This window comes from Mya arenaria, chromosome 5 (genome assembly GCF_026914265.1).
Source record: "Mya arenaria isolate MELC-2E11 chromosome 5, ASM2691426v1".
In the NCBI taxonomy this organism is placed as follows: Eukaryota; Metazoa; Mollusca; class Bivalvia; order Myida; family Myidae; genus Mya; species Mya arenaria.
Genome location: NC_069126.1, coordinates 6,536,114 through 6,680,292, shown reverse-complemented (window position 1 = coordinate 6,680,292; position 144,179 = coordinate 6,536,114). Strand labels below are relative to the sequence as shown.

The window sequence follows — 144,179 nt, the reverse complement described above, 5'->3', positions numbered from 1 at the left end:
TATTTAAAAGAAAATAATTTATTTCTTTAACCTTAATGCATATTGTTCAATCTTAAGATATGTAATCACATTAAAGATAATGTACTGTTAAAGTGACATTTTTCAAAATGATTTAATATTGTTTTAGCTATTCAATAATATATTTATGTACTATATGCTTTTAATTACATGTCTTTACATTTAATTTGTTATGTTATATTACGTACATTATTTTGATCACATTGTGATGTACATTTTTGTCCCATTGTAATGTATGTTCGGCTGTTACCATGTGCCTCAGAGTTTTGTCTTGCTTTTTATGAATGTTAGGTTATTAACCTGTGCCTCAGAGTATGGTCTTCAATGTTATGTATGTTAGGCTATTACCGTGTACCTCGGAGTATGATCTCCAGTGTTATGTATGTTAGGCTATTACCTTTTGCCTCGAAGTCTGGTCTTCATTGTTATGTATGTTAGGGTATTAACCTGTGCCTCGGAGCCTGGTTTTCAATGTTATGTATGTTAGGCTATTACCGTGTACCTCAGAGTATTATCTCCAGTGTTATGTATGTAAGGTTATTAACCTGTACCTCGGAGCCTGGTTTTCAATGTTATGTATGTTAGGCTATTACCGTGTACCTCAGAGTATGATCTCCAGTGTTATGAATGTTTAACCTGTGCCTCAGAGTATGGTCTTCATTGTTATGTATGTTAGGTTATTGTCTTGTGCCTCGGACCTAGTCTTCATTGCAATGTATGTTAGGCTATTGTGCCTCAGAGTCTGGCCTTCATTGTATGTTAGGCTAATACATTGTACCTCAGAGCCTGGTCTTCATTGTAATGTAGAATATGGTCTCCATTGTAATGCATATTAGACTATTACCTTGTGTCTCAGAGTATGCTCTTCATTGTAATGTAAGTAAAGCTATTACCTTGTACCACATAGCCTGGTATTCATTGTAATGTATGTAAGACTATTACATTGTAACTGAGAGTCTGGTAATAATTGAAATGTATGTAAGGCTAATACCTTGTACCACAAAGCCTTGTATTTATTGTAATATATGTAAGGCTATTTTCTTGTGCCTCAGAGTATAGTCGTCATTGTAATGCATGTACGGCTATTACCTTGTGCCTCAGAGTAAAGTCCCCATTGTAATGCATGTAAGGCTATTACCTTGTGCCTCAGAGTAAAGTCTCCATTGTAATGCATGTAAGGCTATTACTTTGTGCCTCAGAGTATAGTCTCCATTGTAATGCGTGTAAGGCTATTACCTTGTGCCTCAAAGTATAGTCTCCATTGTAATGCATGTAAGGCTATTACCTTGTGCCTCAGAGTATAGTCTCCATTGTAATGCATGTAAGGCTATTACCTTGTGCCTCAGAGTAAAGTCCCCATTGTAATGCATGTAAGGCTATTACATTGTGCCTCAGAGTATAGTCCCCATTGTAATGCATGTAAGGCTATTACCTTGTGCCTCAGAGTATAGTCCCCATTGTAATGCATGTAGGGCTATTACCTTGTGCCTCAGAGTAAAGTCTTCATTGTAATGCATGTAAGGCTATTACCTTGTGCCTCAGAGTAAAGTCCCCATTGTAATGCATGTAAGGCAATTACATTGTGTCTCAGAGTATAGTCGTCATTGTAATGCATGTAAGGCTATTACCTTGAGACTCAGAGTATAGTCCCCATTGTAATGCATGTAAGGCTATTACCTTGTGCCTCAGAGAATAGTCCCCATTGTAATGCATGTAAGGCTATTACCTTGTGCCTCAGAGTATAGTGTTCATTGTAATGCATGTAAGGCTATAACCTTGTGCCTCAGAGTATAGTCTCCATTGTAATGCATGTAAGGCTATTACCGTGTGCCTCAGAGTATAGTCTTCATTGTAATGCATGTAAGGCTATTACCGTGTGCCTCAGAGTATATTCTCCATTGTAATTCGTGTAAGGCTATTACCTTGAGCCTCAGAGTATAGTCCCCATTGTAATGCGTGTAAGGCTATTACCTTGAGCCTCAGAGTATAGTCCCCATTGTAATGCATGTAAGGCTATTACCTTGTGCCTCAGAGTATAGTGTTCATTGTAATGCATGTAAGGCTATAACTTTGTGCCTCAGAGTATAGTCTTCATTGTAATGCGTGTAAGGCTATTACCTTGAGCCTCAGAGTATAGTCCCCATTGTAATGCATGTAAGGCTATTACCTTGTGCCTCAGAGTATAGTCTTCATTGTAATGCATGTAAGGCTATAACCTTGTGCCTCAGAGTATATTCTCCATTGTAATGCGTGTAAGGCTATTACCTTGAGCCTCAGAGTATAGTCCCCATTGTAATGTACGTAAGGCTATTACCTTGTGCCTCAGAGTATAGTGTTTATTGTAATGCATGTAAGGCTATTACCTTGTGCCTCAGAGTATAGTGTTCATTGTAATGCATGTAAGGCTATAACCTTGTGCCTCAGAGTATAGTCTCCATTGTAATGCGTGTAAGGCTATTACCTTGTGCCTCAGAGTATAGTCTCCATTGTAATGCATGTAAGGCTATTACCTTGTGCCTCAGAGTATAGTCTCCATTGTAATGTATGTTAGGCTATTACCTTGTGCCTCAGAGTAAAGTCTCCGTTGTAATGTATGTAAGGCTATTACCTTGTGCCTCAGAGTATAGTCTCCATTGTAATGCATGTAAGGCTATTACCTTGTGCCTCAGAGTATAGTCTCCATTGTAATGTATGTTAGGCTATTACCGTGTGCCTCAGAGTATAGTCTTCATTGTAATGTATGTAAGGCTATTACCTTGTGCCTCAGAGTATAGTCTCCATTGTAATGTGTGTAAGGCTATTGCCTTGTGCCTCATAGTATAGCTCCATTGTAATGCATGTAAGGCTATTACCTTGTGCCTCAGAGTATAGTCCCCATTGTAATGCATGTAAGGCTATTACCTTGTGCCTCAGAGTATAGTCTATATTGTAATGCATGTAAGGCTATTACCTTGTGCCTCAGAGTAAAGTCTTCATTGTAATGCATGTAAGGCTATTACCTTGTGCCTCAGAGTATAGTGTTCATTGTAATGTATGTAAGGCTATTACATTGTGCCTCAGAGTATAGTCTCCATTGTAATGCATGTAAGGCTATTACCTTGTGCCTCAGAGTATAGTCCCCATTGTAATGCATGTAAGGCTATTACCTTGTACCTCAGAGTAAAGTCTTCATTGTAATGCATGTAAGGCTATTACCTTGTGCCTCAGAGTAAAGTCTTCATTGTAATGCATGTAAGGCTATTACCTTGTGCCTCAGAGTATAGTGTTCATTGTAATGCATGTAAGGCTATTACCTTGTGCCTCAGAGTATAGTGTTCTTTGTAATGCACGTAAGGCTATAACCTTATGCCTCAGAGTATAGTGTTCATTGTAATGCATGTAAGGCTTTTACATTGTGCCTCAGAGTATAGTCTCCATAGTAATGCATGTAAGGCTATTACCTTATGCCTCAGAGTATAATGTTCATTGTAATGCATGTAAGGCTATTACCTTGTGCCTCAGAGTAAAGTCCCCATTGTAATGCATGTAAGGCAATTACATTGTGTCGCAGAGTATATTCGTCATTGTAATGCATGTAAGGCTATTACCTTGAGCCTCAGAGTATAGTCCCCATTGTAATGCATGTAAGGCTATTACCTTGTGCCTCATAGTATAGTTCCATTGTAATGCATGTAAGGCTATTACCTTGTGCCTCAGAGTATAGTGTTCTTTGTAATGCACGTAAGGCTATAACCTTATGCCTCAGAGTATAGTGTTCATTGTAATGCATGTAAGGCTATTACATTGTGCCTCAGAGTATAGTCTCCATAGTAATGCATGTAAGGTTATTACCTTATGCTTCAGAGTATAGTCCCCATTGTAATGCATGTAAGGCTATTACCTTGTGCCTTATAGTATAGCTCCATTGTAATGCGTCTAAGGCTATAACCTTGTAACTCAGAGTATAATGTTCATTGTAATGCATGTAAGGTTATTACCTTATGCCACAGAGTATAGTGTTCATTGTAATGCATGTAAGGCTATTACCTTGTGCCTCAGAGTAAAGTCTCCATTGTAATGCGTGTAAGGCTATTGCCTTGTGCCTCAGAGTATAGCTCCATTGTAATGCATGTAAGGCTATTACCTTGTGCCTCAGAGTATAGTGTTCATTGTAATGCATGTAAGGCTATTACATTGTGCCTCAGAGTATAGTCCCCATTGTAATGTATGTAAGGCTATTACATTGTGCCTCATAGTATAGTTCCATTGTAATTTATGAAAGGCTATTACCTTGTGCCTCAGAGTATAGTTCCATTGTAATGTATGTAAGGCTATTACCTTGTGCCTCAGAGTATAGGGTTCATTGTAATACATGTTAGGCTATAACCTTGTGCCTCAGAGTATAGTTCCATTGTAATGCATGTAAGGCTATTACCGTGTGCCTCAGAGTATAGTGTCCATTGTAATGCATGTAAGGCTATTACCTTGTGCCTCATAGTATAGTTCCATTGTAATGTATGTAAGGCTATTACCTTGTGCCTCAGAGTATAGTGTTCATTGTAATGCGTGTAAGGCTATAACCTTGTGCCTCATAGTATAGTTCCATTGTAATGTATGTAAGGCTATTACCTTGTGTCTCAGAGTATAGTGTCCATTGTAATGCATGTAAGGCTATTACCTTGTGCCTCATAGTATAGTGTCCATTGTAATGTATGTAAGGCTATTACCTTGTGCCTCATAGTATAGTTCCATTGTAATGCGTGTAAGGCTATAACCTTGTGCCTCATAGTATAGTTCCATTGTAATGCATGTAAGGCTATTACATTGTGCCTTAGAGTATAGTGTTTATTGTAATGCGTGTAAGGCTATAACCTTGTGCCTCATAGTAAAGTTCCATTGTAATGTATGTTAGGCTATTACCTTGTGCCTCAGAGTATAGTCTCCATTGTAATTCATGTAAGGCTATTACCTTGTGCCTTAGAGTATAGTGTTCATTGTCATGCATGTAAGGCTATTACCTTGTGCCTCAGAGTATAGTCCCCATTGTAATGCATGTAAGGCTATTACCTTGTGCCTCAGAGTATAGTCTTCATTGTAATGCGTGTAAGGCTATTACCTTGTGCCTTAGAGTATAGTCTCCATTGTAATGCATGTAAGGCTTTAACCTTGTGCCTCAGAGTATAGTCCCCATTGTAATGCATGTAAGGCTATTACATTGTACCTCAGAGTAAAGTCTTCATTGTAATGCATGTAAGGCTATTACCTTGTGCCTCAGAGTAAAGTCTTCATTGTAATGCATGTAAGGCTATTACATTGTGCCTCAGAGTATAGTGTTCATTGTAATGCATGTAAGGCTATTACCTTGTGCCTTAGAGTATAGTCTTTGTTGTAATGAATGTAAGGCTATTACATTGTACCTCAGAGCGCGGTTTTAATTGTTATGTATGTTACGATATTACCTTTTGTCTCGGAACCTGGTATGCATTGTAATATAAGTTAGGCAGTTACATTTTGCCTCTGAGCCTAGTCTTCAATGTTATGTATATAAGGCTATTATCCTTTGCCTCTGAGCGTGGTCTTTATTGTAATATATGTAAGGCTATAACCTTGTTCCACAAAGCCTGGTATTCATTGCAATTTAGGTAAGATTATAACCTTATGACTGAGAGCCTGATAATAATTGTTATGTATATAAGGCTATTACCTTGTACCGCAAAACCTGGTATTTATTGTTGCGTATGTAAGGCTATTACCTTGTACCGCAAAACCTGGTATTCATTGTAATTTATGTAAGACTATAACCTTATGACTGAGAGCCTGATAATAATTGTTATGTATGTAAGGCTATTACCTTGTACCGCAAAACCTGGTATTCATTGTTGCGTATGTAAGGCTATAACCTTGTACCACAAAACCTGGTATCCATTGTAATTTAGGTAAGACTATTACCTTATGACTGACAGCCTGGTAATAATTGTTATGTATGTAAGGCTATTACCTTTTACTACAAAAGGGCCATAATTCTGTCAAAAATTGATGGATTTTAAAAAAAATGTGCATATATGAGTTTGTAATGACGTAACCTTTAAAATGATGTATCACTTTACTATACCGCATGAAATCAATTGTTTACCTTGTTATTGCTACAACAAAGCCAGGTATTCATTGTAATGTATGTTAGGCTACTACCTTGCACCATAAAGCCTTGTGATTATTGTAATGTATGTAAGGCTATTAATTTGTATCACAAAGCCTCTTATTCGTTGTAATTTATGTAAGGCTATTACCTTGTACCAGGCTATTTATTACCTTGTACCATAAAGCCTGGTATCCATTATATATATGTAAAGCTTTTACGTTGTACCACAAAGCCTGGGATTCATTGCAATGTATGTAAGGCTATTACCTGGAACCAAAAAGCCTGGCATTCATTGTAATGTCTGTTAGACTATTATATTGTGTCTCAGAGTCTGGTTTCTACTGTAATGTATGTTAGGTTATAAATCTGTGTCTCGGAGCCTGGAATTTATTGTAATGTCTGTTAGGCTATTTCCTTGTATATCAGAGCATATTCGTCACTATAATGTCTGTTAGGCTATTACCTTGAATATCAGAGCATATTCGCCACTATAATGTCTGTTATGCTATTACTTTGTGTCTGAGGGCATGGTCTTTATTGATTGTTTGGCAGCTGAGCTTTACCTTTATTTTGTTTTTTTTTAAAAGCACAGTTCATTTCTAAAAATGTGTAAAGTTCTTGTTTAAAAGTCTTAGACTTTGGGACATACAAAGTATGTATTTATGAATTACTGCTTCCCTTTATTTGATAGTTAAGGCCGTCCTCTCTTTATATGCATACGCATATGAAGGTTATACAACTCTTGTTTGCGCTCGTTTAACTTCAACTAAAAGTTTTCATCCACGTACCAATTAAGTTAAATGCTTATAAAACTCATCCTGTATATGGACTGATAATTATTGTTTTATAGTGTGTGTTTCGATTGTTAGGTTAGTGTTTAAGTCCTCTACACGGAGAAAAGTCACACAAACTAAGTGCCATAGAATAACAACAACAAAAGTCCTCTTTACCAAAAGAACGTTTTCATAGAAAATCATCATATTCATATACAGGTCCATCCATCTAAAAATTCTTCCTGTATATGATTTATTTCTGGATTTTAATTACTGTTTTGTTAATAATTATGCTAGGAGATTTTACTGAGTGTTTCTTATAAACATTCTGTATGCTGAAAACGTACCCGCTCCATGACGCTTAATAAAGAATCAATTTGTCAAAGCCTAAGATACAATGTACAATAGTAACTGATCCAAATATTTAGACAGATTGACATCATGATGTAGTTACCAAATACATGTATGAATAAATGTTAAGTTATATACTAGCAGAAACTCTGTCATATCGAAGAGAGCCCTTGCAATGACAAAAACACATTTAGTTTCGGCAGAAATAAAATCTTTCCTCAGTTATACCGCATCTTTTATATATTTACATATTACGTAGTAACAGATAATTATAGTGTAATCAACAGTTAACAAAACAAAAGTTCGTAAAACAATTTTCGGATTCAGATTGTTAGAATTTTTTTTTTCTTAAAATAAATGTGTGACTTTTTATTTCAGGAGCTCCGTAATAAGGCAGGGGGTATTTATTAGAACACTATATATCTGTATTATGCTTCTTTAGTATTGCAATGGTAATGATCAGTCTCCAACGTGGTGATCTCCATTAGCGAGCAAAGAAGATCTCTGCCACCACGTACGAAAAACAGCTACATACTTCTTTACGAAATTAATCTAATTTTATCTCATCAATGCCTATTGTTTGTTTTTTAAAAAGGTGTTTTTGATTTTCTTAGCTTATTCATAATCCATATCATTATTTTGTTATTTCAATTTGATTCGTGTTGTTTTAATGTTTGAAGTAATACATGATTTATTATATGTTGTTGTAGCATGTCAGCTGATAAAATTCTTCAAGTGAGCTTTTGGTTACATTATTATGAACATTTTTCTTTATGCAAGACAGTTGTATAGAATAACTGAACATTGGATTCGTATAATTTAACTTATAGGTAAATAGTCAATAACTGTATAATAACTAGTTACATTTCGGATAGCTAATTTCTATGTTGCATAACCGCGTCTAACCGGTGTAGTATACAACTTTGGCGTTGTAGCTGACTGATCAAAATCAGTTTTACCTATTTCCTTTCTTATATTGGTCTTTGGCAATGTTGTCTTGTTTTCTGACATAAATATGTAAATACTTTCTTATAATTAAAAAAGGAAGTATTTACTTGTTCGAGTATACTGAATTGTTATGTATCTATGCCATGTTATTTTTATTCAGTTTATTCATTAAATCTAGATTCGTGTACTACATTTTGCGTTATATTTTAACTTATTTATTTTACTTACATATAACTCAGGCTATTGAACACTTTTAATTAGAACCAATTCCCTTTTTGTAAGGTACATCTCACCTATGCTTAAGCGAGTTTCACCATTTAAGTAAAATATACTATAATATAATCAATTTTATCAGTGTTAATTTACCAGAAACTGCCAGTTTATTCATTATTGTTTTCATCTAAATTCGTTTATAATGCAAAATAAAGAGACTGAACTATGATCTGATTTGGTGTCTTCCTATCAAGGTTGTCATTCCCATCCAAAGCGCAAATGGTCTTAAACATTTATATTACTAATCAGCCAAAATAATCAGATATAAAATCATGCAAGATTCAGATAAATTCTCAGAATTAAGCTTTGCAGAAATTGTTTCAAATGCAATTGGTAATGTAAATATGGCTGTATTGAAGAAGAAAGTTGACATTTTGGCCAAATATCAATCAGAAATATGTTCAATTAATAAATTAAATAAAAGCAATAAATACCATAATAAAAGCAACCAATTTCAACAAACTTAACAAAATAACAGAACGCAATGATTTCACAAAAAAAATGTCAAGAAATAGAAAAAAACAGTACTTTTCCACGGATCATACAATGATAACAATTACCATTCAAAATCTTGAGCCTGTGGAAAAACAAAGCCCCACATCTTCTTGACTGCATTGCATAAACCAGTGAGCCATTTTTTTCGGAATTAAAGATCATATTGAACCTGCCTGCTAGAATTGAAGCTGAAAATGGTACATATGGATACTCGCCTGGATATGGTAAAAGGGCGAACAACATGGTTAGGCCAAATGTCAACCAACCAAATGAAAACGAATAATTTCTACAACTTTCCATCGATACCAAATGCATCAGTGAAAAATTATTTACAAAAGTAATTATATTTTAGTTCAAAGAAATGATTAACAAATCAAGATACTAGTAGGTTTAGGGAGTATTTTATGCTGCATCAACAAATCCCACTTTCAAAAACTGTACTCACCCTTGCATCCTTCAATCGAATAAAATATTCACATGCTTAAGAGGTAAAATGTAAAGGTACTGTGCAGATGCGAGTCACCGGACTTTGACCAAGATTTCCACTTGCTTGATGCTATTCATCATTCTTTGATCATAGGAATAGATGTTCTTCAGGAACATAAGTGTACACTTAATTGTGTAAGGTCTCAATGTCTTGTACGGATAGGTCAGTCTACAAATACAGAACCAATGATTGAATGTATAGTGCCATCAAAACTTGCTTATGGTGATGTAGAACTTGTAGAATTAGTTTACTATTTTGAATTAGCTAAAAGTCAAATAAAATGAATCAAACGTAGAGCGATCTGTAAAGTATAAAATCCTTTTCAATGTCAAAACATGTCGGTTCAGGCATCCGCATTGGTTCCAATGGATGAAGCTTCAGTTAGTGCTTATTTTCAAGAAAATGATAGCCACAATCATGATTTTGAGAATTATTTTGGCAATGATGATGATCTAGGGGTACATTCAGCTTCATTAATTCATAGACATATATGTTGAGACAATAATTATAACTGAAAAAAAATTCATAGTCCGAAACAGAGATGCTATCGCATTAGATACCTCAAAGTAAGGTTGTACTAGCTTGCATACTCACAGTCTGGAATCAGGGGACGTAAAACATCAAATGCAATATTTTTAAACAGTAGATTAACACGATCAATAGAGGGAAATAGAAAATCAAGTAAATGACTCCCTCAAGCATGAAACCATAAAACCATCAGAGTCATACCTGGCTGCACCAGTCTTTCGTTACAAAAAGGAATATTTAACATTTCGTTTTGAAATAAATAATAGTAGACCTACCGCAGTAACAGTGCCATGTAATAATCCTCTGCCTCGATTTGATGATGCTATTGATTCAGTAAGCACCAATCAGTCACAGATACTCTCAGTTCAAGATTAAACCTTGAAAAAAACATGAATGTATATAAAGTGCCCTTAAGCCCCTGCGAAAAAGGTTCATGAAGTTCATGAACAATTCCAAAAGTTCATGAACTATTCTAAAAGTTCATGATCTATTCCAGAAGTTCATGAACTTCCAAATAAGTTCATGAACTTTGAAATAATTTTGTTAAGTTCATGAACCGAGTATTGAAGTTCATGAACTATTATTGTGATAATTTATTAGTTCATGAACTTTTGACCAGTTAACTGAAAGTTCATGAACTACAATTTAAGTTGATGAACTTTTGAATAAGTTCATGAACTTTTAAAGATTGTTTGTCAAGCTCCTGAACATTTCATTAAAGTTTAGCAGAACTGCAACATAAGATTCAAGTTTGCATTTAAACATATCTTTTCTAGTTGTTATGCACCAGCCAATTGTAACCACCCCCCACCCCCCACCACCCAGGTCCGAGGTAAACTGGGGATAGTCGGGGAAATGGGCCGTGTTTTTACCTTTCAGGTGGCCCCGCAGTGCCGGGTGAATGCGGTGGTATTGTCTTCGCTTTAAATATAGCTGGAAATGGGCCTAACCTAGGGTCCCTGGGGTGTGGGGGCATTTGGCGGGGATTTTACCATCTGTTCGTCCACGCAGGGCGGGGATTTTAGCTGGGGTTAGCTGGACCGAAAGTCAAATGGTTTGCTTTGTCCCCGGACCTGTTGGGGCGTGGTTACAAGTGACTGGTGCATTAATGTTACAACGCCCCCCTCCCATACTTACCCCCCACCCCACCCCCCCGGGCCGGATTGAGAGGGGAATGTGGCATGTTTTTACCTTTCTTGTTCATCAACTTCGTATACAGATGATCTGTGATTTGTGGCTGAAGGAATATTTTTAACAAGGTGTTGAAAAACAAAAGAAGATTTTCTCACAAACCCAAACAACTGGTTCTGATATATTTTGATTGGTTATCCATGCTAGATAGTAAGACCGTGCTGTACATACTTAATTGATAGGCATTCATAGTCGTTTATATGATTTATAAACTTCAAAATTGACTTACGTTTTGTTTAAGTAAATGTCTGGAGTCTATGGTTTGCGATGGCGTCAATGTGCCAAACAGTAGTTTTTAATCTCCACTATTAGACAGTGTGAAAATGCAACACATTGGCTGATAGCTGGTGATAAAATTAATAGCTAAAATTTATATCCCCTAGAGTAATTCAAAGTCCATTAGTTGTCTTCCATCACTGACAAAATTTTGTTGTCGTTGCAAACACAGCGGAATGAAAACAACAAGCCGCCATTTTGAATTGAACCGGAAGTACAGTTCTGCAGACGATAATGGATGAAGCTTTCACTGTGTGGTCATTAAAATGACCAGGATGGCAAACTTGTGAGTTTATACGTATCACGTAAATTATTGTTGAACTAAATTGGTTTTGACTCCTTACTAAATGTACAACGTTATTCAATTACAATATCAAGTGACTCTAAATTGTAATTTCTGGAAAGAGCATGTCAATCCTCAATTTGATTTTTCTTATTATGAATTATATGTTTTTAATACCAAAAAATCATTAGAACTTATTGTCATTTCGCTTCATCACTTTACTTAAGTGTAATACTTTCATTTGATCGGAAAAGAGACAATTTAAAGAAGTCGCGAAAATATGTGAAAGTTTAGAAATGTGATATGTGACTGCATTCGCTAAATTTGACTGGAGACAACGCAAAAAACAGACAACAGACACATCGAGGGGAAAGACAGGCCTTCGGGGTCTAATAGTTTCCCTTAAGAACCAGGTAGGTAAATGTTCTTGAGTGATTGGGTGAAGAAAACATGTCATGCACATAATACTAATAGTTTATGAATATTCACTAAAGTAAATTGTCCATTTCAGACTCAATGGAGACGAGTAATACACAACCAGTTATGCAGTTACTCAGCTATAGATGTAGCGAAAGTGAGGATGTCAACTTTTCCTGTTACCAGTACGCCTGAACCCTGATCATGTGGCCACCATACAGAGCCCCAACCCACTATCATGACATGCACAATTTCTGCAGGTGCTCACATGTTCATGACACTACTGACTAGAGTGACTGGTAAGGGTTTCAGCTAAAATAATTTTAAAAGTTATGAAGATTTTTCTTGTCATGAACGCGTCAAAGTGGATTTCAACGGAACCAAATACATATTATTTGACAGAAGTGCGTGTTAATACAAAGTCATACATTTATTGTTTTTCTCGGGAGGACCCATTTCTCTCAAACATAGCAATTCTACTACGAGAGCAATTGCCCTTAACTGTCATATGACTCAAGAACTTGACAGTAGATCACAATTGGTATCACTTTTTACTTTGAGGCTTATGTGAATCGTCCTGTACCTACAATTAATACTTGCTAATTTTGTTTCAACTGCATTGTGAAATTTCAATGTGAACAGCTTAAAATCTCATCCATTCTTTAATCTTCTAGAGTTAAAATAATTTAAAATTGGCCTTATTTAAAGATAGAAGACTTTAATTATGTATTTTAAACTTGCTTCTTATCATCAAAAGCTAAATTCAATTTCATATATTTTTCAGGGAAAACAGACTTAAAATAGAGATGACAACTGCCGGTTGAGAAAGAAAAGAAGGACATGGGAGATACATATTAATGCACTCCAGTATAAAATCAAATCGTCTACCAACTCCATGTTAGTTGCTGTGGGCATCAACATTGATACAGATGTAATTTTGGAAACTGTTCAAAACTATGAGTTACACTATCTTTACTAAAGAGGAAGTGAAAAACTGTTCCTGTATAGTGAGGGACTGCTTCAAGTCAGAAGAAGTTTGGCAAGTCGCAGTGATTAATTAAATTTGAAACTTACACGCATTCTACCCTAAAGAAGAAGGACCACCATCATCTACAATGATTACATCATTTGGCAAGGTCTTAGGTGTATATACTCACAACAGTGTTATGTGTCATAAAAAGTGGAAGTGTTATAAATGGACGACTTCTTGACAAAACCATAGAACTGTCATATTTATAATGATCAGTCTTGTTTCATTATAACTTCTTAAACCATTATGAAAAACAATGAATTAGTATTATAAATTAATGTGAGTTCAATTGTATAACTATTGAAAGTATTTTCATTAGAATATTTATGCGAAGGTCAAGTTCAATCTCCTTACAATCCACTAATAGTTAATTACAATTGTGATCATCACATTTCTACATGTTCATTGCATAACATTCATAGTTTAAAATTATTGAGTAAATTGTTGTGATCAAAGTGAAATTTTGTTGATGAATATTCATGAAATTCATAAAATTAATTTGCTGCAAAAAGTTCATGAAAGAAAAATCACCATTTAATATGATGAACACTTATTCAGTTACTTTTAGTTCATGAAGTTCTTGAAATTAGGTTCAAGAACACTTAAGTTAAATTACTTTTAGTTCATGAACTTCATGACTAAATCGGCCATTTTTCCTTCATGAACTTTTTATTAAAAAGTTCAAATAAAAAGTTCATGAAATTCATGAACCTTTAGTTCATGAACTTCATGAATAAATCGGCCATTTTTCCTTCATGAACTTTTTATTAAAAAGTTCATGAACTATTTCATGAATTATTCATGAACTTCATGAACATTTAGTTTCATGAACTTCATTAATAAATTGGCCATTTTTCCTTTATTAAAAAGTTCATGAACTTCATGAACCTTTAGTTCATGAACTTCATGAATAAATCGGCCATTTTTCCTTCATGAACTTTTCATTAAAAAGTTCATGAACTATTCATGAACTTCATGAACCTCGCCGGGGAGGGAACTTCAATTTCAAGTGACTTTAAAGTCAAATTTAAAGTTACAGCTAATGAAATGCAAACTAGCTTCACGTAAGGTTGATTACTAAGTTATTTCTTTTTCTAGTGAAGGTTTTGAAATTAATCCTAGAATAATTGAGTCTGTAAAACCATTCCCAGTCCTAATAAATCAAATACAAATTACAGGTTTCATGGAATAATGTAATAACTACCGCAATTTTATTCTAGAATTTGCAGAAAATGCTCAGCCTTTATATAAATTGACCTTGTACTTAAAAAGAGGTGTCAAAAACCATTTGATTTATTAGAGGACAAGCTAAAGTCCACTCCAATCCTAATGTTGCCAACTCTTGATAAACCATTTATTGTTTCAACAGATGCATCAAGTTATGCTATAGGCTTTGCTGTAGTTCAGGTTGAGAGCAAAAGGGTTATTGCTATGGAGGAAGAACATTGCAAAAGAATGAGCAAAATTGGCCAATTTATCAAAACGAATGTTTGGTATAAGAACAATAAAGCAATTCCGTCCATTCTTCGTATTTTCGAAATTTACAGTAAACACCTACAATTTTGGTGTAAAACATTACCAAAAATTAAAGGATGACCGTGGTAGGAAACGAGGTTTTGCGATGTTTCTGCAATAATGCAATTTCGAAAGTGAACCCTTATGCTGATCCAATGAGAAGATAATCAAATTGATTTGCTTAAAGATCAGTGGGAATGTCCTGATTCAAAACCAAATCTAGCATATATTGTTAAATATGAACTACGTGAAAATCGTGTTGAAAGTAGAAAGTTAATCATTATGTTTGAGCATTTTTCTACGGGATAATGCTCTGTATTGCATGTATCACCCAACGTTAAAAGATACATAAAAACCTTCATGGGCACAGGTAGTGGTACCCAGGAAGCCTAGTTCAAAGTTCACGGAATTATATCTTTAAAATTACGCTCATTTAGGATTTAAGAAAACATAACTGGCTATCAGCACTAATCATTGGCTAGAAATGTACAAGATGTGGAATAGTATGTGACCCATTGCTTAGAATGTTCTAAAGCCAAATATATGACAAGTCAACACTACCACAATGCCCAATGACAGTGCCTCCTCATAGCGCCGGTAAAATCATACTGGTACATTCCGGTATTTGTAGATTAATTTTCAATTTTTTGTTTGCTTCCAAATGAAAGAGATTATCTATATATTATGAGCTCCTAGGATATCGATCCATTCTGTTAACTCGGTTGATTTTTAAGGGATGCTACTCCATCTTTCAACATGAGTACAGCTAAGCGTGCATGAAACAAATAATATTTTGGGCGGATATTAAGTCGTGTATTGAATAGGTTTTAAGCGGAAAGACATTCAAACGTCTCAGGTAAAACGTCTGAATTGATTATAAGCATTAAAGGTCTCCCAAAATTATCAATTGTTGATAAAGAAACCCAGGCTAAAATTGTTTCTGACGAAGGGCAGAACCCGGGAAGCAGTTTTGTTTTTGTTTTTAAACCCCCCCCCCCAAAAAAAAAAACACCACCAGGAAAGTGAACGTTTTGGACGAATGAATATAACATAACCCCAGACGTTACAGTTCATGATACCTACAAATACATCGTCTTCAAGAAAATCTCGAATGAAAGCTGAAATGGCATTCTATGATGATCGCCTTGTTCATAACCTGGAGGTATAAAACATATCTTTTTGGTAAAAGACCATGCTCGGAGGTTAAGCGAGACACTAAGAGACATTACAATATTGACCAGTTCTAAGCCACAAAGTCATAGCCTAATAGACTTTAGAATTGATACAAGATACAAGAATCTTTATTCAAAGTCGGGTATATGTTAACAAGAGACATTACCTCAATTAGCCATTTTCATACAAGAATAACAAACATGCATAATATATCAAATACATAACAATGAGGTAAAAATTAGCAAATATAGGAACAAGTATTAACAAAAGCCGTTCGTTATCAAATACAGCATACACTTTCGAAATGTGAGTTGGATTAGAGTATTGAAAACAGTGATAACATAAATATTTTTCCCCGGATGTACGGGCAATTCACACGTGCACTGTTCCGCTGGTTGACATACCACTGTAATTGGTTAGTTCTTTCAAGAGTACAGCTTAAATGATACTCGTATACATTGAAATAGCAATATTGTAAGTATTTATTAATATACATGGGAATTACAGCATATTACATTGATGTGTAGTTGGTAGAAAATTTATAGTTGTTCTAGATTGATAGGAAAAATCTTTGGAAAGTATTGCTTAGAGGAAGTATTATATTATCATGTCATTTTGATCGATCATTCTTGATTTTGCTGATATTATCACAATCAGTAGCGTACAGAGGCATTGTGTATCCCATTAGGGCAATCCCTTCCTGCAGGTAACCATTCAAACCACTGCCCGTCGACTGTCCTGCCAATATCAGCACCTACCACTGTGTATGAAAGTCAATTGAAAATGTAAAGTCGTAACACCTAAACAAAATAATTGCCTAAAGCAAAACCACAAGTAGGTGTATGTCTTCGACAGATGTTATATGAATTTAAAACAATCATAAATAGTAAAAAGCACATATTATTTAATTTGATTATTTGTTAATTTTATTCAAGTTCGTGCGAACGTCTTGTAGTGGATGATGCCAGATCTCTAAAACGATATGAAAAGCAAGTATAAAAAGCCGCAAACCTTTACCGCTACTATTATATGAGTCAACACTTCTCACATGGATCCTTTTAATAAGTCAACTTAGAAAATGTCATACTACCTACATTTGATCGAAGACTACGGCAGTGAGGAGGCATGGAAATATGCGAGAAGTGACGGTGCCCGTTTAATAGATTAAAAGAGGTACAAACCTCCTGAAATTACAGGTCCGCTGGCACAGCGAGAAGAAGGAGGGTGTAGTGGCGAACGGTTTTGATACAAAATCCGCACGGCCCGTTCACGCAATCTGCCCGGCCCGGTACAAGGAGGCGATCTTTTATTCTAAATACACACATATTTTCAACGGTCATATATTATATAATATATATATAAACATGATATTTCAAACTATATCATGCTTTAAATACCATATGTGTTTTTTTGAATACAGATATCGACTCTTGCGAGCGTAAAGTGAAACCGGATTATGAATTTCTCTCCCCTTCGTTGTCAATTTCAGATAAACATTGATATGCGATGTCACCTAGCTTAAACGTGTAATATGATGACAAGAGATAAAACGATGTATTGAAAACTAATCTAGGTAACACACCTGTAAGAGATACTGTAAATAATAAAGAAATACAGGAAATCGATTCACAACAGTAGAATGTCAATTGCGGTATAGGCATACGAAAAACGTTAATTGGCTGGATGAGTTTGTTTACCAACGTTCAATTGACGCCCTTTTTGGCGGACTGTTTTGGCGGGAAAAATCTACTTAAATAAACGCTAATAAATGACACACTTTAATGTTTTTACTTCATCATTCAGATATTCGCTTAATATAAACAAGTATTCCAATGTTCACAATAATTCAACCGAATGCCATGGATGTTGGTGGCGTGTAAAAATGTGTTTCTCTCGAGAAGTCAAGAAAACTGCCACGAAATTTCCATCCCTTATGTGACCTCAATTTTGTATGTGGCATTTGATAACAATTATTTTGGATATGGCAATTGATGAAAAAATAAACTAATTTTATTTCTTTGTTGGCATTTGGTGAACACTTCCAGATTTCTGTAGGAAATTATATTTGATTTATGATCATGATCAACACGGCATTAAATTACAACTCAGTTGCAGTTAATGCTGCTGCTTCCAGAAGACATACCACTTATATTCACAGGTTTAAATCAAATAAATATCTGATTCATTCTCCAAATGACTTCACCACTAGAACAATTTGGCAACATGTGATAAAAATGTTCGAATCTTCTGATAGCTCCTAGCATTTGCAACCTTTATAAAGTGAAAAATTAGAGACGTTTCGCACGTTCGATACTGTTACTCGATTAATAAAAAGGTAACTGTCGTGTTATCAATTTTACGCTCTTTGTTTTTTATGCTTGGCTATGAGATGAGCTTTATATACAATTATGCTGAAGAAAGTTTTACTACTTCCCAGTAGTATTGACATGTATTCAGTTTAAGAATGTACTTAAAATGTTTTTAATTGAACGTGTATGTACAATCAAGTTGAACATATCACACTTTTTTCTTGATGTTACTTTTTATTATAGCTGTCATATTCATCATATATTTTATCTTTTAATCACATACTGACCTAGCAAAGTAACCGCATTGTCTAAAGATAACATTCCACGAAAGCCCTTACTAAGAAGTATAGTAATGGTATTGTTGTATATACATATTAACGTTTCCGTTGCTTTCTTCTACGTATTTTCGCGTTTCTAATCTACATTTTAGTGAATCTAACCAAAATTAAGAGAAAATACTCTACCACGAACTATTTTCGGTATATTTACACTATTGTATTCATAAGAAAGGGATGACTTACTTGGCATATGACCCTCTAAAATTGTTCACATATTTGATGTCAATATCGAGCAGTGATACACCAAAATGCACTATTTCCGACTAAACAAGGCCAAGTTATTTTTGGGACTGGACCAATACCACTCTGACTGCATTTATACCATATTGTCTCCTAAAAAGATATATTCCTGTTATCATTTAAATTTATATAATAAGACACGTGGTCTGGGGGTTGTATTATTTTTCTCACGTATGGACATGTTAACATCTGTTGAGGATACTATCAAAGGACTTTGGGAGGTTATTGGAAGGGGTCAGGATATCCTAGAAAAAGTTCGAGGAGAGGGTCAGAGGCCCCGATGGGATAGGGGAGGTTAGAGGAAGGGGGCAGGAGGCCGTAGAGGAATTTCGAGGAGGTGGTCAGTGGCTCGTTGTGATTGGATCGGGTAGAGGAAGGGGGCAGGATGCCCTAGAGGAAGTTTTTGGAGTCGGTCAGCCCCTCCCCCCCCCCCGGTGTGATTCGAAAGGTTAGAGAAAGAGGTTAGAATGATCGAGGATAAATACATTGGTCCCCAAATGGGGGTTTATGTTTCTTTTCTATTGCCTATAACATGATCCGCATCTGCAAAAGTGTAATACATATGTATATCACTTAACAGAAATGAATGACTACGTCATAAACACCGTAAATATTGTGGTTTATAGCGAGATGTATAAACTGAAAAAGGAATAAGCTACGCCGGATATGAGTTGTACCCTCCTTCTTCCATATGGCTCTATTTCCACAGAGATATCAATATGTTCTAATGCGAAAACAACGATAGAACGTTAAGTAGGATAGATAACAGTGTGTGTTTACCACATGATAAATTGCGTAAAAAATGCTGCCTCGGAAGGCAATATTTTGATTTGATAAAAAACTTTAAACTAAGATTACCTCAGTATTCCTTTACCATATTACATGAAACATAGCGCAGTGTACGTCGCTTACGGCGCCCCACCTTCGGTCTTTTACCAGAATTTGATTGCGAGTTTAGTTTCTTAAAACACTTCGACAAACCTTTTCACAATACGGCCGTCTGACGGAGTACTGTCAAAACATTATTTGGAAACAGGTTTCTCGAAGTGTTGAAACTAATGACCTCATCAAATTTCGGAAATAAAACAAATGCGGGGCTCTTTTAGCGGCATAGACTGCCCTTTGTTTCATTTAAAATGGTGTTATATAGGAAAAGTCTTCATTTTCAACAAATGTTTGCCTTCCGACGTAGCATATATGACGTAATTTATCACGTGGTATACACACACTGGATAGTATGCTATAACGTAAGAGAATGGTGCACGGCGACGGAATGGAATCAAACGATTCGAGCAGCGAAGATGTTTCGAAAGCCTCTAATATAATTAATAGTGAAAAGAAGAAAACACGGGTTACTCCTCAGTGGACGAGCAAGTAGCCCCGTGGGAGAACTTGATAGATGGAATGTTTAAAAAGTGTAAATCGAAATACACAGACAAAGAGCAAAACTAACTGGACATCGCACGTCTCGCGGTAGATGATACTATAACTTTTCAGCGACACTTATAGAACCTTTACCGCCAATAGTTTATGGATCGAACCCTTCTTATAAGTCAATTAAGAAAATAGCATCCTACCTACATTTGATTATAATCTAAGGTAGTGAGGAGGCCTGGAAATATGCAACATAGAAGAGACAATACATATTTGACATAGTTTAAAAGAGGAACAAATCCTTCTGATGTTACAGCCCGCTGGCACAGCGAGGAGCAGGAGGGATTAGTGGCGCGCGGTCCGGTAACGCTATCAGCACGGGCCGATGACTTTATCCGCACTGGCCGGTGCAAGGAGTCAAACGTAGGGCACAAAACGAACGAACTGCGCCCAACCTAAGTGTTATTGGTTGTCCTTCATGAAGCAGTTAGCGACATTATTGATGAGCTAGTGCATACTATCACATGCGAAATCTAGAAATTAAAGGATATTTGTCTAACCTTTCGAAACAATAAATACAAAATTGAAATTCTTTTCAATTGTCCTATAATATTTTTTTTCTATTTTTAATGCGCAAATATATCCAACGGTCATATTTAAAAAAATTTTTTTAAATAAGTATTATGCTTAAGATACTATATGTGTATTTATAAAAATTAGATAGTAACTCTTGCGCACGTAAAACGAAACCAGATTTTGAGTTCCTCTTCCCTTTGTTGTCAAATTCAGATATACATACATATGCGGGGTCACCTTAAATGTCAATATGATGACAAGAGTTAAACCGATGTATTGAAAAATTCGCTGTGGTAATACTGTGAATTATCAATAAAAATTGGATATCGAATCACAACAGTACAATGTCAATTACGGTATTAGTATACGAAAAACGTTAACTGGCTGGATGTTCAATTGAAATGAAAAACTTGCACTTTTGGCGAAGTGTTTTGGCAGAAAAAATCAACTCCAAGTAATTCGAATAAATGACTCACTATAAAGCTCTTACTTCATCATGCAGATATTCGTTTAATATAAACAATTATTCAAATTTATCCTGTCACTTGCATAGAAATCGGTCCAATAACAAGGTGCCGTGAATTTTAGTTTATTAGGATAGTTGACCACGTGATGTTTATCTACAGTCAGTTGGTCATGTGACCGCGAAAAGGGCCTTTTTCCTATTCTGAAATGTTAGAGGAAAAGCACAAATAAATGTTCAGTATCTTATCAATTGTCCGCCAACAACCGACCTTAACCATCACTCGCCCATAAATTCCATAAATCGGCATAATAATGACACTTGCAAAACAAACATTCGACCAGAACTCACTTGTGACGTGAAAATCTTACCCAATCCGCAAATTATGGAAACTGTGCAGCATTCAACGATAGTTAATTCCATTTCTGTGGTGAATGACAAAATCTCACTTACAACAGAAACGAATCATCTCTTTGCCGGTGCAGTTCTGAACATCCAACACTATCACCATGAATTAAATCCATTCAATATGTGGCGATTGTTTGTAAACACTCGTGATCTTGAATCGTGACCTGTGTACTGTACTCTGTGACTTTCGGAATAATTGTTACATTATCAGATAATGTTTGGTGACTGATCCATGTTTGTGCACTTTTAAAAGCTTTTTATGTTTTTAATTGATATTTACATATTAAAATGCAATGACTTTGACTATAAGCGTTTTGAAAAAAGTTAAACAATTTTGAAAACTATTTTGGGGGCTATTTAAACATGGATACCTAGTATGCTGACGTCACCAGGGAAAAACAGTTGTCCCCCTTATTTTTTAAAGAGACTTAATAAATTTAAGGTTATTTATAATGTTTAAATGACAAAGTAACAGGATAAATAGAATACTAGGTTAATGCCGTGGATGGAAAATGCTCATCCGATAAATTTCTCCGCCTGCCAGATAAACTTCCTCCATCCACGGCACTAACCTAGTATTCTCTATATGTCAATATAATTCTACAAATGCCATGGATTTTGTTGGCGTATAATAAAAATGCATTTCTCTCAAGAAATCAAGAATTTCACGATCTGCAAGCAAATGTCCACCCATTATCCATCGTTTTAACATGGCATTTGGTGGAAATGTAAACTCAATCCTGTATATGGGTTTGATTTAAATTATTTTGGATATGGCAGCTGGTGAAAAAATGAATTAAGTTTATATTTTTGGTGGCATTTGGGAAACATTTTAAGATTTATGCAAGAAAGTAGATTTATTTTATGGTCATGAACACCATGGCATTAAATACAACTCTGTTGCAGTTCATCTGCTGCTTCAAAAGAAAACCCACTTTAACGGCATTTGGTTACTTTTTTTGCCACGGACTGCCACGTGATCTTTATCGTCCAAATGTACCAATTTTTTACCAACTACCACCCTTTGTCTACCTCCCTTTATGTCGTGGCAAATTAAGGGAAGGGTTAATTTACTTAGGGCTCGTCAAACGAGCGAGCCAGCTATGCTCTCATCTGCATATCAGTGATGATTACATCCTTGCATGTTGAATATATTAGCTTGTATAATATAATAGTTTGCATGGCGTGTTGAACAACCATCTCGTTCTGTAAGACGATACACAGGATGTTTACATCATCTTAAGTAATTAGATAGTTTTCCTTGTCCGATTTTGAGAAAACAAATTCGTTTTTCTTGTTCTTCTATGAACGACAAGAGTACATACAAACGTTTGTCCTTGACACAGATGAAGATCACGTTTTGTTATAATGAAAGAATACTCCTGACTTAGCATCTCAAATAAACACTTAAGCAGCGATAAAATCAACTCATTTAAACAAAGTTTCATAGGGTAAACTTTCAATTAATGTGGTCGTTAAATTTTGCACGTTATTTTTGAATTCGCATGCACCTATTTATAACATAAAGTAATCTATGTTTGGCCTTATTCATTTATTTCGTCAAAATTCATGATATCAAATATTTGTTGTTGTTTTTTCAAACAATATTTTAATATGAATTTCAGTAGAACAAGTTAAACCAGACCAAGCACAAATGCTCACCTTTTTCAGAGCTGTGTTTTCAAAATCAAGCAAAGGTGTTATTGTTTCCTTAACAACAGACTGCTTTATTTAATGTGTTTTGCTTTCCAGTTAAGAAGCCCTTTTCATATTAATAGCCTTAACATAAAATGATATCCTGTAATATTAAATTATCTTCTTCAACTAAAAATGTTTAAACTATTTACAGTAGTTTGCGTATTGTTTTATATATTACATGTCAAGTCCTTGTGGTCGATGATTGTCTTAGCATATAGTGCTTAGTAGAATGTGAGAAAATCTACAATATTATCATCCCTAATCAAACATTTGCTCCTGGAGTGAATTATACACATGGGGGAAACTTTACTTAATATAGGACAATTTAATGAGAATTAATATTTTAATATAAGGTTTTTTTGTAAGAAATATAAATGAAGCATGTTAATAAATCTATTATACGTAAAATGGGTCCACAAATTTATATATAATTCTATTTTTTTGTGCTAAAGTAAGTCATCATCAATCCAGTAGACATTTTAGAAATACAAATGACATGTATCCTCTTATTTTATCATTGTAAGACTTTTTAAAATTTATTTATTTACTTTAACTGTTCGAAAATTATAATCAAAATGAATCAATGTTTTTTTTTAGAAATGTACAAGATATACCGAATGGAGTGCGATAGCTATTAAAGTATTGCATATTGTAATGAATTCGCTCTTCATTGTACTTGTATACAAGCCTCAAATGGGACCAAATAGTAAAAAAGAGTCGCTGTTCAATTAGAACAAGTAAATTGTATTTGTACCAATTTTTGTTTTTTGAATTACCCTGGCAAAATCGAAAGCCTCTCAGGGATATATCATACGACATGAAGTACCCATGTGGCATATTTACCTCACCTACATAGGACAAATTTGCAACCGATGGTAATATTTCCGCATATTACGTTTATATGCACCTATTTGCCACTGATGTCATATAAACAACGTATCAGACCATGTTATTTAGGTCATGTGACTGTAGTATCATTTAAAGAAACAAAACTAGATATTTTATTTTGCCAAAAACTTACTATCATCTATAAAACAGTTTTGTCCGACAATTTTGCATACTTTTCAAATGATATGCACTTGTTGGAGATCGTATTGCATTTAATATTCTATTTTATCATTTAATCCAATACTATCCTAGCAAAGAAACCGGGTTATCTAAAAATAGCGTTCCATGAAAGCCGTTACAAAGAAATATAGTAATCCTACAGTTTTTTGTACATATTAACGTCTCCGTGAAGTCTGATATGACCTTTAAAGGAAATTGTAAACGTGCATTATCATTCTATAAGGTTATAAAATCACACTATGACTTAGCACAGTAACCGAATTTTCTCAAAATAGCATTCCATGAAAGGCTTTAGAAAGGAGAATAAATATCTATATTGTTTTTCGTATATATTTCATATGTCGGTGAAGTCTTACGTGAACTTTAAAAGGTACGAAATTATAGAAACAAAATATACACACTAAATGTAATTTTAACAACGTTTTAATATCAATTTAGCTAAGTATAAAACTAATCTGCATTTTTAATAATGATTCATCCATTTGTAAGACAATTTACATTTTCATCTGTACTTTACATTAGTTGCAACAAACAAATTGATGTAAATAAATGCTAAACATGTCTTTTGAATAACAAACCTTCTTAAAAAAATAAGTGTTTTGAAGGTTTTAAACAATTTCTTTATTAAATTGAAACATATCTGATTTTCGCTTTTCTTTGACCTTTTGACATAATGAAAGCGATCAAGAGTACTGAGGTTTCATAGCGTATACAAAATGGCTCTCGTTAAATTGTGATAAACCACACTGTAATTTAATCACAGTTACTATGCTTACGCAATGTTTAGTTGTAAATTAAACAACTCCAAAAAAGCACAGTTATTTAAGAAAATGAGTATCATGATATTTAGCTTGAAACGTTTGTCTTTTTAAAGTTAAGTATGTCAAAATTAGAGAGCACTCGCGTGCATTAAAACCACGATTCTTTAAAAATTGAACTCAGCAAAAACCAAACGAAAAAATGGGTTATCACTAAATAGTAATCATAGCCAAAATTAAAAAAGAACAGTTCACGATATTGTAATGAGACCTACTACAAAACATCGGCCGTTTCAGATAACTCAAAGTTTATTTCAACTTGTTAGAGCCGGATGAGCTGTGCCAGGTGTCAGGTATCGTATCACATACGTATAATTTGATCAACAGCATCTTGCAGCATATTCAACTTATCATTAGGCAAGTGTAAAAATTATAAGATTTGGCCATTTTTTTATGAAATATTTGACACCATTAAGCGAAACTTTGGTTTTAGTTTTTTTATATATGTTTTCAAGAATAAATCTTAGTTTATAAGAATGTTATTGATTTTTTTTAAATATTAAAGGACTGAATGGCCATTTTAGCGTCCAAGCTATATGAAAGATAAATGTGTTTACTCCATTAATTTCATACCGACGGAAAATAAATGCGATTCTGGCGATTTAAATTATACTGGAAGCGTTGCGATTTGTTTACACATGGCGTATGGTATAAAAAGGTCTTTTAAATTCTTCAGTTATATTATATTTTTTAAAGTGTATATTTAAAGCTTCTACACGCCTTAAAATAACATTACGCTTAGAATTCTAATTATATTAACTTAATGCAATGATTATGAATCACGTGTAAAACGTAACTTCAGTACGCACCGGGTTTTATTGTTTGAATGTTTTAGCAAACACACCATTTAATTGCAGATCAGTCTATAAACAATTTGAAACAGGAAAATGTCTACCAAACCGAAGAGTTGCATGTTTGTACCTCCTGCGCTAAATAATCAGCTTTTTTATATCAATTGCTAATTAATTTCTGTTTGAAATTAAGATATATTTTAGGTTTCTATCGTAATATCTGACAGCAAATTATTGTGTGGTCGTCGGAACACATGATTTTGAGATTCTCGAGTCCCTCCATGTTTTTTGTTGTCTTCGGAATACCGGAACATCGTAAATTTCGAACGCTAACATAGTATGCGAATTTAAGGAGCGCAACTAAGAATTACGCCCTCGTCCCATGGAATACGAAAAATTTCTCGTTGTAAAAAAATAAATTGGGGCTCTAGGCCTTTTCGAACAATTAAAACGATAAAGAAATGAACGAATTTGAATAAAAAATATCTGAGTTGTATTTTTGTATATGAAATTACTTTACTGAAGTCACTGAAGTGATTGTCCGACTCTGGAAGGTTTTTTTTTTCGAAGCGTGGTTAAGAATGTCGATTTTAATGCTGATTCGGTGTTCGGCTTGACACACGATGGCCTTTAGCTGCAGTTTTGTAATATGCTGCTGGAACGTATGTAAAATACCAACCTTGTGGTATATTTAACTCTGATAAACTTTATCGCAGCAAATTTTGAAACTGGGCATTGGGCACTAAATTGACTTCAGAACCTCTATATTTAATTTCTTAACGCCAAATGGTATACTTAAACCATTGTTTATTTGGCATTTGCTGGAGCTTCAAGCCTCTTAATGGTATGTTTCGCATATATTTTTGAGCGCACCTTGGACTTGAGAACAGTCAGTCTATGACGACTGTATGGTAGATGTGGGTTAGATGATAGCCAAAATGTGGTTGAATGAGCTAAAGCTTGACCTCTGCAGAGCCCGGCTGGTACTGGTTTGATAATGAGTCGGTTGGTTGTAACAAAAACAGGAATAAAGAGAGCTCTTGTGTCTGCAAGAGACAATTGAGAATTACGCCCTTATGAGGATTGAGGCACTGAGTTGATATATAGAAACACTTCTTTTTTACTTTGATATTAACAGTGAATATGTCATTTATTTATGTTAGTATGAAATAGATACCTGTCACGATATTGTCATTTAGATATGCCTTTGATTGACACTAGCACAATTTCCAATACTATTCTTACTTTTGTAACCACCTATATCATGAAGTAATGCTATTAATGCTAATTGCCTCAATAAACATCTCAAAACTTAACCCTAGATATTATTTTGATTAAATGAACATGCTTTTTTCAAGCATATCACCACTTTTTGACATTAACTTAACTTAAATAAACTAAAGAAAATAAGGCTTTACCAGGTAAGTTTTGAATGTTTTTTTTATAAATTTGAAGTACAATATAAGGGAAGTAATATCCAGGTAAATATACATCCTTAAGTAAGGAAAATTGACATATTTAAACATTGCATTTTTAATGAATGGAAATTTTATACTAGTCCCTTTTTTTGGATTTCCGTTCCATGCAACGCATTCGAAATCGTTGTCATCACTTCAATACAACATACTGTGCTAAATATATGGATACATATCATTGGTTGTCACCTACTCCTTAAATCAGCCACTTTTGACCTCATTGTCACTCCATTATGATGGATAATTTCACTCCGAGGGTTTAATTCCGTTATTTAACAATATACTTTAGAGTCAAACAGTTTAATTTTAAATCCCCTAGAAACAACATTTGTTTGACGATCGCCTTGGTAATTTATTTGTATAGCACTTTGTTGTTTTTATAAAATATTAATTATAAGGCGTTTTTATTGACTTTATATTAACAGTAAATGTGTCAGTTATTTATGTTGAAAACAAATATTTATACTCGCTTCAGAGTGATAATTTGTGCATAAAAACAGTTAATTCATCATTGTTTCAGAAGAACGCATATATAATTGCTCTGAAAAGAAAACGATTAAAGGCCTCTATGTTAATGTATGAATAAAAACATTGATTAATCATTGTTTTCCAAATAAACGCATGAACAATTATTTTGAGATAGAGAAGAAAATAGGCCGCTAGGCAGCCAACTTCACGCCGCTAGGCCGCTTTGCCGCTAACTTCACGCCGCTAGGCCGCTAACTTTACGCAGATAGGCCGTTAGGCCGCTTACTTCACGTACATAGAAAAAAAGCTTGATTCTTAGAATCAGTTCATACTTGTTTTCAACACCAATGAAAATCGACAACATTTAATTTTGACATGTTTATGAATTCATCTGGTAATATTAATACACCTCAAACAGCAAGCAGGTATTGGGCCCAATCCAGTTTGACGTGAAAACGCAAATAGAAAACAATATTTTTTAATTTTATTTGGTTTCTTTTTAAGATTTTAGCAAAATAAGTAATTTTAAACATAAATAAAATATTTTCTCAGGTAACCTTAAAATTCATTTAGTTATATGTGGGCAAAGTTCCTAAAGTGCCGAATTTGCTTAAAGATTGTCTCGATATGACTACACTTATTGTCTTTTGTGCTCACTGACTCTTGAAAATATAATACAATGTAAGAGTAGTCTGGTGCTTAGGGTCATTGACAGTGTGGTTCCCATTTATGTCACTGAACAGAGCGCATATCATGCTTACGTCTTCAGTCTGAGTTTAAGATCAAAACTTAAAATAAACGCCCGGATTTCACATATAGTAAATGTTATTTCTGTTGTCAATCTGCCAAGGGAATGCAATAGAGTTATGCATAGACTGTGAGCCGCTGAGGTTTATCAGTGTGTTGACGCCCTAGTTTTCCTCATCATTGTAAGCTAGACAAGGCTGTCCTTGTTTGTTTACGCAAGTATAATGCTATATAACGCACTCCGGTGCCAACTGATTAATTGTCAATCTGTACGGCGATCCACTTAGTGGAAGCATGATTCTGAACATTAATTAATGATGATATTAAGCACAACCTGTTGTTGAGTTTTTGTAGGGACAGACATTTATATTGAAATAAAACAAATTGTGTTCGACTTCGGATACAAGAATACGTGATGTACATATTAAGGCTACTATATTGTGAAATATATTGCCAAAGCCTTCTTCAGGTACTTTGACCGTTACTGGAATTGTTTGGATGAAACTCTAATATTTGGTTGTAATGACAGAAGCTTTAAAATTGAGTGGTTTCACTTTCGATGTGTAAATTTGAATAAAAACTCCGAAGGAAGTTGAGAAAATAAAACGGTTCTGTCGGGATTATCAGATAGATGTGTAAATATATATGATGTTCTGATTACTAGAATACGTGTCGTATTAATAGCCAAAGGGTGCATACTACCGGAAAACTACTAACCTCTATAAACACTCTTTAAACTATGGTTAGGGTAACACCTCAAGATAACACTTCTTACGGTTAGCCTTTTATTTTGGTGTATGTTACCTGAACCAAAACATTTATAGAATTTACCCATCTCACCATGGTATTATGATACCATACTTATTAGGATGAGATATCACATTATTAAATCAGAATAGAAAATTAACGCAGAAACATGCATAATACTTACTGGAGTAAAATTGATTAGTTTAATTGTTTCGGTACACTCAAGTCCTATATTTGGATTTACCGTGAGATGCTCAGCGGTTTTGATTTATTGCTTATGATTGGCAGTTCTAACTAATTTTTATCTCACGACAATTAAGTCGAGGTTTTGTGTTAGGTTAATGCATTTGTATTTTTCAGTACAGGGATAGCTGAATTGTGTGAAGTATTTATTAACAAGACATGTCAGACTGTAGTGATTATGACAAGGTTTTCTCATTTACAAGATCGAGTGATTTCACGGGGGTTTGTTTTTGGAAATAGTGATGACTTCAATGACTTCAGATTCACACATGATATACTTTATTTAAAGCAAACATCTCATTACTCGTTACAGGAACCAAGGAGCCCTGAAGTGAGTATCATAATGGTACTTTCAAAATGATCACAAAATACCTTGCATGGTCATATTGAGTTTTCAAAATCATCGTGGGTAACATTGTACATGTATTTCCATAAATATTGTTGGTAACATTGTGTTTTCAGGAATATTTTAGATAACATTTTAGTATCAAATTTACACCATATTTCATGGTACTACTTTTTCAATTGTATTGATTGTTAACATTATGTTTTCGTAATTGTTAAATCTTTACGATTACTGCTAGGTAATATTCTATTTTACCTATAGTGGATTATAGTTACAAACAAGTTTTTCAGGAGCCCTCGTTGTAAAACTTTATGTTTTCAGAAATTTTATATCGTTAATGGACACATTGTTTTAAGAAGTATCCCTAATAGAGTTATGACATTGAATTTGTATGTTGTAAGAAGAATTCAATGGTTAAACCTTAGTTAAATGTGCATGCCTGCATTATCGAACATTTATTTTTGAGCATTTAAAGTAGATCAAGGGTTCATGTGCCACCACTGGAGCTCTGTGATGTCAGTTCCAAAGGATAACCGAGTACTGGTTTTTTATTCAGACATTTAATTCAAGTGTTATTCATATCAGCTGATAGCGTTCTTCCCAACAGACATGACGCCGAACAAACCCGTAATAAATATTCCGAATTGTTAAACCAATGGAGAGATAAGCAAATAACATGATAGCCATGCACAATCCGACTCATGCGGACTCATTTTTTCATTACCATAATTGTTCCATTTAAGATATACTTTTTTCTTTGGGTTATTTTCCGATTCAGTACCGTAAATAAGGTTTACCTGTACTACTAACTACAAAAATACAATTCATTGCTATGAAAAGCATCCCATCGGGGCCTTGTAAAACATACCTTATCGTATAGAATGAAAGGTGCAAACGATAAAAGTCATAACTTATGTATTTTATTAATGTCTTGTGAATTTTCAACTTTATACATGACTGACAATCCAATTCAGCGAGGTTTAACAAGTTGATTGTACAGTGTAAACACAGTTCTTATTTAACGCGCAAGGTTCTCAAAAAACAAAACAAGCGCCCGGTGCTTTTAATAGGATATTTACGGTATTCTATTTTGTTAAAAAATAAATACACTTAACAAAATTGCAAAATTACTCCATATTTGAATTCATTGAACATTTCAAAGATGCAAATTTATGTGAAAATTAAAAAGCTAGTGTTCTGCTACCAATGGTGTTCTTCTATCTGCACGATACTGTTTGTGTGCAGTCAAGTGTAACACGTAATGTATGGAGGCCATTCGTTGCCAAAAGTCCAGACGTGTATGTGTGTATTTTAGGTTTGTAACATTGATGATTAACCAATTTACATTTTACAACCGCCAACTCATCGGTTGTATGTTTACATTTTACACTGCACATTTTCATTTTTCATTGTACCGATTTGAGTTTTATTCTCGTTGCATTCATTCAGTCGTGTTTATAAAGTTGTGTATGGTAAACACACGTCATTCTGCGAAAGTCGCATGCCAAGTTTTACATTGCGGTGTGTAAAAGACAGATTTCAATTCGTAGTTATACAAAGTACATTGTATTCTGGTGACTTTTCATTCGCAGTTGAACATGTTTACGAGATGAATTTAATTTAATTTATAGATAGCTCCGCCTTAAACATGTCTTAACTCCTCCTTACGTCTTTCGGAAATTTCCGCTATCACTCGGCTCTATTTAAACCAATTATGGATACTTTGGACCATGGACATTGCGAACCTTATTATGGACATTACGAATCATCTATATTATGACACTATGGACTATGATTCGGAAACAGGATGGATTATAAATTATTTCATGTCGAATAAAATAATATATGATATTACAACATGTTTTTGTCTATATCATAGTAATTAATACGCACATATGACATGAAATAAGATGTATGCAAAATGATACTTGACTCAAACACCACAAAATATAAGTCATTAGCATTAAATTATACTTCAAGAATGAAAGGTCCCATTGTCTTATTTTTCTTTTAAAGCTGCACTCTCACAGATTGACTTTGTTGACAACTTTTTTTATTTTTTGTTTTGGAATTAGCCAATTTTTGCGTAAATGTCTGGATACCAGTGGTATAAGATTGCTGACCAAAGATCAGATACAGTTTTTCAGTTTAACGTTCGCAAATTGATGTTTTATGGCTAAAAGTGATACTACAGTAACGTTTTAAGAAAAATGAAAAATGTCGGCAGTTTTCCAAACAATTAAGATCTGTTTTATTGTGAGTAATCTTATTATTTGTATAGAAAGCATTGCTGCCAAAATCAGCCGAGTCTGGGACAAAAAAGGTTGTCAAAACTGTCAATCTGTGAGAGTGCAGCTTTAAATTACTATAAACACTTTTGTAAATTATACCATAAGAGGACACTTTCTTGCCTTTTTGCAATGTTTAAGATTGCAAGTAATATTAGATAATTTAAAATTTACGAAGAAAGAAATCTAAATTTTCATTAAGTTGAAATTATTCACTAAGATGCCCCAGAGGTTTATTACCTGGTAGCTGGAACTGTATGGGTAAAATACACTAAGATTACAACTTCATATAACTCGTACATTATACTGTAACGAATATTATTTTATAAGTTATTAATAAAGTATTTTAATGATGAAGTCAATTTATTGCTAATAAACAATTATTACTTGCTGCTACCTTTTATACCCCACCCACACTCAACAGTCAGTTTTTTTTCACATTTAGGTGAAGCGGCCCTAGCCCTTTTGGAGGGGAAAAATCGCGCGTTTGTTTTTCTAATCTAAGACTCACGATATCTATTTTTTCAATCCCCCACTTGATTGTTATGGTTCACAGTGGCATATTCCGTAATTCATAACTGGGGGACACAAGTGGGTTGGAGGGCTGTTCTTCCATCCACATGGATATTTTGTTTTAATGATGTATTGAAATTACACGTTTACACCATACATGCTTATTAATTTAGTAAATGTATAACATCAGACAAAACTAGGTGGATACCATTATGATGTCCATCAAAAGTTTCGTGGGTTTGCTGGAGCAGGTTTTGAAAAGGGACTTGCGTTAGAGGGGCGTTACTTAGGGGCACAACCTTTTGGACATGATCCCTCGAGTGGGCATGACATTAATATGTTTAAAATGTGGGAAGTGGGGCTTAGGAGTACTCCCCTTAGAATATTTTAAATATTTTTAGTCTGAATTGGTGCATTATGGCGTAATTAAGTACTTTTTTCTGAGAAATATTGACAAAAAAAATAAACTTTAAGTTTACTTGCGGGCCAACTGGGGGGAGGACACAGGCCCTACAACCCCCCCCCCCCCACTGAACGATCCGCCCATGGTCCACTTGTAAATAAAATAAATGAACAATTTTTGCTTGCTTGGGTGTATAAGTAAAAAAAAAACAACTGACAGTGGCAGTATAAATCTGGGTCCGTGAGCCCAGCTCAGAAACACCCAACTGCAATTGACTAAATAAGATGGTGATTTATTACTAATCTAGGAACATTGATCGTCAAAATAAAATAAAAGATGAAGTTAATTTTAGTTTTAACTGTGAAATAAAGAGAGAATACTCGGACTTACAACCGGGAATTTACAGGAGTAGGCGAATATGTTATCTCCCTTGCTTGATTCGACGGAAATAAACGAAAGAAAATCCAATTCGTTAGCTCCGCGCATTCACCTTCCTTTCTTTCGGTGACATTTACCATATAAGGTATAAGCGAAATCGTCTATCCTTGTAATTCTGAAGTTGTCAATTCACTTTTGTAAACCTGGACTGTAGGTTTGAAGTTTTACATATGCATGATTCGGCTTTCTAAATTACATCATCATATTGTTAAAGGCAAGTTATACGATCTATGTTTTAGTGAGTTTATACAGGGTAGATCTGACAAATATACATTTTGACTACTGTAATGACAAATGACAAATCAATACGGAAAACCTGACGAATAGAAACAACAAATAGCACGTCTACATTGACAAATGTAAGAGATTTTCAGAACGATTAAGAAGCACATTGTGGGAATTACACGTCTGGACTTTTGGCAACGAATAGCCTCCATAGTAATGAGCGTAAGGCCTCGATTTTAGTGAAGTGACACATGTTTCCCGGGATGTGACATCAAGTTATTTTAACTTGATAGAGATACAAGCAAAACTGAAGACTTTATCGCATTTACTAGTAAATGTTTTAGAAGAATAATCAGATTTTGTTGGTTAGTTTGACGCTGATTCAGAACGCAGTTTTGCCTTAGATTCACTATTTGTACCTTTTTCAGATGATGACATTTTGAAAGTTATCCGAACATTTGGGCATTCTATAAAGATGTGTTTGATACAAATTTTAAGGTGGATGTTCCACATCTAAACATTGAACTCTTTTTTTTAATGACATAGTGACACAAAGTAATTTCATCGTTGATTCTAACACTTAAAGAGAGTCACCCTTACAAGCCGTTTGTCAAAAAATCACTGTCATATTTAACGAAAGAATGAAATGTTTGGCAGAAGAAAATTGTGTTTCACCCGATGCTTGGTTTGGATTCAAGAATAGACATAGCACAGTTGATACATTTTTATATTTTGCACGCAATTATTCAAAGTAGCTTTGAAGCAAATAATGAGCTATATTGTTGATTTATTGATTTAAAAAACACATAATTTAAAAATTAGTCTTTGGTGCAAATTTAAATTATTAAATGGTTGTTAATATTTGTCCCTTTGGAGATTGTGAGAAAAAGTGTTGTCTTAAGCACATTTGAACAATATCAGATTTTCAGTAGCAACCTTGGCCTGTTCAAAGGTGATATATCTTTACTTTTTTATAATTTTTCCCAGAATGAATGGAAATGCATTTGCAAGAAAATGTTAGTATTGGTATAAACATTGACCAACTTTCAATGTTAAAGTTGCTATTCGCAGACGATGCTGTTATTGTGTCCGAGACAAGGCTGGGTTTTAGAATACCATTAAAAATTTATATTTAATAATTCATGTCCTGTAAATAAACTGACGGTAAATATTGATAAAACTGAACCAAAATGAATTAAAGGAAAGGTAAAATGTGTCAAAGTAATAAAACAATATTTTATATGAATTGGTAGTAGGAATCTGTTAAACTATCTTGGAGTTATATACTAGTGGAGGTTCACTCAATAAAGAAGAAAATTAGCCGATGTGTTATTTGTTTTGAATCATGGTTCTTTAGTTTGTTGTTGTTGTAAGTTTTTAATTCGAAGGTTTCCGAGAGAGTCATAAAGAACTATTGTAAATGGGTTTGAATGTAAACATTTTTCAAAAAATAGTCTTAATATCATGAATTGGGCAGTTGTCCGCTGCCATTGGAAGGCATATACGATTTTTTAATCTTAATTCCGTTTAGCTTAATAATTCTATATAAAGTGTTGTTTTTTAAGTGTTTTGTTGAGATGAACTCTTCCATCAAGAACAGGGCTTTGAAAATTCGTGGAATTCTCCAATTATCTGCAGTGGTCTTAATGAAGTTTTGCTCTTTCCTGGTTCAGTAAAAAGAGAATGGTTTACTCCCGTTTAACAAAGTACCTAGATACTTATATCCGTGACTGGATGTCTGGGTTAGACCTAAATTTACCTTATGTTATAAAAGAAATTAAGTCCATGGTTTGAAAATCGCCATACCTTAGTCTTCTAGAAAAACAACAACACAATATAAATAAAAAGGTCTGTAATCTTGATGAGATTGACGACGTATTCCTTTTTGCTTTTAAATGCCAAGTAAATTCAGACGTAAGAAGTCAATGTATCCCAAGTTTCACGATGATCAAGAACGCGTTTCTTGAAGATTTCGCACTTCGCCGCGATTATTCCCTACCACTGACATTATAGTTTATACGGGCTTGAAGACAAACGCGAACATGCAAGGGACTACTTCTTTTTGCCGAAGTGATAGGTAGAAAAAAATTGGGCACCACTGAACCATGAAAATGAGAACCAGAAAAGCTTGCCATACATTGTTCATATAAAGCGCGTGCATGCCGGCAAGCAAATTGTACATGTATTGGGCGGGGTTTTACCCCCGTAAACCAATAAAAAATCATCACGGAAACACCCGAGTACATGTACTTTTTAGATCGAAACTTCTATATATGGATATGAGTTAAAAAATAGATCTGCATTTAATAGGAAAGCGTGTTTTACTTGTGTGCAATACACTAAGTATCGCTGAAACTAAATGCTTATGGAATCAAACTTGAATATATTAATCCGCATTTCACGCTACAATGAACTTTATGAAGATTTCAAGAGAGCGTAGGACGCCATTTTGTTTATAAGGACCAACAACAACAACAAATGGAGCCATAACAAATCCTACTCCTAGTTTGGAAGCCGAGCAAATAAGTTTGATTCTATTGTAAAGGTGAGTTCATCTGAGATGCATGTTATTATTTTTTTATTGAATTTCATATTTAAATTTGAAAACTGTTTACTAGAAACTTCACGCTTTATCTATCTTCGCGTTCCAATCTAGGTACGGGGTTTCCCCGGATTTACGAAGATTTAGTGCCAGTAACCACTAAACTTTCGTTTCAGGAGGATTCACCGATTTCGTACTTTCCGCGGAAAGTGCACTTTCCTTTAACTAGTCATACCGGTACGATATTGAATGAGTACGAACTCTCCGACAACCGTTTCAAATACGCTTCTGACACAATGTATATATTGCCATTACTACTTTTTTCACAGGGTTTTCTCATATTTTGTTAGTTAGTATCAGATTAAACGGTTAAGTGTCTTACAACGATTGTTTGGGATATGAAGCTGCTAAACAATACACATGTGTCTTTTTGATCTTATATAAACAATTTATGCACTAGTCAATTGTAACCACTCCGCCCGTATGTATAAACCATACAATAAAAGAAATAATAAGTGGCACATTGTTGCACCTGACTCATCTATCATGGGGGAGTGTAGGACAGATTTTTCCAGCACTGGAAACATGACCGGAAACACATGTCGGGTATGCAAGAAAACTTGTCAGAGTGAGGACGGAAAGTGGGTCCAACTCCCTGAGTGTGATGTTCCCCTCCAAAATAAAATATAGTGCCTGTTTAAACAAAAGCCCTCCACCCCCTTGCATATAAATATATATTTAAATAATATATATGATAATGAAAATTTAAGTGTTTCCTGGTTATGCGAGTAGTAATTGAGACCCTTTTATAGCTCTTGCGGCTCCCCCCCCCCACATACACACACACTTGATATCCATCCCAATCTCCCCCAACACAAATTAGTGTAAACGCCAGCTTTACCAACCCAACTCGAAGCCATTAGTGAATGTCCTCATGAAAATAAGTTTTCTATTCATTCCATCAACCAAGTATATATATGACTTATTATAAATTTGTTATTGTTTGCAACAGGTTGGAGATGGGGATGATGACAGACCATCCAACCAAACTTAAATTGGAGCAGACATCATGCGGTAATTTATTAGTATTTCATAATCTCTTAACAAAAATGTATCCAATCAGTAGCATTGTTTGAGCGGGTTTGATTCATTTCAGTTTATCTTTTCTGTTTTTTTTATTCCTAAGTTCCGGTTATAAATGAATTCCGGTCGCGACTATGATATAATATCATTTTTTAATGAAACAACAACCTCTGCGTGTTTGTCAATATTTTGAAACTATGTTGTTTGCTTTTTTATTTGAGCATTACATTAAGAACTAAATCTATAAGCAGTTAACAAAACTTAAAATATCACAAGGCAAATGGGATAAAAAGTGTGTCAGTTACATCAAGGTTTTTTACTTATCCCTCAATACTTCTTAATACAATTCAACATTCTGTAAAACACATATGTATTGTTTCTTTTTTTATAGCCACCAGGTTGCTGAAGCCCTAGAAGACCTTTATTGACAAAAATGCTGTTCAATATAGTTCTGTCTGGGATTCCATACCGCCTTTAGAGAATGGAAAATGTCTTTAAGTATGAAGAGATTTTAAGCAAGTGGATTTCTGACTCCTCCAAAATGCTTCTTTGTAGTAAATTAACTTGGAGAGTTAAATACTCATTGCAAAATATTCGAACATAATATATTTCATTTATTTTGTCTTGATATTTGAATCCATGAAATAACACTATGTGACTTTATTAAATTTATGACTTCATATAGAATTGTGTATGCCTCAAATGATTGTTACCTGGCATACCTTCACAGTAGTAGTTAGTACTTTTATTCTGTTAAAACATTGCATTTATGTTATTCGCAGATTCTGATGTGCCAGCAGCTTGAAGTGGTCAAACAATCTGAAACTTGAAGTTGATGCAGCACAGAATCCCATATGTCAATAGAATGGAGATGTTAGACACCCCTATCATACTTGTTTGTGTGGCAATAATATAAAATGTGACATTTACAGCAAATATGTAATAATTGAGCAACATATAGACAATTGCAATACTCTGTTCTGTTAATGTTGTGCTAAATTTAGCATTTAAAACCAGATACTTATATTTTTTGCTTGTTTGTTCGGTTTCTTTTATTGCATGATTTTTTCAAGAAGCAATCGGTTCAGTATATATAGTAGTTATGGTGTTTTGACTGTCAATGAATCCAAGATCACTATTTGTATGTTGTTGAACTGATATGTTAAATATTAAAGATCCAGTTGTCAGTACAGAAAACATTGATTGTGCTTTTGAGAACACTGAATTTTATTAACATAATTTAACACCGTACATATTGCAAGCATTTTTTTCAGATAAATATATATATAAAATAATAGTAGATAATTGTAGCCTTAATTTGTGCATATTAGCATTTGTGAATAATTTAATAGCCTCATGATTGCATTCTGTATAAATAATATAATATAATCAATTTTAATTCTTTCAATTGTTTTCATATATAAATGGTTTTGGAATAAAAATTTGGGCTTGCTCTTTTTGCTGGTACACTGAAAAATATGTATGAAATAGTGCTTAGTAAGCTCAGCTGGCAGTTATTCACTGGGTTCTTATTTGGGTGTGTTCCAACAATATCACTGACTCGATTACTTTTTTGTTTAAATTATATAGGCGCTTAAGTTAGAATATATTTTCAGCTCTGTTCAATGATGATTGTAATTGCAATTTATCATTTTTTAAAGATCGCCCTGTGGGTTAAAATGCTATTTGATGGTTAGAGTTCATTTGTTTGTAATTACACCTTGATAAGTTTAAACTTCTTTAACATACTGGGTCTTTAAGAAAGTCCCATGATATGGAAATTTGGTTTTGACTATTTCCATGCTTAATTCAGAATATACTTCATGTCAAAATGTTATGCGAGGTCATAACATATTGTGCCTTCAAAGGTCTAGAAAATTTTAACATTTATTTATTCATACAATTTTATTTCCCACCCCCATTGTATAAACAGATTTACCCAGGGTAATATTTTACCGGCCGTAATTTTTCTGGTAAATTTGTAAGCAATTGGTAAGCAATTGTATAAAACAAAATTAAGATTTTACCAAGCTATTTACCGTGGTAATATTTACCCTCCTCCAAGAGGTGGGTAAATTGATTTACCGTACCAGATTCAAGATGGCCGACCAGACATAAACAAACGCTCGATTCTCAACTCATTTTGTCGATTTTAAAGACAAATTGAAACTTCGTGAATAGAAAACTGTTCCATTACATCCATATCAATAGAAGACAGGAATACAGAGGTAAGAAATCGCCAATAATCACTGTGTGAACAAATAACTGCATTAAAAATATTCCAACGGAAACAGTTCATGTACAAAAACAGTGACACAAGAAATCGGAAGCTTAAGAATGTATTTACCTTGTTTCGCGTTTAAATAATTCCAAAATCTTCAATGCAATGGTTCGAGACCAACACTTGATTGCAGGTCTCGACCTTACTTTGTTGAAATGTATCCCACTTTGCACATATTTTGAGTATATTGCAAATAAATATTTACAATCAAATTGAACCGCCTGTAAACATTGAATAAATGACAGCTATGACGTCATTTTCTATGAAGAATGACCTCAGTCTATAGTCTATTTCTACAGTTTTCTTTTATACAGAGGCACAAAACCAAAAACTGTTTAGAGTGCATTGATAATATAAAAGTTAACTGTATATTTGATAAAAACAACAGCTGTGGTATGACAACATACCGAAGTATGATTTTTTTGAGTTTGTTAAAATGTATATAAATTATACTGTTACATATACTGTACAGTTCTGTGATTACCACATTTATGTTCAATACAATTGTACACAACTATTTCATAAAATTTTGTGATAATGAATATGAATAATCATTTTAAGCTTTTCATCAGCGGAAGCCAGCAGAGCCAGTGTGATGTTAGAACATATAACAGAAACATGATTAAAGACACCAAAAGCAGTGAGGTAATAATAAGATGTTTTATTCTTCTTCTGTAAATTATCAGTACTGTCATTTGAGTGAAAGCAAAATATTATTAACTGGTTTGTTTATTGTTAAAGCCATCATTTCTTACCGACGCTCTTGTTAACTTATTTTTCCAATTTAAAGAAACATTGGCCTCTCCGGAACGCCGTCACCCCCTCCCCCCCCCCCATATTTCAATATCCGCGCCAAATGGTATTCATTAATCAGCAATTTAAGATATGAAGCTGATTTTCACAGACAACATTTAATTTTAACGATTACTAAATAATGCTACTTTTCTTTAGATTGCCACCAGTGGAGGACCAAGGTTGTATGACAAATGTGCCGTCAAGATAAAATTAAAAATGAACTTAATGGAGCTGCTAGTGTTTTATATGCTGTTTAACATTGCTGGTTCTGGTTATTGGTATCTACATAAGAATTAATTTGATTTTGAATTTAAAACCATTTATAGTTTAATGAAAATAGAAAATAAATGTTACACTCCTTGTATATTTACTTTATGCTCCTGTAAAATGGAAATTTGGTGACAATATGAGTAAGTACTTCTAACACTTAAATTTGATATCCACAATGAGACAGCTTAGTTTTTTAATTTGTTAAAAAATATAATTAAATAGTGGTGACAACAACATGAAGCGATCATGTTTCATTCTATTTTAAACAGAAACAATGATGACATAAATAAACAGACACTAAAAATAATTTCATTATGTTAATTAAACATGATTGCACTTTTAGTGCCAAGTTGAGGTTACTGCAAGCCTTAGGGTTGGAACATAATTATACAAACATATGTATATATTGTTGCGTTGTTGGTTTAGTTCTTACAACAACCTGCGGAATGGGTTAGATTCATAAGATCTCAAATGGAGTTACATGTTTATTCATTCATACCCAAGCATCAAGTGAAATACAATACTACAGGCATAGCTATATATGAAACATAGTATTCAATATGAATAACTACAATAGCGAAATATGCTGTAGTATATAAAGAATTGTGTCCCTAAGATACATTAAGATTAAAAATGCAACATATATGTTACAAACAAGATCAAAGAAAAGGATTTAAGATCATTTGGTCATTAATAATAATCATATCTGATATATTGTACAAATGTCGCATGTAGTTTAATAATCTTATGAATTTGCAAAGTGGTTGGATGCAGCATTTAATAAATGAAATTCTTCAAGAATTGACATTTCACATAGGAGATATAGAAAAGATCAAGTACGCTTATAATATGTGTCTGAATTGACACTAAAAGAATCAGTGGTGTTTGCTTACATATTTTCTTAATTTCAGCAATATTTCAGTTTAAAATATAACAATGAACCCTAGCTTTAATTAACAAATACATGGAAAACTGAAACAATGGTACATTTAAGATTAAAGATATGAATTATTGATCACTTTAATGAGAATCAATTCTATGAAACTCAGTGCATTATTTCTATAGCAAGTTGAAACTGACTATAAATTCCGTAGGTGTCAGCGTGAGAAAAACGGACGATGCTATTAAATTTTATTCAAAGATATTTTTTTTGTAGTTTGTGTAAGCAAGTATAATTACTTGTCAGTTAATTTCTGTTTTCAAATTATTCAGATATATTGTGTCATTATGACTTGCACATCATTGCAATAATGTTCGCATTTTCCTGCGGTATTCGTTGACCCTTTTTATATAAAGAAAAGAGTAACACCCCTTAAAACAGAATAAACCTACCCCTTAATGTGTTGCATGTGTTTTATTGATTAGCCACGGAGTAGTTTATAAATACTTTGTACTGTTTTGTTGAATATTTACCATGTAACTTTTTGGACCGATTTAATTAATCTTGTTCTTAAACATGCCCTTTAGATGTTTTTTTTTTATAAAAATGGAATGTGGACTTTCATTTCTTTATAAAAAAAGATACCTCCAATCTGACAGCTATGCGGGAAAATGACGTCACTCTATTGCATTATGGGATATTTTGGTAAAATTAACCAAGGTATATTTACCGCCTTGGTAATTTTTTTATACAACGTATTTACCGCCATGGTAATACTACCACGGAATTTACCGGTGGTTTTACTTACCGTGGTAATAATTTACCATTGTTTATACAATTGGCTGCAGATATAAAAACAACAAACTTTTTATCAAAAAGCAAGACAAAAAGTTCACTGTGTGTGATCTGTAAAAATACATGTGTAAATGCATATTTAAATGTCAACGGTCTAAAACAGATCCCTTTGAGTGAAAACCTGATTTTAGCGAAGCTGTTTGAAATATTAATTAATTGAAATTTAGATAATTTTGATCATTAGAAATGATGTTTGTCAGATTCATTTGTCATTTTGCCATTTCAAACACAAATTCTTGAAAGCAAAGTTTATTGAAAGCATCATTTAGATTATTCTGTAATGAAAGCAGTATTTGTATTTGCCTTTAAAATCTAATAAACACATTTTTTGTTCATAATAAAGAATATGCAACTGTTTTTTCTTTGTTTTTTTTTTTTTTTGGGGGGGGGGGGGATGGGGGTATGTTTGTGTAATAAAAAAATAAGAAATATTTTGTATTCTCACTGAGATGTTTTGCAGACAATTTGCCAGAGATCCTTGTCTACAAATTTCACATACACAATCAATAAATCATTTTGAGTAAATGTTTTGCCATGTTTTACCATTATATTTAAATAGATTTTTGCCCATTCAATTCTAGTTAAAATTATAATTACCTCTGATTGTAATATACTTCAGTGCAACATTATTGGTATGTGATCATTTTTATTTATTTTCTGTTTGTAATATATTCTTCAAATGCGTTTGTGTACTTGATCTCAAATGCATAGTAGCTTTATTTTAAGTTAAATAAGAAGAATAACTCCAAACATCATATAAAAAATATAGTAATGCATTATATAAACTGTACACACTATTATTGTAGATGGTTGTGTATATACATAATAAATTGCTAACAGCAATAGAACTGTTCGTTATTTAAAAAAATCCATTTAGATATACAAAAAAAGTTACCCTTTTACTCCTAGTATGTTTCATTTAGTCATTAAATAAAATATAAAGTGTCCGGCAATAACACTTCAAGCCCGTAGAGGCAGTGCCTTATTTCATATATGAACTAAGTCCGTAGACGCAAGATGGTTTATAGCCCGAGTGCGTAGCACGAGGGTTGTAAACTATTTAAAGGGCCTTTGCAGATGGTAACGACCGACAAAAGGTGTATTAAACCTATAAACTATTACGTCAGTGGTAGGGAATAATCGCGGAAAAAAGGTTTTGGACTTAATTTAGTGCTTGTAAAACCAAGCAAAAGGCAAGCAAATGCAGATAGTACTACTGTAGTAGTCTGCCAGCCAGGAAAAGACAACTCACAAGAATATGTTTAATGTCATTTCTTTCATATTCATAACACGTTGGTGTTAAAGCTGCACTTTCACAGTTTTTACAAATTTAACCAGGTTTTTGTAGAGTGAAACCTGGTTATTAGAATGACGAACGTCGTTGTTCGGGCGGGCGGCGTCAAACTCACCTATGAAACTGAATAATTTCAGTAAGGATTGACATATCTTGGCCCGACTTGAAAGGAAGAGTTTATGGATCCATTTCTTGGGATTGCGTTTGGGGTTCCTAGGGTCTATGTCACTGTTACTAAAATAGAAAAACAGTTGAAACTAAATAACCTTAGTAAGGATTCAAATATCTTGACCAAACTTAGTATAAAGGAAGAGTTTATGGAGACCTTTCATAGGATTGTGTTTGAGGTCCCTAGGGTCAAGGTCACTGTTACTAAACATAGAAAAACAGACACAGGCTGAAGTTATTGTGTCAATCTTTGAAAACCTGGTTTCGTCGCATTGCGGCGTTACTTGTTTTCTTTTTGACTTGGAAATAGCAATTTTTGCGTAAATATCTGAAAGCTAATTGTATAAGGTTGCTGACAAAAAATCAAATCGTAGATTTTCATATTTCCGTTCGAATATTAATATTTTATGGTTTAAACCGTTACTTAGGGTTTAAGTAAAATGCACAAAACATCAATTTTTGAACTAAGCCTTATATAACTGGTTCCATGGATTTTCGCAAAAATTGGCTCGCTCCAAGACAAAATTAAAAAAGTGTCAAAACGTTCAATCTGTGATAGTGCAGCTTTGAAGTTTTTGAAGATTTCTCAATAAGTTTTGGTTGAACTTGAACTGTCCCAAATAGAAATGTAAGCGATAATTTTGATAATTTATATATTGTTTCCATTTTGCACCGGACGAAAGGTTGTTTGAACTGTACTCTTTCAGGCAGACAGCTCTTATTGAGAACGCTAGACTAATAGCAGTATGTTATTTAGCTGCACACACACAGTAAACTTGTTTCATTAAAATATAATTACCTTTGTAGCTCTCTAGCATAACATAACAGTCTTGGAAATTTGGCTTGCCCAAATTTCTATATTCTGATAAAATATTAGCCAAGGACTATATTCTCAATTTCTGGCTAGTTATAATTGTATAGTATATACAATTATAGCTACATTGTAGTCAGAAATTGGGAATATTTAGACGCACAAAAAATAAACTAGTGTTTTCCCTTCGGGCTAGTAGGAAATTCACGAAAGTGAAATAAGTATTTCATTTTATACAATAAACATTGTTTGAGCTTAAGCGAACTTGATAAAGAGCAGCAATATTCCCGTTAATCACAATAATTATGATGCATGTATAATATGGTAAAAAATTAACCAAATTACACACAGCCTTTGCTTAAACTGAAAAAGCCGATGCTATGAAAACACATTGCAAACTTTAAAATGTCCACTAGCCAAAAAAATAGTTCTTTCTCAAATTTTACATAATTCATCATATTGAACATACAACTAAGCTTTTGCTGATAACTGGTTCTAGATAGATACCTCTCTATAGATATCTCTTCATCCAATTTTTCATTATTATAATGAAAGTGAAAAATGACATGTTCCACCAGTAACATTAAATGTTTGGTTGCCAACGGAAGGAAATGTGAGTGAGTTTTTCTGGCAGAATGTTTTTGAGGCTTGGTTTGGGCTTTTTTTGTATGCAAGATGATGAGCTTTCAGTCTCAACTAGGGACTGAACATTTTCACACAGGCTTTTCCCAAAGCCACAGAGCACAATCTTTTCTGAGCAGAGGACTGACCACTTATGTAGTGTTTTTGTGACTCTTCCCAATTGTGTTTTGTAATTTTACAAATGTGTTGAATGTCCACTCCTGCCTGATACATGACGGATATGGCATTTGACCGGACAGAGTAATTTGTGTATGTACGGGATAGATTGCAGTGCTTTGATATAGCATACATGACACAGCCAAGTTTGTTTTTTCGAAGTATGGTTTTTCCTAACCATTGCCCAGACTGCATCCAATTTTTAAGGGCTTTTGAAATAAAGCTGAGTTTGAAGGACGTAGCTTTGACTGGAACAACCTGTTTACATCAACAATGTTTAGTTCAGAGTCACCGAGCTTTATTCCATAGGCCCTTACGTCAGAATAGTCCAAAGATTTACTTGAGAACCCTCCTTGCCAATTTTTGAAAGCCTGTGGCAATGACTCTGTCAAATACTCTTTTCCCATGTCATCCATTTGGATGGAAAAGGATTCCTTTGTGAATTCCGTGAACCGCTCGCTAGCCCTTAAAAAAAAGGAAAAACCACAATGTGGTAATTAGGGTTTCTTCGTCACATTTAAAGTTTTGAAAAATACTTTTCCATTTTAAGCAAAACTCTCTGGTCAATTGCTGGGTGGTGAGATGTACGGCCAGTGCCAACCCATTTCTTACACATGGTTTCAAGCGAAGTGTTTGCTTTCAGAAACTCCTAGCCATCCATAATATTAAATGACCTTTTGCATGGTGTGGATAAAAAGGCATGGTTTATACCGGCTCTTATACTACGCAAAGTTCCAGGCCATAACAATTTGTTGCTCTCTGTTCGGACCTCTACATAAAACTTTCTCAGGATGGGCCCTAATTCTGTCGCCTAAACAGTCTGGTTTATGGTGAGACCACGTTTCTGTTGCCAAGCTAATACAATAAATTGTTTTAAGGTCATCCTATTGTATTCCCATATGAGTTTATATTGAAATTTATCATTGAAATGATTGTGATATTTCACTGTTTTATCTTATTTCCAAATCCGAATCAAAATTTAAGCAAGCAATATGTAATGAAACAATTTAAATAAACAATGAATGAATTCAACATGTTGAATTGAATGAATATTATATTGAATAAAACAGCAATGGAATTTTTATGAATGGAAAGAAAATTATATGTTTAGGCTGTAGGGGTCTATGCCTGCACACTTTTATACCCGTATCTCGGAAATCGCATGGGCAGATCGACATAACATTTTAAACGAATTAATTTTAGCGAATTAATGCGCGTACGGGCGTATCATCCCAAGCGCTGTTAGAACTGCAATGGTCACCGATTATAATACTTCATTTTATCCTACAATCAGTTTTTGGTGATTTTAGTTCATTCATACGTATATTTTCTATGTTTTAAATTGCCTAAATCGGCTTTCACTTGACATTTTTTATTGTGATTGTTAGTTTTTACTTGTGTTTGTAAAATGTGTGTCGCATAAACTATTCTCTTGCGTAAGTACATACTAACAACCTTTAAACCATTACTAAATGAATATTATACACTTTTACCATTCAAATCAAATCGTGTAAAGCGTTGACAGGCTATCGAACTATTACAATTTGTGTCATAGTCATGTAATGCCGAATGAAACGAAAATATGTGAATATCTCTCAGTTTCTTTCAGTAATTTCAATCCAATTTTTTGAGCATGTAGTATAATGCATATGCATATTTTTAAAAAATAACTGATATAAATCTGTTCATTTTATCCACGAGTGACACATGTTGAGGACATTATTAATATACATGTACATCAAACATACAGGGAATAAATACTTTGTGGGTGATTCGATCCAGAGGTAGTTGGCGTTGTGGAAAGAAGCCTTAAACATAAACCGAATTAATATGTCCAATGCATTATGTTCGGAACCAATTTGTTTACCTGGCATACCCTGGTAGTGAATTAAATAAGCCTAAGTCAAGTTTGAAGTGTAGAGAAGATTTTACTAAAAATTCCGTAATGCCGGCGGTGTATTGTTTATGAAATCAAAGCTCCAGACAAGGTTTTATATGATATTGAGAATTACTCCATATCTGATAAGTAACTATTTTGCTTATTTCACATTTCAAGTGACTTATACTTCATGATCTCATTGGGATCAAAATTTAACTCTAAAAGTTTTCGCGAAGGAAATTATGTTCGAGCATATACTATCTTAAGATGTTTATGTTAATAATTATTTTTTTACAATTACATGGCTATACTCACAAAACGTTGCAGGCCGAAAGTCATTCAACGCTTTAAGCGCTTTGATGTCTTTTTAACTTACAAAACTGTACAATAAGCTCTGTTCTTCAAACAAAGACGCGTGCAAAAATGAACGGAGCTACTGGTAGAAACACCTCTTAAAGGCATTAAAGAACTCTTTGCATGTGTATTTAAGTATAAATTCACGTATTAAAAAAACTATTGTTACAAAGTTAAGCACTCTTTATTCAAGAGACCGAAGTATCAAGTTTTGGGGTGTGATTGTTTTCCCTCGTACCCCTACACTCGGGTTAAAGCATTTCTGCGATCTTAGAATTTTCCATTTGTTACAACGGTGCCTGCTAAAATATCTGCCTTTCGCGGTAAGCTGAATCGCGTCGATAGTGTGCTTGTTTTCGGAAATCGTACGTGGTAGCAGCAAATGAACGCGGGGATAACGCGTACCACCGCGTTGGCTACCGTGGATTTTATCCCAGAGAAATACCGCGATGACGCAATATCTCCCGCGATGGTAATGCGTTTATTTAAAAAGAAGCTTGGTTCGTATTCAAGTATTACACTTCATCAAGTTTTCTCGAATATATCTTTTGATGCAAAGTATTAATATATTATCTATTGGAAAATAAGCTTTTGATTGAGATGAATTCTTCAAATTAAATTCACATTAATATAAAATTTGTATATGTTTTTTGGTTCCATACATTGCCCTTCTCGTCAATTTTGGATCATTTACAGTTATACTACTATCAGTCATATGTTTTTCATCATGTGTAGTCATATACTACTAATTTAAGTGTCCACCATTGTTCTTGGTATTGCCTGAGATAATTTAAAGCTTCTTGTTACTGACCAATTTCTAACTCATTACAAATATTAAATAAAGATATATGTTTCTTAAGATACTATAAATTTACTCTTACCAATATGTTTGTCTTTTTTATTTTTATGTGTTTACGGAAATATAGTTTACTAGCATGATGATTTTTTACACATATCACATGCCATGTTTTGAGTGTACATTTGTTTTTATGGTGATCAGCTTGTAATGCTTAAGTCAATATAAATCTTCTGTTTTATAATGTTGTTTAATTCAATGGCTTATTTGATTACCTTTGTCAAACAACCTCCGTCAACTGACCAGGTGTAGCTAAATTCACTTTTGCGTCTTGTTAAATTAGTAGTAACCCACATTATATGTTTCAGGAAGATAACGAGAAAGAATGGATTCAAAAAAACATCAAGATGAGAGAATGTTCACATTTCATTACGGACCCCAAAAAGGAACAAGACACAGAGTGCGTATAAGATTTTAAATGACCAAGGCCATCGTTCAAAAAAGGTTCAAGATATTCAAATGAATCATCGGAAAGAACATGTAAAGCAAAGCTTTGGCTTTAAAAACAGTTTTGCTTATGTGCCTTGTTTGACTGAAAAACAACAAAAATGAGCTTTAACGTTTCTTCCAAAGCGCTCTTGTTTAAAATTATAAAATACGTTCAACTGCATATGTTTGATAGAAAAATACAAATGAGCTTAAACTTAATAATAAGGACTCACTAATGTAAAACAGTGCGCCTGTTACATCTCGAAGTGCGAGAATACTTGGAATGCTCAAAAATAGGACGATACTGTTAAAGTCACCATTACTTATGTAACAGTTATGTTATAGAATGCAGCTTATTTAGTCTACTCCGACAGGTGCTAGTAAGCACAAACTTACATTTGACAGACTGTACTTTGACAATGCATTTAGACTATTGCGTTTTAATATGTACCAAATAACTGTTTTAGATTGGATAATCCGCTATGCTACTGCAATTACCGATATAACCAACATAGCATAGACGCTCAGAAACAAAAGAAACAAACTGACGAAATGACAAAATGGGATAACGGGAAACACACTAAGTCGGTCATAACTAACGCTTTCGGAAATATAAAGTTTGATGACTGTGGTGGAATTGAAAGGAAGGTAATTTGATATTTGATACAAGAGGCAATACACACACATACAGCAAGGCCCACACTTCTAAGTTTGTCGAGTTATGCCCCTATTTAACTGAAGCAACAGCTAAACTATAATGTCTTGATAAATGCGTCCTGTACATCTTGGTGAGCATTAAAACAAAATTCCAATAATAAAATACTTAAGGTCGTCCGTAAAACTACTTTCGGTAGCTTAGCTTAACCCTGTAGTATGCGAAAAAAAGTTATGTAGCACATTTGTTTCTCTTCTTTCATGTAAAGACAAAAACACTCATGGATGAAAAAAAACTCAATAAAAACATACTAATTAAACAATACGTTTTTCTTAAAAATGAAACAACAACATATATCTTTAACGGTCGCTGTTTATATCAACTTTAACAATTGTTGAAGGAATGGTCCTGGACACTATGAGTGGTAATACCTTTAAAAAGAAAAATCATGATTTGTTTGCTGACCTTTTTTGCATATAGTACAATTATTTGGATGTAAAGCAATTCACTTTAAATTCACCAGTTTATGCTCAGGAACATCCAACATTAATGCTGTAATTGGGAAGAAAATGGACATATTGTGCTACACTAAAATTATATTTACACGCGAACAAATCAAATGGTTATTATCATCAATAGTCCTCATAAGCCCCATATTGTATTTCATTGCAGTATGTGAGAGTAGATGTCGACACAAAGATGTCACACATGCTGGAATTGATGACGAAATTCTGGGGAATGGGTAAGCCCAATCTCCTCATATCCGTGACAGGGGGCGCTAAAAACTTCAACATGAGCAAACGACTCCGGGACACATTCCGACTTGGGCTTATGAAGACTGTTCTTTCTACAGGTTCAATATTCATTATAATTGATATTGTGCTTAAAACGTATCACGACAGCCTTCGATAATTTCCTACTTCGTTTAACAAAACTATGTCTGTCAAGGGTTATTACGTGATTTTTAAATTTCTCCATTGGATTAGAAGTCATGAATATTGATATTAGGGTGTTTCAGCCACATATCAATTCTAGACTTTATATATATGTTCTTTATTTATTATGTATCAGTTGATATTGTCTATAGATAGGAATGAGTTCATTAAGGCAATCCTATCAAATTTCCCTGCTTAAGCTTCGAGTGTGCAATTAAGAGAATCTCAAATCTAGTCATTTAGTAGTCATTGTCAAGCCTGTTACTTTGTGAAGTCTACATAGTTACTGTTTGGTGCATTGCCTTGCAGCCTTTAATTATCATCATGTTTCAAGTGTTAGAAATAAACTTTGAGATGTTTTACTAGCAAGAAAAGACGTTTTTACGTTTCGGCGTCTTCAAATGTTGATGGTTTACTTGTCACTGCTAGGTGCCTGGATTGTAACAAGCGGCACCCACGCAGGAGTAGTGAAGCTTATTGGCGAGGCTGTAAAGGATTCTGGGATTGCATCGAAGAACAAAAACCAGGTTATCTCCATTGGAATCGCACCCTGGGGTTGTGTACAGAATAAAGAGGCTCTCATTGATGAAGAGGTAAGAGTGCCGTTTTACATGATCCTTTTTTGTCTACAACATAATTGCTCGATATAATTTCATTTTATAGATAAAAGTGTCCGTATTTCTCTTTTTTTTCAATATTTCCGCACCCTCGATATGGTTTTATTTGTATAAATGATACCGTATTAGCAATTTTTGACGCTATTATTAGCTGATATTGTTCAAAGCAATTTTATTCTAAAGTACAATGGCTTTTGATAGAATGTTCAATGTCGAGAGAGAGATTCTCACCAAATTGCTTCTAATGTTCGTCATCACCTGTTTATGTTGTGATTACGAAAATTTAGGTTAAATAGATAAATCTTCACTATTAATGTTTGAACATTTTTTGATCATGGTCATTGTTGCTCGGTCTTGAAAATATATTCTTGACTATCTTGTCAAATAGCAAATGTTTTCTTAAAGATGCACTCTTACTCCCAAGTAAGATTCACCAAAATTAAATAGATTGTTTTAATATAATATCAAAACGGATAAATAAATGTCGAAAACAATGGTTCTTGTGAAGGATACCGAGTTTAATTTTTAAAGAAAGTTGCAGAAAACATGGTATATCAAATGATAGTAGATGACAGTAAATATTTTATCACTCACCAATCATTTAATATTTTTTGCGTTTTCAGCTATTAAATGCAAAGGTTACAATCTTGTTATCAGTAATTAATATATTCACAAATGCATTATTTAGTAAGTAGTTAAAGGTTCATCACTCAAAATGTTAGTTTGTTATACCTGTCACTTTAAGATTAAATGCTAAAGGGCAAACTCTCATGAGAGAATGCAACCAGATTTGGCGAAAATAACATTCTTTGCGCAACTGCATTTGATCATTTGCTAATTATGTTTGTTCCATTTATTTTTGTATTATAAATTGTACTTGTAGACACTTTTTCACTTTGTTTTCACTATATTTACAGAGCTGTGGAAAGTGGCCGGCGAAATACCGGACAGAAAAAAAGCAACGCATCAACGAGAGTTTTCTGGACCCGAATCACTCCCATTTCATACTCGTAGACGATGGCACACAACACCAGTTCGATATTGAGATTCCATTCAGGGCAAAACTGAAAAAGGAAATAGCCAGCATCAAAACTGAGACGAAAGAAGGTAAGGCGTTATTTATCAATTGTCAGATTTTTTTCCAGCTATTTTAGGAAAAGGACCCAAGTCGAAATTGGAAAGAAATACGGCGTTTCACTTCAATTTGTGAATTTCCATGCCAAGGTACTTTTATATAAAACACCAACTATTTTGTTTAATTTAGAAAAATATTGATTGAATAAGTAAAAGCGCTGTTAAAATTCAAGTCATTATGACTGTACAGAACAATACCCCTTACCAGAAAAGTAAAAAAAAAGAATGCAAACAAATGTCGTTGGGATTTTGTTTTTCTCAATTGGGAAAAATATAAACTAGATTACTTCGGGAATAGGGCCGGTATTCGGCACCTACAAAAGTGCTAAAAACTCTGATGTTTTAGCTTGTATGCTTTCCACCGAAAAAGGTGGCATTGCCATAGCCTTGGCGTGATCGTGCGAAACAATTATTTGCCATAACTCAAACTCCGTCCGAGATAGTAACATGATACATAGCTCACATTGTTCTAGCAGCAATATGACTATATGTAGCAATGCCTTTAACACTGACTTAATATCTGTCAAGGAATACCAATTGACAGAGGGAAAACAGTAACAATTGATGTGGCTTACTGTGTTTTGTGTGTAACTGTTATATATACAATCGGAAATAAGGTATACCATGTGGTACATTGTATCAATGTTATGTTTCTCTTAGTCTTTAGGTGAAACAAAAAGTCATAAATGCAGCCAGTGTAAAAAGTCAGTTGTCAAACTTAAATGTGTAAGTTAAACATCAGGCTGCATTTATTGAACCACTGTTGGATGAACAAGCCTGAATAGTTTACAACATATTCAGCATTTTTTAACAAGCTTTGGTAAATAAAATCCAAAATTTGAGCATGCCCTGAAAACATTTAACAAGTGCATGGCCTGTTGGCTTGGGCTAATTTTGATCATTTTGGATATACTAAAACTTATTCATTTAGTAGTGGATCCTTGAAATGGTTAACATGAGAAATATGTTTAAATGAATATAACATTTTCTTTTAGATGCCAAACCGATGCCTAACATTCTTCTAGTTCTGGGGGGCGGTCCTGGCACACTTAAAAATGTTTACCAGGCGATATTGAACAACACGCCCATTGTCGTTGTGAATGGCTCAGGTCGAGCAGCGGATATCCTCGCGTACGCCTATCTCAACAGAAAGGAAGTGGGAAATGAAACTAAGGACCATGTTGGGGAAGAGCACACAACGTAATGTTTAAAGCGCAGAACTTTTCGTTTAAAGCACCAAACGTAATGTTAAATGCTCAGAACTTATCGTTTTAAAGCACAAAAAAATGTTTTGTATGGAAGTTAGGAACATGCTCAGAACAAATACAAGGGTAATGTTTAAAGCACATAATGTAACGTTAAAAGCATAAAATATAATGTTTCAAGCACCAAAACTAGAACAAAACGTAATGTAAAGTAAAAAACACAGAGCATAATGTTTGAAATGCAGAGCATAATGATATGATCACATAGCATAATAATTAAGGCACATATCTTACCAGGTTTAGAGCACATATCATAATGTTCAAATCGCCGAAAATAATGTTTAAAGCACTGTACATTTTGTTTAACATTTTCAATATGATTCATTATTCAATGTACATATTTTGGCTTTTTAAGAGACACTATGTAACTTGCCAACTCAACTGACTAGATTTAACCCATATTTTGTAAATCTACTATTTATTGCCTTTACTGCATTTTGAAAATAAGTATTTTTATTTTATCAAAAGAATGTTTCCGTATGTGGAAGACAAGGTTAAGGAGATGATAAAACGCGAATTCGGCAATGATGAAACAACAGAGACGCACCTGAAACGCATTTGTGAATGCCTCAATAAAAGTGACCTTATTTCTGTGTACGAAATAGAAGGAAAAGGCGGGGTGAAGGATATAGATGTTGCTATTCTTCAGGCTCTGTTAAAAGGTACATTTTATAAAGTTCATCACCACTGTTAACAGAATAAGACTTGATAAATTTTTAAACCAATATCAATTGTTTCTCTTCAAACTGCTTTCTTGTTTCTTTTTTCTTTTTGGGAAAATAAAACACAGGCATGCGTTTATTACCAGGTTTCTGTTTTTGAATGAGTGCAAGACAACTTCCATGAAGCCATATCTCGCTATAGTACTTTCGAACCTAAATTTTACCATTCGATTATATTAAAAATGAACACTACCTGTATTGTCTAAGACAAATTTAAATAATAACTCTGAATTTATTTCATAGGCTTATATTTCCAACTTTTCTTGGCCATATGTCCCACTTTTTCTGACCTTATTTACCCCTTTTTATGGCTATATTTCCCACTATTTCTTGCTATAATTCTTATTATTTATGGCTATATTTCTGTCCATATTTCCACTCTTTTAGCCATATTCCCATCATTTCTGGCTATATTTCCCACAATATTTAGCAATTTTTTCATCTATTTCTAGCAATTATCGATTATTTCCAGCTATATTTCATCGAGCTTTCTCAATATTTCTCAAATTGTCTGTCTATATTTTCCAATTCTTCTAGCAATGTTTGTGATATTTTTTGCTACAAATTCACTACTTAGCTAAATTTACCACTATTTGTAGCCAACAAGTACAAACTGATGGACCTGTTGAAACTAGCACTGGCCTGGAACAGAATTGATGTGGCAAAGAGCGACATTTTCAGAGATGACATGAAATGGCCGGTAAGGTTGATCAGCTTGTCTTTATGTACATTTTTTAAAAACTACATTATTAAGAAAGACTTGATCTTAACAAATATTTGAAAAATAAAAAAATGCAGTCCTTATGTCAGAACAGCTATGTTTTTTTGTGAGATTCTTGTGTGCCATAAAAAATATTTTTTGAAGATTTTAAGAAAAATAGTGCTAATTCAAAGCCTTTTCAAACCTTAGCACAAGCAAATCACTCATTCTGCAGTATTTCTCATAAAGAGGGTGTGCCATTAATAATTTCATTGACATTATTTAATTTGCTACGAAAAGTCCTTTGTATCAGACGTATATTGAAAGGCTTTTGTATTTGACATACATTGAAAAGACCTTGGTATCTGATACATTACAGACGCTGGACGACTCTGATGATGTAATATTCTCAGCCATATTACTCAACCGGGTCGACTTAATTAAACTTTTTCTCGACCACAGTGAGAACCTCAACGAGCTCCTAACAAAAGACAAACTTCGTATGTTGTTCAACAAGGTAGGATAAATGTAAACAGACTCACTAAGGATGTGCTGATACCTTTAAATACTGAGCTCGCACTGCAAACACCCTTTATTTACTGTGACATGCCGTTTACCTGCATGTCGACGTGTCGTTAAACTTACGTAAGGTACCTACGTGCGGTATGCGTGCCAAAGGGCAAGATTCATGCCATGCCACTTGCAGTATCAGATATGTCGTGGTAATTCAAGGGTTTTGGGTATATTTACAGTAACGCGTGAGCCGATAAGTGGGTTGATTACGAATTGATCATAATGTGTTTGATGAAATGTGTTATTGCGAAGTGAAATAACCGCTACATGGGGTTACTGACGGATGAAAGTTTAAATAAAAGTTTGATATTAGGCAGGATTTAAAAGCATACCAATCAGATCAGAATACCAGTCTGTGCAAATCAGATAACATATTAGCTTATTTTCGTAGGCAGCAAAGGCAATGCTTTCGGATATATTTGTGTATAGTGTTATGTTTTCGGAGTTAAAAAGTCGATGTATAATCATAGTACTATTTTTGTTGTTGACAATACGCAAACGTATAGAAAGGCACATTATTCAGGCTGTAAAACTCGCTTAGTTATAGCACGTTTATGGCTGAGAAAAAAGATGGGTGTTGACGTTCACTTCGCCGCACTCTTGTTTATCAAATAGTCAGGAGCTTAAACGTAAGATCCAAACCACATTTATTGAGTATCGGACTCCCGTTAAACTCATTAACCTCGAACGCTTCTACAATCTGAAATATTAGTCAAATTGCACAGTACAAAAATTAAGAAAGAAAGACGTCCCAGCCTTTCCCATCCCTATGCACACCGATATCCGTTATACTATAATAACATTTTATGGTTGTCGAAAATATGATATAAAAGATATTACATTATAAATATGCATTCATTCTGCAATTTATTAAGCCCAAAAGAAACACATAACAGTACTGGGGAGTAGATCGTGGACAGCAGAATATTTTGGTGGGTCAAAATATTTTCTTTGTTTTAAAAGATAAAAAATAACAAGTATTTGTTTAAAAATCCAATCAGCTGTAGAAGGGATTTTCAACAACGTCACGTATAACACGTGATACACGTTGTCTTGAAAGGTCGTACAAATATTGTTAATTTCTGAGAAGGTTAATGTAGAATCCTCAGCTGAAAATGAATGTAATTATGCGTATCTGAGTTTCATACATCCGGTAAATTATAATAACTGTAACTTTGTTGTTTGGTATCTGTATGAAATGATAATGTTAAAAATGCAAACGTTTCATAGCAGATACCTCTTAAATTAGTATTTTAAATGCCTGATTAAGAAAATAAGCCCTTCTTTCATACAAAATGAAATCATTTTTTTTAAATAAAACAAAACCATGTCGTTGTTTATTTTGACCAAAAACATATAAATGTTTTATAATTATAGTATAACTAAATTTCAATGTCCGAGAATTACGTTGTATAATGCTAATATTTTAAAAAGTAGTGCAAATATTGACATTAATTTGAAATGGGTTGACTTGAATGCTTAGTTTAATTAATTCAATTGGTACTATAATTATTTCTTTAAAATTATTAGTATGAACTAGTAGTAGTAGTAGTAGTAGTAGTAGTAGTAGTAGTAGTAGTTGTAGTAGTAGTAGTAGTAGTAGTAGTAGTAGTAGTAGTAGTAGTAGTAGTAGTAGTAGTAGTAGAAGCAGAAGTAGTATTTTTATTATTATCAACATTATTATTATTATTATTTTTATTGCATTTCGTGTTATCACCAGAACAATATTATTTATTGGTTATCAGTTCAAAGGTCAATATAAATGAAATGAATGTTGAATTGGAATTCCATTTTATCAATGATCACTGATTTGATTTGTGTTTGATTACTCATAGAAGCGATGCAGCTTGTTGAAATAAGATAAAACATGTTATGTACTAGTCTACCGCATTAAACAACATATGTGAATAATCATAGTTATAACTTGATTACTCCCAGATATGTGTATTTTCCGACATAATAAATTAAATAGTTTGTCTCCTGGTACTTATTCGGATTTGGCTTTATGTATAGTATTTATCAGACAGTAAAGTCTTTGTGAGCTTTTATTTTGTTTTATTAATGCTATGAAACTGGCATTCTATTTTTAAATAAACTGATTCGTACGTACAGTCAGCCCTCTATGGATTGGCAGGGACGCAGAAATATTAGTCAAATAAGATAACATTTAGTTGTGTACTTATTATAAGTAGAAATTGTATTAAAATGATGAATGTATACATCCTAAATACTTGAAGGCTTTTCAACAACTGTGTTTTATAATTAATATTCTGAGACGAAAGTATTTTTATTATACATCAAAGGTTTTTATTCCCATAAAATATTCCAGCTTAATAATTTTTGTCATACAAATGCAAAGTATTTCGATCACAGATCATATTCACTTTTATTTTTGATATATTTTTTGATCTTTGGAAGGAAAATGAATGAACAGCATACCTTTTGTCATTTTATAATACTTGGTGATAATACTGCTTTTCTCCACAAAAATATTTTAATCGACAATTTAGACCCTAAATCCATCTTAAACCTTATGCAAACCTTAAGTGGATAGAGGCCAGGGGCCAGTTGCTCAAATCCTCTGTTAAATATAACGCTACGTTATCTTAACAGTCCGTGAATTCCCTAACGGGGCGTTACTTAACGCTCTGTTAAATATGTGTTGCTCAATGCAATTATTTATTTAACGGCAGCGTAAATGATTAACATTCCGTTTACTCCTACTTTATGTCCCATAATGCATCATTCAATCCAAATAATCCCATTTTAAGATGGTGGACTGCCAAATTTCTTCAAAAACTGGAAAAAAATATAGTTATTTTAAGGAAATGAATTGTGGAAATGAATTACTAAATATAAGAATTTGAGAAAAATGAAAGGTTGGTGGTAGAAGAAAAATTCAAATGACGAATTTATAAGTAGAAACATTATTACGAAAAAAGAAATATGTTATAGTTTTTAGTTTTATTTTACATGGACGTGAACTAATCGTCTGTATTTTTGGATCAACAGCTGTAAACTGTATTACAGAAATCATTATCAATGACATAAAACTCACAACATATTTTACCTTCAATAGTAATTCCATTATCAATATTCCAAATACATGTAATCCAAAGTCAATAATTGTATTTTCATCTAAAATGTTTATTTATTAGCTGTCAAATCTGCTACTTGTCAATACGTCGATTTAATAAAACGGGCATCAAAATGGGGATTCGTGTCCATTACGGATGTACATTGGGGCCCCAACATAAATGGAATGTAAAAGGCACCAAACATGGTAAGGGGAGTTTCATACCCTACACAGTCCTTATTATAACGTTATAAGGATTGATCAATGACCGTTACCTGTATGGTAAAGAAGACTTATAATACATTGTAGGCTATGAAATGACCGACCTAAGGGGGTCAGTTTGCGGAACTACCGAAAAACGGAATAACCGGAAAATAATAGAGTGTGCAAGGGGTGTAGGAGGAGGCTTGAATTCATACTGAAGTGTTATGAGGGGCTATATCGTGTTTGAGGGGCAGGGGGAGAGGGCTATAAAAGAGTTAGGTTTTTATTTATATGTTTTAAAATAATATATATATATAAACTTTCACAAACCTTATGGTATGAACCCCAGCCTCCCTCATCACCCTCGCATGCATATTACATATGACAAAACATCCCAACCCCAATCAAACACAATATACCCCCAAACACACACTAGGTAAATAACATTTTATTGGAAATTAAAATAGTATTTGCGACCATTTTATAGTTCCGCCCACCTCTCCCACCCCCTTCAAAATGATTTATCCAGCATCAAACACAATACAGTATACACCCCGGCCTCCCCCACCCCTTGCATACTATATTACATATATTAATGGACATTTTAAATGACTTCCGAAAATTAATTTAGCATTAGAATCTTTCAATATAGCCCCCACCTTTACACACGATTTTTCCAACCTCGTACACACTATATAGCATGATTCCCAGCCTCTCCAACCCTCCTGCACACTCTCTTTTAGTTTATATGTTATATGTTACTAGCCCATTAATATGGCTTAATTTACAACTTAATTGTAATGAAATTCAAATGTACCATATTTCACTTACCTGCATAAATGTGATTCAATTTAGAAATTATAACAATACGTGAAGGAAATTGATATGATCACAACATTTTAAAACAGTATTGTATAATAATGTGGAAATTAAAGTTCTTTAAATGTAAAGAAAGCAGCATATGAGGCCCTGTTTATTTCACTAATCGCCCCTCCTCCCCCTCCCGCTTCCCAACAACTCCCAAAAGTCCCTAACAAATGAAATCCCCCTCACACTCACTATATAATGAACCTAAGCCTTCCTCACCCCTTGCACACTATTTTGTACATATCTATGAACATTTAAATGTTTTTCTCGAATGAAAGTTGCATATTAGACCTTCTTATATCCCCCTTGTTTCCCAGTCCTCAAACACTGATCCCATATTCACACACACTAAAGTATACGGATATTAAAATAAAAGTATATACACCTATTACGCCCCCCCCCCCAACACGACATAGCCCCTCACAAACAATATAGTATGAATCCAAGACTCCCCATTTGCACACTCATATGCATCTGCCTACTGTGAATTAGAGCGTAGGTTATTTACAACATAAGAAAGATGACGATTTTTCTCATACAGCCGGGTACTTAAAACATTTGTACCGAGCCTTCCGGAAACTGTTAAACCATGTACAGTATATACTTAAAGTATTTTCCGGGTGTTTCGGTAATTCCACCAACCAAGGGATCAATAAGTCCCGTTTTAATGAGGATTTCCACAGATACGATTAGCAATTGTTGACGCTATCTCACAATTCTGTTCGCTAATGGAATTTCTGATGCAATGTTGAATTCCTTTTTGTCTCCCCCCCCGCCCCCAAAGCACAAAGTAGACCTTTTAGTTTAAGGGGAAGGGGTTGGTAATCACAGGGACGAAGTATCAGTGGCGCGAAACGTCCTACTTAACAGTTTCTACTTTACTGACTTATCTGTGTTGTGTTTCAAGTGTTCAAAGAAAGTAAACATTTGAAGAAAAAAAAGTCCAATCTGTCATCGAATACGCCATGTAAAGGTAGGTAGCAAAATAAGTTGCAATATTGTACCTCATTGTAAACAGTATGTTTCAATTGTCAAAAGGGAATATTATTCTCAAATAAGACTCTGTTATCATGCTTTTACTTTATCTCGCCATCATACCACTAAAGCGATATAAATAAATGTGTTTTTTTTTACTTTTTTCTCATTTTTAATTAATTATATTTTCATCTGCCAATCTGAAACCTCCCGTTAAGAGTTAATTGAGGTTTGGAGGTCAGTTAAGTTTAACGGCAGGTTCGACCGTTAAATCAAGATGTTAAAGTTAACGGGACTTTTGAGCAACTCAACAGTAATGAACGTTAAAATTTAACGGACCGTTAGCTGTTTAACGGTCTGTTAAGTCTAACGGCGGTTTTGAGCAACAGGCCCCAGGTCTTGCAATGTTTGTCCGAACTGAATCAGTTTCTAGAGTAAGAGTTTATTAGTAAGTATAGTTTTAGCATATTAACTGATTACAAATCTCTCCTTTGTATATTGTGATGCATCATTTGTTTTAAAAAATGGCTTTCGTCTAGTTTTCTATTATTGATGTGTTACGTGAATCAAACTTCACGAAACATCATGTTAGAACATGGTTATAAAGAAGCCATATGTTCTGCTCAAAATGTGTTACATGAATCAAACTTCACGGAACATCAAGTTAGAACATGCTTATAAAGAAGCCATATGTCCTGCTAAAATCAATTTACACGGCAATGGAAAGCAAATAATTAATTGCTTGAAATATTCATAGTCTTTTCCAGAAAAATTCAAAAAACTTCTACAGTACTATAGGATTAGAAATTTTGAAACCATAGAAAACAAAGTTGTCCGATATCTACTCCCGTAATAAAACAGTCAGTTTTTCTTTGATATGTGATTTTTGATTTTCAAGCTCTTAATCATGTTTTGTATATTTTGTTTTTGATGTCAATACTTAAGCATAGTCACACTTTTAACAATTTTCACCAACCATTAGTGATTTGATTTGTTTCAGATTCCGACCAACTGCTTACTGCGAACCTCACTGGGTAGCTCAGACAACGATGAAGTAATTCTTTTATTTAATTATGACATGTTTCTTTTTCTCTTTCTGTATGCTGTTTTATTAGCTCTACTATTCCTTTGAAAAAATGTCCAGGAATTGCTATACTCTTGGTGTCATTGTCGGTGTCACTATTTGCGGCGGCATCTTGTAAGAATTATTCCGGTTATTGAGCTAGGGTAATAAAAGACAGTAGTAAGCTCAGCGAACTGATGTACGAATCTATTTAGCTTTTCTTAATTAAAAAGAAACATTATATATCCTAAATTGATTGTTATCATTATTTATGTCAGCATTCCGGTCAGGTATTTATCACCTGATGTGGTGATTCTGTTATATTCTTAGAATCAAAAGCAGTTAACTGGACAGACATCGTAAAAAGAGTAAAATGAACAAAATGTTTGTAACACTGATAAAACATGATCAAAAATGTGTTAACAATTATTTAAAATACGACAGAAAATGCTTTATTTGGCCGAAAAGCATTAGTGATGCTATTGAGTATTGAAATACTATAAGGCTTTTTTACAAAAAATGTATAAGTGTGTATTTGCCAGCTTGTTCTTTAAATGAACGAGTCCCTTCAATTCTTTAATTCCAGGATTCTCTGAATGATGTAGGAACGCTCATTCGAACCCTTATCGGAGACAACTTTCACATTGACGAGCTTGATAACGACAACACGACGGCTATGAAGAACAGTAAGTAATTAATGAAGAGTAATTATTATATATTATTATACCTCACTTCTTTGATATTTAAAGCCAAGTCATGTCAAAGTTTTATTAGCATATTCCATAATGATATTGCCAATACGCAATCAAAGAGCTTAAAGCATTGAACGGCTTTCGACCTGCAACGTTTTGTGAGTATAGTCGTGTAATTGTTAAAAATATTTGTTAACATAAAAATCTAAAGATAGTATATGCTCGCTCATAATTTCCTTCGCAAAATATTTAGAGATTATGTTGATTCACAATTAGACAATGATGTACATGTATAAGTCACTTGAATTGTGGAATACGCCAAATGGTATGGAGTAATTATCAATAACATATAAAACCTTATCTGGAGCATTGATTTCATAATCAATCGACTGCCACGGATAAAACATTTAGGAATTTTTAGTAAATTCTACTCTACAATTCTAGACTTAGGCGTATTTAACTTACGTCCAGGGTATGCCAGCTTAACCAAATGCATCCCAACAAAACGCATTGGACATACTAATATGGTTTATGTTTTCAATGGTTCATTCTATAACGACAAATACCTCTGGATCGAATCACCCTAATACTATTTATTCCTTGTATGTTTGATGTACGTACATGTATCTTAATAATGCCCCAACATATGTCACAAAATGAACAGATTACTCATTTATATCAGTAGTCTTTAATTATGCATATACATTATGCTATATGCTCAAGACTTTGGTCTGAAATTACTGAGACAAACTGAGAAATATTCACCCACTCTCCGTTTCATTCGGCATTACATGTCTATGATAAAAATTGTAGCAGGTCAATAGCCTGTGAACGTTTTACGCGATTTGATTGGAATGGTAAAAGTGTGTAATATGCCTTTAGTACTGGTTAAAGGTTGTCAGTATGTACTTACACAAGAGAATGGTCCTATGCGACACACATTTTACAAACACAAGTACAAACTAACAATCTCAATAAAAATGTAAAATTTTAAACATAGAACATTTTCTATGAATTAACTTTTATCACAAAAAAAAACTGATTGTAGGATAAAATGAAGTATTATAATTTCATTTAAAACATTATGGTTTGATTTCATACGCCTAATTAGCATTTAGTTGCATCATAATACGATCGATATATTTTCCGGGTTTTAATGAGTTCTCAGAATGCGACGACCAAGATTCTATTCTAAAACTACAATGTACATGTAGATATCGGTCCTTTGCCGCAGCAAGATCTAAACACAGGTATATAATACATGTATTTATTGGATTCAGTACGCGTTCATTTTGAAACTATTTGCAGATTCTGCTTTTTATATTGCGTTCTGTAACTCGCTGATATTAAAATAATTGCTTTTTGTACAGTTTTGATTGCGTTACATTGTGCAAAACTTTGCTTATTCGACCTATATTAACCGCATAACATAGATTGAAAACTCCTAACAACGCTACTTTTAGCTAGCTAATTAATATGCAGAACGTAGTCCGTAGCTATTGAAGCAGGTTGCTTATGTAAATTAGGTCGTTGACCAACACAGTTCTAACTGCGCGCATTAATTCGCCAAAAGTTAAAAATGTTATGTCGATCTGCCGATGCGAATTCCGATATACGGTTATAAAAGTCTGCAGGCCTAGCGGCATACAGCCTAAAAACCATACTAAATGGCATTTGGTGAAATATAAATATGTAATAAATATGAAAATCAATTTAACAATATTTTATCGTTATGAGAAATCTACAAATAACAATTATACGTGGCATATATTCATAAACGTGGCATATATTCATAGACGTTTAAATTAAGTGAAGCTGAGCATTTATTGTAACTGTAGCCAACATTTTATCATTATCACATGACAACAAGGTTTTAAATTTGGACATATTGTGCCAGTGCATATACTACCTGTGTTAATATTTTGTGCGAATGTCCCTATAATGAGGACACACTAAATAAAAGTGAAATTCATTTTCTATACCATGCATATTACATTAATTACATTTTCTATCTTCTCGGTTTATATTTCTATATCTTCCTTGTTGTGTGCCGAAAATCTAAATGGAGTAAGTAGTAAATATTCTTAACGTATTGCTATTGATACCAAAAAGATACTTTTCAATCGCAAAATCTTGTGTAACTAACTTCCTTAGCAATTACTGTCTCGTTGGTCACTTTAATCAGGTGAGCGATTTCTTGTTGTTGTTTTTTTATTTCTCTCCTTAACTTTATATGTTTTTGAGGTCTTGATTAAAAAATCAACGGTCAACCTAACAGTCAACTCAATTGAAAAATACTATTTCAAGACTTATTTCACAGAAGTTATAGTCCTTAAAGGGACTGTACACCAGATTGGCACCAAAAAAAGTTTTTTTCTCTAACGAATCTCGGGACAATTATCTAATATAATGTGTTACGCTTTGATATCATGATTGTAAAAAAAGTACCAAAATGTAAAAAAAAATATTGTGTCGGAGACCGTGTTCGATCCCGTGTCGCCAAATTTGCAGTCCAGTGTCGTATCCACTGAGCTATAAAGGCTTACTATAATTGGGTGTCTAATTAACCTATACACCTACCTCGGTAATATCACGTGATAACACTGACTAGCCAACCACGCATAAGGAATGAATTCTTCCTGGTAGACATACCCTGTAATCTTTTTTAATAGAAAAATACGAAATAACTGCTAAACTTAAATAAATTGTAAACTAGGTGGTACTTCAGTTAGTCAGTTTCAATGCATTGTTCACATCGATGCCAAGTTTATGTCAGTTTTCAACAATTTTCCGCTATTTTATCATACGGAGTACAGCCCCTTTAATTCTATATTTTAGAACTTAAGACCGTAAGCGTAGTTGACGCCTTCTCGCGGACATCGGGCATTTAATGAGCATTCACCACTCCCAATTATACTTCTTATTAAGAAAAAGTGGTGTGGTTTTTGTTTAATTACATTGAGTGATATCTCTATTTTTAGTTATCTTATGGCCAAGGTTTATTTTTTTGCAAATGGACTCTTTCGACGCCAACAACAATACCAAGGCTTTGTCAGTACCCCAACTTTTTTAAAAAACAATAAACAAGATCAAAATCATATACCGTCTATTTTTTTTTATCTCGCATTTTGCAGTGTTTATCCTACCTTTTTACCACTTGGTATTTTTCAATAAATATACACGTATTCTTTATTTTAAAACTGTAAGGTCCAGTTACCTTTTAAAGTTATTGTAATATTCAAATATTTCCATTAAAAATATATCTCGTCTATAAAAAGTACACCACATATGATAACTATAAGTCAATAGATCTTATACTGGCTCCTCTAAATTAAAAAAAAACTTAACTCTGAGTCAAGTGTTTAACAAAGACAAAAAGCCTAATAATGAAAAAAATAAAAAAAACACAGCTTAAACAATATTTTGTTATGTTTTAATACGCCAGTACAAAGGACGGGACGTAATATTGTTTCATCTGCTTCTTACGGGCGGTTGGTCTTTCGGCGCCAAGTAAGCATTTACCCAATCATCACCAAATTTGGCCATAATGTGTATGGGCGTAATAAATCGAAAAAAATCGATAACTAGCAATATTGCTCGAGCCACTCGAGAGTTATCACCCTTTAATAATAGAAATTAATTTAGCTCGGACTTGTCCGATCAATAACTTCAGAACCGTTGTCCAATTATCACCACAGTTGACCAGAATGTGTAAGGGTAAAATATCACAGAAAAGTACAAAAACAAGCTATATCGCTTTAGTCACTCGAGTGTTATTGCCCTTTAATTATAGAAATTATCTAAATTCGGTCTTGTTCGATCAATAACTTTAGAACCCTCTGTCCAATTATAATCACATTTGGTTAGAATGTGTATGGGCGTAATATCTCAGAAAAGAAGGATAACCAGCAATATCGCTTTAGTCACTCGAGAGTTATTGCCCTTTAATAACAAACCCCCCATAAAATCGGTCTTTTCAGATCAATTTCTTTGTCTAATCATCACCGAATTTGGTCAGAATATGAAAGGGCGTAATATATCGGACAAGGTCGATAACCAGCGATATCGTTAAAGTTACCTGACTGTAATCGCCCTCTTATTAAAAAAATACCTAAAACTGATCTTGTCCGATCAATAACTTTAGAGCCAATTGTCCAATTATCACCACATTTAGTCAGAATGTGTATTGGCAGAATATCTTAGACAAATTAGATAACCGACCATATCGCTTCACTCACTGGAGAGTTATTGCACTTAAGTTATAAAAAAAACCTAAACTTGAAATTGTCCAATCAATAACTTTAAAAGCCTTCGCCCAAATTTAGGCAGCATCTGTATGGGCATAATATCTCTATACATTTAGATAACCAGTCATATCGCTTTAGTCACTCGAGAGAAATCACCATTAAACTACAGAAATTACCTAAAATCAGTCTTGTCCGTCAAAATAAGACAGGCGAACTTTGCGAAGTTGGCGCTTTTGTTGATATCATAAGACACAGAATCTTTGAGAACTGAACAAAAGACAGTAGGCATACCCTTCTATTCATCAGCAGCTCTGAGTAATCAAAGTATCTTATTTTTAAAGGAATACCAAACATCACCGTCCTAAAACAATTTAACCTTAGGGTTCACATAATTCTAAGTGAGAAAAATGATAACTTTTGTGAATTTCTAATCTGAAAAGTAATGAAACTGTCACTTGATACATTACTTTTACTTAATTAACCATCATATAGTGTCTTATCTGAGATTGTAGAACTTAATCTGAAATAATTTACTTCTAAGACTAAACATAATACCCATATCGCAGTGGTGTTTTAACTTTCCTCCCAAATTGAGTTATGTATGCAACTGGAATTGTTTATGATTTATCTGTCTGTTCACTCAGAGTTTCCCTAGATTATTTGGAAGGAACAGTGACACAATTTTCACTTTGTTTTTCGTTTAATATTTGTCAGGTTCACGAAAATCACTGTTCGGACTTAAAATGCTGTAAATGCCTTCGATTTATTGTAAATGTTCCATTTTCCGTATCTTCAGTATAAAATGTACGTTGAATTGTTTAGACACGTTTTCAAATTTATTTGATCATTTGTCAAAAGTCTAAAACTTTTAAATAAATATTCAGCGTCTTTTCCCATAGAATATATAACACATGAAATTTACACCTCTTCTTCATCTTCGTTCAATTTTGTACCTGATCTACAACGTATAAATTTCTCTCGAAGAAACACCTCCATTACAATTATATTCATCATCATCACAACCACCACCATCAGCATCATCTTCAGCAGCAGCTGCATATGCAGAGTTAAATCTTACGGTCATTGTAACATAATAATGTAATGTTTTAGTAAAGCCTCAACATGAATTATGTTGTTTATAGTAGTCATAATTTAGGAAGAGTTAAGTTGTAGTTGAAGTTCATAGAAACATTAAACTCTAAGGAACCTTAACGATCACACTAATCGGATTGCACGTGTGATTATTTTTCAAGCGGAACATAATCATTGGATCAACTTGAAGTGGCTTGCACATTGGAATTTATCACGGGAATGACTTTTCAAATTACATTGATTTTCAAACCTTCTACTGGGTTGTTTATCTTCTACGCAGAGGTGGAAGTGTACTGAACGGTACGAATTTGCCTCTCAGATCTTTGTGAAACTCCCATTATGTCAGAGACGCAAACATAACAATAACGTGGAATTAAAATAAGGATTGTAAAGGGGATACTGTTTCTTTTTTGCATTTTAGAGTTGTAAGATTAATCTAGACGACACTCCCTGATAGGTCTTTGATTAAACAGGGACTTGATAAAAGTTGAACGTAGACATTCAATATCCACATGTCTGCTACGTTTTCCTCGATTAGCCGTTATAACATACCTAATTTAAGTTGTGACATGAATAATATCGAAAACAGGATAAATATTGACTCTTAATGACAGTGGAAATTAATAAAAAAAAACAATAACTGGCGGTTCAAGGAGTTGTACCAGACGCGTGACATATCTAAAATTGAAAAAGAGTTCATGTTAAGATGGTAACAAAAGCACCAGGATGCACCAGTTTCAACTTAAAGTAGCCAAAATGTTTCCTCAACCTCCATATGATATTTGGAGCCTATTTATTTCAGTTCCTGGGTAAATTGTGTATATCCAAAGTGCGACACCTTTAACTTCAAATCCTGGACCCGCCCCGGTCAACGAGATGCTTTTTAATAATGTAATGTAAAGAGAAATCAATGATTTTCTTTCATAATTTTCCAGCAAACAAGGAAAACGTAGAGAAGACGTCCCTGAACAAGCCATTTCAGCTCTTGTTTATCTGGTCGATACTGATGATATATCAGGATATGGCGAAACTATTCTGGGCTGAAGGGAAGGTGAGATAATCCAGGATAATAGACATACTTGTGGGATCCTTATTTAACATCTCTTATGAGAAACAGAAACTATTAGATATATATATTTTGTGACATAAATCATCCATTACAAGATACTTACCCGTAATCTTGATCTCCCTTACAACCGCTTTAAATGCTGAGAGCCAAACAAAGCAGTTTAGGGAGCTACCGTTTAAATGCCCTTAGTTTGACCTAAATTGGGATCGAACTACTTCTAGGGTATCCAGGCATTTAATAAACCTATTCCCAATGGTGAGGTCATAAAGAAAATCCTAGTGAGGGCCACAGTTATTTTGATATCTATGACAATGATAGTTTCGGTCGTTGCAAATTTAAAGGGCATTGAAGCACACTTGTCTTGACCAACAATTTCAAACCTTGTACTCTAATGGAATGTTCTGCTACAAATACATCGATAGTTGCTTGAAGGACATCCATTAAAGGGTTTTGATGCTCACAAAGTAAAGGTTCTTTGATGCGCACAACTTGAAATTAGTTAGACGCACACAAATTAAGAGTAGTATTTTGCAAACAAATAAAATCTTGGTTGATACACACAAAGTTTAATTTGTTTCATGATGCACATAAAATTTAAAAGTTGTTTGTATCATGCAAAAAAGTTTTGCTTAATGGACACAATACAACAGAAAGTTGAATGCACACACTTTAATTGATAGTTGTTTGATGCACAAAGACACAATGGAATTAAAAGTGGTTTAATGCACACAATTTATTAGAAAGTTGTCTAATGTACGTAAATAAAATAAAAGTTGTTTGATGCACTCAATTTTAAGAAAGTTTTGCAATTCACACTAATTGATAGTATGTTGTTTTATGCTCACAATTGTAAGTTGCTTTATGCACACAAATTAAAACGATCTCATATGTTTTATGTATTGCAGGGTGCCATAGCTGCGGCTTTGGTTGGTAGCAGCCTGCTCAAGTCCATGTTAAGGAAGAACCATGACGCGGAGCTCGGCCATAAAATTAAGGAATGCATGAAGTAAGAGTATTGCTACCTGGGAATACATATAAAATTATTTTTAGTTTTTTTTTCATTTTTTTTAATGAAAAAAAATAGAAGTACATATAATTGTCTAGAAAAGCAAATTTGGTATTGATTTGGGCTTGATGTTGCTATTATAAGCTTTTTTTTCGTTGTCACCACAAAAACGCCATCTAAATATCATTATTTACCGCCATCGGCCAGGTTGTTTTACGGCCTGGATTGTTAAAAACAACAATAAAAATGGAGCAAAAATGAGTATTTAAGAAGCCGTTTACTATAAAAACAGGTAAAATCCCCGAATACTACTATAAATAGTTATCTTATCTGAAATGGACTTGTAGATACGCTTATTAGTAAATCTCTGTGATCAAAGATGCTAACGCCATTTTCATTACCTCTTTGTATCTAACAATCTTTTTCATGGCACTTTGTCTGCTTTTTCTTGTCGATTAAGATGGGTTTTAAGATTGGAACGAAAATTCATTATGATTTGGCAAACATAAACATGTACCCGTGTACTCGTACCCGTTATTGTTTACAATTAAAATTTACATATGTGGACCAATCAGTTTGGTTATAAAATGTTTGGAATTATTTTAACAAACGTAGATGAATATACAAGCGCTTAGAATATTTTTGATTTCAATTAAATGTAAACTTTTCATGAAGCGTTTATAAATCCAAGCTTTCTTGCATTGATTTTAGGGAATGGTCTGAATTAGCTGTGGGAGTGTTGTCTGAATGTCACTTAACAGACGAACACAAGGCCCAGGACCTGGTGGAACGGAAATTGAGTAAATGGGGCGATACATCGTGTATGTTGATTGCTGTGAAGGCATACAACAAGGATTTTATCTCGCAAACCCCTTGTCAGTCTCTGCTTAACAGGATATTGTATGGTAGACTGGTTCAGAACAATTCGCTATGGAGGGTAGGTTACAAATATGCATGTCACACATTTTATGAAGTGTCATTTCGGATAATAATGTAAAACCGTCTTTTTTCACTTCTACTTTGATATAGAGTTTTTTAACACAACATTAACAATAGCAATGAATTTCCCATCAAAGAAGTATAATTATTTTAATTCAAGTCACAGTAAAAATTCAACCGATGCATTTAATGGGATATGTTGTTGCTGCTTTTTTGGCATGTACAAGACCCATATTGTCATATTAAACATGAATGCTAAAAGTGTATTAAACTTCTCTGCTAAAGTGTATGATTGGTTTGTCTTGTGTTATATGTCACCACCTACATACATGATGCTATCCAATTGGTTAAGAGCAGTTTCCATTGATGAAGGTGTATATTCCATTCAGCCTAAGTAAATTTCAATATCCTAGAAAATGTACGACATTCGAATTTACTGGTGAATTACAATTAAAACTGTTTCAAACCATCAAAATGATATGTCTTCATTACTCCTTAGCATGTGCAGTATATACTAACAGTGTAGCTAAAACTGTTTAACTAAAATTGTTTGCTCCCCCCCCCCACATAAGAGGTGGTGGGTCCTTATCCCTTTAGTTGAATTTGATCATGGTCTCTTAAAATAGACACTGGTTTCTACAAAGGCATCAGACTCAAACATGGTTATATAGGACAAAAAGAAAATAATTGGCTGCTGCTACATGCTGACACAAAGACCTGGGAAAACATTTTACTTTAGAACATTTTTATTGTGTTAAAAGTATGTATATCATTGCATTGTTTCCATACGTACACATTCTGACATACAGTACGTTTAAAAGAATAACATAATAAGAGATAATACCATTCCAATGAAACAGCTAAAATTGGGTTCCCCATACAGACAACACATAGAATATCAATAGGAACACCTCGGGCATCTTCGCTATACTACGAACCTCGGATATATGCCGGTGTATCAGTTGAAGTTGTTCGTAAAATTAATAATAATACTATTTATCAATTGTGGTTTTGTTACGTATAATTTATATAACAAAGTTCAAATTGATTCCAAGTGATTTATACTATTGCATAAATTATTGAGATTGCTTAGAGTGAACTCCTTAGAGTCAACTGCTAAATTGAAATTACTAAGCGATCAATCTGCAGCGTTGTTTAAAGGAATTCTGCCATTGTCATTCGTCTGATGTTGTTTTCGACGGAAAATGGCCGAGGTGCTCCCGTTGACTGAATTTATTTATCCACATATATTGTTGTGAAAATAGACTCTCTTTTATTAATGTTTATCAGTGCATTATTGATCAGCTGTAAATGTTTCCAAGAAAGTAACACAATACAAGTAAACTGTATCATCGTGTACAAAAGAAATAGTGTCTAATGGTTAAAGTTTCCACTTATAATGATAAATAAATATATTGTTCATTAATTGTTAGACCAAAATATAATTAGGTTAGGTCTGGTAAACGTAGCGAAACATTAATTTTATTTGCGTAATGTATATTTTTGGTCGTAATTGAGCTGAAACTTACTAAGATAAATGCATTACATATTAATGTGTTCCTCTTCCTTTTTTCAGCTCCTGCTGTGTTTGTTTTTCCCACCCTTGATATGTGTTCTGCCTGATTTTACCAAACCTGATACATGCAGCCCATGTGTTCATCCGCCAGCGAGCACAACGGGTGACGACAGCAACAAAGATTCCAACCAAGAATCTCATAACAGCCAAGATTCTGTCAATAACAAGAGGAAGAGGTAGAGATTAGTGTAAATCTTGTTTGCGTATTTGTTTGTTTGTGTATTAGTCACTGCACCCACAATTCTAGTAATTGCAATTATAAACTATCGAATAACAAGCGCTACGCGTGCTTGTATAATTTCATGGGGGTAGTTGATAAAGCTACTCTTTTGTACCATGTCGCCAAGGACGATTACCAGCGTGCATATAAGGAATAGAATTGTAATAATTCAATCATTAGTTATTGCACAGTTTAGCTCTGCGTTAAACTCGTTACTTTTCCGACATGGGAGTTAATGTATATTGAAGACAAAGAAAACGCTCCAACATGGTATAAGCTTAATAAAAACACATACAATACTAACAGACTGAGTCGTGAATGCGAAATACAAATTTAAAGAATAAAAAATAGTTTCAACAATGGCATGTAATTTCAAAGCAAATAATCCGGTATTTTATGTTAATATACTGTCATATAGCTTTTACTGTGTTGTAATTTGATACTGTTTTTCTCTTGTAATGTGGCCTAAATACATTGTGGTTTTAACTGAAATAAAATGTTGTCTTATTGCTCATTTCAGTTCCGAAGAGTCGAAGATGAAAGCTAAAGATAAGTTCTACTACTTTTTTAAAGCTCCTGTCATCAGCTTTATGTATAATGTGGTGAGTTTTTGGGTATTATTTTTTCAGCACCCTTTTCACCATCTCTGTGTACAATGTGGTATTTCCTACTATTACTTTTCAACACCCCTTCATCATCTTTGTGTACAATGTGGTATTTTTATTATGTTTTTCAATGCCCCTTTCCCAATCTTTGTGTACAATGAGGTGTTTCCGTATGTTTCTTTCCAACGCCTCGTTCACTATATTAGTGTATAAAATGCTATTTCCTACTATTACTTTTCAACGCCCCTTTACCATCATTGTGTACAAAATGGTATAACTTACTTTTACTATTTAACACCCCTTTCACAATCTTTGTGTACAATGTGGTATTTCCTACTCTTACTTTTTAACACCCCTTTCAAATCTTTGTGTACAATGTCGTATTTCCTACTCTTACTTTTTAACCCCCCCATCACAATCTTTGTGTACAATGTGGTATTTCCTACTACTACTTTTCAACGCCCCGTTCACTATCTTTGTGTACAATGTGGTATTTCCTACTTTTGCTTTTCAACACCCCTTTCACAATCTTTGTGTACACTGTGGTATTTCCTACTATTACTTTTCAACACCCCTTTCACAATCTTTGTGTACAATGTGGTATTTCCTACTATTATTTTTCAACACCTCTTTCACAATCTTTGTGTACAATGTGGTATTTCCTACTATTACTTTTCAACACCCCTTTCACAATCTTTGGGTACAATGTGGTATTTCCTACTATTACCTTTCAACACCCCTTTTTACAATCTTTGTGAACGATGTGGTATTTTCTACTATTACTTTTCAAATCTTTTCATGTTCAATATGATCACTTTTTGGTTTGTTTGTTGTTTTTAATAAAGAGAAGTTAATGTTTTATCATTGCGTTGGTGTAGAATTATAAACTGGTCACGATGATATTCACATAAACACATTATACAGATGTTTAATACATATGGCAATACGCGAATTGTTACACAGCCCATAACTTGTTAAGCTATAGTAGTTGAGTTATAACCAGGTGAGCAAAATCGAAATGTGTTGGTGTTTGCATTTGGTTATCTTGTTTAATAATATCAAACACATTTAAACAGTTCTTCGACGCTTGGCACTCATATTGTATTCCATTTTGTTTTGCAGTGTTCTCATCTCGTGTTTCTCAGCCTGTACACGTACATCCTGGTTTTCACCTTTAACACACAAGTATCTGTGGAAGAGATCATTCTCATTATCTGGGTGTTCTCATTCACAATGGAGGAGATCAGACAGGTATTATAATTACTGTAGAAAATACTCACTATAACGGTACATATTTTTTTTGAGATTGATTGTTTTCTTATGAAGAAAACAAATCGGCCCATTATCAGAGCCTTCGTTGTTTTTGTCATCTTCGTGCAAAAAACTTAACTCTTTAAAGCTGTTAAATGTATTCAATTGGAACTTGGTTGCAAATGACAATGTTCAGGCATGTAAAGCAAGCGGCATTCCTCTGCTTTTAATCAATATTGAGTTGTATACCCCTTGCTCTGCAGGCATCACTCTGGTTTTACAATGACAGATTTGTTTGAAAATCATAATTGAGCACTATTTCTTGTTTATATATTCAACTAATCATTGAATATTTTTAATGAAATTTAATATTTTACTCTTTACCAATTTTTTAGGGAAATGTTTGTCATACAATAAGAATACTGGTATTTAGACAAGTCGTTTAAACCCATCATACACCCTTATTTTCATATTGTAGTGAACACCTTGCCTGTGTTTGCTTTGCGTCCTACTTGTCTGTGTGTTCCTGCGTGGAGTCTTAAGTTTGTGTCTTACACAATGTTTACACAAATCATTCAGTTTATAAATTGTATATTGTCCTACACTAATTGAAGTTAAGACAGAATCAGTTGATTTTTGGTTTTACTTATGCATTCAGAACGTTAAACTATAGATAATAGTCAGTACTTGTTTTAACAAAAGTTGGCTTAATAATGTGTCGTAATGTCTTTAATAGTAAAGTTCTTGATCATTATATATATATATATATATATACATCATACATAATTATTATTTTTGCATTTAATACATACTGCCTTGATATGAATGTGCTTTGTGTAACTAATGCAAATGCCCTGTTCAATCCATTCGGTCATCAGGCTGTATTCTTTAAAGAAATATTGTCAGTTTGATAAGTTTCTCACTAAGGGATTGTACAATACATGGTTTGAATTATAAATTAAGTTTTTTTTTGAAAGCATATTTTTACTTTCACTTCATTTTCGAATTTTTGTCTGATACAAAGAACAAACGCAACTCCATACTAAACCACTAAACCATACTAAACATTTGTTAAATCAGAAGACATACCTTTGTTTTTTTAGCTATTGTATAGCGATTATTATATTGTAATACACTGCGTTGAAAACGTATACATATTTACACTGCATACCAAAACTGTTATATTAATGCAAGAGAAACACTGCTCAAAACAATTATTTTGTTTTAAATGGAAAGACGAATGGGATGGACCTTATGTTTTTAGCGCTAACAGTTCAAATAGCATAGGAGTCGCAATTCTTATCAACCCCAAAATAAATATAAAATTAGTAAGTCACACCGAAATTAAAGAGGGTAGACTTCTTACTGCATACATCATATTAAACGAAAACGAAATTACCTTAATTAACATATATGGACCCAAGAAGGACGAAACTAGTATATTTGATCTGCTACAAAAATATTTGTTGGAGATTAATGATCAAACATTCAATATCGATGGAGATTTCAATACTATATCTTAATTGCTCACTAGACAAAAAGAACGGGAAAACGGACACACATAAAAAGTGTAGCGATAAAATACATAACATAATAAACTCTTGTGAAGTAGTTGATATATGTTGACTACTCCATCCCTCTAAAATGCAATATACCTGGCATCCAAAGAAAAGTATAATTAAACAAGGTTTAAAAGTGATCATCCAATTGTATTAATAACGATAGATGACTTAAAATGCGACAATGGTCCGGGTTACTTTAAATAAAATAATGCTCTTTTATTAGACAATGAATATAAGTAAAAAAAAAGGAATGCATACAAGAGAAAGACAACATTACAATGATTCTTCTAATCCAAACACAGTATGGGAAATAATAAAAGGTTCAATAAGGAACACAACAAAACAATTTGCATCTCATACAAAACAGTGCTTAAATCAGAAGAAGAAAGTTTAATAAAAGAAATTAACATTTATTGAATCACAGCTTAATATAGCCAATATCGACAACTCAGTCTCTCATGCAAAAAAAAAACCTTGATGAACTTCGTAGTGAACGTATTAATGGTCATTTTCTTAGTTCAAAGGCAATACACGTGGATAATAATGAAAACGACACAAACTATTTTGGTAATTTAGAGAAGAAACACTCTGAAAAGAAAACAGTAATAAACTTAAAGTAAATGATAATATCAGAATTTAAAAACTCTCTTATTAAAGAAGTAAAATTTTATAAAAAAAAATCTATAGTAAAGACCTTAACGAGGAGAACAATATCAGAGATGCATTTTTAATTTCAAACATTAATGGACTTCCATGTCTCGATAGTAATTAATGCGAATTTTTTCTCTCAATGTATGAATTCGGAAATGCTTTCAAAGACATGAAAAAAATTAAAGCCCTGGCTCAAATGGCCTGACTAGAAAATTTCAGAAAATATTCTGGAAAGATATCCAGTCCGTTCTTATACTTAAGACTCATTTTGTTACCCTTTTCAAAATGTAAAACTTACACCACTTCAAGGGCAAGGTATAATATCACTTATTCCAAAACCGGATAAAAATTTAGAAAAACTTTTCAATTGGAGACCGATCAGTCTATTATATATTTTATATAAAATAGCAACAAAACAAATAGGTAAAATAATTAAAAAAGTACAACCTAAAATTATAGACTTTAGGCATACTGGTTTTATCAAAGATAGATACATTGGCGAAAATGTTCGCCTTACGATAGAAGTTATGCAATATCTTGAAGAAAATAAACAACCTGGCCTCGTATTTTTCGCTGACTTTCAAAATCATTTGATACTATTGATCATTCCTTTATACTTGACAGTTTTCGATCTTTCAATGTTTGCACAGAGATCGTTTAATGGACTAAACTCTTCTATACAGATATTCAAAGTATAATAAAAAACAATGGCCATATATCGGAGGCCGCAAGTGGTGCCCACTTTCTTCATTTTATTAATCACTTGTTTACAAATACTTCCAGGCTATAAAGCAAAACGTTGATGTCAAGGGAATTAAAATCGGTGATACAGAAATAAAACAATCTATTTTCTATGATGATGCAACGTATTTAATGATGGCTCTGAAAAGTCCTTTAAATCTTTGGGTAATTCATTGGAATCATTTTAACAAATGTTCTGGTCTAAACCTCAACACAAATAAATCCATCATTCTGAGAATGGGTACTTTATAGACACAAACATAAAGCTCTGAAATACTAAACCATTTGTTTGGACTTCAGAATGCTCAACTGCTTTATTTGTTACTTTTTATAATGACAACGAAAAGACAATAGACGAAAATATAAATGAAAAGGTCGAAGAATTTCATAAAGTACTAAAACAATTGGAACATAGAAAACTAACATTAATGGGTAAAATTACCGTTGTGAAAACATGCGCATTACCAAAAATCATTTACCTATTTACTGTTCTCACTAATCCAAGTAAGTATATTTTGAAAACATTAAACAATCTATCTTCAAATTCATTTGGGACAAAAATACAGACAAAATAAAAAGAGATATTTTGTACCAAAACTACGTAAAACGTGGACTAAAACTTACAAATGTCGAACTCCTTTTTACTCAATAAAAGCTGTCTAGGTAAAAAGATATTTAGACGACAAAAACAAAATTCAATGGAAAATCTTTCTTTACCAGAAGCTTAATAATTATTGAAATGAATTGGTTTTTGAATGTGAATTAGACAATGTCCTAATAAACAAAATTTCAGAAAAGGGTTCATTCATTCATGGTGTCCTCAAAGCCTGGAGTAGAATTAAACAAATTTACGACTCAAACTCAATGAATTCAGCTAACACAGTAAAAAGGAATAACAATATGCAATATAAAAAACACTCTGTTTTTAAACAATGTATTAAAAAGGTATTAAGTATCTTGAACATATTTTTGACTATAAAACAAACCATTTTATGAATTTAATCAAATATAATACCTGTATAACATAAGAAATACAGATTTCATAAAGTACCAAACATTTGTTCGATCAATTCCAATACATATAAAGACACAGCTACTACAGATGAGACCTTTCAAACTAATATTCAACAGATGAAAGGAAAAGTTAAAACATCAATATGGAAACTCTGGAAAAAAACTCTGGATATAAGTGAAAATCTGGAATGAAAAACCATACATGGTTACATTTACAAATCAACGATACAACATTGCGTAGCTTCAACTACAAATTCCTTATGAGAATATTACAGACGAACCAATTTCTGTTTAAACTCAGATTAGTCGACTGCAAGCTATGTACAATTTGCAATTCAAATGTAGAATCAATTGAACATTGGTATTGGGAGTGTCAAAAACACAACAATCATGGAATAAATTAAACAACTTTCTTTCATGCTTTACAATGAAATATGGGGTTTTAACAGTGAAATAACAACAGTGAAAATATCAATTTGATATTTTCAGGGCAAAATAACGAGTGAAAATATCAACTTTCAGAACTACTTTTAAATTCCTTTGTTGTTACATGTACTTGCCTTGATCAAAACAGAACATTGGACTTCAGTAAATTATGTCAAAAAATGTTAAAAAAAGAAAGAAATATTTTATAAATTTAAATAAATATATAATTGGAAATTAACAACTTACCGTTTCTTACCGGTTATCCCGTTTATCAAACATTTTACTGATCTTTGAAGCTGAATGTTCGAATATTTGCTTTCATACCAAACAAATTACAGACAAAAACAACTGTTCGAACATAAATAAAAATTTATATCCTCGTTCAAATGTATTTTAAACTGCTAACCGTTGTAGTACGTAAAATGAGCTTCCTGGAGAATTCACACAATTTACTGGTAGATCCGATATTTTTTACCCCACCCACACCTCAAAATGTGTCAACAAACTAGCGTGGCATTTACTCTTTATCTGGAAAACAAACATTTTAAATCGAAACAGACTGGTCTCTGACAGTACGATGACTGAATATTAACTTACTATAAAAACACGCGTACATGCAGTCTTAAACTAAGAAGAATGGTTAAAATCCAATGAGTATCCACATTTGTTTTGCTAACACATTTGACCTTCCAAATTTTCATTCTTTAAATAGCGGCGTAGTAATTTGGTTTTGTATTCATGCCCATCTTAAAATAAAAAGTGTTTTCATTATTTTTTGGAACATATGTGCACTAATAATACTTCATTGTTTACTGTTCATAAAGCTTTGCAATAAAAAATAAAAAAGCGAATATTAAGCTATAAGAATGAATAGCAGAGAACTATTTCTCAGCAAACCGAAAGTAGAAAAGTTGACAGGTATAACTATGCATGAGGGGTTCCCCACGGGTAGCGGCGTAAAGCCCACCCATTTTCAAAAAAGGGGGTAATTCAGAAATAAATAAAAAAACAAATAAAACTCCGAAAATAAGCATAAAAGAAACAGAAAATTTGTTTATTTCTTACACTGAAATAAACAAATATCCTCTATTTATTGCACTGACGTCAATGAATATAACAATTTTACAAACATAAAGCCCTATTAGGATTGTCAAGAAAAGCAAGGACAGTAATATCTGTAATTTTCTAATTATCTTAATTAAATTGTATATCAACTGTATGACAGACAACTGTCTTTCGATGCATTTTTGAATTATATGAAATTAAGAATCAAATTAGAAAGAGGAAATAGCATTTAACAATAATGAGTTTCATACAACCCACAGATATAATCGGGAAGTACTATATGTTTTAAACACTAATATACAAAGATAGACACATCCAGCCTTAACAACGCTTAGTTTAAATACTACCAGGGGATGACCCCTATTGATAATGGATCACAGGTCTTCAGTAGGTAAACAAGGTAAAGCCATTAACCTAGATCGTTCACTTAAAAGTTATCGGGTTCTAGTTATTTTGCCTTTATATTTACTTTAACATAAAAATGTTATGTTTTCATACCATTTCAAAATTCTACAATTCTTATTTGAACGTTTTACATTTGATGACTTACATGTTTCGTTTCCCATGGTCCACTTTTCTATTTCCCATGCACCTTTTGTTGTATTCCCCATGCCATGGTCCTATTGTTTTATTTAAAATGTACCTATTGTTTTATAGACCATTGTGCTATTGTTTTATTTACCATGGTCCTTTTGTTTTATTTCCCGTGGTCCTATTGTTTTATTTACAATGCACCTATTGTTTAACTTCCCATGCATTGTTTTATTACCCATGATCATATTATTTTATTTCCCGTGGTTCTATTGTTTTATTACCCATGCACCTATTGTTTTGCAAACCCATGGTTATACTGTTTTATTACCCATGCACCTATTGTTTTGCAACCCATGGTTATATTGTTTTATTACCCATGCACTTATTGTTTTGCAACCCATGGTTATATTGTTTTATTACCCATGGTCCAATTGTTTTGCAACCTATGGTTATATTGTTTTATTACCAATGGTCCAATTGTTTTGCAACCCATGGTTATATTGTTTTATTACCCATGGTCCTATTGTTTTGCAACCCATGGTTATATTGTTTTATTACCCATGCACCTATTGTTTTATTACCCATGGTCCAATTGTTTTGCAACCCATGGTTATATTGTTTTATTACCCATGCACCTATTGTTTTATTACCCATGGTCCTATTGTTTTATAGACTATTGTCATATTGTTTCCCCCCAATGCACCAATTGTTTTATTACCCATTGTCTTTTTGTTTTACTTCCAATGATCCTATTGTTTCATTACACATGGTCATATTGTTTATTTCCCATGGTCCTATTGTTTTAAATCCTAAGCTCCTTCCTTCATGATTTGTTTTTGCTTGGGCACATTTCGTAAGTTTTGTCTGACGTCATTTGATGAAAAACATGCTAGGTTTTAAATTCAGGACCTAATTGATTCACAAAAAAATCTTAAATATTGAACTCTCGCATAATTGCAACAATCTATACAATAGCACAATATATATCCCATTGGTAACTCTTCAGATGGTGACCAGCTCTTCAACAACATTAGCCACGAAATTGCAAAGCTACTTCACTGACACGTGGAACGTTGTTGACACCATGACCAATATGTTGTTCATTATTGGAATAACCCTGCGATTCTTGCCTTATGAGGGCACGTTCGAAGCTGCCAGGGTCGTCCTTGCTCTCAACTTTATTACGTTTTTCCTAAGGTTGCTTTATATCTTCTCAGTTCACAAAGAACTGGGACCAAAACTTGTCATGATTGGCAAAATGGTAAGTTAATGCAATGTTTTTATGCATTTAAAGTTATAACCATTTACACGTTTCTTTATAAATTCAACGAAATAAAGCATATATGCTCAGGTATTACATTTATATGGCTACTGATGGATTTCTTGGTGGACTTATGTTTTACTAATCCATATCCAGGACCTGAGGTATTTCCTGGTCATCTTGGGGGTGTTCGTTTTTTTTGCACAATATGTAATACCAAACTGCTATAATTGTCAATCCTGATGTTTAACTTACCATATACAGGATTTGTGTTTTCGCAAAATATGTCATACCATAATATTATAATTTTCAATATTATAGAACCTACAGAAACAAGCTCAGTAGCAAATGTTTTAAACATAAACCCGGTTTAATGGCACTGGGTAAACGCCAAAGACATAGAACACAACCCTACTATTTTAATTATCCATATCTATGACCTGATGTACTTCCTGGTCATAGAGATGGTGTTCGTGTTTTTAACAATATGAAATACCATAATATTATTGTCAACCCTAATGTTTTACTTATTCTGATGGAGGACCTTCTGTAATTCCTTGTCATGTTGATTCTGTGTGTGTGTTCTTAAATTGCACTGTATGTAATACTATAATACTAATGTCAACCCAAGTGTTTCACTTATCCAGATGAAGGACTTAATCTACTTCTTTTTGATCCTGATGGTGTTCGTGCTCTCGTACGCGATCGCCGCCCACTCCATTCTCTATCCAAACGCCCCGCTAACCTGGAAGACGGCGGTTCAGATTATCCGTAAATCTTACTGGAACATCTATGGAGAGCTTTTCTTGGAAGAAATTGAAGGTTTGTTTTCAGCTCCTCTGCTTTTATGTTCGGGTTAAAAAAATGTCACGTATTGTTATAGACTTGGCGCCGATGTCCATGTCGTCGTCGTAGTGGAAATCCTCTTATTTTAGTAATTTACACCATTAATGATATTGGAATACAATGACAATTACTCTGATTTTAGATATTGTCTAGTAACGCAGCTTGTTGGTTACTCTATTTTTCGAAGAAAAATGTTGAGTTTTCATTATAGCTGTTGTGTTGTTTTCATTGGTGGTGTTGTTGTCATGCTTGACACGTTTGTGTTGGCCATAACTTGCAGGTTATTGAAAGATAAAAACATGACTTTTGTTGACTATCACAATATGTACATTTGTAGAAAATAAACTGTATCTAAAATATGTGTCGAAATTTACCTAAAACACTGGAACAAAATCAAGAGTGGGAATTTGCTTGCGATAAAATAGTTGTAAACTGATATAAGATTTCTTTGATGTATACCTTTGAAACAGATATAAGTGGCCATGCAATTGTACTGATTCGTTTATATTTTTTATGTCTCTTTATGTCAAATAGCTTGTTTAATAATATCAGCAGAAAGTCAAAGCTAAAATTAACATGTTGACCCAGACGATCGGGACTGTTTTGCATGTACAGCGTTCACTTATACAGATATCAAGTAATTTTGCATCCCCAGGTGAAGCTGACTGCTCGTACGATGCTATACTATGGATAAATGGTACCCAAGCAAGGTGCCCGACGGACACAGGAAAGTTGGTAGTGCCGATCATGATGGGCATCTACATGCTGCTTGCCAACGTTTTACTCCTTAACCTTCTCATTGCAATGTTCAGGTATGGTGTAGTATTTAAATAATTTCTTTTCAAATACCTTTTTACAGTTGTTATAGTTTACCTACATATCATAAGATTTGGTTTGAAAAGAAATTTATTATGAGTTTTAAGGTTGAAGATTTATTTCTTGAGACCAAAGTTGAATATTGTTTTTGGTGGAAAAGGTTGATAATTGAACGTCAATTGATCACCCAACCATCAAACTAGATCTACAATTTGAGTAAGTGGCATAAAATATGTTACGAAATGGAAGTGTTTTGTGACCTTTCCATTGCACATTCATACGTAGGATGATATTTACTTTTATATTTTATTGTTCTTCATTTTCTTTTTTCACAAAGTAGAGAACCTTTCAGATTTGTAACTTTAAGTTGCATTTCTGGTGAAATTGCTTGTGTAGCTTAGTAAATATCCTCCTTATATGAAACCTTTTTGTTTCTCTTTTCTTCAGCAACACATTCCAAAAAGTCCAGGACAACGCAGACAAACATTGGGTTTTCATGCGTTTCTCTCTAATCCACGAGTACTACACGCGGCCTGTACTATTTCCTCCGCTTATTCTTCTCGCGCACATAGTATTGGTATTCCGATTTGTATGTGAGTCATGCTGTGGTAAGGCTATGAAAAAGAATATTGAAGAAACTGACAAATTTTTGTGTGAGTATTTTTTAAAAAAGCGTTATTGTAGTAATCTGATAAATGTTTATAGGCAAATATCACTGTCGTAACACGAAACCAGGACAGTCTCACGGATTGGCTGTTTTTCACCAATCATTTATGGAAATTGGCGAGGCCCTCATAGTTTATTTATCGAGATATATTTTTATTTATCAATGGACATAGCTTATTGCCAATGACTTTCAAACAAGTAAATCTGCTTATAGATTTAATCAGGACTTCATGTATAAACTGTTTTTATCAGAAATAGATGCATAACCAATCGTAGGGATATTTGCCTTTAAGAAATACTTGAAGAAAATGTGTGAAATGACAGTGTTTTTCGACTTAAAGTACAAAAACAAAATCAATGCAAGTTAGTCTGTCATGTCCGTTTCCAGAAAAGTATTAAATGTTGCTTATTAAGCTCTGATTTGAATCGCATATTATGTTTATATTTTTAATTATAAGCCACAAACTCTTGTTTATCAATATATTTTAAAAGTTTGTTAAATGAGTTACGATAAGGAAATAAACGCACTTTGTTATTTTAAATGATTTTGTATGATTCTTGGGCCTACGATTCGGATTGTGACTTATACTTAACTCAATAATGGTATCTACAAGAATAGAACATGCAGATTTTGACAATTTGATAATTTTAGGTCGAAAGTTGAAGAATGATCTCGAGTTGACACAATGGGAGAAATTGATTGCCGATGCCTATCAACAGAAAGACGTGCAGAGTCTTGAACACAAGGTGGATAGCACACACGACATGTGAGTGGAACGCAGAAACTTGCTAATTCCATGCAATTTTAACATGACCTATTGACAAAAAACCTCTGTGGTATTTGCTCCGCATTTACTGAACATTTTATTTACGCACGTTTTTTATTTATAAATTATGTAACTACGGTAACGATAGATATTCGCTTATTTAGTTTTTGAAAGCTCTTAGTAAAAGTGATATGTGTCTTTGTTGCAAGTTTTTTGTTTTTACTTATTAGTTCTTTTTTAGGCTGGCCAAAATGAAAACACAGGTAAGATATTATAGAGATAAATATGGTGATGCATCTGTCGCCTACAAGCGTTGAACTGAAGATTCTATCTTAACAGGGGAGTAGGCTGACACGTATGGAGAAACAGGTCAGGTCATATAATATTATTTAAAATAAGGTTATATACGATAAGATTAAACTGGGGAATGCCTCTGTCACCAGCAACTACATGGAGAAACAGTAAGATAAGATGGGATGAAGATTTGTTGCAATGACACCTGAGGCTGATTCGAAGTATGTGCATTGTAGTACATAAAAGTGTTTATAGAGGCTGATCTGATTCGAAGTATGAGCATTGTAGTACATAATAGTGTTTATATCTCACAATGTGCTATATAATACTATTTCCTATTACAACGAAGAAGTATTGAATTATATTTTCGTTTCTGAATGTTTTTGAATTAAATAAATCAGTAACTTGTTTCTTCGCAGCTGGAAAGTACTAAAAAATCTGTGGAGTGGATAATTTCGACCCTTCAAAGCTCAAAGAATGAGAATAGGCATAAAGGTAGGGTCTTTTCTTGGATACGGGTTGAATTGTTTCTTTACATGGATATGAGCTTATCTTACATAATGGTTGAAATATGTTGTGTTTCACTTCACAAAGGCAGTAATGCAATAATGAATTGATAAAGCTATTTCGATTCGTGTATGGGCTGTTGGTGGTGTTTGTACGTTTGTGTCTCACGTTAAGTGTCGTCTGTGCCTTTTCCTTGTCCATCTAAACAGGGCTTATTCTTGGAAGTTTTGACCACTGGGTTTGTCCCTATAGTTTTAGTGTATAATTTTATAGTTGCTAACCTCATATAAGGCGCTGACTTGTGTCAAACTTAAATTTTGATAGGGGCTAATCCCTCATACTGAGTTTTATTGTGTCAACTTTGTATAGGGCCTTATCTCACATTATGGTTTGTAATGTATCAAACTTAAACTTGGAAAGGAGCTTATCAACATTTTCTCCCACCTCAGATAAGTAGATCGAATAATCTAACCATGCTAGATATTCTTATCTTGACCACGGGCGAAGATAAAATGCCCGTATGGAACTCCTTTTACCACATTGTAATTACCTCCCTTGTTGAAGACTGTCGTCAGTAGCATCAAGGAAATCTTGTCTTATGGTAATATTTAGAACGCTAATTAATTATATCTCGCTTCAGATGTCACCATAAAACAGTTTTCAGGCAGCATTCAAGAAATAATGCTTCATTCTCCTTAGAACTATTTAAAAAGACCGATTTGACTATTAACATTAACTTGATCACTGCGCATATATCCATGACAACCACGTGCTATCGCATATCCATACGCAATTATTTTCACTAAGCAAAAAAGAGTTCCAGCAAAAAATACATACTTAATTTTGTTTAACTGAGGTGGGAGAAAAAGAATCTACCATAGCCGCTCCTATAAGATAGGTTCATCCCGACCTTCGCGCAGGGTGTTTTGCGGAAACTCGGTAAACCTCGTTTCCGCAAAACACCCTACGCTCGGGTCGGAATGAACCTAGCTTACACTCTCGGCCATGGAAGATACTTATAAGGTCAAATTTTATCTTGGATAGGCGCTTATCTCTCATAAGGGTTGCATTGAAATAATTTCAAACTTGGATAGGGGTTTATCACACATAAGTTGTTGCATTGTGGTAATCCCAAAGTTGGAAATCCCAAATTTAAACTTGCGTAGAGGCTTAACTAATATAAGGGGTTGCATTGTGCCATTCAACCTCACATAAGGGCTACATTGTATCAAATTTAAACTTAGGTTATAATGGGTCTTACCTCACATACTGGGTTAAATTGTATAACACTTAAATTTGGATAGGGGTTTATCTCACAAACTGGGTTAAATTTTATCAAAATTAAACTTGGATATGGTCTTTTCTGACAAACAAGGTCACAGTGTATTAAACTTAAACTTGAATAGGGCTTTATCTCACACACTGGATTACATTGTATCAAACTTCAACTTGAATAGGGGCTTATCTCACATACTGGATTACATTGTATCAAACTTGAACTTGAATAGGGGTTAATCTCACATACTAGGCCACAGTGTATCAAACTTAAACTTGAATAGAGGATTATCTCACATACAGAGTTACATTCTATTAAACTTAACGTAACGTAACTAAAGGTATTATCCCACATAATGGGTAACTTTGACTCAAATCTAAACGAAGGTTACTTAGGCGCTTACCTCACAGCATGGGTTACTTTGTATCAAACAGAAAATAAGGTTACTAAGGAGCTTTCCTCTGATAATGGGGTTCTTTTATCAAACTGAGATTAAGGTTCCTAGCCTCAAAAAAGGGTTTGCAAATTATCAAACTTTAACTTGATGGTTTTGTGCACTGCATCGTATCTTTGAAAAGTTTTTGCATTAGGTGCTCTTAATTGTATTCCTCCGTCTGCATATGTGGAATCTCTAATCATAGAAGTATTTAGGCATAACCTATAAGTTAATAAATATTTGTTTTATAGTTAAGGTTCCTCAAGTGTATGCATGTTTAAACTTTTTGCTACTGAGCTTATTTCTGTAGTTTTTCGCATAAATATTGGGAAAAGTGTGTTTACTCTTTTGATTTACAGTGTAGCTCTGTTTCAATGTGTAGCTTTGTTTTACTTTGGTTGAAAATGAAAATTTATCCTTGTTTCAATATTTTGCGAGAGATTGAAATCTAAAATGAAAAGGAAATAAATATATAGAGGATATTTGTTTATTTCAGTGTAAGATCGTATTTTATTTCACGAGTGTCATAAAAAAACATATTTTCACGAGTGGCGATCTTACACTGAAATAAACAAATGTTCTGTTTCTTAATGCTTATTTTCGGAGTTTTATTTGTTTTTTTTTTTTATTTATTTCTGAATTACCCCTTTTTGAAAAGGGTGGGCTTTACGCCGCTACCCGTGGGGCGCCCCTCATGCATAATTATAGCTGTCAACTTTTCTACTTTCGGTTTGCTGAGAAATAGTTCTCTGCTATTCATTCTTCTAGCTTAATATTCGCTCGTTTTTTATTGCAAAGCTTTATAAACAGTAAACAATGAAGTATTATTAGTGCACATATGTTCCAAAAAATAATGAAAACACTTTTTATTTTAAGATAGGCGTGAAAACATAACCAAATTACTACGCCGCTATTTAAAGAATGAAAATTTGGAAGGTCAAATGTGCTAGCAAAACAAATGTGGATACTCATTGGATTTTAACCATTCTTCTTAGTTTAAGACTGCATGTCAGTTAATATTCAGTCATCTTACTGTCAGAGACCAGTCTGTTTGGCTTTAAAATGTTTTTTTTTTCCAGATAAAGAGTAAATGCCATGCTAGTTTGTTGACACATTTTGAGGTGTGGGTGGGGTAAAATATATCGGATCTATCAGTAAATTGTTGTGTGAATTCTCCAGGAAGCTCATTTTACGTACTAAAACGGTTAACAGTTCAAAATACAATTGAACGAAGATATAAAATTGTATTTATGTTCGAACAGTTGTTTTTGTCTGTAATTTGTTTGGTATGAAAGCAATGTTCGAACATTCAGCTTCAAAGATCAGTAAAATGTTTGATAAACGGGTTAATAGGTAAAAAACGGTAAGTTATTAATTTCCAATTATATATTTTGTTAAATTTTGAAAGATTTCTTTATTTTTTCTAACATTTTTTGACATAATTTACCAATGTCCAGTGTTCTGTTTTGATAAATGCAAATACATGTAACAACAAAGGAATTTAAAAGTAGTTCTGAAAGTTGATATTTTCACTCCTTATTTTGCAGTGAAAATATCAAATTGATATTTTCACTGTTGTTATTTCACATTTAAAACCCCATATATCATCGTAAAGCATGAAAGAAATCCTGTTCCTGCTTATTTTCTATGAATATTTAAGATTAAAATAAAATCATTGAAACAAAGCCCTGTTTGTCTTTGATTCAGATAATGATATACTTACGAAAATGATCCAAAATAAACAGGATTGTTCTCATATAACCAATATAGTTTAATATTTATACATCAAAATATACATTAACAAGACGTGGATAGTATCCGCTACAAACATTGACAATTTCATGAAAATAGTATGTATGTTGCAAAAGTTACAGGGCTCTGAACAAGGTCACTAACGCAATCACGGCGCACGCCGTATGCATTGGAATGACGTTAACAGCTTAATCGACGTCATCCTAGTTTTTTTTTTTTTTCAAAATAATCGCCGTCAGACTGGATGCACCGTTGGTGGCGATGAATCCATTGGTGTCGGAATATTTCCCCATACCACTCAGAGTCATATTGTTTGATAAATTGTGATGTTGCCGTGTGGAGATCTGTCAGCGAATCGAAACGATTATCTTTTAATTGTGTTTTGATTGAAGGGAAGGTGGCAAAATTAAAAGGTACCAAATCTGGGAAATATGGTGGGTGCCAAATTGTCTCCGAGGACCCCGATCTCCAAACGTGTTGTCTGTGCAGTATTGGACGATGCATTGTTCATATGCAAAATGAAATTTTCGAGGGGAATCCCCGGTCTCTTTTTCTGCAATGCGTGCACGAGGCACCGGCGGAGTACCTTTTCAAGTGAAAAAGACATTACGGCCCGCATATGTGATAATAAGTGTGACAAGAAACGATTCGCTATATGCAACTTACAAAATTACGTTAAATAAAAAGTATAGTATCACATATTTTAAAATAACACATAATTTCTGTTCATTTAAAATAAAAATGGATACATAAAGTGCTTAATATATAGCAATTGAATAGTTTTTACTTCAAACATAAGGACATATTTGAATTACATAGTGATATTTATATCAAAACTCGAAAATTGAATAACAACTAATTATCAAGTAATTCTATCTTGCTTTAATAATCTGCAATTACGGTCATATGGCTTGGAACGGCGTGGCTTAGAATCATCCCGTGCATGTCAGCAAACATGATGAACATGTACTTTCCGCAGCTCTTTGACACCCGGGCCTCATTGGGAGGTGGGGATCCGCTATGTTTCCACACGACCGACTCTGATTTTGTCTCGGGGTCATAAAACCAAAGCCACGTCTCGTCTGTTGTTATTATCCTACTTAGAAATCCGTCTCCCTCCCGCTTATACCTTCGACGGAAAGTTCTGGAGTCACGGACACGGAGTTCTTTTTCATGGTCTTTTAACAGGCGTGGGACCCAGCGTGCATGAACCTGAAAGCATTATTTGTTTAAAATTGAAAAATCATTTGTGAAAATAAAATAAACGTGTATTAATTCAATTATTAATTCAAATATTAAGTTATTTGTTTCCTAAGACTGGGCAACTAAGTTTGATAAATTATTTTCGATCTAATTAAAATACATACGTTTCTTTAACATAAAAATGCTGAATCATTTATGAGCAACTATTTTTAAGAAATAATATTTTCATATCGTATCATTAATGCACACACCTTCGACATTTGTAGATCCTCAGTAAGTATTCTATGAATTGTTCCATAGCCGACACCGAACATCTCCGACAACGTTCGTACCTTTAACCGTCGGTCCTTTGCTAATGCGTCAGCGATTGACGTCACCAACGTTGCACCGTATGCCTTTTTTTCTTCCTCTACCCTCATCATCTTCAAGGCTCTCTCTGCCGTCGCGGAAACGCCGATGCCATTCAAAAACCAGACTGCGACTGACACTGTTCTTTACACTTGTCTTCTGTATCATCTTGTAGGTTTGTGTCGGCGTTTTCCCTAATTCACTACAAAACTTTATAACTGCCCGAGCTTCAATGCGACCTGATGACGCCATTTTGTATACTCTGATCGTTGTTATTAGCTTTGAATGATACTTGTTTATTTTCGCATATAACGTTCAAATGACGTCAAACTTGCATATGACGTCACAAATACTTCAAATGACGTTTTGGCGGTTTTTCAATAATATCTAAGCTAAAGTGAGTTTATTACAATTGCATTACACATTATTATGTTAACTGTTCATTTTAATGCGCCGGTTGCTCGTTACCATGGTATGGGGCCGTTTAGACAAAAGGGCAATACAAACACATTCGGCAATAACATGAAACGATATAAAATACTTAACAGGTTAAAACGGTATATATATTGTTACACTTAACACTCTATGTTGTTATGAGTATGCCAGTCCTGTTTAGTTTGGATCATCCCTCTATTTTCTATTATTATGCATGCAATTCCAGCGAAGTTTATAAGGTATAATGTTGCTTGTATTGAATTTTATTTTATGACTATAAAAATGCATGGCAATTACGTTTTATTGCTACAAATTAAGTCAGCACTGTTTTGTATGCACAATGTTGTAAGAAATTGTTGACCGTCCTGGAGTGAAGAAAATATCAGAACGGATAAGGAATGTTTTTATTGAAACAGATAAAAAGTACATTGTCTGAAAACATATGAATTTAGCAATATGAATTGCATTGAAAGAGCTCCAGATAAGATTTTTCAATGAATTGGGTATTACCCACTCCTGATTTACATACTTTCAAATTTGGACTTATCATTATGGATCAAATATGCCCCATATGAATGAGTGAACCTTTTTCTGCACAATTGGGTGTTCAGAGTATGTAAGCATTATTTTTTACACCTGAATTGAAGCAAATTTGGTAAAACATGAAAACTTGCATATTTTGTTTAAAACATAAATTGACAAAACAACATATTTTATATCTTTAAATTCTAAACTAACATGTTTTTAACTGGAGAAGTCATGTCATAAGTAAAATTTTGATAGATTTCAATTATGCTTTATAGTCTGAATCAATGCTTCAATGCAATGAAATTGCGAAAACTTTGTTTCATGCATGAATAGTATTAGATATCACTCATCAGGAGCTTAGATGATTTATCAGCAGTCCCCAAATTTTGTTGACGATAAATACTGCAATTTGCTTTCCAAAACACAAACGACCTGTGATGTAATAATAATGAGAACTTGTTTTGAAAAACGATGCAGAACGGATGCAAACAAGTGACGCAATGCAGCGTTGAGAATGAAATTTGAATACTTTAAAAAATTAGAAGTTTTGCCTTAATAAAAACAGTAACATAAACAAATGTAGTATTTTATTTGTTAATATTAATATTCATTATTCCTGTAGTGGGTAATCATTTTTGTTAATTTGTCTTTGCAGAAACATGTGCATGAAAGTGACATTCTCGGATCCTTTTCAGAGTAAGTGTCATACGCTTTACTAGGGTAAGCACCAAAATTCAGTATGAGGGTAAGTGTTATAGTGTGGTATGAGTATTTGGATAAGTGCCATAAAGCGGTACTAGGGTAGGTGCTATAATGTGTTATAAGGGTAAATGCTATAATGTGGTATTACCAATTGGGTAAGGGTCATTATGCTGAATAAGGATATGCCATACTGCATTATTATTGTTAGTACGTGCATGTGTTATTAGGGTAAGTGCCTGAATGTGGCATTATTATTATCTTGGTAAGTGCAATCAAGCGCTATTAGTATATGTGCCATATGCAGTATTATGGTAAGTGCAATCATGTGTTATTTGGGTAAATGCCATAATGCAGTATTATGGTAAGTGCAATAATTGTTTTCCGGGTTATTACCATAATGCAGTATCCGTTAAAGTGTCATAATGCGGGAGACGTATATGGTCAGTAAAAACTGAACATATAAACTATATTCATGATATTGTTAAAAGATTGTGCTTTTTTTAGAAAACAAGTCAGACAATTGCCATAGCCCTGGTGTCATAATCGGTGATGATACAGCTGTCATCGAACTTAATAAGATTGGACACAATTAAAAAAGGATGACGATACTCACTTGAAACTTAGTAGACACGTTAAGAATGACACTAAACATCAATGTAACAAGTCCAACGCATAATGAAACTATTTAATAAAGTCACTGGATAAACTGGGAGAAATAAATGAACACTGGCTTCGTATTGTAGTGCTTTGTTAAATTGTATGTAGGTCTAATAATGTGTCTGGTGTTTTCAGGCTGGGGAGAATGTATCACTGCCATCAGTGCATTGTGAGCTTGTAACAATCTACCAGGATCATATCTATACTTTGTAAGACACGCCGCCGAGAGGATAGAAGCAAACTGTCAAACCAGTTGCACTTCTCACATCTGTACTTTAAAACTGACTCCGAGAGGCTTGGAGAGATAGCATTTTAGTCCATCACGTGTTTGTCGGGTTTACTTGTAATTTTAGTGCTTCTGTTATAGTATTGCAAGGCTTAAACAAAAACACATGTGCAATTAATTTCATATGTGTATATTTTTTGTCACAGTGTAATGTACTTTATTTTGTCATATTGTAATATTCATTTGTTTTGTCACATTAAAATATACCTTTATTTTGTCACATTGGAATGTACATTTATTTGTCACATTGTTATGTCTTTTAGGTTTTTACCTTGTCACTGAGAGCATGGTCTTTATTAAATGTTTAGCAACTGATCTTGGCCATATGGTTTCCATGGTATTATTTATCTAATTTTTATTTTGTTCCGGCAAAGCTCTGCTTTTGTCTTTAACTTCGCCTTTTTTACTAGATAACCTACAATATTAAATAGATGTTACAACGTTAAGATTTCTTTTAAGCTGCACAGGATTTTTAAATGGGTAGTTCTTGTTGAAAAAAAAATGAATTCAGGCAACTACATGTTATTATCTTCCTATTTTCTCTATTTATATGAGAGTTAATGCTTTTCCATATGTGTTAGTTAAGGCCGTCCTCCCTCATATACTTGTACTCATTTGGGGATATATTAACACACTTATTATTAACGCTTGTTTCACTTCAACAAAAAGATTGAGACCAAGTGCCAATTAAGTAGAATGTTTATATTGTCATTTTGTATATACATGGATTATCATTGTATTATTAATTGTGTTTAGATTTTTGGGTTAGTGTTTTAGTCCTCTACCTTGCAGAAAAACAAAGTTCCATAGAAGAAGATATAATATCTACAAAATCTGCGCTTGCACACGAAATATCATATACATTTGCAGGTACATCCATCTAAAGCCTCTCCCTGTATTTGATATAGTTCTAGATTAAAATGTTTGGTTTGTTATCATTATGCTCTAGAAAATAATATTTCTTTGCTTAATTTAGATTTTGTTGAATGTTTCGTATACTCGTTCTGGATGCTGAACATGTACCCGCCCGACGACGCTAAACATAAAATCAGTTTGGCATGGGCTTAGAAACAATGTACTGTAGTATATGTTTTAACCATTTTTAGACAGATTACTTCCGGCCCATGATTATGTTATCAGACATCTGTATAAATTGATGTTAGGTCATAAAGCAGAAAATGTTATATCGTAGGGAGCCCCTGGAATGTCGTTAACATACATTTAATTTCTGTAGAAACGCAGTAAAAACGAACATTATGATATATATTCTTATTTGTTAACAACATGCAATTATTTAGTTATACCAAATTAACAAAACTTTATTCCGAAATAACAAATTTGTTTTCTGTTAAAACGAAATATTATTTTACGAAACACTTCCATAATTTCTCTAGAACGATTAAAAAATAAATCGGTAAATATTCTTTTTACTTCAGGCTCTCCGTAATATGACAGAGGTGATCTAATGAGCATACTATTGTCAACATAACCGTTTTATGTGTATGAAGTATTGTAATGTTAAAGATCAGTATCCTACGCGGTTGTTTTGCTTGACGAGCAAAATGGACCTGGATTTCAGCTATTTATTTTTATACGATTTCAATTCAATTTTATTAAATTGCCGTATGTTATTTTTAAAATATTTTTATAAAGATTTGTTTTATTTTTAATTTTAATCATAATCAATATCATTATTTCATTATCTCAAATGGCTTCATGTTGTTTTCATGTTTGTAGGTTACCTTGTTTGATTTCATATGTTGTAGTACGATGTTTAACTTAGTAGATAAAATCCTTTAAATGTTTTTCAGCTACAAGGACTCTTTGGTATTTGTTGTTATCATTTTTCTAAAAATTGAACCAACGTGTTTAACAGCTGTAACGACTGACCGACCATTGGATGAGCATAATATTCCATACATGCAAAAAGTCATTATTGATCAAGACTTTAATCATATAATGAAACAGTAACATTTCTGATAGCTTATTACTACCTTTCAATACCGCGTCTGGCCGGATTAGTATGACACTGGGTTTATGAAGCAGACAGACTTGATTGAACTATCATCTGATTTGGTGTATTCATGTCCAGCTTCTGACATGTCTTATATTTGTCTTGTCAATGGTAAAACTTTGTCATGTTTTTTAATAAAATCTCTTTAATTTCTTTAAATAATATATGAGTTTTATTCTAATATTTAAAGATTAAAGGAAGTATTTACTTGTTCGAGTATACCGAATTGTTATATACCTATGTCAAGTTATCTATACATAGTTACTAAATATATATTCATGTATTACTATCTGCATAATATGTTAACTACATTATTTTTCTGGTATGTTACTTAGGCTATTGAACACATTTAACTAGAAAACAATTCCTTACTTTTTAGGTACATCTCATTTATCCTTGAGAGTGTTTCACCGTTTTAGTAACATACCCTATGGATTAAATACACTATTATATAATCAATTTTATCAGCGTTAATTATCCAGAGACTGCCAATGTATTCATTCTGTTTTCATCTTAAAGGGACTGTGTCACAGATTTGTACCAAACATTTTTTTTCCGTAACGAATCTCAGGACATTTATCTAATAGAGTGTGTTTACGCTTTGATGACATTATTGTAAAAACAAGTACCAAAACGTAAAAAAAAGATTGTGTCGGAGACCGGGTTCGAACCCGCGTCGCCAAAATTGAAGTTCAGCGTCTTCCTAACTGAGCTATCAAGGCTTACAATAAACGGGTTACATAATTAAAGCTAGCTCGGTAATATCACGTGATAACACCGACTAGCCAATCATGCATAAGGAATGAATTCTACCTGGTAGACATACCCAGTAAAAAAAATAATGGAAAAATACGACATAACTGCTAAACTTAAATAAATTTTAAACTATGTGGTACTTTAATTAGTAAGTTTGAATGCATTGTACACATCGATGCAAAGTTTATGTCATAGATCGACAAACATTTTTTCGCTATTTTATCATCTGTGAGACAGTCCCTTTAATTCATTTGTAATTCATAATAAAGAAACTGAAATATCATCGGATTTGGTGTCATCTTATCCAGATTGACCTTCCCATCCTAAGCGCAGATGGTCATGAACAAACAGATACTAAAATGCAGGTACCCTACTAAAAGTTTTACTTTAAGCCTGCTTAAAACTGGTTGAGAAAACAAATATAATCATAGAACACCCATCATCTATGCTGGGGTTGCCACATACACGATAAAAAAGGCCAATACCGGAGACACCGAACGGTCCGGTGACAGAAATAATAAACCCGATCAAGCCATAATCCAGTTAATTCTGAAACCAAGTTTCTCCAACCATCTACCATCAGTGCTTCACCACCATGGCTGAAGCTGACATCCCACAGAGTACTAAGCGGGGCCTGAAGGAGATGAGCAAAATCAAAGGATTTCAACTTAGGGCCCATTGTGTAACCTGTTGAAAAATAGCCAATATTGATTTTATAAATTGAACAGAGCGATTTCAATATTTTCGCAATGTAACCCAAACATCTTCCGCTATATTGGTTTTTGTTTATTGGCATGTATCCGGCCATTGATTGGTTTACCACAAGGGACATTTTTGAAACATATTAAACTAAATTCAAACAACGTTTCAGTAAAACCACAGATCCGGTTCAAACCTAAGCAGATGTATGTCAAATAAAACAAAAAGGTCAAAACAAACTGTTAGGTAGTTTGTTTATGAAGTACATTCGAAAGCTCACACCGCTAACATATTTAAATATTTTAAGTACAGTCGTTACTTCCACATGTAATGTCTGACTTTCAGCTTAGCTCGTTATGGCTTGAGCAATTAATTAACACTGCCGATATGTCAGAAAATGCCTTTGAATTTATTCCCCTTCAGATTTAATTTTCAGAGCCAAGCCTTACAGAATGAGTTCCAAATGTAATGGGAAATTTAAATATTGCTGAATTGAACAAAACGCAAGTTGTCATTTTGGAGGAATTTCAAAAAGAAATATGTTCAACTAACAAATTAAATCAAAGCAATAACCACCATAATAAAGGCAACCAATAGAAACATCAACATACCACACAACATAATATAACGCAAGGGTCAATAACTTCAAAATACAGTAATGTTCATGGGGATCATGCAATAATAATAATTCACATTCAGATTGTTGAGCCTGAGGAAAAACAAATCCCCACATCTTCTGTGACTGCTTTGCAAAAAAACAAAGTTTGTCATTTTTGCAGAATTGAGATCATATTAAACCTGCCTGCTTGAAATTGAAGCTGCAAATGAATGCCTACAGATGGTTAATCTCATGCGATCTTCGTATGAACTTGCGTTAAGTTCTTAGAGTTGTCAACCTCATATATACATTAGTTTACATTGATGATATTTTCAGCAAAAGCAAATGAATATCTATAGCATTTACAAGTAGTCTTTGACCTATTGCAAGGAGCAAGGAGCAAATTTAAAGTTACAACTCCAGATATGCAAACTTAGTACGGGTGGGGTCGATTACCTGGTTACTTCTTTTCTAGTGAAGGTTTTGAAGTAATTCCAATAGTAAATGAGTCTGTCAAACATTCCCAGTTCTAATCAATGAAGTCAGGTTAAACGATTAAGGGGATTGTGTAATTAGTATGACCCTGAACTTAAAAAAACCCATTTCACTGCAATGAAATGAGTCAAAAATCATTTTATTCATTAGAGCAAAAGCTTACGTCCACTCAAATCCTTATGTTGCCAACTCTTGATAAACCATTTATTGTTTCAGCAGATGCATCAAGTTATGCTTTAGGTTTTGCTCTAGTTCAGGTAGAGAACAAAAGGGTTATTCCCCTATGAAGAACACTCCAAAAGAATGAGCAAAATAAGCTGAATTATCAAAAGAAATATTTGGCATTAGAACAAATAAACCAAATCCATCCATACTCAGTATCTACAAACTTTACAGTCAACACCAACGATTTTGGTGTAAAACATTTCCGAAAACTTAAGTATAACTGTTGTAGGAAAGGACGTTGGGTATGTCTCTGCAAAAATGAAATTTAAAAAATGTTCATAAATTAGGCATAACAAATCGCCATGCTGTTGTTTACAGAAAAAGACATTATATACCTACAATGTACAAAATGACCATAGCTCAGTACTGATGAATAGTCTAGATTCTCAATAGTTGCAAGCCGAATTGTGTTTTGAACAAACTAGATTGATAGGCGCAAAGGTCATTGTAGTTGATAACGAAGGCTTCAATTGTTTTTGTTATCTTGAACATGTATTATGTTTAAAGAACAAACTGATTTGTAAAAAAGATCAGTACGATTGTTTGTTCTGATTCAAAACCGATCGTAGCCTATTTGGACAAAGATGACTTACCTGAAAATCGTGTTGAAAGTGGAATGGTTATTATTATGTCTGAGCTTTTTATACGGGATAACTTTCTGTATGATATCTTTCACCCAAGCTTAAAGAGACATCAAAACATTCATGGGCACAGGTAGCATACTGGTTGTTGAAGACTTATTTTCAAGTTGCAAACGTATTGTTTGGAGAGATTAGTGTGCCTCAATAAAAGATTACGTTATTGAAGAAGTGATATAATACAAACATAACCCCAGACGTTACAGTTATAAAAATACCTACAAATGCATCGTCTTCAAGAAGATCTCGAATGAAATCTGAAGTCGAACGGATTCTATGATGATCGTCGTGTACATAACTTAAAGGTATATTACATATATATTTGGTAAAGTCCCTATCTACTAATGTTAATATAAAATTATGGCGTCAAAACATCCGCTAGAAACTCGCGCTGACATTAGATTTTGCTGTCAGCTTGGTTATTCGACAACGAAAACCTATGAAATGATCTCGGACTCGGGTTTTTGATTGGCATCGGCGCTTTCGTGACGGCAGATCGTCTGTGGAAGATGAAAAGGGGCGTGGTCGTAAGAGTTCCGTAGACGCAACGTTAGTGGCATCTGTAAAGGACGTCATCTACAGAGATAGGCGGACAACAATACGAGATGTTTGTAACATAACTGGTTATAATTTCGTTACAGTCCAGAGAGTTATTACTGAACAAAAACAAGGTCAGTGCTAGGTGGATACCCCGCCTACTAACAGATGAACACCGGACAAATCGGTTTAATGCTTCCAGGAATTTTTACAACGTTATCGACGGGAAGGGGAGGCTTTCTTGAACCGCATTAAGAGGCCCGACGTTACCATGGATAATATAGTGTTACACCAGGACAATGCCCCCGTTCATACGGCAGAATCCACCAGGTTGGAGATAAATATACTGTAACTAGGTGACAAGTAATAGTGTAAGGTAACCTATACTTGTCGGTAAATTATTTAGATAGACTTAAATAGTAATGATCTCCCTTGGAGAGTATTTGTAGTTTATAAGGAAGCCGCTAGAAAGATATTTCAGTTGGTTTGAAAATCTGGAGTCATCGAGATGTTAGATTGAAGTTACTGATAGATATTAGGTAGGTGGATACTTTAGACTTTATTCTACGTGTACGTAATATTAGTTTGTCGGGACACTTTCTTATTTCTTGTATTTTTATATTTCTTTCGACACAATATTTGGAAATTCGTTTCACTCAAAATTTACAAGGGCTGCTAGAATATTTAATGAATCTTTTCCAGATTCATTGTTTGTCACTTTTGACAAGTACTGTTATTTGCATGGTTGTTTTTAACAGGCTACCGTTGCAGTGAGCGGGTCGTGTGATATATCATATATGGCAGAGATGTTTGTCTAAAATACCACATATTCTGTAAGTGTTTGTTATTTTGTTTATCATATTTAAAGTGTTGGAACCACACTGTTTGGCATTTAATATTATTGTGCAAAGACTGACAAACAAGGCTTTGTTTGTAAGTTCAAGAAAATGTGAATGGACAGTCAATGAAATATGAATGAACAGACATTTGTACTGTGATTATATAATGTGTTATTTGTAAATATTTAAGGTGTCATGTGTACATCAGGTGTCATGCGTACATCCGGTGTTAAGAGTAATGTGTATTTTTAACAAGGATTTTGGAGTGTATGCATATTGTTTATTTGCTAAAAAACAGTTGATATGCATGGAAAATGTTCTTACAATTGTTTATTGTTAATTACAGGACGAGCTTTACATTGCAGTTTATATATTAATACAAACTGAGTTACTCGTTGAAAGGCATTATATTTGTCCTATAAATATTTATCTATTAACTTTTAATATAGAATGTGAATGATTTGAAAATAAACGAACTCACAAAGTGCGGTGTTTTTTTAATAAGTAAAAAATCCATAAAAAAGCACTTGACAACAATACTTATATGCGATTCAGTGGAACACCCTCCTTATTCTCCGGACTCCAATGGATTTTCGTGTATTCCCAGTGGTAAAGGCTGCCTTAAAGGGTACCAGATTTGATACTTTTGTTGAACTTTCACATGCAGTACATCGTGTTGTTTCGGATTTAGATACTCAGTGGTATAAATACATGTTTGACCAATGGATCTCAAGGCATCAAAAATGCATTTCCGTCAAGGGAGATCATATTGAAAAATGATTAATGAAACCACCTGTTACACGACTCCGGACGACGTCATTTGTGAACGTTGACTGTCCCCGCATGTTGCTGGTATACATTATGTTTATTAACGTAATATGAATATTTATTGTGATATTGTATTGAAATTTTCAGATATAATCCAGTAAAGATTGTTTATACAACTGTACGAATTTCCTTACCCTCGCACTAATACTAAAAAAGGAATTAACTCAATCCCGTTAATTCTGGATCACCCCTCGTACTGTCATTCTTAATATATTTCAAATGATAGAAAAACTATGTTATCTTTGCCCGTTCAGAGAATGATTCGTATTCATAAGTCAGCCTGATGTCGAATCCATTCTACCAAGTTAGCAGATTAAGAAAGTATGTCTTCAATGTTATTATGACAAAACTCAATACAGAGGGCATATGCTGATTTCAAAGAGAGACAATTAAAAAACGAGGATGTCATTCTTAAACTGATGAACACCACCATACAAATATTTGTATAAGGTCACTAGTAAATTGTCTATTCTTCCGTGTTCAATATTAAGCCCATATAATACCTTTCATACATGTTGATGTTTTTAAAGTTAAGCCAATTATACGACAGAAGAAATTCAGCATATTTAATGAAAAATTGTAAAAACAATGGGAATGGTCTTGTAAGTGCCTTAATTGTGCATTTTGATACACATGCAGTTAATGTGCCAAAAGAGAAGCTACAGAAACAAGTTCAGTAGCAAACAGTTTAAACATAAACAAGGTTTTGTGGCACTGGGTAAACGACAAAGACATAGAACATAAAATCACAAACAAGAAACATGGAAGAAAATCACAAAACTCCACATTTCCGGTGATTTCAGCCGTGCTGGAAAACTCCATCTGGCATCCCCCCATGCCAGATGAGTCACGCGCTGTGACGTAATACTTTCAATTTCTTTTATTAAACACTAAATGTAACCATAGTAATGATATTTTAAGTGAGCTCCATTAACATTAACTTTACAAAATATTCCTTAAAAAAAAAAAAAAAACCCTTAAAAGACGTGATAGCGAAGGAACTTATTGACGTATGCAGTGAATACAAATTACTGCGCGTCATGACGTCAGTAAACATCATCGCACGCGCTTTTTGGTGAAATGTACAAAAACGCGCTTTCTTATGTATTTTCTTCACAAAAAATGTAAATTAAGGTATGCTAGAAAAATATCTATCATGTGTGTCCGTTCCGGATAGAAAAATCCGACCCTCGGCCACGCTGCATAGCCGGTAACTCGGCAAGCCCCGTTACCTGGCAACGCAGGTGCCCTCGGGTCGGATATTTCGATCCGGAACGGGAACACATGACGATGTTATCAATATAACAACTAGGTATGTTTATCAAGGATTGTTAGGTACCGCCATGGAACGGTCAGTAAAACCATGTACGACTGCAAATCAATTTAATATTATTTTTACTTTAGTAGAAAAACTACATTTGCCCTTCGATTCGTTTACTTATGAGTCAGATTGTTTTAAACGATTTTATAAAGATAGAAATTCTGACTCTGTAAAATTTAGACTTCACACTGTAAGTGAAGAATACCTTTACAAAGAACTATGTAAATTTAATTGTTAGAACACACAGGGTTATATAACATTCCTGCACATTTTTTACCATGTGAATTCAAATGTACTTAAGTTAAACCATTGTTTAAGAAAAACAACAGACCTGATTTTCAAACCATCAACCTGTAAGCATACTATGTATAGTTTCAAAAAATCTTTGAAAGAGTTGTATACAACCAACTAGAATCTTTTCTTGAAAAACAATGATTATTATATGAAATTCAACATGGTTCTAGATGTAACTAATCGACCAGTACTTTTTTACCGAAGGCAATATTACTATATATAGTATTTAGTATATAATGTTTTAAGTACAATGAGTTGAAAAATGTGTTGAAAATTGAATATATAGAGTTTTGATTTTAAGTATATGTAGTTTTGACTATTTCAGTAATTACTTGAGGGAATCCAAACGAAATGGGCGTGGTATAGAATCTCACACATGGAATTGTTTCAGCCAAAGAAATATAGATTATTTATTAAAAAACATTGATCAGGTTGGGCCAATCTTATCCTAAGAAGCATACTGTTGGCAAACTTCACGGATCTCAGATAATGTTTCATAACCAATACCCTCGTCGAATAACCACGATCGACACATTAATCGTATTATTATGACGATGTTATTATTGTTAATCGTTATATTATTTATTAACCATCCATCAAAGAATGGAGTACAACGGAATGGGTCAGTTGTGTGTATCCGACCATGAAACTGTACAAACGAGTTTTGATAACGTAAACACTGAAAGTTTAACATTGCTTGTCACAATAAAAGTACAAGTCCCGGGATGGTATTTATTGGGCATATGAAGTTATGGCCTGACTTAAGTACCTTTCCTAATTTAAGTGCCTCACTGGTCATATGACATCAAAACTTAATATTTACTGAACATAAAAAGGTTTTCATTTTTTTATTTTGGAAATTACTACTTTTATATCAAATCACTTCTACATATCTTTTAATTTCACCATTTTTTTGTTTTGTAAATAAGCTTAAGTTAAGGAATGTCTTTAGATGCTTAATGAATACCAGATCTGATCTTAAATACAACATAAGCAAACGGATTGTCTTAAAAGCAAATTTTCAAATGGATGTCACTAATTAAAGAGCAATTATTTATCGGACAAATATAGACCTCTTTAGCGGAAAGGCAAAAGATGTCTCCTCTGACATAATCATAGAAGCATGTTTTTCCCTTTTTTTATAAATGTGTAGCCACTTTTCCGCATTATTTCTTCCTTCTGATAGTAACAACCCACAGCCTGGTTATTGTAGTTATTAGTATACTGTTGTATAATCTTTTATCACATGTATGTATGTGCTAAGTGTACCTATAAACTTGTAAAACTTGTAAATTTGACAACAAAGGCGTCCACAACAGTTCTAAGTGCCACCACTTGACAAGTTTCCTGTCTTTATCTGCCTTTGTGTTGATGGGTTACCAGGTTTATGCGAGTAAATCACACTAGATCAATTGAAATATGATAAATAAGTCATAAAGTGCACTTTCAAATTGTGAACACAGGATTTGAAGTTCTATGATCGCGTGTCTTGCTGTTAAAAGGAGAATACTTTTTACACCTTGCGTAAATTATTGTAAAGATCTTACTTTTCTTATGATGAGGTCTTATACTTATTTACAAGAACAGTTCAAATTAAGCACAAATTTGAGCGGAAAATATAGTAAATTCAACTTCAACACCAAAATAACTGAAACAAAAATAACTATGTATACGTAATTAGTATTTGTCACATATCTCGCGATTATTTGCATTGCAAGATTGGCTTCTTACCAAGGCGCCCTGAGTTTTTTCGGTTTTCGGTCCATTTATGTTTGAGTTTATGCCGGACTAGTCTGGTTCCGCCTGGAACTCCGGTTCCCCCAACACAAAAACACTCGCGCACAACATCATGCAAGAACTACTTGAAAAATGAATATATAAAGTTTAAACTTACAATGTCGACGACCTCAAGGGGACGTATTATCTAAGATCACGACCATACTGATTGAATTTAAGTCCAGTATTATCTGACTGGCGGGTTTTGGGACTTCGTTATCAGCAAGTTTATACTTTTATGTTTTAGTTTTAAACTTCATATATCTCACAGCTAATGTGGAAGAAAGGGCAAGTATAGTATCTGGGATGAATAAATTAGTGTGCTTTTTTGCATGGTAGTAAGAACAATATTTTTTTTCAATCTGAACTTGACGTTAAACACGCGCTTAATTTGGTTTGTCCTGACCCTTGACATCAAGTACACATAAACGTAAGTACGATTAAATTAAACCTACATAGGAACATGATAATTAATTTTAAAACTTTAGTTTTTATTTTGTCAGTGGCTGGTTGTCAAGGTCGGGGCCTGTCGGTACATTGCGGGGACGGCGCCCACCAGTGGATGTTTTGCGCTCCGCCGAACATCACCGAGACAGAGCGGATCCTTACATCACCACTTAATGTCAGGTGAGCAAACTGGCAGTGCTAGTTTGCAACGCTATTTAATATAACGATATAATGTAGGGGAATGGCTCCCACCAGTAAACATGATGACATCATTTAATAAGATACCAAAAAACAACATAATTTCGATTACATGTGTGAAGACCGCACCCACCAGTCTGTTCAGAGCTCCGTCGAAATTCCAACAAATATGACCAAGACTGATTGAGACCTGACTGCACAACCTGATGTGAGGTAAGCAAGGTGTCAAGGTCTTTTGGCATATATAAAGGTATATTTTGTTATTATGCGCAGAGACTGCGTCAAACAGTGAATGTTCTGTGCTCCATCAAACAATCAGCATGACAGATCGGATATTGACCGCATTACTTAATGTCAAATGAGCATAGTGGTGGTAACGCTATCTAAGATACATATAGCCCAACTTAAATGAAATTTGCGGGGACAGCAGTGAACATTTTCTGCTGCCCCTCCAATTCCTAAGACAGAGCAGAAACTGTCTACACAACTTGACGTCCGGTAAAAACTGTTGGAAAAGCAGTTAACGATATAACAAAGTGACAATTAACGCTATTTAAGATTAAAGCTTTACCTTGATGTGTAGGGACGGCGTCAACCCCTGGGTGTTCTTACTATACGAATTATCACCAGAACACGTGCTAACCGCCCACTTTGCATCCAGTACGCATTGCGGAAATGCTTTTTGAAATACATCAAGCTATATTTTGATAATTTGTGCCTAGACGGCATCCAAAAGTCGATCAACTGTATTCCGCCGAATCCGTGCCAACATCACAACGAGAGAATTGACCCCCAGTGCATAATTTGAAAACAGATCGGCACAGTGAAAACACTTTCTTGAGATACATAAAGCTTCACTCGTATTACATGTATATCGGACGGCATCCATCAACGGAAGTTCTGTGATCCACCGGACATTATCAAAAGACTGCTGATATTGTCTGACAACATGATGGCAGGTGATAACGGTGCTACTTACGGAACATAAAGTAATACTTTCATAATGCGTGGGGACGGCGTCCACCAATTTATGTTCTGTGCTCCTATAACATTACCAAGACAGAGCAGTTTCTGACCGCATAACTTGATGCCAGGTGAGCACTATAGCAAACCACGACCAAACATCAGCATGACAGATTGAATCCATACTATACGACTTAACGTTAGATGCGCACGATGGGAACGAATTATTAAGCTTTTGCCATTGACAGACTTCCAATGCTACTCTATGTTCTGTATGTAACCAGGTCTAAGTTTTATTAATACTGTAGTTATCTCCCTTTGACCATTCATGATGATTGAAGGTATAATTACCTATGTGTCCTTTTGTGGTCATCAGGTGTGACCAGTTCTTTGCTTAGTTTTGGAGGGAATTTGATTTTGTTGTTCACTTGACTTCTGTGGTATCCACTGGTAGGCACAGCTGATGTATTTTATATGATGTAAAACTTTCAAGATCATTTAAGAGGTTAGTCATGGTATTATTTCTAGTTCCTTATGACTGCAGTTGAATTGTTGTTTGTATCTAAATTGTAGTTTTTGCATTATTTTACAATTCAACATGGCGGCATATAAATGTATATTGTTTATTCTTGGCATGAAGATACCACATTCTTCTGTGCACATTCTTATTTTTACAACCAGACAGACTAACACGGGCACAGTTTGGATGATGCAGAGCGGAGTGTTATAGTAATAGACTACCCGATCCACAATCGGTATGTAAAATGTGTTGCTGTGTTAGTCGTGTGCTTTATGTGTTTTATAGTTTTCTATGTATTTTAGCAATGATCACGGCCACTAGATTATCCTAGCTAAACTATTCAATTGATTTGAATAGTTGTTATGACTTATATTTTATTTAGAAGTCATTAATTTATTTATATCAATAATGTATATGATTTGCTATGTATTAATTCTTTATATTATGCTTATGATTGTTATTTCTGTATTTTCAGAGTACGTCATATTATACTACTCTTGATATGGATATTATACAACATTAAAAGTTGAAGTGTGATCAGCGTTGAGTTTTCTTAGAACACCACGCTAGGATATGTATTGAACCTTGAACCGATAAGTTAGTCCGGAAATATTGGCGCCAAACAAGGGACTATTCTAGCAACATTTAAGTGCCAGTGTTACATCTATATCAGTCTGTTTCTAAACTTCCCTTACAAAAATTATACAATCATTTTAGTGCTAGGGAGGAACAGTGACGGTCATTTACTCAATATTATATATTGGGAGGACGTTTCGGTCGTTCGGACGTTGGAACCTAGGACGCTTTGGTCGTGTGAACTTCGGACGATATGTCCGTGGGAGCCCAGGAACGTTTTGGAGCCTGGGGCGTTTTCGTTCGTTGGATTAACTAGGGATAGGAACCAGGAGGACATGTTTTAAAAAGTGAACACTGAACATTGTGTAATGTAGTGACATTTCATCTAGTGGCCATAGTTACAGTTTTCCTAAACAACAGCGTGTGAGTACTATTGTTTAAACAGTATTCAAATATTGCAGTTGCCCTTTTTTTCTTTTACAAAATCCATTTATTATAACGGTTTTATTCCAAAATTGACTGCAATGCTTGATATTGTTGATTTTTTTTATTTGAGATATTGTAGCCTGAATGAAAAGAAAGTCACTTGCATGTTAAAATAATTTATTTCCATCTAAAAGGTGAAGGGTAAACGGTGAAGGTCTTGTTTTACTAAGTTTCTCATCTACTAAACAACAAACTTTCTCTCTGATATTTCTTTCAAAAACATTTACATACTTATGCCGCTTGTTTGAATTAGAAACTTATTCTATTTATTTCATTTCGAATAACATTTGACCGCAATCATTTAAGGAATTACTGTCCATGATTTGCTTATATTTTGACTAATTGAAGGGAAATTTATGATTTAATTTCATATTGGTAGAGCACCCGGTAGTAGGCCTTAATAATTAATATAAATATTATATTTTAATCACTGGTGTATCTCTTTGAAATCGTGTGTAATGACTATTTCGGTTGTGAATTGGTTTCATTTGACATATGTAAACAAATCTCTCAGCTGATTGAGGTCACATTCCAGAGTCACATGTTTCTGTTTTGATACTGAATATTTCCTGCATTCTGATTGGCCAGTAATATTTTTGCTAAATAATTTCTAATTTCTGATTGGCTGCTAATTTATGTACTGCTTACGTCATAACAGAGTTTCCCCTTTACTGCACTGTGATTGGTTGACCTGTGACATTGACATTGAACTCTGACACAGACTCTGTTTGAACATTATACAAGACAGTTGAGAACATTAAGGCTGACAGTTGATTGAATAATACAATCATTTGATCGTTAAGTACTTTGATGAAAAAAAGTAGTTTGTAGTATTAGTAGCATATACATTTAGAGAATATAATAATTGATAAGATTTAAAGAAATATTTATTTTATAATTGTGATAAATAAATACATATACAGCTGGTAGAAATGAAATTTATTGATTAAATTTTTGTTATACCAGTTGCTAAAGATTAAATAAATCAGTTGAATAACAACGTTGAACCGTGGGAAATGTAATTGGTGTTTACATTCACATTTTTCTTTATAAGATTAAAAGATGAAATATATAAAATAAAACTGTAGTTTTAACGATTGGAAATTCATTTTATTATAAATAAATACTTTGATGATTTATGATTTAGCTTTGAGAAATGTAATTGTAGTAACAATTACTGTTTCTGAAATTGCCTTATCACTGTATACATATATATCGTTTCGGTATATCGAGGAAATTCCTTAATTAATTTGGATTAATTTAGAAATAATAAAATTAATAATTCTTAAATTTCTGAACTTAATAAGATTATAAAATTATTTCAATTATTTGATAGTTTTGCATTTCTTATTTGTGTTAAATCTTTAATTTCTTTTTTTAACTTTGTTGGAATAAAGTTTGCTGGAACACTTTGACTAGATATTTATGTAATGCAACCAATTGACCTGATGATTTTCTGGTGATATTTTGCCTAAAAAACTTTGTGCATTTCATGCAGGGTATTGATTTATGATATTTAGATGATGAATGGGCTATTGATTTAATTTGGAAACTTGAAAACGTGTGTTTTCTGCGGGCAGTTATTGTCTCTTATGCTGTTTAGGGAAATAAATTGTCAGACAAGATTTTATTTTTTTACATTTGAATGACTGGAGCTGTGTTGGATACATACATTGGTTATTGTAATTTGATATAAAAGAGGGTCATTTGTTAATTAGGAATTATGTCAGAGCTCAATGAAATTGCTGACCCTGAGGCTGGAAAGTTGAATGAAGCAACTGGGTTTACAGTAACTGATGATGATGTAAAATGTTGCAGGCGTTGCATTTGTTAGGCAATAAGCCCAATGTTGATGATGCGGATGATATGGTGAAATTAATGAAAGCATTTGGAGGGAAGAGGTTAAGAAAGATGGAATTGGGGCAATGAAAGGATCTACATATCACTATCCGAAATTATCCACCTTTTATGGAGAAGAGGGAAAGGGTGAGGTTACATGGGCTACATTTAGATATGAAGTTGAAGGTCTAATAAATTTAAGTGGGTTTACTGAAGATCAGGTACTTTAGGAATTAGACGTGCGCTCAAGGGCGAAGCGGGTGATCAAATTAGAAGATACGGCCCAGGAGCAAATTTACATTTTGTGCTTAAAGAGTTAGAAAATGGCAGTCTAGAATCTAGAGGGAGTATTATACGGAAATTATTCTGGTGAACAGAAAGAAAGTGAGACGATTCATTCATTTGTCACTCATTTAGAAGATTCGTTTGGTAAGGCTGTAAATTTAAATGCTATGAAGAGGTCTGACAAGAACTTGTTGAAATAATTACTGTATTCTGGCCTTGATTATCCGACTCCAACTGCTATGTTGCACGAAACTAAGGAAAGTACATTGCATCCTATGCATGTTATAATCAACTCGATATCGTCCCTAGTAAAATATGAATGTTCTTGAGCTAAATTGTAGTACAATTGTAATTATGTCTTCTTTACACTAGAACACTGAGAAAAAAGGATCACCAGAAAGTTCTCCTGAATCTGAGCGTGTCACTGTTCTGTTACTCCGTCATCTTCCTAACTGGCATAGATAAGACAGGCTTCCAGGCGGGATGTGTAACAGTTTGGATCGTCCATATATTCGCAAGAGATCTTGTACCTTTGTTCAACATATTTCGAGTAATTTAATGTTCTGTGCGGTAAATGTAAATGGTCGATTGTCTAGCTACATGACATGTGACGACCTGCATTTCCAGTGTGGTTAATAAAATTGTCCATATAATTTAGTGTGGTTTGGACACTAAGGAAAAAAAACAAGAAATTATTACAAGTTACACCCACTTAAATGGTGCGAAAATGTTTTTATTTTCTCATCATTTCGATTGCGATGTTTCAATTCAAATACAAGCCAGTAAAATGAAAGCAAAACAGCGTTCGGCTATTTTATATGTTCCTGACTTGCATACTTGTATTAATACTACTGTTTGGAATTTTCACAGGCTTTGCTCCACTATTTCATCCTGACGTCCTTTATGTGGACGCTTGTTGATGCCGTCCAGCTTTACATAAACATCGTGCTGGTCTTCGCAAAATACAATCCCATCAGATTTATCGTCTTAGCCATGATATTTGCATGGGGTTTGTACACCAATTCCTTGGTCAAGACACTTTAAAATAAATCGTTGGAAATCCAGTGTGAAAATAGGATACGAAAACAAACGTTGAATATAACCAGTTTTTCTCGCAAATATACAACTGCTTAATCCGACGCGTTACCTGTGATTCACAATCGACAGTCTCGAACGATAATATTTATTTCCCGTTGCCTTTTATTGCTAGATGAACATTAACTTTACTTCGATTGTCATTTTCATTGGACAAACTCATTTTTTGCCTTCATCACGTGATTATTCAACGTTTCAGGTCTACCATCACTTCCTGTCATCTTTATACTTGCTTATGATCGGAGCATTTACTACAACGACCACGGATAGTAAGTCTGTTAATTAAAATACAAAAAATGGAAAACTGTTCTGAAGTATTTTTCACTTTCATATTATACATATACTCTATCTGTCGTCATATAAAAAACTTTTTTTCAACAAGTTTATGAACGGCCAAAGACCAAAGAATCGCTTACTAATATACTTACGTAGCAAAAAGACCCACCTTTTTCACCTGCTCTAGAAATGAGCCAAATACCACAAAGCAATGCCATTTCCCGCGCTTCATACATTACAGAAATGTGGTACTCGGAATAACACAACAGAACGCTTATTCTCAGTAATAAGGCAAATTGGATGTCAGTCTTAGTTTAACCGAATATGCAGAATATGAGAACTCCAATTTTTATACCATATTTTAAATAGCATGTGCAATGTCCGTCAGCAACGCAACCAAATAATTGCTAATAAAAATATAAACAGACAAAATATTACATAGAATGCTTAAAATCGAGACTTACGTTACTGTCGTAATCTCTAGGTATGTTTTACAACGTTGATAATTAAGCAAACCACTATTGACAGTAAAACCATTTATTGTTAAAATATATTGGTTAGAATTAGGTCATCGTTTCTAAATGAAATAATGAAAGTCTCGAAAAAGATCTTTTTAATTATGTTTATAAGTAGAAAGCATACTCAGATTGTATCCAGTAGGAATTACAACAAAACACAATACTTTAAACAAAATTTCTTTTAAATTTTGTCGACATTTTCAGTAAGATGACGTCATAATTTGTTTTATGTTCATGACATCATTTCCTGTTAAAATACTTAAAGTATCAGACGTTTTTTTTTAAACATGTTTTCACGATTTAAACAGACGCAATACCATGAATTCGTCTTGAGATTTAGATCGAAAATGTACTACTGTATTCAAATACATGTTAATCATGAATAAAAAGTAGAAATTAACGTATGACCTTGTAGAATATTGCAAATTAAGCAAAATAAATAAATTTATTTACAAAAAAGTTGAGTGATATACGTTCGGGCCAATAGAAATAGGGCAATTATATGACGCATGACATAACATCATTGTTTATAGCTTACGTATTGAAATAACATTTAACCTGACGTTATAAATAAATAGCGATGGAAATGTACGGTTTATTTAGTATTGTTTTATAAGTTTAGAGGTGTAAATCGCCCAATTAATACTCATAATCTAAATGGAATAATAAATCATCGCCAAACCTCATTTATAACAATTTTAGTAAACCTGTTTAACTTCTATATTCAATTACCGCGTATGCTATATAGTCAGATTTATAAAATAGCAAAATGATATAACGTTTTGACAAGGCTTTTCGTCTTATTTTTCTTCATAGTTGCTGGATGGAGCGGGGCCCACTTACGTTTGCCTTCATCATCCCGGTTGCCTTAATTTGTACCGTCAACCTGTTCATTTTCCTCATCATCACGTCCAAACTATGCATGCGTGAACACAAGAAACTGACCCAAAACCAGAAAAGTCGCAGACAGTTTGGACTGATCGGAGGGTTTGCGATGTTCATTTTGCTAGGTATAATAATTATACTACTGAGCTTGAGCGTTCTTCGAATAAAATTTCATTTAGTGTTGTATTGATTCTGCATTTTCTATGGCAGCATATACTTTGTTCATTGAATAAAGTCGTTATATCAATTTATTTTATTCATCTAATCAAATCAAGGCTTAACATAGCGTCATTGAAAAGTTAATTTAGTTATCAACTTCTGCAGGTCTGACGTGGATTTTTGGTTTCCTGACTATTGACGATTCTCAACTCATCTTCCGCTACCTATTTGCGATCTGCAACTCTTTGCTCGGAATCTTGATCTTAGTACTATTTGTTGTCAGACGTGGCGAGGTATGTTATGATCTTTTAATTGTGTTCCTTAGTCTAATATTCTTGACAGCACATGGGACAGATGTCATACGATAACCACCACGTTCATCATAGCAAAATGTATTCGTCACTTATATAAGTGTTATGTTTGCTTTTAGACGCTGAAACTATGGCACGATTTATGCTGCAAGAAGAAGGTTCTTACTAAAATAAGTGCTTCTGACACGTGGACTCCAAAGCAACACATGCACTCTAAGAGAACACCCGTATCATTTGTTCCACGCCAACTGACACAAGTTGAAAAGCCCAGCAAGAGGGCACGATTCTATGAGGATGGAATGTAATCAGAAAGAATTGACAACAAAGCGACCGGAAACATGCATTGGACCTTTATTTAACTACCATTTGAGTGATTTTAATCGTTCTCACTAAGTTTCGGTTGAACCGTCTCAAAAAGTAAAGTAACCGAACAGCTACTACTTATTCTATTTAAAATTCATTTGTTTTTGTCAGATTTGAACCAGCACAATTGCCATTTGAACCGTCCATTCTGGCCGGTAACCGGTTCTTTTCGAGAACACTGAGTTTAACTGTTTTTAATAATCCAATCCATGATAATGTCTTATCAAAATGAATTAAACAAGCATACTAGTAAGAACAGCAATCCATTGGTGCGATTTCAATCTGAAAATACATAGACGATGCAATATTTTTTGGATAGCATTGTTTTAATTTCTTACCAAGTCTTTTTCACAGTGAAATTAAAAAAAAAATATTACCAATCTCTACATCTATTTTGTTTGTTCAAGAATTGAGGATGATATTATATTTCAGCATTTCGAATATATTTTACTAGTGACCGTAAACAAATAATTGCTTTGCCAAATGATGAGGATATTTAAATTTTAAGACAGAAACATTTATTGAATAAAACATGACTCATAGTCTTGATATTCAATAGCCAGGTTCTTAACATCTCCAAAGGCACAATACATGACATTGTATACTCATTATTAATCTGCTTAGTAAATACTTTTCAGTGTTATATAAGGCTGTTGTTTCTAAGGTTCAGTTTCAGTGTGTTTTGAAAATCTGTGCGATGTCACTTCTTATCAAATCCCACGATGGATTCCATGTAATTTATTTTGAACATCTTATTTAGGTTCATTCTTGGAAGCCATTCTTTAGCGTGTTGTGTACACAGCCTAATATTGCAAGATGACCTCATACTCTTTTTGGTTACGTTCTTGCAAACTTTCGTAAGGTCCAGTATTGCCAGCAGTCCTAAAAACGAATTAAAGACTGTTACACCTGCATCTGAACCAAAACAAAAATGTAAAGGGTTTGGAAAGGAAAAAAACACTCTCCGCGGATAGATGTTATTCAAAGAACGGATCACTTACTGATCAGATCCTGCTGTACCCATGGTGTTTTGATAACAGGCGACACCTTCACTTGCATTAGGTTTGGTATCTTGCTCCTGTTCCTTTTCGTAGGGTAGTGATTCCCTGAAAAAACAAAAACATGTTTTTAATATAAAAACAAATGTTTAACTGTCTATCAGACTGCGCATCTGCGTTAATTAAATAACAATTTAAATACATTCATACTGTTTTTTTATCATAGTTATTATTACTCATGTTGGCGTTTTACAAAGGCTATAATTATTTTAAACGAGAGTAAGAATTTTGGCCTGCATGATTTTTTTAGAAGTGAGCGAATATGTATATTTAATACAAAACTTCTTCACAAAGTACACTTACTTGTTGGGTTTTTCAAGTGAGTCCGAATTCTCGTACATCCCGTTTTCATTGTTTTCAACCTCGAGATTTTCAGTTTTACCTGCTTTCAACTCGATATTATTCCTAGAAAATTGAAACTTATCTAAATAACTAATAGCAAAATGGTTACATTGTCATTCATCAGAGGATTGATAATGATAAATCTACGGTACACATAGCATCATCACTCTGGTGTACGAGAATGACTTGTTGCGGAGTGGGTGCAAATATTTATATGGAATATGGTGAAACTACGGACTGTTGACAGTTTTGCGACCACAATTACTAGCATTGTACATGGTATATCAAATTGAGACAACTATTGTATTTTTGAGGGGTGCAATTTGAACGTTTGAAATTCCCAGTATTAACCTTACGTAAATAAACTTACTGTTGATGATCGGCAGCATAATTCGTCTGGATATCTACAAATAATAAAAACATAGAAATACCTTCAAGCAATAAAATATCTATATGTAAAACATAAATTTAATTTTAGTGTAAACGGTTTTACGATATATATACAGGTGCACATCAAGGATTTGACGTAACAGGGGCCGTAACTTTGGGACGTTAACTTTTGACTTGCACTCCTCTCTCAGAACCGAAGTGTAAGGTTTAAGGTTTAAGGTTTTGACTGATTTTTTTAAACACTTTCTAGGCCGAAATGGTGCATTTTGGGAGTATTGTTTTACTTGTTTCTCCTAAATTGAAATAAAAAGTAAACTTGACGATTTAAGGGGTGTGTGCGCCGTAAGCGCCCCAACCATTGAGCCGCTAGTGTAATGGGTTCGATCCCCACCATATGCAAATACAAATTTATGCAGTCTGTTTTACATTGTCGGACTATTGGTGCAATATGTATAGTGTCCGCAGACTCTCACCTGTTGTCTTGATCAGACGCATCTTGTTAACGAGAAATACGGATGCAATACCCACAAGCAATCCGGTCACAAATCCACCAATTACTCCGCCAATAACCTTTACCGTTTCAGAATTGCTTATTGGTTGCTCGGAACCCTCAGTACCTAAACCTTCAATAAAATATTAAACAAACAACCGTTATTCAAAAAATGATTTAATTCTGCCTTTTTAATTGTGTTTTTTCGTTATATAACTATTACTATACGTCACAACTGACTATTATGTCTGTCCTTTACAGCTGCACTCTCTCTAATTGAACGTTTTGACAACTTTTTTATTTTTTGTCGTGGAACGAGCCAATTTTTGCGAAAATCCATGGAAACCTGTTATACAAGACGGGTGACAAAAAATAGATCGCAGATATTTATATTAAGGTTCAAAAATTTGTTTTATGCATTTTTTATTAAACCGTTAGTTTAAGCCATAAAACATTAATTTTCGAACGTAAATATGAAAAAATACAATCTGATTTTTTGTCAGCAATCTTACATCGTTGGTTGTAGATATTCACGCAAAAAATTGCACTTTCCAAGACAAAAAATAAAACAGTTGTAAAAATGGTATATCTGTGTGAGTGCAGCTTTAATTACATGAGAAATAACTATAGAAATGGAACGGACATGTACCTTTCAAAAGTATATCCACGGGACTACTTTCAAGAACATCGCCAAATCCGAAGCCCACTTGACACGTCCACATGTCCACAGTTTGATTAAGTATTAATTGTTCAACAGACAAAACTGTTTCAAAAGGCGACGGGCATATGAACTGGTATCGATCGAAGTGAGGGCGAATCAGAATTGCACAGCTAGGATTCACAGCACCTACTAAAGCCTTGTTACGATACCATTGTACCACATACACAGTTCGATTTCCGGTATATGTGCATGTTAAAGTTACATCTGTTCCGCTGTCTTGAACCCTATGAGACGTTTCCAAAGTAAGGCTTTCATTACTTGGATTCATATCTGTAAATATTCTAGTTCATCTTGATAAAGATCTACTTCAAGTGTCGATATAGTGTACTGTCTCCGGTATAATTTAATAGCAATTAATCATTAAATCATGTAAAAGCGAAAAGATCTCACAACATTTTAAATGTTGTAGTAATTTTGTTACAAATTAAATTACCAATGGTGAAGTTTCCAGCTAAAGAATCCGCCCTTGTAATGAATTGAATGTCGACAACATAAGTATACGTCCCACTTCTAAAGTATCTGTTTGAATTCCAAACGCAATCATGGTATCCTTTATTGTTTTGCTTGCAAGAGACATATCCGCATGTGAATTCTTCTTTGAACTAGAATAAGACAAAACGTGTAATAGCGACTTGGTACGATTTAATGGCGTTGTGCCTACTTCGTTTACTTGACACGGGATACAATTGATTCCTATAATGAAGTATAATCATACCTGGCTGAATACTGTAACGACCACTTCCGTTGGGATAGGGAACACATTTTCAAACATGAAGTGTATTTTTGCATCAACTGTCACATTTATTTCCAATGCTTTAGGCTTACCTGCAGAGATATTTATTAGCGTATAAAAATATGTATTAAGTTCGAGATTTTTCATTGTTTTTAACAATGCAAGCTTGTAAGAAGAGGTATCGCAATATAGCGTACTTAAGATACATAACGTACATTCAAATTCCAGTCCCACGGGTTGACTCTCAGGATATGAAGATATTTGGCAGGTGTAGCTTCCCCGATCGTGTACACTTGTAGTACGGACTACGAGCGTAATAGTTTCATCCAAATTCGTCAAAGCACTGTACACTGTATTAAAGTCAATAGTGGTGCTGCTGACAATTACATTGCCGTTCAATTTAAAGTTCCAGATTGATGTAGTTGCAGAAGAACTTCTACATCTCAAAATTGCACGTTCACCACAGTTTACAGGATTTTCAATGTACAATTGCGAATCTGAAAATGAGTATATGAGAATTTCGTCATGTAAAGGCTGATTGCATCTTAAATCAAATGAAAGCTTGAACCAAAAGCTGTATTCGTCGGAAAGATTTTTTTTATATTTGTACTTACACTGGACATGAATTACGGGACGTCTTGATGAAATTAACACACGTGCAGTGTTGTTTGCGCTACAATAGATTTCCATTCCATCATATTTTCGATCTATGGTAAAGTCAAGTTGGCTCTTGACACGGTAAGTGTTATCTGCATTTTGAACGATTTCGCGTATTATACTTGAACTATTTAGCTCAAGCTCCTCATCATCGTCAGTGTTGTTTGGTGTTTTGTTATCCATAAACCAACGAATGGTGGGAGCCGGAAGTCCGTCTGATACGCATTCAAATAGCACTCTAGATTTCTCCGTTTCTATCACTTCAATTTCCGTTGGCTTCGTTAACTGCACAGCCGAAACTTCAACTTAAACAATTGGAAAAATAATTAAAGGTGTGCATAATGCTTTGGTTTGGATGCCAAGGACTTGTATATTCCGTTATGTTCAGGTGCAAAGGGCTTGCTTTTTAGGATCAGATGCAAAGGTTATTTTAAAGTAATGGGTTATTTTTTTTACAAATATATTATTAATGTCAATTAACTAAACCAATTGTGATTTGTAAAATTAAAGTCATCACGTTCAAAAACCTAGCTGCTTTTGAAACTTAAATCTTTTAAACTGGCAGTCATAACTATTTGAAGTGTCGAATGATTATGTGCAATAAACGAACAATTGTACACAGAGGTTAGGAAATATCAATCGGTTTAAATGAAAACGCAAGTTGCATTTATATTGTTCATTTCATCGATTTAATTATGTAGTTTACACATTTAGTCATAGACTACGTGGATAAACATGTTAAGTATTTACTATAATGTTATAGCATACATGCATGCATGGTTTGTTTTAATTCTGATCAAAACTGTATCTTTAATTTAAGTTACAAATCAATAGTTGTATAAAATATAAAGTATCCATAGCTACCCAACACTTTGACTTCTACATCTCCACTCTGCATTGTTGTTCCATTCGCGTTATTTGCTAGACACTTCCACTTGTCGCCGTGTTGAACGCGTGTGACATTCCTGATTGTACAACTATACATTTGGGCACTAATACATGTGCAGTTGAAGTCTGACGGTAAAACCTTGGGATCTGTAGTACAGTTGCCTAAGTAAACTCCTATCCAAATACCTGTGTGTTGACCATTTCTGGCCCAGGATACCGGAATCACTTGGTTGTATATTGTACACATAAGCGTAACGGAATTATACTCTTGCACCATTTTCGGACTTACTTCTAGATAAGGAAGAAGTGGATCTGAAGAAGGAAAAAATAATCAACATCGACGTCATTATACACAGATTTACATTAGATTCGTAATACAATACCACAACCAATAACGAATAAGAAACAAAATCAATCATAAGTCAATACGTGTTAAGCCTTCCGTCGATTGGCAGTGACCTTAAAGACAATACTAAAACCTACGATAGAACGCTGAAAAGCACATAACGATAATATCATTTCATTCATTTGATCCCACAAAAAAAGTTTAAGTTGTAACACAATTACCGTGCAGTTTTAGGGCTATTTCCGTCTGAACAGCGCTAACGTTAGTGGCTAAAGTACAACTCCAAATCTGACCCTGTTGCGTCCGACTGACGTTGAAAATAGTCCATGTTAAATCGCCTTCTGAACATGTAAAGTTGTACGCGCTTGTATCAATAAAGCCAAATACAGTACACCCAGGTAAACGTATTTGTCCGACACTTTGCAAAGGTGAAATTATGATCCATGCAACACGAGTCGGATATTCTGCCTCCTCAAATCCTGAGTAACTTGCACTCAGTGTGACATTGTCGTGTTCATTGGCTGGATTAGGAACTTGGTTGACCAATAACTCAAAGCATTCTGCAAATAAAGCATGCCTGTACAAGTTCCAGTCATGTTAATGCATACGTGTTTATTAATCTAATACAGACTGCAGGTTACCCATAGACAAAAGAAAACATAATCACCACTCCTGAAAACCACAAGCAGAATTCCAAATGTAAAAAACGTAGCCATAATTTATAATTTAAATCACATCCTTTATTCATGACTATTTTCGTTTGTTGTTAGTTAAGTATATTTGTTTACATTTAACAAATTTAGCAATTTACTTCCGCGTCGTCTCATACTCGCTTATATTCCCTTAGCGTTAATGTGTCACAGCCTTAGCTTTCTGTTTACAAGATGTTTATCTGTTGACATTGTTTCCATTTGTTTCCCTGTCATAAAGTTTTTCAAAATTTATAATTTATAAACATAAAACCTAACAATTCGCATATTCTATGTTGTATACATTCTAAATTAATCAAGCATATGCAGCAAAATACTATACATGAATATGTTTACGGTATTTACTTGTAGTCTTAACTATGAGCTTTGCTAGCATTCTTTCGAATGTGATCTTACTGTAAAGTCTCTTTCACCTTTATTAAGATGCATAATTCTGTAGACAAACTTGCGCTTTGACTGTTTGCTCAACATTACTTATTTCGCTGGTTTGTTACAGGGATGGAAAACACAATAATCACTGCTACGCCCTTTGCAACGCAGGATTCAGCAAAAGAGCAGCCTAGATGTGTATTATAGACCCATGCAAACATATTTTAACTTAAATTTTATTTTGAAATTGTAATATTTTTTAAGGAAACTGATTCTATGAAATGGTGTTTTAGTTTTCAAAAACGCAAGTTCCGTGGTTTTATTGCAAAATATACACTAAACATCAAATATTCTGCCACTGGAAAAACAGGGCAGGAAGTTGTTGAATATAAGGAAACGATACAATTTTAACTTAAGATGCTTTTGTGATATGGCCCATAGATTCGGATTTCATAAGAAGAACAATCAAAGACTGATAACAACAATAACCATGCTTTTCTTCACAATTTCATCGTCAAGAAGCAAATATTGAGTTAAACACAAATATCAAATAGATTGGTGACGTCTTATTTTATATGTATTCTAAATAGTATTCTTGATTCCAGTTCAAAATAAAGCGGTCAAAAATAAACGAAGGGGTGCAACCATCCGTTTGTGGTGTGCTTTATATCGTACAGTAACTTTTCAAAGTGACGGATCGGACGTCCTATGAAAGAAGATGAGCTTAAATGTAAATCTATATATTTTGTTCATAATTTATCTTGACGTTATATAAGGTATCCTAAACTTAAGATAATCTTGTCAAGCTTTTACATATGGTAAGACTTTTGATAACTGGTAAGGCAATACAATTGTTGAATCATTGGAAAGGGTATTGTTTGCTCGTTTCTTATGTTAACTATATCAAGTTACTGCAGTTTGAGTAGTATTCTTGAGTTCGACTTAAATCTTTATTAGGTGACCTTGCAAAGTCAATATAAGTGTATTTTTTTAAATTGTTTTTAGTGTAAGTCCAGAGTAAGACTCACAAGAAAGCTGAACGTACTCTGCAAAATAATAGAAGCTATAAAGCAGCTATATCCAGGGCCGGGTACAGAATGTGATGTTAGGTTTTGGGAGTACTCTGCCAAGAAATAATACAACAATTTCTTGTCCGAAATGATGCATTTTAGTCGTATTTCTTTACTCTTTTTATACTCAATATAATTCTTAGTAAAATTTGAACTAAATTATAGTACAGTTGCAATTATGTCTATGAAGTATCGTGATATTAGGAAATGTTGATAGTGTTGCGATCAGAATTACTATCAAAGATCAAAGAAGCTATAACGCAGCTATATCCAGGGTCGGATACAGAATGTAATGTTAGAGGGGCGTAACTTAGGGACGTTACATTTTGACTTGTGGCTCTCCCTCAAAACCAAAATTATTAGGTGTTGACAGGGAGGTTTTGGGGTACTCTGCCAAGAAAAAAATAACAATTTTTAGTCCGAAATGATGCATTTTAGTCGTATTTCTTTACTCTTTTTCTCCTGTATTAAAACAAAAAGTAGACTTGAGGGCGATGTTTAGGGGGGGGGGGGGAGGAGGTGGGTGCACGTCGGGTCCCCCCCCCCTGCATCCGCTAGTGCTATCAAAGCCCTCAAGTCCTCAGTCGTATTTCTTAACTACAGACCAGTATACTCGTCAGCTGTTAATCAAGCAATGCGACAAAGCTGGGCTTTTCAGCTAGGTCGGCCCATATTTTAGAAGAGCAACTACTAAGTTCCAGTTGATTGACTAACAGGTTTTACTCGGGACTTTCCATGCACCTCGGAAAAAAGCACGAACAAAGCGAACATCACATTGGACGAACTATCGCGTCTTTGATTGGCCAAATGATACGCATTCTGATTGGTTAAACATGCTTTATATGATTCGTAAGCAAAGCAGATTCCGGCCTATGAGTTTCCTTCTGTATTGTTAGCGAATATGAAATTCAGTATAAAATGGCTTAACTTAACAAAAGAGCGATATCAATCAATCATTCAAATCATTTTTAAAGAACTTCTAACGATCAAGTTATTTTCTGCGATAAAATAATAAAAAAATACCTTTCAAAATTAGCAGATGATTTCTTTTGGCAATGGTCACAAAAGAAAATGGGAAACAACTTTTAATACGGGAAATAGTTAACAGTTTACGACCATGATAAACTTCGGTACCCCTATTTACTCTAGTCTGTGATAAAACTTAATCTTGATGGTCATTTTTACGTTGATGAACGATGCATTACCATCTCAAGTCGGCAATGTTTCAATTGACTCATATCTGCCAACTCGGACACGATGGAAATGATGAACACAATTATCGACTACAGATACAAACTCATTTATTAATTAGAATTTTTGCATCACACGTAAAAATAATAAAATAATAAAATGTTTTGACGAGAACAAGGAATATGATGCCTTTTTCTCAAAGTAGGGAAAATGTAGGAACACTGGCGGCGAACCTGTATTTAAATATTTATATAGTTTGAACAGAAATTATTGAGAATTTTATTAACAACTTTGATGTGGCAACATATTTGTTTTGTGCTCAACATCAATTAACTTCTTTTAATATAAGGGGAAGTAACTCTTTCCTTAAATTTTCCAGTAGTCTGTTAGAGTGATCTCCCTTTGTTTACATTTGAGCAGACGACCTTGAAAGTTGAGTGTTGAAATGAGTGCATCTGAGAAAAAAAAGATTGTTTATGCGCTCTATAGTGATGGGATTACAACTGCAAGCACCATTTCAGAAACTGCAGACATTCCACTATCTACTGTATACAGGGTTTTTAGATATATTTAGAATGGACAGGGAATAGCGCATAAGAAGGGAGCAGGTAGGCCTCGAAGTTTGACAGTTGGTGATCGGAGAAAACATCCCAAAACAGGAGATGGAGTATTTCCAAGATCATGAGGCCAGAGCAAAAACATAAGAGGTTGGATTGGTGTTTGCGTCAGAGAGACTTTAACTGGGATAATGTGATATTCTCTGATGAAAGCTCTTTCTGGCTCTACCCAAATGGTATGAACATGTGGACTAAAGATGACAAATCTCCACTTTACCAGCGTCCAAAACACAGTCCCGAGTTCCATGTGTTGGGTGGAGTATGACTCTTTGTAGTGACGCCACTGTGTGTCTTCGAAGGTAATCTTACCAGTGAGCGGTATACAGACATTATTCATGGACATTTGCTTCCAACAGCCCAGGTTTTGTATGGACATGAATGGATTTTGCAACAAGATAATGATCCAAAACATACTGCCAAACATGCGAAATCCTAGTAATTAGCAGCAAATGTTACAGTTTTTAAGTGGCCAAGCTACAGTCCTGATCTAAATCCTTTGGGGGTTATGAAGAACAATATCAACCAGAAAAACCTAACTACCATAGATGCAATGAAGCAGGAGGTAGTCAGTTTCTGGGACACTATGGACCCTGATTTGATAACTACTTTAATAGGGAGTATGCCCTAGAGGATTGAAGCATGTATTACTGGAAGGCGAACTTACAAAATATTGAAAGCTGGTGATTTTTTTATTGTGAATATATGTTCAATATCATGATATAAACAAATAATTGATGCTATGTTTTGTTCTAGTTTAATGTATTAAAACATAAATCTCAATAATTTCTGGTCAAACTTTATATCTATGTATGTTGTCCAGTGAATCTTTGTTGATGGAATATAAGGCTTGATAAATTGTGCTTTTAAACAATATCACAGGTTATTCAATGTAATAAATTGTACATTAGCTTATTTGAAAAAAATAATTATATTAGAAAATTACTAACATTAGTATGAAGCACTGGAAAATTATGAAAACTTATGTGAAAAACTACAGAAACAAGCTCAGAAGCAAAAAGTTTAAACATGAACCCGGTTTAAGGGCGCTGGGTAAACGCCAAAGACATATAACACAAAAACAAAACATCACAATAAGAAACATAGAAGCAGAGCACAAAACTCCACAAACAGCACAGATTAAACCAATGCATTTAACAGCTCCAGCAATATGTCTTCGTCGTTAAGTGTCATTTTGCGTTTTAGACGCGAAATCAGTGTCAGAACTTTTGCTATAAGAAAAATAATTGCATCATAAATAAGCGCTTCTGGCACGTGGTTTCCAAAGCGAAACATAAACTCCGAGAGTTCGCGCGTATTGTTTGGGCATTGCCAACTGACACAAATCGAAAGCAGGTTAAGAAGTTACGGTTCGATGAGTATGACATGTGATGTAAAAGAATTGAAAACTGAGATACAGAAAACATGCAATTCGCTATCATGAGTCACGTGCATTTAAGTGTTTTAATAGTAATCACTTACATATTTTTTTTCTGAATAAAAATCAACTGAACAGTCATGATCGGAATAACAGCGGTTCGTTGATACGATTTAAGTATGAAAGGTATTCTTTCACAGTTAAATGTAAGTTGAAAGTATTACTACTCTATGCATCTACTTTTTTATGTTCCAAAACCGATGATGTAATTATATTTAAGACAAAAATATTTGTCTTTCTCATTTCGAATACAACTTTGAATCTCCAAAGTCAAAATGGTTTTATTTTTATTGATAGTACATAGAAGTGTAATACAAATGTATAAGGATGGTGTTTTTTAAGAATCGTGAATAACCAGTCAGTGAGACGTCATTTCATATAAGAAATGCCACGATGTATTCCAAGCAATTGGACATTGACATTTTATTGTATTAGTTCCTTGTCAGATGAACCCTTTTCCAGCATTATATTTTTACACGCGAGACATCTAATATTGCAGGATGACATCATACTGTTCTTGGTTCCCCCTAAGATCGTCTTGCAATCTTTCGTAAGATCGAATCTCACCAGCAATCCTAAAAACGAAGAGCAGGATAAAACACTTGCATTTCAGCAAATAAATGGAGCGCTTAGATCAGTCAACAAATAATAAATATTGTTGGAATCACTTACTGATGAGATCTTGGTGTACCCTTGGTATTTTGATAAAACTCGACACCTTCATTTGTATTAGTTTTGGTATCTTGTTCTTGCACATTTTCGTAGGGCAGTGACTTCCTGAAAAAGCATCTTGTTTTTGTTACAAAAAATATGTACTTATTAACTATGAGACTGCGAATCTGTGTTAATTAAGTAGCAACCTATTTTAAATTCATAATTTTCCAGCCCTATATTTTTCAAACTAGTCCTTGATTTAATTATATTCGTCACGGTTCATTTCCGTGATATTTAGTAATTATTCCTCATGTCTATGTAGTATAAAGACATTTAATTATCATTTAAGGTAACACTTACGGTTTTGGCTGTTCAAGTGAGTCCGAATTCTCGTACACATCGTTTCCGTAATTTTCAACCTCGAGGGTTAGCGTTCTTGTTGCATTCAACTCGATATCTTTCCTAGTAAATTTTGAACTAAATTATAGTACAATTGCGATTATGTCTAGGAAGTATCGTGATATCAATTCAAGTAAAATTGAATTTCCTTCAGCTTAATTATTGTACAATTATAACTGTCTATTAAGAATCGTGATATGAGAAAGTTCTTATAGTGATGCGATCACCATTACTGTCAATGAACTTGCCATATGCAATTGAGACAAGTATTTTCATACTAACTGTATTTTGAGCGTGCAAACCTAACGTTAATAACGTAACGTAAACTTACTGATGATGAGCAGCAGCAACATTCATCGGTATATCTACAATTAATAATAACTTAGAAAACAGTTGTACCATTGAAGTAATATGTACGTGAATAATAAATTAAGTGTCATCGTGTTTGCTATATGTATATATCGGCACTGAAAATGTCTCTATGGAACTAGATTTTATGTCGACGCGGGAGAATGTCCGCCTGCAAAGCGAAAGGTCTTTGGGAATTATCCCAACCAGATGCACATAGCAATTTTTGCCTATTACATTAACTATTGATAAACATATGAATGTTGTCTCTAGATTCTTACCTTTTGTCTCTTTATCAGATTCAATATTGCGTTTCCTTCTTAGACGTATGTTGATAGACAAAAATATGGATGCAATACCAACAAGCAATCCGCTTACAAATCCACCAATTACTCCGCCAACAACCTTTCCCATTTCAGAATTGATTCCGGGTTGATCGGAACCTTCAGTGGCTAGACCTACAATTGGAAATATTTCTTTATTTTTTCTTCTGTCTCTGATTGTGTTTTGTGCGTTACATAAAGAACATAATACTTTTTTGTCTCTTTATTACGAGAGAACGAACGAACGATAAAAATGAAGCAAACACTTACCTTCAAAAAGTAGGTCAAAAGGTCTACTTTCAAGAACATTACCAAAACCGAAACCCACTCGGCACGTCCATCTGTCTAAAGTTCGATTAACAATCAATTGATCAACAGATAAAACTGTTTCAAAAGGAGACGGGCATACAAACTGGTAGCGACCAAAGTGGGGGCGCGTCAGGATTTCGCAACTAGGAGACACAGCCCCTACCAAAGTGTGGTTACGATACCAAGATACCGTTTTTACAGTTCGATTCCCGGTATATATGCATGTTAAATTTAAATCTGGTCCGTTGTAATGACTCCTATTTGTTTTTTCCAAAGTAATGCTTTCACTGGTTGAGTATACATCTGTAAATAACAAGTTAAGTTTTATATAGATCTACATCAATCAATAAAGCAATCGGTAAATCTGAGGTTCGGCTCAGCTCAAAAAGTGTCTTTATAATATATAACTCCTCCGATATTATACATAAGCATGCATAAACTACTTAAAACATATAATAGCCTCACGTCATTTAAAGTTGTGTAATGTGTTTGTTGCAAAATAGATTACCTATTGTGAAGTTTCCAACAAAGCAATCTTTCTTTGTAATGAATTTTATATCGAAAACATAAGTATACGTTCCCTTTTTGAAAGATCTATTTGAGTTCCAAATGCAATTGTAATATCCTTTATCGTTTGGCTTGCAAGAAACACCCCCGCATGTAAATTCTTCGTATTCCTAGAATACAACAAAATGCTGTGACAGTGACTTATAACGATTGAAAGGTATTTTCCCCACTTCGTGTGCCTTCTTCGTTCTTTGACGTGTTATGCAATTGGTATCAAACAAAGTTGCCTCCCGAGATGATAATTGTTTGTAGAGATATATTGCCAAGCTAATGATACGCCAGATAAAATTGGTGAAACATTTGACCCAAATCATTTTAAACCTAAACAAAGCACATTATTTACATCCGTACTTGATTTTCTGAACGATAAAAATTGAGTTCATTTTGCAAGAAGTGATATTACTACGATCTACTTTATTGCTAAATATAGAAGGCACATGTTCTGTATAGATGCCGGCTTGTTTACATGTTTCTTTTGATGTTTTACGAAGAATTTAAATGAAAGACATTATTTTCTAGAAATATCATTTGGAACATGCTTTATTTTGCATTTGATAACCAAAGAACACGCATTGAACAAATAATAAAGACAAATTAAAATTGACACGGTTTTACTACGGTTCGTCTGTAACAACTGTCAAAACAAACATGGCTGATGATTCTAAGTTCGGCGATTTCTTTCTAGGACAAATGTATTTGTTCGAACAAACGTCTTGATATTGACCATTCGAGAAGACTAGCACATCACAACACTTCAATATCTTTGCGAATGTTAAAAGACAACAAACAAATGAAATTATGACGCTATAATTACCTTGAACTGGAAGTTATCCATGAAATCACCATGACTACAGTTTTATGCCCTCTCACATAGGTCAAGCATATGTAAAACATTAGTAAAATGTATCGAAAATTCTCTTGATTAAAATGAATAAATTACAACAGAAATCATTATTACCTCCACATATTTTACAGAAACTACCAAATGATTAAAATAAATTTTTGATTATTTATTTCTTTCTGCAAATTACTTATGGACTATGCGGTGGATAAAAAGGACGCCGAGCTAAAACACCAAGGGCGACAAGTGCTCTTACCATTTACATTCGCTCTTCACGTTTTGTTCCCCTAGCGCGGTTTATGCATATGCAAAATCGCGGCCGAGCGTTCATACTGCATGAACGCACAAAAAATGAGAATCAATCCTTAAATGAAATCTTAATTTGGTAATATAACTTTGCGGAGGTATATTGATCAAACGGCACAATAAGTATCTAATGATTATTAATGAAATGTAATTGGCAAAAATACCCAAGCATTATAAACTGTACTACCAGTCGACTTCAAGCATGGTTTTCCCCCGAAGGAATACATATCGAATTTAATGAAACTTATAGAATGCAGTATGGTTATACCTGGCTGAATACTGTAACAAATACTTCTGTTGGTGTCGGGTACACATTGTCAAATACAAACTGTATTGTCGCATCATCTCTCGTGTTTATTTTCACCGATTTAGGCCTACCTGCAGAGAGATTCGCTTAACATATTAACATCAGTTTAGATTTTAGTAGCTTCCAATGTTTTAAGCAATGTCAGCTGGTAAGAAGAGATATCGAAATAAAGCGAATAAACGTACATTCAAATTCTAGTTTAACGGGTTGACTCTCGGGATATGAAGAAATTTGGCAGGTGTAGCTTCCTTGATCGTAAACGCTTGTATTAAGGACTAAGAGCGTAATAGTCCCATCATTATCTATCGATGATTTATATGTTGTAGATGAGTCGATGTTATTGCTACTGACAAGTGTTTTGCCGTTCAATTTAAAGTTCCAGGTTGATGAAGTTCCAATCGAACTTGCACATCTCAAAGATGCAGGTTCACTGCAGTTTAAAGGATTTTCAATGAATAATTTTGAATCTGAAAAGAAAGTATCATAATTTGGTAACGTTAAAAATAAGTCCATAATATTTCAGATAAACCCGTCAACCAAAAGCTGTATTTCTTGTAAAAAATTCTGGATACTGACTTACACTGGACACGAATTACGGGACGCCTTGATGAAATGAACACCTGTGCGGTATTGTTTGCAGTACAATAGACGTTCAATCCATCAAATTTGCGATCTATGGTCAAGTGAAGTTGGCTTTTCACATGGTAAGTGTTGTCTGCATTTTGTTCGGTTACGTTATTTATATTTGTACTGTTTTGCTCAACATCATCGTCACTGTTGTTTGGTGTTTTGTTATCCATGAACCAACGAATGGTGGGAGCCGGAAGCCCCTCTGATACGCACTCAAATAGTACTCTGGAGTATTCTGTTTCTATCACTTCAGTTTCCGTTGGCTTCGTTAACTGCACAGCCGAAACTTCAACTAAAACAATTGGAGAAATACTTAAAAGTGTGTATTATGCCCAGGTTCAGTTGCAAATGACTTGCATACTAATTATGTATACAGTTTAAGTATATCAGTTTCAGCTGCAAATAACTTGCTAACGATGTTCAGATGCAAAGAACAAGCTTATTATATTTTCAAATGCAAAGGACTTGTATAACATTCAGATGCAAAGGGTTGCTTACTATATTCAAATGCAAAAGAGTCAGAAGAAAAAAAGTGAAGAAGAAAAGTGATACTGACCAATTACAAAACAATGGATAAAAGACTCAGCTTTTCCAATTGCATCTATCCAAGATTCTTTATAAACACATATACATTTCTTGCAAGAAGAATGACATTACGAGAGTATAATTATAATGGTTCAGCAAACGGATGGATAACCGGTTCGCGCGCGCTCAACTGCACAGTTTTCGAAACATACATTAACACAAACACGCAGGGTCACTAAACGTATTGCAATACCAAGAATTACACAGAAACTAAACAAATCATTTTATCAATACGAACTTGGGCTACTCCCTTACACGCGATTGTCAGTAAATGGTTAAAGACTATTTATACTAATAATAGAGTACCCAAACGCACAATTCGATTACTATAGTTGCATTTGACATTTTGAAACATACAATAGCATTTCAATTGTTACACTATTACCTTGCAGTTTTAAGGCCAGTTCTACATCAATAGACCTGAAACTTGTGGTTAAAGTACAGCTCCATATCTGATCATGCTGAGATCGACTGACGTTGAGTATAGTCCATGTTAACTCGCCTTCGGAGCATGAAAAGCTGTACGCGTTTTTATCAATAAAGCCAAAAACCGTACACTCTGGTAAACGTATCCTTTCGAAACGTCTTAAAGATGATATATACCATTCAAGAAAACTCGGGTATTCTGTCTCCTGAAATCCTGAGTATCTTGCACGGAGTGTGACGTTGTCGTGTTCATTGGCTGGATTAGGAATTTGTTTGACCAATAACTCAAAGCATTCTACAAAAAAAATCATGCCTATATAATTCCCTGTTATGTTAATTGCATAATCTTTTATAAATTCAATACAGATTTGTTATAAAAAAACAAACGAAAACATAATCACCAATCCTGAAAACTGCCAGCAGAATTCCAAATTTGAAAATTGTAGGCATAATTCATTTATTCACATACAATGTTTATGACTTTATTCCAATAATGTTTATTTAGTTTCATGTCGCAATTTAACCAGTTTACTTCCGCCGCGTGTTATACTTGCAATTGATCCTTTGGTGATAACGTTTAATATCCGTAGCTTCCTGTATTGAAGATTTTATCTTTTGACATCCTTATCCATTTCGTTTATCAAGTTTGATCGAAGTTTATGCTATAATACACATGTACACATAAATAGTAACACAATGAACGTGGTTAAATTCCTAGAATATTTAAGCATTTGCTGCAAAGCAAAATACTGAATGTATGCATCTTTGTGTATTTATGTGTGGGCGTGCCAGTTGGCTTCGCTAGAATCCGTTGGATACTTTATAAGTGTTTATAGCCTTATGTACCTTCTTTAGAAGGCAAATTTCCAAACCGAATAAGCGCTATAATATTGGCGCGACACCTCTTCATTGCAAACGTCGGTCCAAAGGACTTTAACACAAAATCTTCAAAATGTTATATTGTGGCGGATTCAGGATTTCTATCTGAGAGCGGGGGCACAACCGTCAAACACTCTCAAACTTTTATTTCACTGAGGAATTGAAATGACATTTTTTTGCACAAAATCAAATTCAAAATGTCGAAGGACTTGTGTTTTTAAGGATTGTCAATTTAACTCCTTACGAAACCTTCATATTTAGGGGGGGGGGTGTTGATGTATTGAAATGACACGTATAAACCCTTTTTAAGTTAAGGGCACGAGCTGTTACCTTTTTTAAGATAAGGGCACGGGCTCTTTTGTCCACCCCCTCCAGCTAGATCCATCACTGTTGTTTATGTCTTTTTTAAGGTTTAATATGTAGCAAATATAATGCGTGTGTCCTTCAATACATACGCTATGGCACAGTCTACGAAACAGGTTATCAGATTTAAGGTCAAGTATTTAATACTTTACGCAAAATAGGAAGGGTTTCAGATGCCCAAATGTATGACCCTATCCAATCAACACTCTCTTGTGGTTTTGTGGAGATATATTGCATTTTTGGATGATTGGAATTGAATTTAAGAAATATTTCCACTTTCTTATTCAACTTGAATACATTTCTAATATCAACAGCTGAAACAAAGAAGCCACAAAATAGTATTGGTCGGCTACCTTTGACATTTTAGAACAAAAACAAATTTATATTAAATTTCCGGGAAAGGCAAACGGAATTTTTAACCTTTGAAAGTAAAATCCAGTTTCACTGATTGTTCCATAAGGCTGTTAAACTAATAATTATTAATACTTATAGTCTTATATATGTGTTGTCTGTCGTCTTTGTATTGTGGTTTTTGATTGGATGCCTCTCGTGTAGTGTGTGTGAGGCGTTAAACTTAAGGCTTCTAAACAGGATTATAATTCTTGATACTGGGCTTGTTTCTGGATTTTCCATGCTATTTTCAACAGATCTCTGATAAAATAGTTCTTAAATTTGGTCTACTCCGCAGTACTCTAAAACAGGTTGCAACGCTTTTATGGAAAACACTTGAAAATGCACCACACAACTATATTTATAGTACTGTTGTTTGCAAATCAACTTAGCATTTCAACGTTATGAAGCATGGAAAAATCTTGGTAAATCTTTGACCTGTTAATCGATTTCACAGATCAAAGGAAGATGTCTGCCGCCATAAGCGATTGGGCATATTCTTTACGAATCACGTTAAACTTACTTTAAGGCGGGCTCAAACCCTGTATAACATTCATTAATGCACAGTTTGCATGCATTGGTCACACTAGAGCGACCAATTTAATTGTAGCTTTAAATCTCGCTGACAAAAACGACGGAAAAACATTTTGCAGAGTTATAAACGACAGTCCGAAGCTTCCGTCTTTTAGGTGTAAACCGCGGTTAAAGAAATCTGCATGGACCCACAGCGCCAAAGTTGTAAATAAAGAAAGGTTGCTGACAAAAACGACGAGAAAACACTTCGCAGAGTTGTAAACGACAGTCCGAAGCTGCCGTCTTTCAGGTAGAAACCGAGGGAAATCTGCATGGTCACTCAGCGCAAAATTTGTAAATAAGGTAAGGTTGCCCTCTTCGGAACCACCCATCTGGTCTAAGCCGCGGCTCCATCTCAGCATATAATCAAGCTATGTATTCGTTACAAGGAGTTCCGAACCTTCTCGCGACGTACATGCGCCAGCGGATCGAAGAAGCTATGAACGACCCTGAATACAAACAGTTTTGTTCTCTTATTGATAATGTAACTTTCGATCAAACAGCGTTTAATCAGATTAATATATGGACCTCGATCACAACCCAAGCCATACCCCAAACCACATCCAAAGCATGCTGCAAATGCTTAAACGGCTCATAACTCAATGGCTCAAAGAACATGCAAATTCAGATAGCACAAACAAACCTCAACGGCAACCAAAGCCACAACCAAAGCCTACAGCTAATCCTGACAGTGGGCAAAACAACAGGAAAACATGCTTTTTCTATAGACAATTGACAATAGACAATCTATTTGCACGCCAAGTTGCAGGGATTTCTAGATTTTCTACTCACCATAAAGTAAGGTTAGAAAAAAGTAAAATTTCTTTTAAGAAAAATAACATTGGTTAAACGTAACCACTTTGAAATGGTGCATCGGACTAGCCGGTGTAGGTTTTTAACCAATGATGAAAACTATGAAAATGTAAAACCAAAATGACAAGTCAAGACATATTCAGTGAGGTTTTAAAAACAACAACAATATTTCGATCCAAAACCTATAAAAATAAAAAAAATGGCCATATGTATTAAAATAATACGTTGATCCCGTGTCATATGTTAAACAAAAGATCTCTGAGTAGTCACTTCCGATTGCTATCTGCCCTAGTCTGCCATGAGCGTATACATGAAGTACAGGGAACATTTCTTTGGAACGCGGAATTTACAAATAGAATGCCGTTCCTCTGAACTGCGCACAATGTCACATTGTCATGTATTAATTTTCCAATAACCATTAAATTTCTTCTCAGTATTTTCTGTTTAATGCTTCGGACAAACGTTGTTTGAAGTATTACTCACTGACTATGTCACAGTGATTGATGACAGACGCTCATATTAGTCATAATAAATCAGTTCAACTAGCCAAAATTATGTTTTAGACATACTTGAACATGTATATCATCATGATAATGCATTGCCATAAAAATAAAATAAAGATTTAACAAAATTCCAAAGTATCCTTTACTGTTATATGAACCATTTACAGTGTACGGTGCTTTTGAACTTCAAATCAATAGTCGTCTTAGTTATCAAGCACGGATTGCAAGTACACGAACTGTTTCAATTAGCTTAAATATCTAGTCAGCTCCTATATGTCTTATTTATTTTCTTGTTTCTTTTCATCCTCGATGTACATGCCAGTTGCGTCAATGTAGGTGTGGTAATAAGACATATAATCAGTGGCTAGTGGCTAGCGAAAGAAGTATTAGAAATTATAATATTGCATGTATTTAAGTACAAAACTCATAGACGTTTATTTTCCCAGTGCGTAATTAATAGGTAATTGTTTCAATAAAGAAGCAAAATAAACAAATTATAATTTGTTTTTAAGGAAGTACTTCTAGTGTTAATGCGATCGAACTCGACTTTTTCATTGTGACCACAAACACGTAATCATTGTTATTCTTACATTAAACAGCTATCAGATAATTACATCCGTGTAACATAAGTGCATTGTTTTAAGAACAAGTTCAAATTATCAATGTCATGTTGCACTATCAAAGATCGTATTTATACTGCAAATGATAGGTGGCAATTTCCCAGAGACTTTGGCATATTTCAGTATTTTTCCGTGTATCGGTTAATCTTTTTATATATTCAACAGTAATCAAAACATTAGTTTTATAAAATGGATTTAAGACTCGCATTTCTGTGCTTTGCCGTTTGTTTTCTGGATGATTTGGTTGCTGAAGGACAGGGTAAGCCTTCCCATTTACTTTCTTTATTATTTTCTTTCCAAATGAACTTCCAAATTTCGTGTTGTTTTACATTTATATCCAAAAACTAACGAACCAGCATCGGTACATTCTGAGCAGGACACCATGTTTTGCTATGATTATGCCTTTATGGCATTACTTTACAGAAATATCGGATTGCTCCGAAACGTTTCCATACTATCAATAAAAAATGCATTTTTAAGAGATTACATCCGAACTCATTACCAATGGCATTGTGTTTTTTGAAATCGTAAATGCATGTCTTGAATGCACTTACTAACGAATGTTATCCGCAATTCTTTAACCTTAGAAATAACGCAAAACATGGAGACAAAAATAATCAGTTATGTACATGAAGACGCCATGTTTTTCATTGGTCAATAGCTGCTGACAATGCAAAAGTACATATTTTCTTACGTTTTTTTTCAATTTGCCCAGACAGCAATCTGTGGAGTATGCAGTTTATGTCTATGTAACCATTCTTAAATACAATATTAAATAACAATTTATTTAATATTAAGTTTAAATTTATTCCGAAAACGTTCAATTTCTATATTTTTATTACTTTTTACAAAGCTTTTATTCGTTAGTGCTGAAAATGATGCCTGAACTATAAACCTTTATCAGTTTATAATACTGCCAATGACAATTGAGTACCTAGCCCTTGGAAAATGTGGAAATGGCGCTATTTGACCCAACTATTTACAATAAGTAATAATAATTATGCTAACCGTATCTCATTACACAACTCTACGTCTTGCAGACATCGATGAATGCGCTTCGGCACCTTGTCTGAACGGTGCCACGTGTATCGATGGCGTCATCATGTATGTCTGCACATGCGCAGCAGGGTTCCACGGCGTCAACTGTGATTCATCGGCTCAAATAGGAGTTACAGGTGTGTAAATCATTTATATATAACTTCAAAGTATTTTACCCATCAAAAGTACCATAGTTTGAAATCTTTTCATGAGCAGTGAAATTATATATAACTATCAAAACTTAAAACAAAAAGCTACTGTGTGCGCACATATTTGAAAAGAATAACAAACCGAATCCGCCGGTATGCCGGCGAATCTAATTCTGAGAGCCTCGCTGTCGGGCTGCAAGAAAGTTCCTTATCTGATTGCGGAGGAGAAGAAAGCATGACGGTATATACCAGTACGACAGAAAGTGCTCATTGCGTTGTTTCTGGTGCTGGTTGTGACAGGCTTGAGAAAGCTCTGGTCTGGTATCTTAATAATGCAATTTATATTGCGGCACATCACACCACGCTTGGGGTTGGACAGGCGATGTGAAAAGGGTTGCCAGTGTATGTCTGCTGGCATCTGCTTAGTTCTCCTCGAAGTGTGGAAGTCTTCGTTGAAAAATCTTGTAGCTCGGCGCTAGACTGCCTCTAGCTCTTCGATGTTTATCTCAGTGCAAGGATCTCGGTAAAGAGTCGCATATCCATAATGGGTCTGACGATTACCTAGTAGCATTGAGCCTTTATGTTCTAAGCGCAGCTGATCAGTTTCATGCACAGACGGAACACTCTTAGCTGGTACAGAAACATGTTTACTCCAGAAGGGCTTGTCATCGATGTTTTTGAAATCATACAGGAACGCTTCAGCGAAAGAGGGTAAGGGGTGGCGTATTTGCTTTTACTTTATTGGTAAGATGAACTTTCAATAACTAAAATGCGGTATAAGTATCGTTGTAATTTGTCTGCATGCTAGTTACTGAACGGTTAAGTTCCGGTATAGTAGTTAGTGTATAAACGAATACAAGGGAAATATGGTAAAAATATTAATAAATCATGTACATCCTTAAATGTACATGTATGTACTTACTGGTGTTTATTTAATGATTATAATTCGACGTTTTGCAGTACATTTCGGCTAAAATAAAAATATATCTAAGAGCATTATCTCTTTTTTCTTTATCTCGTTGTTCTCAACGGTGGGTATATTCGAACAGCTACACTAACCTAAATCTATAAAAACAATGCGCAGAAAAAATAGTTCCTTATTCATGGATTTAATTTCTATATTTTCAAGAGTAAAATATATTTTACAACGTATTATAACTGTTATAAAGCTAGAAAAATACAACGGGAGTTATAAAAAAACTAATAGTAACAAGCAAACAGTCAAAATATCGCCAACTACAAAGTTCTCATTATATTTCGCGATAAAAGCGTTTTTAAGTCACGAGTTTTAAAATTTGAGAGGAATTCCAGTCAATTTACTTGTTGAGCGTTAAATTTAGAATATGTTGGTGTATGAACCATGTTGGAATACGGTGTTATATATACGGTGATAAATCAGTAAGTGCAATGTCATTTCTTTGGAAGTTAACATCGGATGAAACGACAGTGAGGGTGGGTGGGGTAACGTGTTTAGCAATGGAAACTTTCGCGGAAGGAAAGCCAGAAGACGCGAGAAGACTAAGTTGAACTGAGCTCTTTCTTCTGGACGTTGTTGGCTGCACTACAATATGTTATTGTTTCATTTCCTCGATTTCATGTTCTGTCAGATGCTTTATTTTTTACCAAATGTCAATTCCAAATTCCGAAATAACTGGAAATTTAAGTTTTGCAGGTAGCCAATAATTTTACTACAATTTCATTGATAAAAGTAGTTCCGTAGTTAATATGCCCCGCAAATTAGTATTATTGCGCCTAATGACAGGACAGAAGTATCGAACAAATGCACGCGATTACGATGGGAAATGTCATTGCACTTAAAGTGAAATAATGTGAAATGGATAAACAACAACCATCTTTTAGGAATGAAGTGTTAATGTAAATATATTATTTTAAGGCCTAAAAATATAACCGTTTCATCTGTATCGCAAAACAGTATCATTATTATTAAAGCAGTGTTATGATATAACTTGAATACTGCAAATTTTATGAAAATAAGCTTTTTTTCAAATTGGATATCGTTTTTTATTTCAATTCTGTAGATATGTTTCCGTTTAGTACTGCAAACATTTATGAATGAGAATGCACAGCTATTCGTGAGGAAAATAGATTGTAGAAGTGTTTTTAGGCAAAATCTGACCTTATCTTGAGTTTGCAAATTAAGTTTTATATTTCCATATTTTCTTTCTTTTTAGCATGTTCAAATACATCGGACTGCGCTTCTCTTTCAAATGCCGTGTGCGACACAATAGTTACTCAGAAGTGCGCTTGTTTTACGTCACAGGGGTTCAGAGTCAATAGCAACTACACGGGCTGTGACTATGGTAAAACTTATGTGACTATGTAGACGAGTTTAAGTATTCGTCTGTTGTCATTAACTGCGATTGAGCCGCTTGACCAAAATCTTTGAATTTTTGCTGGAATCTTCATGTCATTGGCATAGCTCAAGTCAGTTGAATCTATTCTGGTCAATTCAACAATCAATACCGTCAGATATAAGCATATAACTTTGCTAAGATAATAATAAAAAGTAATCAAATCATGACACCAGTCCTCAGCATTAACTGCACTTAGTGGTAATCTTCTTTGCATTTACAGAGGAGGACACTTTACAGTTGTTTGTTTACTATTTAAGAATGTGAACGGCTGATATTAATGATGGGTAACTATATGCATTATTGATGTCTGACCATTTTTAATAGAGGAATTGACGCTAATCAATTATGAAGACTTGTAAGGCCAGTCAATTTCAATGTCTGGTGGACGTTATTCAAATCATTGTCCAATTACACTCTTCCAAATGGATTTCTGTCGACCGTATACAATAATATGTATGGTGACCACATTCAACATTGGAGTCTTGTGATCTTTTTTGATATTGATGTATTGTCAATAATGATGATAAAACAATGTATAAACACTATTGAGAATGTGCGTTCTTTACATGGAATATGAATTTAAAGATTTTTGTCTTTGATTCATGTCGTATTTTCGTTGACCTGAATGTTTGCCCTTTTTTAAGATTGCGGGGTACTCGCAAGCCCATCAAATGGTGTTGTAACGTTCACAACCACGATACAAGACTCTGTTGCTACGTACAGTTGTGATCCTGAGTTCAAAATTGATGGCGTCACGACGAGAACTTGTTCTGCAGTTACATCGAAAGGCTGGTCTGATACAGCACCCACTTGCATTACAGGTAATCCTATAATAACTGATTAGCTCTGTCATATCAAGAACTTTTAAAGATTATACTTACGCCCGTGTTTTTGAATTTACCGTTGTATTATCCAATTATTTCAGCTAATTTGTATAAACAGTTTTATTCATGTTTTTCAAAAGATCAACTCCAAATGATTCATTTTGAGTGCATGTCATCAGTGTAAGTACTTGTAAGCAATCCATGCCCTTTATTATGCTGTAAACCATAACTAAATATGTGAAACAAATTTCAACCTTGAGGCTTTGAAATTTTGAAGTTTTTTTTGTAGTCGAATCAAGACGATGTTGACATTTCGCCATGTATTTCGCAAACTTAGGTGAAGCCTAGTTCCGTCTTACTTCCTAACACTTAACGGCGTAAAATAGTATTTCAAGAGTTAAGTTTTATATAATAACAATGGTATATCTGATCGGAGCGACAGAACACGTATCTATTTGTTACTGTTTAGTGCTATAAGTCGATGCCAAAGTTGTTATTTCAGAAGAACAAAAATACAATGGCCTCTCCACATTAAGTGCTCTCATAGCTTTATCAGGAGTTTTGGGCGTTTTGCTTCTTTGTACAGCTGCTGGTTGCTACTTGTGGAAGAGACGAACGTCTAAATCAACAGGTATATGAAGTTATATTGGTTATAAACATGTTTTATAAAACATGGTGTGTGCAACCCGCGGAAAAAATTCTTCAAAGGGAACTGATGATAAATGTGTATTGACATGTATCGTGTATATTATGCTCATCTCATTTTTATTTATTAATCCAAGACGTTGTATTCGCCTTAAATGGAATCGCTCTAATTCAGACCTCACGAAACGCATATATAATTGAATGAGCCCTCACGGTAAAATTAAATCAGGGTACAACTGGTATATAATAAATCAAGGTACAACTGGTACATTTTAATCTGGGTACAACTGGTACATAATAAATCAGGACACAACTGGTAAATGGTCAATCAGAATACAACTGGAATATAGCAAAACAGGATACAATTGGTAAATATAATAAATCAGGATACAACTGGTGGTATTAAATCAGGATACAACATGTATATAATAAATCGGGGTACAATTGGTATGTAATAAATTGGGATTCAACTGGTATATAATAAATCAGGGTACAACTGGTAAATTGTTAATCAGGATACAACTGGTATATAATAAATCAGGCTACAATTGGTATGTTATACATAAGGATACAACTTGTATGTTTCATAACCAAGCGAGTGGGAAGGGAACTTATATACTTTCATTGAAATCTGTTATATGCCCTCAATTTAATTTTCAGGACAGAACTCGGAAAAACAATTAGATCAGCGTGAACCCGAACTTTCCTATGAAGAGCTACAAAGACGGGCCAACGAACCAACAAACCGAAATGCTGAAAACCACTATACTGTGCTTTCAATATAAAAGTTAAAAACACTGATTAACTTTATAACTTGTGTAATGGGTGTTATGTTTATTTACATACTAAAACTAGGACATATTAATCTTATGTTTTTGTATTTTTTTCTGACAGATATAGAGTAACAGTCTTTGTTAAAATTCTGGTATACTTGTATGTTTATTGATTATTTTATTTCATAACAATTTGAAACGTTTATACATTCGTTAAAGAATATATACATAAAATAAATATTGTGACGAGTATGAGTTTGTGTGCTTACATACCGACTAAATGAAACGTCATATGCGGTTATTGTAATAGTTGCGTAATATTCTACAAGTTTGTACATTGTGTAATTTTATTAAGAGTGTTTCGAACGTATTTTGCCTTGTTCCTTGTCCCTTTAAGCAGGATATTGGATTTATTTTAAGCTACTGGGCTTGTGCAATAACAATACCATGGTGTGGACAAATTCAACAGCTTATCATGTATGTTAAATGGACCAATACAGAATGAGCACTACTTTACTTAAGTAGTTCATGGTGGTTATTCGAAAAGCACGGTCATACCAAATGAAGTGTTAACCAGTTGGTGACAAAGCAAAAATAGAAGCAGCTCATAAACGTTCGGTGTAGGGCGTGTATTAAGCGTTTTAACCGTGTAGTTGTATAAACAATATATACAATAAGTAAAGTGACGTATGTAAAATAAGGACTACCTAATACTGATTATTGAAATATAAGCAGTAACCATTGTGATAAAAAGACAGACAGAAATCCAAGGATATACTTCTAGTTAAACATTTACTATGAAGGGGCCGCATCCAACACGAGATCACCGTTATGTTCTTAAGAACTGTCTTAAAATATATCACAGACGATGATGGGGAAAACCAGTAAAATATCAGAAATATAATAAATAAAATTTTACAAAATGCAGTTCATACTTGCCATGTGAAGATCCAACTTCATTTTACCATAGATAACAGATATGATGGATGGGAAGTATATTGTACTCAAACAATAGTGCACATGAGTTTATATCATCAAGGGGTCCCTTAATTCCTGTCAAGTGTAAAGTTAATATGGAGAGAGTTTTTACAACAAACACAGCTTTTGGTTCATACGTTTATTGAATATATTATGGACTGAGCCCTTACATGACGAAACTCTGAATTGTATGATTTTATAAATCAGGATAAAGGGTTATCTTAGATTCGAAATTGTTAATTAAAAATCCTGTAAACTGCGGCAAACTTGCAACTCTTGAAAATAAAAAGATGTAGTTCCTTCGCAAGAACATCAAACCGGAAAATTTAATTGAACGACATTGTAATTGTCTGAACCAATAGCATTGATTCATCTACCTCGTATATAGATCATCGACAGATTCGGATGGGACAATTATGCTCTAAGTCTTTAATACAAGCGATATCGATCAGGGAAGCTACACCTGCCAAATATTTCATTATGAGGGTCAACCTGTGGAACTTTAATTTGAATGTACGTTTATTCATGCAATCCCTGTTCCAAAGCAATGGAATAATGCTCGTACTTAAAAACTGATTTTTAGGAGCTAGGAAATCTGTCTGCATGTTGGAAATGAAGGTGATAGATGACGCGAAATAATAATCTTGAGTCAAAAAGCGAAGGAGGCACACGGAGTAGGAATAGTACATTTTAACTTTAATTTTGTTTTATTCTAGTCCAAAAAAGAATAAACATGCGGATCTGTCCTTTGCAAGCCAAAATTAAGGATATTATAATGACTATGCTTTCGAAATCATATACACTTGTGTAATATTCATGTTGCAAAATAAAGTACCATTAGTGAAGTTTCAACGAAAGAACCTGCCTTTGTAATGAATTTTCAGAAATAATACTTAAAGCACACTTTTATTTCTTATACATTAGACCGCATTAGTGGACATTGAAACACGCACATACAGAATAAAAACAAAACACTTTATTAATCAAGCACGATTAATGTGTTCCAAAATTGTTACAAGACCATGTTATCCACCCATGGGTCAACCCTACACGGTGTTATTTCCCTCTTCACAAACTGTTAAGCTTTTATCAGGGCATGACCTTCTAAAACCATGTTTGCGATTGAATGCATTTGTTGTCCCAATAATTCGAAATATTGACCTCCATATTTATAAAGGTTTGAGTCAGAAAACAATCAATGTTCACATGCCGTTCACACTTCCAGACCATTTTCCCTCACAATACCCTATCGCGTCTTTGAAAGTATGGAGGCCATTCTGAAACAAAGTAGCTCTTTAAAACATTGCGCTTCTTCTCAAGTGTATAGTTTTGCAGCCGGAAATGTGAGGACTTACTGACCACATAGCCTACTCAGTTCCTAAGCAGTTGTGGTTTGTTTACCCAAAACAATCTCCCTTAATTTCTTGAAATTTTTGTTTCAATTTATCAGTTACTCTAAAGCATAATGCTTTCTAGAAACAACCCCGCAACACAAAAATATTGGCATTTTCACGCTGTGAAATGACGATTTATTAATGTTAGACAATTACCAAGTCCGAATGTACGTGAAGCAGCACGGCAGAACGGCAGAACGGCAGAACGACAATATAGCAGCTAGCTGCTATGGTGCAGGCATCTAGATGCTAGTATGTTTTTCAATTAATAAATAATATCTATATACCGGAAATCTTAATGATTAAGAATGGGCGGAGTAAGTGTAGCAAACAAGTCCTTCCTTATCATTAAAATTTTACTTCAGACTGACAATGTGCCAATCCAAGACAACCGCGAAAGTTGAATTTCTTAATGATTAAGCCTAACACTTTAGTATTTCCTATCTGCAATTGCATTGGCTAAATATGCATGATGTTTTTAGATAGCCGTTCACAATCAAGTTGAAACAAAATAGCATGTCTCATTATTTTGTGACGAAATCGTCATATTTTTGTAGTGTTGTAAGAAGAACGCGGGTATTTGTCATTCTGTTCAGATTTAGCTTTCGATGGCCAAATCTTTGAGGCGAAGGTACTGTAGATTATCCCAGTGAGATACGTGATAAAGGTCGGGTCAAGGTGGAAGTCATCAGAAAAAGTTTATATGCTGAATTGCAGTTGTAGTTATTGTTGAAGTCCTACAACAACTTAAGCTGGGCCGATGTAATGATCAACCTCTTGATATGTGAAGTTTGTAGTGTTACGTCTGTGAAGTCTGTGTTGGAGGAACAGTCATGGTGGAAGTCACCATTTAATGTTAATATTTCATTCTATTGCAAACGTAGTAGTTCATCACATTGCTGTAGAAAAAGGGTTTCATTAAAAGAAACGTTAAACAGACTGAGCTCTCATAGTTTGGTTGTGAACTGTTCGCCGTGTGCGAATGTCAGCGCCAAAGGCGATGTCCGCTCTACCATGTCCTTTTTCATGTATACCCAAAACTCCAGGAGGGCTGGTGCAATGGTCACATGTTTGAGGCGGAGGTTTTGCAGTATTACCTTTGTGAGGCTTGTGAAGGATGACAGATCCAAGTGGAAATCGTCAGGAAATATTAATGTGCCCATTTGCAAGTACTGGAGGTTATCACACTGCCGGATAGTAAGTTCTTCATTTAAAATAACGTTGTCATGGCTGAGCTCTCTTAATGTGTTTGTTAACTGTTCCCCGTTTGCAAATGACACTTTCATTAGTGGTGTATCTTCCCCTATCTCAGCATTGATGAAGACACGGAATATTTCCAACATAGCCGGTGCGATGGTAACATCCTTGAGGCGGAGGTTTCCAGTGTTACCTCTGTGAGGCTTTTGAAGGATGACAAATCAAAGTGGAAATCGTTAGGAAATGTCAATGTGTCCAACTGCAGGCGCTGGAGCTTATCACATTGCTGTATATTAAGTGCTTCATTTAAAATAACGTTGTCAAGGCTGAGCTCTCTTAAAGTGTTTGTAAACTGTCCCCTGTGTGCAAATGACACTTCCATTGGTGGTGTGACATCCCGCATGTCACCATTTATGACGACCCAGAATGCTTCCATCAGGGCCGGTGCAATGGTCACATGCTTTATGCGGAGGTTTTGTCCCCTGTGTGAAAATGACACTTCAATTATGCGGAGGTTTTGCAGGTAAACGTTTGTGAGGCTCGTAAAGGATGACAGGTTCAAGTGGAAATCTTCAGGAAATGTTAATGTGTCAATTCGCAGCTGCTGTA

The 144,179-nt window shown here is 34.0% G+C and overlaps 5 protein-coding genes across 9 annotated transcripts; 3 read left to right on the top strand and 2 right to left on the bottom strand.

Moving 5' to 3' along the window:
- Positions 1-29,590: 29,590 nt before the first annotated feature.
- On the top strand, positions 29,591-96,421 carry LOC128234026 (transient receptor potential cation channel subfamily M member-like 2). 4 transcript variants are annotated; one of them, XM_052947970.1, is made up of 27 exons: positions 29,591-29,970; positions 49,027-49,118; positions 49,615-49,795; positions 50,475-50,544; positions 51,167-51,330; positions 52,272-52,461; positions 53,484-53,688; positions 54,222-54,415; positions 55,075-55,175; positions 55,555-55,692; positions 61,871-61,924; positions 62,520-62,619; positions 68,900-69,015; positions 69,939-70,039; positions 70,751-70,976; positions 72,555-72,730; positions 73,295-73,376; positions 74,502-74,630; positions 81,630-81,884; positions 82,532-82,706; positions 83,386-83,542; positions 83,994-84,199; positions 84,865-84,979; positions 85,221-85,242; positions 85,693-85,768; positions 92,414-92,454; positions 93,253-96,421. In XM_052947970.1, the coding sequence occupies exons 1-26, from the start codon at positions 29,818-29,820 to the stop codon at positions 92,425-92,427; spliced, it is 3,492 nt and encodes a 1,163-aa protein (XP_052803930.1). In that variant the 5' UTR covers positions 29,591-29,817; the 3' UTR covers positions 92,428-92,454; positions 93,253-96,421. The 4 variants fall into 4 exon arrangements, with proteins under 4 accessions (XP_052803930.1, XP_052803927.1, XP_052803928.1 ...); XM_052947967.1 differs by having other exon boundaries at positions 50,475-50,655; XM_052947968.1 differs by lacking the exon at positions 85,693-85,768 and having other exon boundaries at positions 50,475-50,655.
- Positions 96,422-110,613: 14,192 nt separating this feature from the next.
- LOC128234025 (adhesion G-protein coupled receptor G7-like) lies at positions 110,614-113,286 on the top strand. The gene is made up of 5 exons (XM_052947966.1): positions 110,614-110,746; positions 111,032-111,101; positions 112,443-112,636; positions 112,836-112,963; positions 113,101-113,286. The coding sequence occupies exons 1-5, from the start codon at positions 110,641-110,643 to the stop codon at positions 113,284-113,286; spliced, it is 684 nt and encodes a 227-aa protein (XP_052803926.1). The 5' UTR covers positions 110,614-110,640.
- Positions 113,287-113,320: 34 nt separating this feature from the next.
- LOC128234023 (uncharacterized) lies at positions 113,321-119,770 on the bottom strand. Its single transcript, XM_052947965.1, has 13 exons — positions 119,637-119,770; positions 119,191-119,529; positions 118,600-118,935; positions 117,693-118,040; positions 117,294-117,575; positions 117,061-117,170; positions 116,779-116,947; positions 116,274-116,615; positions 115,608-115,757; positions 115,115-115,148; positions 114,706-114,807; positions 114,346-114,450; positions 113,321-114,226 (listed from the first exon to the last, which is right to left on the bottom strand). The coding sequence occupies exons 1-13, from the start codon at positions 119,683-119,685 to the stop codon at positions 114,148-114,150; spliced, it is 2,445 nt and encodes an 814-aa protein (XP_052803925.1). The 5' UTR covers positions 119,686-119,770; the 3' UTR covers positions 113,321-114,147.
- A 4,898-nt stretch (positions 119,771-124,668) lies between these two features.
- LOC128234018 (uncharacterized) lies at positions 124,669-130,593 on the bottom strand. Its single transcript, XM_052947958.1, has 12 exons — positions 130,458-130,593; positions 130,016-130,351; positions 128,996-129,337; positions 128,601-128,882; positions 128,377-128,486; positions 126,903-127,071; positions 126,356-126,697; positions 126,044-126,220; positions 125,746-125,779; positions 125,376-125,477; positions 125,034-125,138; positions 124,669-124,936 (listed from the first exon to the last, which is right to left on the bottom strand). Exons 1-12 carry the CDS (start codon positions 130,504-130,506, stop codon positions 124,849-124,851), a joined length of 2,136 nt encoding a protein of 711 aa, XP_052803918.1. The 5' UTR covers positions 130,507-130,593; the 3' UTR covers positions 124,669-124,848.
- A 3,692-nt stretch (positions 130,594-134,285) lies between these two features.
- LOC128234021 (fibropellin-1-like) lies at positions 134,286-140,251 on the top strand. Of its 2 annotated transcripts, XM_052947962.1 has the most exons (6): positions 134,292-134,456; positions 135,238-135,372; positions 137,577-137,705; positions 138,404-138,580; positions 139,086-139,214; positions 139,889-140,251. In XM_052947962.1, exons 1-6 carry the CDS (start codon positions 134,387-134,389, stop codon positions 140,011-140,013), a joined length of 765 nt encoding a protein of 254 aa, XP_052803922.1. In that variant the 5' UTR covers positions 134,292-134,386; the 3' UTR covers positions 140,014-140,251. The 2 variants fall into 2 exon arrangements, with proteins under 2 accessions (XP_052803923.1, XP_052803922.1); XM_052947963.1 differs by lacking the exon at positions 139,086-139,214 and having other exon boundaries at positions 134,286-134,456.
- Positions 140,252-144,179: the final 3,928 nt, after the last annotated feature.

Excerpts from the sequence above, each read along its gene's own strand:
- LOC128234026 (XM_052947967.1), top strand. The coding sequence starts at position 29,818 with ATGACAAGGTTTTCTCATTTACAAGATCGAGTGATTTCACGGGGGTTT. Across the intron at positions 51,331-52,271 it reads AGGCTCTCATTGATGAAGAG|AGCTGTGGAAAGTGGCCGGC; the intron begins GTAAGAGTGCCG and ends CTATATTTACAG. Across the intron at positions 54,416-55,074 it reads TCTTCAGGCTCTGTTAAAAG|CCAACAAGTACAAACTGATG; the intron begins GTACATTTTATA and ends CACTATTTGTAG.
- LOC128234018 (XM_052947958.1), bottom strand. The coding sequence starts at position 130,506 with ATGCCTACAATTTTCAAATTTGGAATTCTGCTGGCAGTTTTCAGGATT. Across the intron at positions 129,338-130,015 it reads ACTGGCCTTAAAACTGCAAG|TTGAAGTTTCGGCTGTGCAG; the intron begins GTAATAGTGTAA and ends CAATTGTTTTAG. Across the intron at positions 127,072-128,376 it reads TTGTTACAGTATTCAGCCAG|GAATACGAAGAATTTACATG; the intron begins GTATAACCATAC and ends GTTGTATTCTAG.
- LOC128234021 (XM_052947962.1), top strand. The coding sequence starts at position 134,387 with ATGGATTTAAGACTCGCATTTCTGTGCTTTGCCGTTTGTTTTCTGGAT. Across the intron at positions 135,373-137,576 it reads GGCTCAAATAGGAGTTACAG|CATGTTCAAATACATCGGAC; the intron begins GTGTGTAAATCA and ends CTTTCTTTTTAG. Across the intron at positions 137,706-138,403 it reads CTACACGGGCTGTGACTATG|ATTGCGGGGTACTCGCAAGC; the intron begins GTAAAACTTATG and ends CCCTTTTTTAAG.
- LOC128234023 (XM_052947965.1), bottom strand. The coding sequence starts at position 119,685 with ATGGCTACGTTTTTTACATTTGGAATTCTGCTTGTGGTTTTCAGGAGT. Across the intron at positions 119,530-119,636 it reads GCTTGTGGTTTTCAGGAGTG|AATGCTTTGAGTTATTGGTC; the intron begins GTGATTATGTTT and ends CTTTATTTGCAG. Across the intron at positions 115,149-115,607 it reads GCGTCTGATCAAGACAACAG|ATATCCAGACGAATTATGCT; the intron begins GTGAGAGTCTGC and ends TATTATTTGTAG.
- LOC128234025 (XM_052947966.1), top strand. The coding sequence starts at position 110,641 with ATGTGGACGCTTGTTGATGCCGTCCAGCTTTACATAAACATCGTGCTG. Across the intron at positions 110,747-111,031 it reads AGCCATGATATTTGCATGGG|GTCTACCATCACTTCCTGTC; the intron begins GTTTGTACACCA and ends TCAACGTTTCAG. Across the intron at positions 111,102-112,442 it reads TACTACAACGACCACGGATA|TTGCTGGATGGAGCGGGGCC; the intron begins GTAAGTCTGTTA and ends TTTTCTTCATAG.